Raw genomic sequence first — 120,634 nt, forward strand, 5'->3', positions numbered from 1 at the left:
CCATTACATGGTAAATCTCCAGAGAATGAGACAGAGGCATGCGAGTCAGCAGAAACCCAGATCTTCTGAAAGCAGCAATTTATATGCACATGGTTTCTGTATCATAGAGTAATAAAAAAGCTGATTAGGTGACTTTTTAACTTTTAATTGCCACTTGAATGGGCCCATGTGTCTAAAGGGCCTACTGTGCATGTGCCAGTGTTTTTCAGACCATATGGAGGGGCATGACTTTGATAATATGTATACTGGCCAGCCTAAGGCACACCTGTGCAATAATCATGCTGTCTAATCAGCATCTTGATATGCCACACCTGTGAGGTGGGATGGATCATCTCGGCAAAAGAGAAGTGCTCACTAACACAGATTTAGACAGATTTGTGAACAATATTTGTGAGAAATGGTCTTTTGTGTGTATAGAAAATGTTTTAGATCTTTGAATTCACCTCATGAAAAATGGGAGCAAAAACAAAAGTGTTGCATTTAAATTTTTGTTCAGTGTATATACAGAGGGTCTGGGTCCTGTGGAGTAAGAACGTAATGGGAAAACTAGGGTTGGGTACCGTTCATAATTGAACCGATACGGTACCGGTACCAGTATCTGGAATTCGGTACCGGTACCAATCAGTACCTTATTTTGGTACTTTTTAACCCTATGGGCCCTAGGCCTTTTTGGGGTATTTTTACTGCCTTTACTTTTAAGCTCATATCACAGTCATTATAAAGGCTACATACACATGCTATATCTTGTTTTTGTTTTTTTTCAGGACAATGTGGGCTATCCAGATTTGCCATTATTTCATGTTCTTCTATGTGCCTGTATTTTATATTAATTTTTATATCAGTGAAAAAAACAAATCTCTGTGCCTAAATTTTTTTTTACATGTACCTCAGCATAGCAAGTTGGAAAAAGACATATTCTACCATATATGAAGAGGGGAGACTCTCTGGAATCTGGCAATATAAGAACCATGATGCTGGGACATTCTGTCACTTCACAGCTGTCCAAAACATGTGGCTTGTGCCAGGCGGACATGATTGCCAGCATTTTTTCATTATTGCAAGAAATTCCATTGACTCATTCACAAGTCAAAAATGTGTTTTATCTGAAAGAAACGTGCAATATTTACATCTAAGACAATAGAAAAATAGTCAGCCAAGTGCATTGATGTCCTCCAAGATGATATTGTTTTTCTGTTTCAGTTATATACTGCGGAGACATTTTGGGCATTGGTGGGGTGGCACGTGCCCCCCTCAATGTATATGGTGACTATGGCCCTGTCAGCATGCATTAGGCTGCAGTTGTCTGGGTGCACAAAGGTGAAGTGGCTGGTCTTATCATACAAAGTTTGATGGAGTGTCAACTGGACAATATGGAGATATTTGCATCTTGAAAGCCGGACTACAAATGTGGATAGACAGGGAGAAACACACGCAAGATATTCCTCACTATATGAAGTGACTGATAACAAGATCTGTATCATGGATTGTAAAGAAATTCATCAAATTTTTTATTTTGTAGACAATTGATCTGTATTTAGAGAGTGATGGGATGACAGCACAATGGTGTGTGTGGTCCTGCGCTTTCATGTGATATGCGTGGCATTTCTGTGCGAGCCTGCGTTCGCGAGTAATCCATCCAACAGTAATGTGAGTGCAAAGCTGTATGAAAGCTCTATTATACATCATTTTATTGTAATTTTTCGCTGTGAAAACACTGGATTACCGACAAGGTGTTGGCGTTGGCCTTGTCGGAAAGCTACAATTCTGCTGTTTCCGCTGATATGCATGGCTTCTCGCTATGACGCACGGTCACGGAGAAAATCCACAGAGAAGAACGAGTGTGAATTTGGACGCACTATGCGTCGTTCGGTCCCATAGTCCAAACTTCTCAGTTTCAACATTTTATTGAGAACATTTAGGAACAGTGCTGCACGTTAACTTTTGTCTGCACATTGTTTTTGTCACCATTGTTGCTGAGTCTGAGGTGCGAGTCATGAGCTCTCTCCGCCTCCACCTCAGGGGGAACTGCCCATTGGTTCGACATCCCATTGTTCTGACCATATTAAACTCATTGTTCTGAAGTCCGTTCCGAAATCATCATGATGCCCTGTGGTTAAGGTCTGGTTAGGTTTAGACACAAAAAGGATCAAGAAAAGATCATGGTGTGGGTTAAAATGAAAAAGAAAGTGACAAACATAAGCCGTGAGCCTGCTCCGCCTCAAGCTGGTCGCGGCGCACCATACGCCCGCCGCGAGCCGTTCAGCACCGCGGACAGTCGGACTAATGGGATGTCGAACCAATGACGTGGACCCACCTCAGGTACCGAAATTTGGCACTGTTTCATTTTAAGTGAATCGGTACTCAGTAGTACCGACGTGAATCGGTACCAAGTACAAAATGTACCGAGTTTCAGTACCCAACCCTAGGGAAAACTGCAGCTAAAAGCAGTACAATTGTGCCATAAGACGTGAGCCTGATGAAAATGATCCCAAAGTTTGATTCCTCTCAAGATGGGATTCATGGTGCAGAGCCAACTCCCAACTTCTAAAACAACAAGGAATTTACTTAAATGATCCCATTTTGTCAGTTCTTCTCCTGGCCTAGTACTTGGTTCACTGATTACCACTACTACACTGATTCTGCTAATGATTTTTCAATGACAACCAAACTGCGCCGTCATCTAAAATCTTAGTCATCATTCTCTGTCATTATGCTGAATGCTAAGTGTCACTACACTGAACCAAGAGATAGGAATACTTCATCAAAAATGATCATTTTTGCATGATTCACAACCCATAGCCCAAAGTGTTTGTACTGAAAACGTTGGTACATTTTCTGAAGGTCAACTCAGTTTCTTAAAATGCTAGCTAATAAACAGTGGAAAAATAGAAAAATGTCTGTTAAAAGTTCAGTATTTAATGTTGTTTTGTCCAGGTACCAGGGATCCACTTGAATGCTCATTACAGATAAAAATAGATAAATATTTAAATGAACTCATTGTCAGAGTATCTAACCTGACACTACAGGCTAATCCACAAATGACTATCAGTGATAGCAGTTTGTGACTGCCAGTCAGCAGCCGTCTGTGGGAAAAACAACCCAACTACGCTGGGACAGTATGAAAACTCCATGTCACAATTATCCTGGCCAAAATAATTGCAGTTCACGATATTATCCAAATTATTATCAAAATATACCTAAAATGACTGCTATGACAGCTGTTAGCTGTTAGCACTTAGCAGCTGGTGTAACTGCTGATGGAGGCTGCACTGAGTTACATTATGTTGCATTCAGCTCTGTTCCGTAAAAATTAGAATTGAGTGAGCGTAAATTATAACGTTTTCATGATATGTTCAAATGTAATCTTGTAAAATGAAGTTTTTAGCAAAACACTTGAATAAATACAGCTGTTTGAAGAAGACATATGTTGATGTTTTCACAGCAAAATAAAACCGATATTATAGAGGGAATTATGAAATATTAAATATAGTAAACAGACTTTTGAAGGCTTTTTAAAATGTTTTTTATTTCAAAGAAGGCTATTTAGAAAGTAACTTCTTGTTTGTTGATTGAATTTGTGCCCATTCACATATATTAAAATGAAGAACTCAATGACTTACAGTACACAAAAGGGGAATAAATAACAACAAAAATAAAATAAACAGCAACAAAAACACTGGAATTGGCTATCAGCCAAATAATGTTTTTAACATCAGTATTGGCCCAGAATTTCCCAGTCGGTGCCTCCCTAACTATGATTGCACAAACCACACTGGAATCCTTTACCTTACATTTTGTTAATAAACAAATATTTTTCTTGCATCACAGATCACACCTTTTTTAGTCAACATCCTTTTAAGTGAAAAACAAACAATCAACCAATCTGAAGGAGCCAGAATGTCTGTATTTCCTGAATTTCTTCTTATTTCTTCGGTGTGTATCCCCGAAGTGGGGGGTTGGGGCTTTATAAAAGTAGGGACCAGGTGCCACACCATACTAGGCTGCAGCATCCACAAACAGATATATGTGAATCCTGAAACACAGGAAAGACATGATGAGACAGGAAGTCGTGGCTTGCTTTGGCTGAACTCTCCACCATGATATTTATTCACATAGCACAATTACAGTTTACTGTATGCCTTGTCCTGTATTGTTCCAGATTTTCTGTCTCTCTAGACATATCTTCTGTGTTCATAAAACATTTATATATAAAATCAACAAACATTTTTTTCCTCTGAGCCCTGTGTTACTTATCCTTACACATTTAAAGCCCAGTATACACTGTGCGATTTTGGGCTGTCCCAGACAAAGGATGATCAACATGACAGATTGTGGCGATATCTTTGGTTGTGGCTCTAAAATGGTGGTCCTACATCATACTGTGAGAGAGATTCAAGGATGGCCATTGTCTCTGTCTTGTGATCAAAGACAGCTTGGAATAAAATTCTGCAGTGCAGAAATTTGGAATGACCATCTTACTGTGTGACTGCTGTTATGACTTGCGTCTACTAACCAACCAACAGAAACACAGCATGAAATGACACAATGATCAGCATTACAATGCTAAATGCTAGTAGATGCTAATAAATATACTTGGAGCTCTCACTGCAAAATTGGTTGGCCTCTTTTCCCCAGTCATATCTGCGTCCTTTCCATTCTGCTCCTCCTCTTCTTCTTCAGATTTTTCGGCACACATGCCACTAGAGCAAGGGCTTCATTCATGTTTATATAAATATTATCATATTGACATCGATTGACATACATTCTACCCTGTGATTCAGTGGCATTGTCATTGTACAGTCAGATGTCGTACCTAAGTTTACAAAGTGAAAAGTTGCTGCACTTGTTTGGGTTAACTTGGCTTGTTGCCTTCTGTGAAATGTTCGCTGAGTCTGCAGCACCACAGTATAAAAGATTATACTGCACGACAAAAGATCAGGCGGCTTTGCTCAGAGCACAATAAATGGCATGTCTTTAAGCAGGAGTTTGTCCTCAATGATATTCGCCTGCAGCACTAAAATGTAATATGAGAGAGAATCCCACTTTGGGCACATTCAAAGCAAAACTGTAACTGAAGACATAATGTGATATTTCTGCCAAAGGCCTTTCTGCTGTTTTTTTAAGCTTGGAAATAAACAACAGCAATCCTAATCTCATCTCGCATCTCATATCTGCCCTTGAGCTTTCACTGTGTTGAGACAAATCTCAGCATATGTGCTGGTGTTGCTTTTCATTCATTTAGCCAAGAGCAAAGCCAGAGAAGAGAACAACAATAAGTGCTTCATTATAACAGCAAAAACTGCCTCGTTTGTCTTTAAACTCTTGTCTGTCTGCACTCTCACTCCGGTTTCTTTTCAAAAGTCAAATTCATCACATTTCATTCTCTGGTTATACTGGTATGGACATTTAAAAACATCATGATTTCAGTCATTTTGACATCTAGACAGTTTCCCCTTCTTTTTTTAAATCTACTATCAGCCTGTAAAGGCATAGTTCAACATTTTGGGAAATAGTTGGGCTTGTATGAATGTAACAAAATCCACCTACCAGCACCTCCAAAGGTCTTTCTCAATACATTGTGTGTGTAGTGTAAAAAGACAATTCCTGATCAAGTAGAATGATTACACTGCACAGGTGATTAAGGAAACAAAGCCATGTGATCATCAGATAACCATGTTTAACGCATAAGTTCTTATAATACTGAGTGTGGTGCATCTATATGTGTTAAAATATTGATATATACGTCAAAGTATTCATAATATAAGTTCACATTGTATCCATATACTAAAGCACACACACATTCAAGTGTAACCTATTATGCTTTGTGTAATGATAATGCACACACACATTCAAATGTTTGTATTATCTAGTGCACATTAAAGGTTCATATTGCATGAGAGCACATAAGGGCACAAGGGGCTGCATAAAGAAAGTCCCTAAAATTCACATGTTTTTTAAAAATAAAGTGAAAGTGAATCCGGAGCTAAGGGTGGAAAACCTGGGGAACTCCATGCTCAAAGCGAAAGGATTACACCATTAAAAACGGGCCTGCTCATGATTGGACAGAAAGAAAAAGGTATCCACCAATAGAATTGGGTTAAAGTGGGATGGATTAGCAAAAAAGAGGCGGAGACTCCACCCAGTCTCCACCAGCATAAAAGCAGATGAGCTGAGAAGTGGTTGTCAGTCCAGCTCCGGGGCTTGACTCGATGAGTTGTATGTGTTGGGCTTGTGAACACATTAAACTCAATTGCATTGGACTCTGCCTGTCTCCAGTGTTTTCTTGAGTGCTGTTTAGTTGAATCCAAGGTACCAGATTGACACCTGAGGACAATTGAGAAGCATCGTTGAGGACAAGGTCGGGAGCCTACAGGCCCACTTCCAGGCACCGATTTTTGCCTCTTCATGTGCCAAATTCAGACTTGTGTCTTAGTAGGTTTCAATTTAAAAACTTTAACTCAAGTGTCAAAACTCCAGAGGATGGGAGAATACAACGCATTCAATCAGAAACTGGGTAGTATCGAAATGTCTCTAGTCAAAAGATACCTGCATTCAATCCTTTTTGTGCTGGGGTCTGATCTCACACTGTCCAGACTTCCTGCCAGATCAGGAAACTTAGTGCTAAGACCATCTCTAGACCAGCTCACCACCTGGCATATGGTCAGTTCGACATCTGCCCAGTTAGCATGAGCTAACACAACAGCAGCAGCTAACATACAACACCAAGCCATTCAATGGTCCCAACACATGCATGCCGATACCTAAATGGCTCAACCCCATCATTAAACTCTTTAGTAACCATTAGTCAATGCTAGCAATTTGATGCTAACAATTAGCATATTCACTGGCTTTGGGGACCTCAGAATTGCATCTCTGCTTTTTGCAGATGATGTAGTTCTGTTGGCTCCATCACACCATGACCTCCAGCATGCTCTTGGGCCTTTTGCAGCTGAGTGCGAAGCAGTTGGGATAAGAGTCAGCTCCTCCAAGTCTGAGGCCATGATTCTCTGTTGGAAACTGGTGGATTGCGCTCTCTGGGTTGGGGGAGAGTTACTGCCTCAAGCGAGGGAGATCAAGTATCTCGGAGTCTTGTTCACGAGTGAGGGTACAATGGAGTGTGAGATGGATTTGCGGGTCGGTGCGGCTTCTGCAGTGATGCGGGCACTGTGCCGGTCCGTTGTGGTAAAGAGGGAGATGAGCCGGATGGTGAAGCTTTCAATTTATTGGTACATCTACGTCTGAACTCTCACCTATGGTCATGAGCTCTGGGTAGTGACAGAAAGAATGAGATCGCGGATAAAAGCGGCAGAATTGAGTTTCCTCCATGGGGTGGCTGGGCTCAGCCTTAGAGATAGGGTGGGGAGCTCGGACATCCAGAGGGAGCTCGGAGTAGAGCCGCTGCTCCTTCACGTCGAAAGGGGTCAGTTGAGATGGTTCGGGCATCTGACTAGGATGCCTCCTGGGCGCCTCCCGCTGGAGGTGTCCCGGGTACATCCCACTGGTAGGAAGCCCCAGGGAAGACCCAGAAAATGCTGGAGGGATTACATATCTCGTCTGGTCTGGGAATGCCTTTTTGGTCCCCCAGGAGGAGCTGGAAAGTATCTGGGGTGCTTTGCTCAGCCTGCTGCCCCCGTGACCCGGCCCTGGATAAGTGGATGAAAATGGATGGATGGATGGATGGATGGATGGATGGATGGATAAATGGCCATATTATCAGTTGCTATCACTAACATTATAATGCTTTAGATGGGGCAAACTGCACCTGATTGTAGACAACAAGTGTTGCACACTCTGGCTTCATATGCATTTCTTATATTTTGATGATGAAGTTTTGGCCTTTAGGCCTTCTTCAAGATCAGCAATCAAACTGCACCTACCAATGGGCCTGAAGGGGAATAACCAACATTGTGAAAGGATCTCAGTTTCATTTAACTTTTAATCTGTTTAGGTTTAATTGCAAAAACTATGTGGTTGTTTTAGGAAAATGTTGTTGTTTGGGTTAAAATAAATAGATCTTTTATGTAGCGTAACATAATGAGACATAAGTTTAGTATGTTATGTAAATGCTGAGTCTTGGTTTCACGTGGGACATGAACTGTGGCCTCCTAGGTAAAAGTCCCTTGTTTGTTTGACCCATCCATCCACCCTGACCTCTTCCATATGTGGACTTTGTCGCTCTTTAGACTACATAACCTGACCTCTTACTTTGCTCTTGTCAAAATTACTACAGGTCACCACCGAACAATGAACGTAAATGTAGGAGGTAGAGTAGATCCATACTACCTCAAATCTATGCTCCCAATAACTGATAATGGCCATTTAATGGGCTGATAACATTCAAGCCTGCTGATATATTTAAACATTTTTGCCTTCACCCTCAGACAACCACTTTGGCAGCAACAAAGATAAGATTTTAACTCTGAGACCAAAATGTATCTTCCAGTTTTCAGTAAGCATTATTTCGATAACGTAATCACATTTATAAAATCTAGATGGCTCCTTTCTTGCCTGAAAAGAAATCAACACTTAATGTAATGATACAGTTAGTGTGCTGGTTTAGAAATGCATATGTCCTTGGCCACCCCAAGTCCTCACAAGTTAGCTCCCACAGATAAAATGTGTGGAGCAAGAACACTCATGATTGTTTGCACTATACTTACTGCCAGATGCAGTCTTTGAATTGGAGCAGGATTTAGGCTGTGACTAATTATTTTATTTATATTAACATGTTTAAAGGTGCTGGTAGGTGGACTTTAAACAGACCATGACTAGCTGTTTTATGCTTATATAAGCAGCATGCTGCCTATAGGTACATATATACTGTACAGACATGTGAGATGTTCTCTTGGCATTAAAATCAATAAGTGCATTTCCCAAAATATCTAACTCTTCCTTTAAGTTGAGTGAAGCCCAATAAGATGAGAAAGATGTTGGCGAACAGTGTGCTGTTGACAACAGCAGTATTCTAGCTGGCCTGAGCAGCATGCCGGGCACAGAGAGCTGTCATCTGATTTTTAATTGCAGCCGCAGTGGCTATAATCGGATCTTATTGGAATGCACCCATGCAAAGCCAGCAGCCATGATTTAAAGCCGAGAGTGATGGCCAGACATTGATTCCATAAGCTTTCCTAAATTATCCAGGCAATAGAGAGGATTGTGTCTCTCTTTTCTCTCACTTTCACTCTGTCTCCCTCTTATCAGTTGTCACTATAATGAGCAGCAGGATTGGGGGACCCTGTAAGAGTCCAGCCGTGGGCACCGTGCTGGGATGAACTGCAATTGATTAGCTGTGTGGCTATCTGAGACAGCTCAGTCGCAGCACGAGCCACGCTTTGATACTGGATGACAGCAAAGTAAATGTCTGCCAAGATAATGAGGTGGCCTCGACACGCCCTGTGTGTCAGTGCTCTACCAATCTATGCGCGTGTGTAAACAGCCAATAAAATTAGCCTTGCGTGAGTGTGCATGTGTATGTGGCATATTTTAAACTGATGCCAAAAGAAACAGGACAATTCACAGTGGCCTTTGTGCCAGTGGGGAGAGGGGCCTCTTCAGATGGTCTGGAAAGAGACAGGCGAGGCTGGTGGGCGCCTGGAGGTTAGAGAAACAGGCTTAGGACTGGATGCTTGCCAGTTTAGCTCCCAGATCAACTGGAAAAATCTAGATAACAGAAAAAATATATCTTTACAGCTACTGTTGAGTCATCCCGAAGTAATAATCTGCAACTATTTCATAGCCTGCTTTGCTCCCAGATGATATAACACAACTCCAACCCTGTTTATGAAAGCTTTTATATTTTTATTCAGTGGGAAAAATCGCCCACACAGGAAATTATGTGGGTTTCTTTGTAAAAAAAACAACAAAAAAAAACAAAAAACATGAACAAGACTAATGTGTTTTGACCATGCTAGCAGCTTGATGAGGCTTTACTTATGTTGTGTTCCATTTACTCAAATACTGAAGGTGGGAATGACATCATACCTGAGTTGACCGCATTCTGGTACAAGTCAGAAAACCAAGATGTTACTTGCAGTACCAGTGCTAGCCAGGTTAGCAATACCAGTTGATAACAATGCATTTTGTGCATATAAACACTGTAGAGGCTGGACAGTACTGTGTGTATAACTGATTTAATGAGACACAAATAAGACAGGAGTGCTAATAAACAGTATATTACTACAACTTTCAATACTGTTGATGCACTGAGCAGCCATCTCGGAATTTGAGTTTTCTCCCACTTTCCGTTTTCCGAGGGCTTTGTGTAAAATGAGCCTTGGCTGATTGAAAGTGTGAAGGAATGTATTAATCAACATGCACTTATCCACACACTTAGTAAACATATACCAATGCACTCATCCACATATCTAATCATGTATTAGGAACACTGTGGTTGAATAGTTTTTTAAAAATAGAGTAGGATTAGGCCCGAACATATTAGAAGGACAAGTTAGATCATGACTGTGCATGCCCAGACTTGCCCAAGACATTACACCATTATGAAGCCATATCCAGACATGCCTGGGTAATACACCATTATGTTCTGGCTTTAGTGGGAAGGATTAAGGAGAAGAGGTGGAGACTCATTAGAATCTCCACGAGCATAAAAGGAAGAGCGCAGGGAGTGTGTCTTCAGTCTGGTTCCGGAGCCTGACTCATGAGTTATATGTGTTGTTGCCTGTGAACACATTAAACTCGATTGCACCCAATTCTGAGTGTCTTTAGTGACTCCTTGAGTGCTACCTTATACATTTTTGTGAAGAAGACGAGTTTTGAACAAAGGCATTGGGAGCGAGGTCCGGAGTCATCTGGCCCAACATTTGCTAATTAGCACTAAATCATGGATGTATAAAGAAAACTGGATACAGCCAAGAGCCAAGAAAGGTCCATTTTTTTAACTTCCAGTTAGCTCTGCTAACTAAAATGGGGATAAAATCATTTAATTGTGCAGCTCTTCTATACTTTTGAAATGTTATCTGACCAAATGGATCAAGTCCCAATTTTGCAGGGGTTTTGATGCTCAAAAAAAAAAAAAAACATCCATTGATTTACAGTATTTTTGGGCCCCATGGCATCACATGATGGACCCAGAAGATGTAGTTACATGATTTGGCCACTGTATAAAATTGGTTTAAAAGTCAGCTACACTTCCTGGGGCCCTGGCTAGTTTAGAGAGTTATTGTGACCAATTGTGAGTGACTAGTGCTATTATGTTCCCAGTTGCAACAATTGGCTTCAAAGCCCGGCGCTGGTCCTGGGGGCTTGCACTAACAACAAAGTGCAGTTGAGGCTCACGACAATGTCAGTTTTGACCTAATGATGGCACAAGATAAAAAGTTAAAGGATCATCAAAGTCATTTCATTTCATCCTGATGGGGACATGAATGCCTGTCTCAAATGTTTATCAATCTAATAGTTACTGGAGTCATTTCACTCAAAACCACACAAGTCAACCATATGGTTGTGCTAGATGAAAAGTTAGGGGATTAGTCAGTGGGTTTTATCCTCTGGGAACATCAGTGTCTATACAAAATTTCATGGCAATCCATGAAATAGCTGTTCTGATATTTCAGTCTGGACAAAACTGGTGGACAAACAGACCAACATTACCATTCATTGATGTCGCTAGAGTGGTGGTCTGCTTTGCTCCCACATGGTATAACATAGCTCTGTTAATGAAAAGCTTTTATGTTTGAGTACAGATGGAAAAATCTTCTCCCTCACAGGAAATGGTGTGGTTTATTTGTAATAAATAAAAGACAAAATGGGCAGTTGGTATGAACAGCATGGCACTTACCAAAACTAAAATCCAGAGAAAACAAATCATCTCAGTCTCTCAAAGGAAGATATCCCAAAACTGATGGTCTCCAAAGCAAAACTAAAATAGACTTCTGTGTCTCCTTGTCATGCTTTGGAACATTTCAAGATGAGACGTGACTCAAGAGCAGCACAGTTGTCACTGCTTTTCTTCTGCATTAAAAGGCCTTGCTTTCTTTTATCCTTGGGCTACACTCAGTGGAAAACGCTTCTTAAGCTTAAGTACTCCAGAAGGGCCAGCTTTAACAAACAACACATATTCATATTCCTCCTCCTTACAAAATACAACTGTTACCAGAGTCTCTTTATTTAATGCAATGGAGATAATTCAAAGGGTGAATGTACTGCATTAATTACAACGGCTGCAGAGATGGTATATTAAAGTTTCATTATGAAAGACCAAGAACATTTGCACTCAAAAGACTCGCCCTCTCCTTTTTCGGGGTTAAAACCTATTGGAGGAGAATATTTCAATGTTACATCATTTTATTTACTTTTCCCTTTCTTTCTTTATATTGCTGCAAGGTAACAGTATGAATAAGCCTTTTAAGACTGTAGTGTTTTGTATCATTTAACCCTGGACCTTCCAATGTAGTTTTAGTAAAAGGACACATTAAATAAAATGCTGTATATCTGTATGATGTAAGCTGCCTGGAGGGAAGTCTTCAGATTCTTCAGACTGTAGCAACCAAACCTCAAACTGACGAATCAATACAAAGTATTGCTTTTCTAAATGATGAGTGGTCCCTACCTGGAGAGAAAGGGAGATGAAAAAGATACAAAGAAGAGACAGATTTTATCCATTCCACCTACTGTTTTTTAATATAGACTTTATAGCAATATGGTTCAGTGGTTAGCATCTAAAAATGAGGAGATCCTCATTATTGCATGCTTGTGTTATTGCTGTGTTTAGTTATCTATGCTATAAAGCAAGGAATCTTTGTCTAACTGTCTGTATGTCCTTCACAAGAATCATTCATCTGATATACTTCACACCTGGTGGGTATTTTGCTTGGAACCCACTTAACATACAGTGTCCAATTTGGTGCAATTTGGACACACAACATGTTTAATCTTAATAAACCTTGAATAAACAAGTAAACAGCAACATTTACAACTGTGGTGGTTATGTCAAGGCAAGTGACTATAATGCTTATTAATATTTTCACTAAGTGTATTTTACCAGTCTCTCTGTCCACAAGTAGCCACTACATGAATGTTTTTCAGGGGTGGATTTAGTGATTTCTGGGCCCCAGGCAGTCGTCGTCTTGCTTTACTTTTGACACTTTCTCTGACTGGGAATGCTGGTGTTGGCGCTGGTAGAAGAAGTTTGTATTAGTGGTTCCCAAGAAAGCCTCAAGCAGCAATACCACAGGCCAATCAACTGCACTTATTCACTCATAATGTTGGTGAGGTAAACACATTAGCAAACAATTGCACGATATGGAGCAACATTAGCATTCATATGGAGTTGTGTTTCTGATCTCCTGGTGAATGCACGTCAAATATGTAAGGGCTAAAACCCAAGAGGTGTCCATTATCAGGAATCAGCCCATTAATTCCTGATTATAAACACTTCAAACTATCCTGCTTATACTATGGTCACTTGAAAAAGAAAACAAAATTAGGACCATTCATTTATATCCTAATGTGTTTTGCCATCAACCCAGCAGGCTGGTGGCCAGGCCTTGGGCCATGTGACATCTTTGTTTTTTTGCAGATGATGTGGCTCTGTTGGCTTCATCACACCATGACCTCCAGCATGCACTGGGGCAGTTTGCAGCGAAGGGAGAAGCTGTCGGGATGAGAGTCAGCGTCTCCAACTCTGAGGCCATAGTTCTCAGTAGTTCTCTGCCAGAAACTGGTGGATTTGAGCAGCTTCTGCAGTGATGCCGGCACTGCACCGGACTGTTGTGGTGAAGAGGGTGGTGAGCCAGAAGGCGAAGCTTTTGATTTACCGATTCATCTACGTCCCAACCCTCACCTATGGTCATGAGCCCTGGGTAGTGAAAGAAAGAATGAGATTGCAGACACAAGTGGCTTAAATATTATGATATAAAACATGAAACATGATATAGTCACTTCTCTTTTAGCTCTGTTTTGGCCTCTACCAACTCCTGAGTAAAGTTAAGTTTAAGTTTATTTACTTTATTAATCCCCCTGAGGAGAAATTCAATGTTTTCACCCTGGCTTGTCAATTACACACAGGTCCGAAAGACACACATGCACTAACAGGACCTATACATGCACAAAGTGGAGAGATGTCAGAGTGAGGGGGCTGTCCTTGGTGAGGTGCCTCGAGCAGTTGGGGGGTTCGGTGCCTTGCTCAGGAGGTGAACTGGCACCTCTCCAGCCACCAGTCCACGCTCCATATTTTGGTCCGGACGGGGACTCGAAGAGGCGACCCTCCGGTTCCCAACCCAAGTCCCTATGGACTGAGCTACTGCCGCTTCTAACATCTAGCTCTTCAGCTGCTAAATGCTCAGTTATGTTCATGAACCTTTTCTCTCTGTCATTTGGTGCTGGTTAGATGGCTATATCAGAGCTATTTTTAGTGAAAACAGCTACTTACTGCTGATGGAAATAATGTTAGAGAGAGAAGTGTGAGTGTACCAAAACAGTAGAGCTGTGAGCTAACAATCAGCGAATAACCTAAAAGTTGCTACAACACCACTGAGGGGAGTGGCAGAGTTGAATGATAATTCTCAGTGAGTTTGTCACTATGAGCATCACCATTTTCATCTGCGTAATCCTTATTTCCCATTGTTTACACCCATTATTGATCCATGCATCTTTAAGGATTTCTTTTGAGAGACACATTGGCTACAGAGGATAAGAGACACCCTCATCTATGGCCAATCTAAACCCAAAAGGAGGTCAGAGTGGTGCAATAAATTGGGCATAAAAACAATTAAGTTGTTTTTTTGAAGGCCTAATTCAAAAAGCCCAATACATCTTCATTCTTTTAAGAACGTATAACATTGGATGTGAGGGTTTTCACCAAACCCATCTCATATCCTCAGACACAAGTTAACTCCAAATGTTTATTTCATGTGGAACATAAGCTCTGGAACTCAGACCCAAGTGAAATGAAAAAGAAAACCAAAAGAGAACATTCTTATATATCAATTAAAGCCTTTTGTTTTTAACAGACAGCTAGAAGACTGGCACCAGCTTTTGCAATGAATTTGAACACAAGGCACAGCTGATAACTTAAGCCCTTAAATGACAAACATACATCACAGTACATTAACTTGTTCCACACTGTTTGATTTTGCTTAGTGCTTTAACACTGCTTTACAAACAGAACCTTCACAGAACCTTCACAGAGGGATAAATAAGGTTGTCATCTACACTTATTTTGGTTAATTTTACTTATTTTTATCAATTGTGCTACACGATAGTTAGACTCCCACCAACTTTTAAAGGGCTAATATGTAGGATTTAGTGGCATCTAGCTGTGAGGTTGCAAAAATGAAACTTCTCCCAGGTGTAGGAGACTAAGGTTGCCGGCGCAAAAACGTGAAATGCCCTATTTAGACAGATTAAGCTGTAATGCTTATTCCCCTTGATAATGGTGGCTTTGTAGGACTTCTTCTTGAACACTGGTGAATATTTATTGATGTTGTTCACCTGGATCTGGACAGTGGCCTTGTGGGATCTCTTCACGGTGGCACGATCAGGACACTCTCCATAGTGTTTGATTTATCCAGTCTTACAAAAGTACATCAATTCTTACTTTCAGGTGATAAACAAATTAAGACATAGTTTGAATTTTTTTGACCATTTCTGCAGATAGATGCCCCTAAATCATCCACACTGGACCTTTAAAGCGAATAGTGTTTTGTCTGGCCTTAATCTGATGAGTTATTGCCTCACAGAATTAATTTTCAGAGGCTTTCACAGTGGGTCCCAATGGTGTATTCACAACAAATGTGATGCAAATTTTCATGGCTACTGGAATGTTTTTTGGAGCATTTTGCAACTCATGAACATTCCCCCTTAACAGCTTTTCTAACGGTTGTGCTAGCTAACTAACTGGGGAAGGCAGCTACCAGCTAACCTGGTTTACAGTGAAGCACAACCGACAGCTGGATGTAAACACAGTAAACACAGAGGCTTCGTGCCCCGAAGCAGCGTGAACCAAGAAAGTTAAACTATTGTTTATCATTCTGTCAAGACAGTGCATTACTGCTTCATGCCTTCCTGCTGTTTACTTTCCACAATAAAAGACCAGCTTAAATAGCTAGAGGATTTTGCTCACACACACACACACACACACACACACAGACCAACCTCTCTCGCTCTTCCTCTGCCATTTTCCTCACACTGTTTTGAAATCTTCCGCGATCACCTGCCCCTTGCATTACTCATAGTTCACCTACTTGACTGGCTCGTGGAGTGACAAGAGGAGAGGAGTACAGCACTGATGTGGAGTGTAGCTCTGGGTGCACGTACAGAGCAACATTGTTTGTCTGTCATTCCAGAATCTTTACACTGATAGGCTATTGTGACAAAGCGTCACAAATTCCTTGCATGATTGTCAATCGCATCACATCTTTTTCTTTCTTTGCACTGACTTTGTGATCTTGCTGTGCAAAATGCTTTTGCATTGTATTTGGTGTGAACACACCATAGGGGTAGCCTGGAAATCCAGACCCAAATCTAGAAAGATTTAGGGTCTGGCTATGAGTAATGAAAATGGCCCAACTTGAGGGCTGGCACCAAGCATGCATTTGAAAATATCACTGCATGCAATTGGATAACACTACGACCAATCAGAACAATACACAGGACGACGTATACGCTTAGCTACCAGCGGAGCTAACTGGTAGATTAGACTCTTGCCGTATCCGGTCGGCAAAACAGCAAAAACGTCCTTCTTGCAAAGGAAAGATTCGAGCGCCATCTTCTGTTCCTCTTTTAGAGAAAAAGCCAAGTCTAACTCGTTCATTTTAGCGGCCAAAGCTGTTTCAAACAACTGGTGTTCATCCGTAGCCATCTTGCAATGTTTACTGACTGACTCCGACTTCGTCATCGCAGCGCTGTCGTCATCTGTTTAGCTCACCTCTGGCCCGCCTATATCAGATACACCGATGTGATTGGTGGAGCTTGGCTCCAAGGGTATGGGTAATGAGCATCATTATTGATTGCCAGAGTGACTCGCTGAGCAAATTCAAATTGTGCCCTCGCGAGAACTCTGGATTTCCAGGGTACCATACGGGTGCTTTCCCACCTGTTGTTCAGCCAAGGGTAAAAAATAATGCATTGTAGCATTTTAGCTCTGGTCTGGTTCCTGTTCACACTGACTTATTACAAATGAACATAGAGGAGTAAATGTGAAGTTCTACCAAATGACGGGTAGCCTGTTGTTTATGGCATTTGTCATCATGCATTGTCAGTGCATTATCAGAACCCATGTAGGGAAATCAAATTCCAGTGACTGACAAAAGGTTATGCAGCACAATAATGTTTCTGACATGTATATTTATATATTTATTATTTGCCGTCTTAAAGTGCTCACAAAGAAATGTCTCATTATAAGCATTATTAGTATTTTAGGACTGCAAAGTGACCACATGTTATGGATAATGACTAACAGGTAGAGACGGACAAAAGGAAACATCTTGTTCAGTAATGATTCCAGGCTTATTACTGTGGGATCACTGTCACACACTTTTAAATGGACTTAATTAACTGACAAAATACACAGAGTCAGATACAAGCACAGCAGTTTTAACAGCTTTTTAATGAGGAAAAATACCCAGACTGACATGTGTGTGGCCTGTGTGTTACCATGGTTACCTTATACAACAGATCAACTATAAGATTGCTTCCTGAACAGATTTCACATTGGGTAGATGGATTTATTGGCGGTTTCGAAATCTTTCATGCCAGAACCATATTGACTAAACTGAGTTTATTTAACCTGACAAAACAGGTTAGGTGTGAAAGCATCCTAAAGGTATGTTCATGTTAAATAGGCTGTGGGTTTTTGCCTGTCTTGCATATTTTGATTATGGATTGCTTTTGCCCTTTGTTTATTCACTCTGTACTTTCATGATGTAGTATCATATAGCTTCAGGACTTGTGCAAACTTATCCTCATCTTAATTTACCCCAAACAGAGCACACGTGTCATTCTGCAGCCTTTTTCATGGTAAAGGGAAAATGGTGGGACTTTGGTGGAGATGCATCCCTAATTATAACTAATAGATGATAAGAAAATGCTCATAATTCAAGACGTTTTAAAACATTAATGTGCACGATTAACTAGGTTGCCAGAGAGAGGAAATAGAAATAATGTTTTCTGTTTAGAAGCTGACACTTTATTGAAACAATCGCCGCTTGGTAGCGGTTCCAAATAGGTCATCTTTAATACTGATGAATGTATATTTTTGTGATGAACACAGTAGCTTCACGCTGCAAGGTTTTCTGACTGAATTTCCATCCTGAGGAACAGAGAGAACAGCATGTACTGATTTTACTTCAATACAAAGTAACCTAACACCTTCCTGCCCAGCCTGTTCCCTCACTAATAGATGCCCAGATGGTCCCAGAAGTCACATATATGGTCTCTGGTTCCCACTTGTGCATGTGAACGCACTGTCAGGTTCATGACCAGCCAGCTGCTGGTGTCGGAATAGCGTGGCCAAACGGGCAGACGCTGCTCCCGGCAGAAAGTTGTTTGTTTGGCCCGCGAGGAAGGGTCACCGGCGTGGGTGAAGGCACCCCAGTAGCACAGCATCCGATTGGACAGCAGCTTCTCTGGTTTGGACAGGGTGAAGTTGGCCACCGAGGCAGAGTCAAAGAGAAAGGGCAGCTCGGCACCGTGGCAGGCGTGCTGGTAGCAGAAAGTCAGACCTGACCACACGCGGTGGTCTGATGGCACATGGTCGAACACGTACATCCACACCTTGCTGCCTGCTGCTGTGCCAGCACGCGCTGACCTCCGGGATGGACACAGGAAGACGTAGTCAGTGACGATCTGAGGAGAGGGAAGAGAGAGAGACAGCTGGTCAGACAACAGATGTGTTCTTGACTGTATTGAATGATAGTAAGCCATGCCAGCAGCTTAGCTCTATGGATGGCAAAGTTGGCCAACCAGTTGGTCAGCCTATCACCAGTTGGGTACAGATGGAAATATCTCAACAATGGTTTGATTACCATGTCATTTTGTTCTGGCAGTCATAGTCCTGAGAGGATGGATCCTACTGACTTTGTGGATCCTCTGACTTTCCATCTTGTGCCACCATAAGGTTGACATTTTTATTTTTTAACAGAATATCTTGACAGCTATTTGATAATGTCATCAAATACAATGTATTGTCATCCAGCAGTTCGAATGATATCCTACAAAAATGCACACGCAAAGGATCGCATAATATCCTACGAATAAGCATTCCACAAATGACGTCACGTAATTAATGTAAAGTTATGTAGGTTAGGTTTAAGCATGTAAATGTGTGGTGATTCCATTCAGGAAAAGTAAAATGGTGATGATTTACCTTAAAAGGACTCAAAGTTTATTGAAAGTTCACATGCTCTCTACTTTACCCCTGTCAACACATTGGTCATGTGATCGCAGTCTTCCCAAATAGATGGGTATGATGTGAATAACTGGCTTATGATTTGGATAGGTGCATTACTTACGTCTGAATGTTTGTTCTCTTTTTTTTATAACCAAAAGAACATTATTCTATTGTCGAGTTTTCAGTTATGAAACAGAAAATGTAGCCATGTACCGTAAACATTCCCCTGGCTACTCTCTGTGTCTTTTAGAACATCTTTCTCAATTCATTGTCCATGGCCAGACCTTATACCCTATGACATCACAAATTTGAGTATTAGCACTCCAGCTTTTGCATTTGGGAGAGGGTTGCTCATGTTTATTAATGTCTTTGGACTGTCTTAGACCACCATTCACCTTTTTTTGGACCATGAAACCGGGAAAATAAAGTATAACAGAGCTGCTTTGTGAGTTAAAGGGAAATTTCGGTTTATTTCAACCTGTCTCCCATTGTCCTAAATTTGTTTCAAGTGACTAGTGACATAGAAATAATAGTTAGCATGTTAGCCGTTAGCCTAGATACAGCCGTAGCGTCAGACCTGTCAAAACTTAATTGAAGGGGCAACCTTCAAGTGCAAAGTTAGTCCACTAAACAAGCTTTTTTTTCCACAAAGACCGCCTCATATCGTTAGGATAAATGTCAGAGAACATATAGAAAACGACATGTAAACGTGTTGTCTTACCTTACCGGTGTGCTGCCATGTTTGTTTACCATCTAGCTCTGCTTTCCAAAGCGCGGCTGAAATATATCTCGCCAGCTCTAGATAAAGCCCAGCTGGATACTAACGTTACTCTAGGTGGAGGTGTCTCGTCCTCGGTCACATCCAGACCTTGAAAATAAGGCTACAACCGCTCCCATTCCTTGCAAGAGAGGCATTCCTCTTCTGTGGGCACTGGGGCACAGCATTCACAGGTACACCACCAATCTCCAGAGCTACACAGCCTTGCAGCAGCCATTCCTCCTCTCTCGTCCTCTAACGTTACCTGTTGCACCTCTCTCTCCTCCTCCGTTCAGGCTACTGTTCGGTTCTGCCTTCCAGCTGTTGCTGCTTGTTCAGGCATGGTATGAGATCGCTGCTTGTTCTCGCGATATTTCAGCCGCGCTTTGGAAAGCAGAGCTAAATGGTAAACAAACATGGCAGCACACCGGTAAGGTAAGACACGTTTACATGTCGTTTTCTATATGTTCTCTGACATTTATCCTAACGATATGAGGCGGTCTTTGTGGAGAAAAAGCTTGTTTAGTGGACTAACTTTGCACTTGAAAGGATGCCTGTTCACTTACGTTTTAACAGGTCTGACGCTACGGCTGTATCTAGGCTAATGGCTAACATGCTAACTATTATTTCTATGTCACTAGTCACTTGAAACAAATTTAGGATGATAGGAGATGGGTTGAAATAACCTGAAATTTCCCTTTAAAGAAGTGTGAAGGTTTATGCTTTACAATATATCTTATAGTTTCTGAAGTGTTTTTGTAGAAAAGCAAATGAATAGCACTAATTAGCATGACATCTACAAGGAGGCGGACTGGGAGCAGAGCAGCAGAAACTATTGTTCCCTCTCAGCTAAAAGGAAGCAAATAGAAAATGAAGGTAGACCGTCTTCTTCTGCCTGTTACCTGGAAACCAGTGTGTCTTTTTCAGCAGCGCACAACCTGCGCCCACACAGCCCCACATCTGACACCTGACTGTGGGAAGCTGACGGACAGACACACACACACACGCAGATTCACTTCTTCTTATCCTCACACACACATTTATCTGCTTCAAATAGAGACACGCACAAATGTATTAATCACCTACAAGAACATACTGTACCCGAACACTTACAGTCATGGCACACACACACACACACACACACACACACACACACACACACACACACACACACACACACATACGGGTATAAACACAGGTAGAAATGAAATTATGTAATGTGTACCATGTGTTCCAAGCATAGTGTTCTGGAAATTAACTTTTCCCCTACTCTCTCTCCCTCACCCTTTCTGTCTTCATCCCTTCATCTTTTCAACCAGTTCAATCCTCTTAGTTTGCCCCCTCACTACAGTGGTGGAAAAAAGTTTTCGGACACCCCATGCATTTGTGAAATATTGCATGAAGAATCAGTCTTAGCTCTTCACGTGCAATTTCTTTTAGTACAGTCACAGCCAAAATACTAAATAAATCCTAAAAAAGCCATTAAAAACTTAAACTTGATTGGTTCCTTAAAAATACATGAGAAATTTTGAGTATTGGGTCATTTTGGTACCAGTGATGAAGGTCGTTCTTTTTATTAAAAGACACAATTTTTGTTGCCAAGCTTCGTGTCTACATAAAGCCAGCACATTTGAAAGTTCTTCAGACACAAAAATGGCTAAAACAAGGAACCTAACGCAGGAAACACGCCTGAAGATAAAGATTCTCAGCCAGGAAGGGTACAGCTGCCGCCAGATAGCCAGGAAGTGCAGATGCAGTCCTTCAGCAGTTGGATACACTCTGCAGAAATACAGACGAACCAACAGCTTGGAAGACAAACCAAGATCTGGGCGTCCAAGGGTTTCTTCAGCAAGAAATGACCGCATCCTGATCCGCATGTGCAGGCAAAACCACTGAATGACATCACAGGAGCTTCAGCAGCAGTGGTCAAACCAAACTGGTGTCCAGTGTTCCATCTGCACTGTGCGTGGCCGACTTTTAGATCATGGCTTAAGGTCCTACAAGGCTATCAAGAAGCCTCTGATCAATGAGAGACAGAGGTTAGCCCGGCGTCGTTGGGCCCAGGCACACAAGAACTGGACAGCCAGGAATTGGAAGAAGATTTTGTGGTCAGATGAGTCCAGTTTCCAGCTTTATCTTCCTCCTACTAATGTGAGGGTACGCAGAAGGCCAGGCGAAGCATTATCTCCAGCATGTACAGTACCTACTGTCAAGCATGGTGGAGGCAGTATCATGGTTTGGGGATGCATGAGTGCTGCTGGTGTTGGTCATCTCACTGTCTGTGATGGCACATTGAACTCTGCCAAGTATTGTACCATTCTCGAAACCCACATGGTCCCTTCTGCACATGCACTGTTCCGTCGAGGTAAAAACTGGATGTTTCAACAAGATAATGCCCCTTGCCACACATCCAAGGCCAGTAAAACTTGGCTGCAGGAGCACAGTATCCAGGTCTTAGAGTGGCCAGCTCAATCCCCGGACATGAGCCCCATTGAAAATCTGTGGTGGATTATCAAAAGGTCTGTTTCAAAGCATAAACCAAAGAATTTAGAAGAATTAAAAGCAGTAATTCAAGAAGAATGGGACAAGATTACCCCTCAACAGTGTGAAAGGCTCGTGAGGAACATACCAGCCAGGATTAGAGCTCTACTACGTGCCAATGGCAGGACTACTAAACATTAATTTGATGATGTGATGGTTTATTTATTTTTTGTTCAGTTTTGAACACATTCTCTGTTATTTGTTGACTTTGATACCGACAATGTTGAGAACTGACATATTGAAACTGTCAAGAATTTAGTTTTGTTAGTTTTTCTTGTAAACAATAAACAAAAAAATATAATTTGTATTTGTTTGTATCTGTCTAATGCAGCCACACCTTTTGAAACACAAAAAAGATTTTTCCACAAATATTTCATGATAATATTTGAGATTGTGTAAAATTTTAAGGGTGTCCGAAAACTTTTTTCCACCACTGTATGTTTTTCTCCACCGCCGCCTACTTTCTCATGCCTAATCTCTCTTTTCCATTACTAACTATGAAAGAAAATCTCAACTATTAAATCTGCTTGTATTTCTGCTTATTGACCGATGCAACCCATGTATCACAAAGCACTTGATTTCTGGGGCACATTTTAATCACAGGCCGTCATGAGCATATGATTATATATCATAAAAAGACTTTAACATTACTAAAAAAGCTATTTATGTTTGAAGTCCTTAATTTCCACATATTCTGTTCGGGCTGTACACCTAATCTGTTTTTGCTGTTGGGCACACTTCTTTCCCAATATCAGTGTCAGACTGCCATCATGTGCCACCACGGGTGACACCTGGCCTGGGTATTTCAGGCTGTTGTCCCAAAGTTTTTTTCTTTAGCCCTGAATAATTCTCCACTTTGAGCGATCAGTTGTGACAAAAGAAGGTAAGTCTATATCTTCAGTGAATGGAGACGAAATGAGAGCAGTATGGTGGCCACAAGGATACATGACAGGGCCAATGGGCTTTCCAAACTGGGAATGCATGCTGTACTCCAGGGGCTGTCATGCGGTAAAGAATATACAGAAAAGCTTGGGGACACTGTTATTTTGTAGTCTGCAAGGTAACAAAAATAAGTATACCCAACAAAACTATGCAGGAAGCTAAGAAACTACTCTGTTGTAATACTGCAGTCCATTTGACAAACTAAGTTAGCATACATTTAACCTGCAACAGACCTCACATGATGATATTCACAACTTGGATTAAAAGACATTTTGATTGTTTTGACTGGTGGACCATTTTAGACAATCAAGGAATTAACACATATTTTGACTTTGTGACAGCATCAAAGGTAGGGAGTCAACCTTTTTTTCATCTCTATTGTCTCTTCTTGTTGTTTACCCCACCAATAAATCTGAATGAATTACACTTTGGTGCTCATGGTTTTCATAAAATGACCTAAACGATTGAATTATGGAGAATCTAACCAACCTAACAATGTGCAGCATGTCTGTATTGACAAATGTTTAACATTAAACATTTATACTTTGATGCATGAAGTTGTTAGGAACTAATATTAGCAAGCCAATTGCCAGTGGGAACCTGGTGGGATTTAGGAGGTTTTGATATTCTGGAAGCCAAGAGTTTGTTTATTTGAAATCAAATTAAGACCACTGTCCCTGATCCTGCCTTGCTACTATAAGCCTGTCCTTCATAATGGTCAGGGAGGGAGAGTGGCACTGAGTAGGACCAGAGTGTGGTTGACAAGTGTTCCCTGCTTGTCATGATGCCTTTACAAGCTTCAAAATGATATTTATTGTTTCATATTCTGAAAGCCAAGACCTTATAAAATCAAACAAAACCCCAAATGACCAAAGATGTTGAAACAAATCCTCATTTTTATAGAAATGTGCCATTGCAACTTCAATATGACATATTGAAATATTTTGAATATAACATACACTGACTGATGTTGATTTTTTAGGTGCCTATGTTTTGTTGCTGCCTCTGTCCACGGCAGCACAGTGTTTAGTGTCCGTGGTAGCACTCCTGCCCACATCTCCAACACATTCTCACTCCGACCTTGTCACATATTGACATTTGGTCATGGGCATTCCATGTCAACATATGACGTGCAAGGTAGCTGGGGTGTGTCTGTTGTTGTCATTCTGGGATGCCGTGTCAGCTTCATCCTGTTACATGCATTGTGTGTTTTCAAAAGAACACTTCTGTTTTTACAGGAAATATACAGTTTGCATATAGTGTCTTTCAAAATAAACATGAGTACAACACCTCAAATTGACATTTTTTTCCCTCAAGGCATTTGTTATCAAAGAATACAAATGTAGGCACAATTGATTAGCATTCAGCACTAAACCACTTCTGCTCCCCGGAATCAAATGCTGGAACTTTATAAGGAGAGAAAATTTGTATGTAAACAGCATAAATTTCTACTGTTTATGGTTGACAAATATTTTTTGAGCAACTGAGCAAACTTAAAAGTACTGAGGCTATTTGGACACAATCAGCCTCAACCAGAAACTCTTCACTAGCTCCATATCAATGCAAGAAGTCTGTCAGTGACGGCTTCCTCTTCAATAGAATTTCCTAATGAATCACATCTTGCTGCTTGCAGCTTTGCAGCTGATGAGCTTGTCAGTGACTGAGATGATTTTCCCTTGATAAGAAAAGAAAGTTGTTGAGTGTCATTTGTCCTTAGCTTGTATTCCAACAGAAGTGTTTTTCACTCAGTAAAGAGAGAGAAAAACAATCTTCTCAGAGACGTACTTATAAGGTTGATGAATGGTGTGTTCAGTTTGAAATAGGATGATTATGTTAGTTATGTTGTTTTGGATAATGCAGAGAAAATACACACACCACCAACCTGTAAATGCTACAAAAGGCATAACTTTGATTTCTTCACATCAGCTTCCTCTGTGACAGACTGGCTGAAATTTGTGCTGACCCTCCCAGTCCTCTAGAGAAGTGCCCTTTATGAAGAGATGCAGGAGGTGTGTGCGTGTGTGTGTAAAGGGGCAGGCCTTGTTGTGACTCCACCATCTCCCTGCTGCACCGTGAACTGTGACTGAATACTAAATATGTCCAGGAGCTTCACCTCCTGACCCCCTGTAGCTCCCTGAGGCCGCAGCCTTGCACTTTGCATGGAAAAGCCTGAGAGAAAACTGCTGGAGGTTTTCTTCTCCTTCTGTGTCCTCATTCCATCTCTGTATTTTCACAGCAGTAAAAACTCAAAAGTAAGACATAAATACACTGTGATAGAGCACAGTGAATGCAAACTGGAAAAGAAGAGCAGAACTCTGTAGCCATTAGCTAAGATGTATTAAAAATATTTATTAAAAAATGTGTCCTTGAATTAGATTTTAGTTAATTGTTTGTGTGGGAAAATGAGTAATGAACATAGATGATTAATCTATGTTGAATTAATGTCACGTTACTGTAGCTGTAGCAGCTGGAGTTACTGACTGTTGTGGCACTCACCTCCCTGGTATAGTATGGCTAGAAAATCAACCTATGTCAGGGCTCTGACACACCAAGCCCACAATTAGCCGTTGGTCAATGTCCAGCCATCATTGAGCTTCCATCGCCCTAGTTGTCACTGTGTGTCCTGCACCACTGGCACTAGTCGGCCCTTGTAAGATGTTTTTTAAGTGATTCAGCATGTTCAATTGTTGAGAGAAATTACTCTGACAGTTCAGCTCAGTGCATAAAGAGGGACTGAAGTGAGGAAAGTAAACAAATGACTAAAGTGAAGAGAGTAAGATTGAAAAAAACGTGTTATATGAGGTAAGATATTTTTGCCATTAAGCTCTTTAGCAAAAGAATTTGTAACTTTCAGCATCAGGTTGTGTTGTTAATGTGCTAACTGGCTAATTACACCTTGAATCTGTCCTGTTGGTCTGTGATTCCCCCTTTTGAATGATGAATATGTTGACTACTGCAGCCTATGTCTATGGACAGTTAAGCCCTGTTTCCACCAAACATTTTCAGCATGGTACCTTTGGAACCAAAAGTAACCCTTCAGACATCGTACCCTAGCATATCCACCCCAAACTGTACCCTTAAATGTGGGCGGGGTTGTTGTCACTCACTACTCCGTCCAGCACCCACTGTGTTTCCTCATCATCGGTGACACAGAGCGAAGTCTGCACCTCGTTTATCCTCCCAGAGGGAGGATTAGAACATATGCAGTTCAGATAATCTAGCCGGAATAAATATATATTTTTAAACACTCAAAAAAACACTTATTACTAAAAGTGTATGCCATATAAAAACTGAAGTAATGGTCAAAGTAGTCATATGGAATATTTGGTCAGCCCAGTGAATTAAGTTTTTTTTTTTCTCCGACTTAAGCTGCTGCAAGAGGCAGTAAAACATCCTTTCATTTTATAGTTATAATCTACTAATATATGTAAAACTCTCCACGGCATGAACAGTGGTTACTAGGCGCCCCACTAATATAATGATAGGGTAAACACAGCACCTAGATGTCAGGTTGGATGTTTGGATGGTTTTGATGGAAGTAACTCTGGAAATGAAGATTACCTAAGGCTATTAAAGCTAGCCTGGTTCCCGACCATAGACCCCACCCACTCAACTGAGTAGGCTTGCATCTCTGGTCTGGCATACTGCAATGAATTTGCGATTTATCTCGTCCAAACGATGGACGAACCAATGAACGCTAGGGGTGGGGGCGGGTCTAGCGATTAGCCAATCAGCGCCACGCTGATGTCAAGCTGTACACCGGTGGGTAACTGGTGAGGATAGCAACAATGGCGACCGCTACAGATCCTACAGACCACATTAACGATGCTATCGAGGTATTTCGCCACTACTCACGTTAATGGAGGACTAAATTAAGGAAGCTGCTAAACTGGATTTAACGGCGATGCAGCTGGGCGTGCACGACGACGGAGACATTTTAAACGGGCAATGCTTGCTTTTTTTCGGCACCCCTGAGGCATGGATACTAATAATGTCAGATTCTGGGTGAGTCGTTGATCTCTACTGATTGGTTAGAGAAAAATCAAATTCCCTCCCCCTTGTAAATCGCCTTCAATGGAAGCCATGTCAGACTGAAGGTTCTGGGAGCTTCAGGCTGACACTCAGGCTATATTAAAGCTGTAGTTGGTAACTTTTATAAAATAACTTTTTGTCATATTTGCTGAAGCTGTCACAATATCCGCACAGTCTGTGAAAAAAAACTCATGCCTCGTCATAGTGTTTCTAATGGCATTTGCAATAATCCACTGAAGGAAGGTAACCAATCAAAGTCAAGGAGTCTGTAACACAGATGCTAATCATGTCAGTCACTGCTAGTGAACTGTGGCCAAACTGTCAAACTAGGCAGTGCTGATCAAATATGACTCCAGATTTTGTTACCGTATTGCCTATTTCTCACCTCAGATGTTTTCAGAAAACATATGTTAGTGCATCTTGGCACAAAACAAATATGACAAAAAGCTATTTTATAAAAGTTCATACCATCCCACCTCAGTTCCAAAAGAAACGAGTTCTGCTAAAGTTTGGTGACCCAGGTTCCCAAGCTTATTGTCAAGTGTCTTTTTCTACTACTTAGGTACCAGCAGCAATAGCTCTGTTTTGTCCCTGTTCATTTTCAAAAGACAGTCACTCATCCATATTTTTATTGAGGCCAAACAGGCAGTCAGACATGACAGGCCATTTGGGTTAGTCTCCCTGTTACCTACCATTGATAGGCTGATAAATCAAGTTCCCTTTCACCTCGAGCAAGTTTCTTCTTGGAAATGTAAGGAGTATTCTAGTCCCTAACTGTGTGTATCTGCTATTTGGTGCTGGGTGGGTAGTGTACAATGGCTATTTTTCATTGTTTTTTTGTTTGTTTGTTTTTTACTAAACCAAAACTGTATGTGTTGACTGCGGTAGATCGTAAAGCCCCCTGAACCAATTTTTGATTTAGGTGATATAAACAAAATTGGCTTGTAGGTTGTGGGCCATAGAAAACTAAATCTATGAGCCTAAAGGCACAAAGACGCTCTAGGACTTTTTACACTGCATAATCTTAGCCCAGGTTTCACACACATCGTTAACCCTTCTGCTAGCTCTGGTTTAAATGTCCATTAAAACACCGGACTAATGTTTATATTCTTGAAGGACACGCGACTACTCTTTAACAGCAAGCGGGGAGCGTGGGGCTAAAACATCAAAGAAAGAGAACAGGTGCGAAAAGAGACTGAAAAGAATACCTGTTTGTTTTACCTTTAAGTAAGTCTTTTCTGAACATAATATCGTTTTTAGTTAGCTAGCGTGCTTAAGTGCATCCAGTTTTTGGTAAATAGTAGTTACCAATAGGACTGCAACAGTATGAAATTTTCACGGTATGATAACTGATAACAATGGCCTTCAGGACCTGTTCATGCCTCCATCTGTACCTTCCCTCGAGGGAAGGTACAGATGGAGGCATGAACAGGATTGCAGGTCCTGTTGCAACCCTGGTTACCAATGTAAACAGAAAGTGCACATATACTATTGATGTGACAAAGTCAAGTGATTGGACAACAAAAAAATGGACACAATAGATCCATTTCATACTGGCATCTTTCAGCCCCATGTTTAGCTGATGTTCAGAAGATAACCCCATGAACTTTAGGCTAACCCCTGCAAACTTTAGGCTAACCTTGAACCTCTGTGTGTGTGGATGCTGCACTATATGATATGTGGAGCACTTTTATGATATGTGGTCAGTGTGGTGAAAAGGGTTAGCCCCACTTTGTGTGCCTGGATTGTGCCAGTGTGAAAGCTTACTGACTTATAGCTACCCTTTTTCTACCAAAATTACAGAGTGTATGTGGGTTTTTTAAATGTAGGAGAACACATTAAAAATAGATAATGGACTGCTTTCCCATTGTCAGTAGACCAGAGACGTGTACATGGTTGTGCAGTAGACGAGTGTGGCATTCTGTTTGACGTCACGGACAGGCCAGAAAACAGGTTAGTAAACAGTAGACAGCAGCACTGAGGCCAGTCTAACTTCTTTTTATATCTCTCACTTATCTGGTCTCCCTCTTAAACTTGGTGCCATCACTGCTGATTGAAGCCGATTAACGCTGGGGCTGATAAATACCTGTGGCTACTGCAGAGTCATTTAACCTAGGAGTGAATGCCGATTGTATGATTATTATTTCAATTAAATACAAAAACCAGACGTTAGCAGGTGTTAGTGGGGTTTTTGTGCATTGGAAAGGGGGCTTCAGCCTGTGGCGTGTAGTATGAAAAGGGCCTACCATACAGGAATTGCAGTCAGGTGAAAATTCTCTGTAGGTTTGCCACTATAACTAACACCTTTAACATAACAAGTAGTCATTAGACCCCCTGATCATTGATGAATGCAGCATATGAAAACATATGTCAGTATGTTAGCAAGACTGTTTCATATCACACTTAGTTGCCAGTTTATTAGGTACACCTGGCTAAAACAAGTGCAGTCCGAGACAGACCAGGCCAGAATCCATCTGTCATTCCACGGCTGATCCCTTCTGTCACGGCACATATTCATGAGCAACAAGTCAGTTCTTAGTGAGAGCAGTCAGGCTGCATCTCAAACAGAGAAAGTCCCTGACTCCAGTTGGTCCATATGCTTCACTCATACAAATTATGGAGGAGAATTGAAAAAGTGGTGTGTGTTTTGGAGTCAGACTTTGAGGAAAAACTGGAGTTGCAGCTCCCTCTGTAGGCAAACGATAGGCACTGTGTTTGAGGAGAAACATTGATGTGTTTGAAGTCTGCTGAATGATGGTGATAATGCCATACTTTTATACAAGGTAACAGACTTAACTGATGGGTCTCAAGGTAGACAGCATCCACATAGACATAAAGTCTTTCCATAACCACACCCGTCTCAAGGAAATGTGATTTTTCCGAGTCACAGCAGCAACAGAGAATAATTGTTTTCAATTCCCCATCAAGCTCCAAGCTGGAGAGAGCCCAGAAGACAGCTGGGTCCTCGTTACACACCAAGCTCCGGCTGGGTGGGACATCGATCCATGCATGACCGCCTGCCTCGCAAAGCCACCAAACGGGTGGTTATTGATGCATGTGTGTGTTTGGGTGTGTGTGTGGGAGACTCTGTCTAAGCGTGGAAAAACTATGGAAACAAAGCTCTTGAGACGCAGTCTACACAGCAAATGCAACCTATTTTCTTTCCACACAAGCCACTTCACTATTTTCAACACAGACGGTGCATTTATTCTGAAGAGATGTTCCACACATTTGCAGTTTCTCACAAATTAGATGTTACTGTCTGAATGTAAGCCAGATGGAAACTGGTTGACAGTTTCCTGTCAGCCTCTGTTAGCTAATGATGAAGAGACAAAGCCACATCAAATGGAAGAATATTAATTATATGCAATTTGCCTCAGTCTGATCAAAAGCAGCTTGTCTCAGTAACTTCACCTTCTATGAACTGAGGATTTCTCTATGAACATTACATATTGTCTCTAAGCTGAAATGAGAGTCAGCTGTAACAGGAAAAAATACAGGCTCTTAAGTGACTTCTGTCTCGAGATGGCAGGCATTCATGTTTAGTGTCATGTTTTCAGTTATCACTTTTCATTATTCTTGCTCATGACTTTTTGAGAGGTAACAAATTGGCTGCACATGTTCACAAGCAAGATTTGAACAAAATATACTATGTTTGACGGGGAGCTTGCTGTCTTCACAAATGGAACAACAATGACTTTGAAACAGTGACTACAATTTTAAATTTATAAATGTTTTTTTCCTTGTTTCCCAACAAGAATCTACAACCATGATCTGACATTTGTCCTGACCCCTCTGATACTCTAGAGAAGTGCCATTTATGAAGAGATGCAGTAGGTGTGTGAGTGAACTGTGACTGAATACTAAATATGTCCAGGAGTGTCACCTCCTGACCCCCTGTAGCTCCCCGAGGCCTTGCGCTGGAGGTTTTTTCCTCCTTCTCTGTCATCATGAGCCATTCCACCTCTATTTTTTTCACAGTGATTTAAACCTAACATAAACACACTGTGGTAAAACTGAATGATAAACAAGACAAGCAATGATGCTAGTGGATAACATTAGCATGCTAACATGATCACATTGACAATGCAAGCATACTGATGCTAAAATGGTTTAATGTTTACATTATTTGCCATCTTAGTTCGGCACTTAGACTACATGGAGATGGACAGCATGGCAACTCCCTAAAAATAAAGCCAAAGCATCTTGATTGCCCCTGTTGGCTGGCTGCAGTATAGGTCATAAACCCCGCCCCCTTGATGTTAGCAAATTGAACATGGGCCAAACAACAAGGTTAAAGTACATGTCAAATAAAAATTTTCCCAAAGATGGTTTCTGTCATTTTCGGTAGTTCTTATCATGCTCGTGTGTTCAAGTGTTCATTTTTCTCATTAGTATGGTTTTAATTTGTTATTTGACGTTTAAAAGGGGGTTGACATCATGATTGACATCTGTGTGTGCCAATCAGAATACTCATGATTGATGGCCCTGTTCATGATTGGGTTGGATAGCTGGAATTTAAAATAATGTAGATCGCTACTGGGCATACTCACATCCAAAACACATCACCAAGGCAAGATGGCAGCATTTTTTGCCTATATTTGACAGGACAGTGAAGCATGACAGGCATTTTCGTTGAGAGCCAGGCCAGCACTGCGTGACTGAGGAGCCGAAGGAGAGGAGCAAGAGGCGCTTTGCTACTACCCTGGCAAATTTGAAACAAAGTCCCACTCTTTGAGCATAATGCAGGATCATGCATATGCAGCATCATGAGAGACGGAATCCTTGTCGCCAAGAAAGCGCAAAAGGGAATAGAAAAGGCAGTGTGACCGGCGAATTAAAAAAACGAAGGCCCGCATCGGGGTAGCCTTTCCCAGGTAGAGAGAGCTGCTGAGGGAGAATGGTAATGCAATCACAGGCCAGCGCCGCTGTTGGCTGTTAGCCGCTGTTAGCCGCTGTTAGCGGCCAGTCGCTAACAGCCTCATCCCTACATCACTGCGCCGCTGTTAGCTGTTAGCTGCTAGCTGCTAGCCGCTGTTCGCGCTGGCCTGTGATTGTATTACCTTTCTCCTTCAGCAGCTCTCTCCACCTGGGAAAGGCAACCCCAATGCTGCCCCTTGTTTTTTTAATTCGCCGGTCACGCTGCCTTTTTGATTCCCTTTTGCACTTTCTTGGCGACGAGGATTCCGCCTCCCGTGATGCTGCATAATACATGATCCTGCATTATGCTCAAAGAGTGGGACTTTGTTATGCGGCCACTAACGGCTGTTAGCGGCGCAGTAATGCGAGGAGAGGGATGAGGTGTGTGAGGTTGAGCCACTTGTCAGTTGTCAAAGGACAAGACGTGATTGGTTTGTTTCAATTAACATCCGCCCCAACAGTCCTACGTTGTAAACACAGCCAGCATGGTGAGGAGGGGGTTTGTCAACTCGCGTCGTGTGTGTCTGTGTAGGAGCCTGAATGAATACTCCATGAAGTATGGGATGACATGGTTTCATCAATGCTATCATAGGTCTTTTGTCCACAGCAATTACCGCTGTTGCAATACGTGTTTGAAACAGTGAGGCGCTAGAGTGCGCCATCTGTTTGAATACAATATATGATTCCAGCGTTAGATGGGAGAAATTCCTACACACTGTGGCTTTAAGTCAATACAACATATAAACGCTTTAACTATCTGCCTTTCAACGTGCTACCTCAACTACTAATGTACAGTTTTAGCCCACTAACTATCCCACTATTGGCAATGGTGCTACTGTACTTTCAATAAAGCAATTGCACTATCAGATTCACAAAAACTCTGTCTGAATACACTGCTCTTCTCAATGGGTTCAGTTGACTATTTAGTCTGCAATTTCCTATGACCTGCATCCCAAACACACACCATGTGAAACTGTACGTGGGCAACTGTGCACTCAATGGGTATGGACTACTAGTTGTAGTGAAGAATCACCAGAGTCAATGGGATTCATCCTCCGGGGACTACGTTTGCAAGTTAGCACCAAACACAAAGTACAACAATGGTGACCAGGTCATTGCTGGATTATGTTGGGCGGTGCAGCAATTTTATCCCTTATCCCGCATACTACATATTGAGACGATGTCCTGCATTTTTAGTTGGCTCTGTTTTTGGAAAGTCAGACCACTGCTGGACAGAGGCTTTTCTAAAATCTGGCTTTCATCCAGTGGCTGTGAAGACAGCAGGGAAGGCTGTCATCATGGTGCAGCGTGATGATACTCAAACTGCGCACATGTGGCTGCAGTGCATGTGAAACTGTCACCATCATATGCGCTACACCCAACACAGAATATTGCCAGTCTCCACAAAGTCAGAGGCTTTGTAGATTTATGCAGAATATGATGGTTACTACCACAAAGGAGCCAGAATGCAGCTACATCAAAGACTGGGAAACTACTACTGGGTGAAGCTGGTGGAAGGCAATTCTCAGATTTTTTTCAACTGCACACAAATACTCTTTGTTCCATATTTTTTTTGTTGGGATCTGGTCAGACAACTGGTCACTGTACAAAAATCAAAGTATTGGACCAATTAAATTGTTTACCTCATGGCTGTAGTAGAGTAAAATTCAGGGGGTCACCAAATTGAATTTATCTTGTTGGAAAAAAAAAATCAAAACTTAAACCGAAATCTATCCAATATTACTCGAGATAGTTCACTAGAGACCAAAGTTGTGGACTGACCAACCAACTGACCAAACAACCAGTAGACTCACAAGTCAGTCTTTAGATGCTTTACTTATCTAAAGACTGATGATATTCTCCCTGATTTTGTGTTTAGATGGGCGGATACAATTTCAGAGTTTAAAAAAACTCCCTAGTAAATCCACAGGGCGGTCCTTTGGTGGCTCGCTGAACTCTTGTGCTCGTAAACATAGTCCGACTAGAAACACGTGTAGCGGTACAAAATGGCTCAAGTCCTTCATTTCCACAACCTTGTGGACTGAGCACATGTTTGATAAAACGGAGTTAAATCTCTCGGCATCCATTTTCAAGCTCTCTGTGTGTTTGTTTCCCTGCAGACGAGAAAAGGGGGAGCACACATTTCCGGGAGGGCGTTGCTTTGTTGCTGGCCGTTTTCTCTGGTGTGTTAAACACACTTTAGAAAGGAGTGTCCCCAGACTATCAGAAGGGGGAGATCTCTGATTGTCTGGTGGCGAGACTAAACAACCAGTTGAAAAATGCCACCCGCTAGCATTTCTAAAAAAGAATCTTTAGACAGTCAATATTTGAAATATCAGGTCCAACATGTATTTAAAAGCTACCAATAGCCATTTTTAGATTTTATTTCTGTCATTCAATGTCTTTCACATGTGGAGTAGCAGACACTGTTCCGGTGTATAATTTCAGTGGTTTGTGGAGTCAGATATTATTATTATTGTTGTTATTTGTCCTACAGTAGCAAAAACACCCTAATCTCACTCCAGACTCATCAGATACTGCTTGGTCTGTGGCCCTTGGCTTACTGAGGCACTGAGGCACCCTTTAGCGGCAGCATTTTTTGACACTGCAACCAACCGCCGAAGTATAAAAAGTGATAAAGTCCACATAGGTAGTGTGAGTGATGAGGCTTTGCAAAGACTTTAACCTTGGGGCCTGCTGTTCATGTCCTGTGTGAAACCAAAAGTCAACAGAGTTATTTTAACCTAGTGTGCAACAATGTATAGCAAAGCACACTTGTGACATATCCCTAAGCATCCAAAACTGATGCTGGAGGGGTACCTGAATCATCATATTTTGACATGCATAGGGCCACTGACCAAGCATGGGTATTGACGAGTTTGGAGTGAGAATGTGTTGGCAAAAAGCATTAGTTTGTCTTTTATACCTACCCAACAAGCATTTTTTTGGGTTAAAAAACGTCTAATAGCCGTCTACATGAAGACCTGACGTCTAGGCTAAATCACGGCTGAATTTGGGCTGTCAGTGAAAATTTGGTAGAACCATAGCCAAAGTGTAGAGGTCATCAATTATACGGCTATGTAGAGACCATGTCCAAAAAATGGAGATAAACATATTTAAATTACTGTTGACTGTCCATACGTGATTGAATATCATATCGCACGCCATCTGCAATGGCGAAAATTACATTTAATCAATTTCAAAATTAAATCGGCTAGATTTAGGTTACATGTAGCTAGACTAAATCGGAGCTAAATATAGGTAATACGTTTAAATCACGACTATTGCTTGCTGGGTATACTTAATCAAATATTTTTAGATATTATGACATGATAAATGTGCTTTGGTCCCCCAGTGCTGAAAGTAAAGCCTGTGAATTGAGCTCCTCTTACCTGAGCCAGCATGCCTCTGCGGTCAGTGTCCCTGTAGAGGGGCAGGTACTTGTGCAGGATCCGCAGAGTGTGTTGTTTAAAGATGGCTGTGATGTACACAGTGCTCTCCACTGTAGAGACCGGCTTGCTGAAGACACCATACGCAAAGATCACCCCTTCCTCTGAGGTTGTACCTGTCGGACAGAAAACAGAGCCTTGGTACATACAAACAAGTACAAACAATAATTCAGAGTTGTCTCTAGCCTTTCTGTTACTTATTTGAACAAACTTTCTCTTGTCTGATTCTCATTTGGGGGAAAAAAAACTCTTAAACATGTTGACATTTAATTATGACTGTGGGTATCTTACTGTATATCAATAAGCAATCAGGTTTAAGATATGTTGATCCGTGAGGCAGCATGGTTTCCTTGTACACTTCCCTTCAACTTTATTATGATCTTGGGAAAAAATTTGGGCTATAACAAGAGCCAAAGGGAGTTCACCAGACAGCAGACACCTGAGAGACTGGCCAGACAGTACTCTCTGGGCACAGAACAGTACTAACGTTAATGGTAATACACGTAAAAGCAGACATGAGAATAACATTAAGTCATTTTAGGAGGAAAAGAGGCTACAAATATAATCTTGGGCTCAAATCCAGAACATCTAATGGGTGCTGTAGTGTTTATTTGTTACATGTACGCATTTAAAGCATACATTTCAGTATATGTTTATAGGGTTTTTTTTGGTGGATTCATACAGATCTCCATGTCAAAATCCGGATGACAGTTTGCAGGATATCCATTTGAGCAGTGGCAGAAGAATTATTCAGATCTTTTGCTGGCATAAAAGTAAAAATACCACAATGAAAATGTACTCTGTTACAAGTCCTGCATTCAGAATGTTAGTCAAGTAAAAGCAAAGGTATTATTAAGAGATCAGGCTTGTAAAAGTACCTGAACTATTCAGTGTTTAATATTAATGCTTTCATGATGCATATTCTTATATAATGAAGGGTCTGACTAGAAGCATGAACTCACTTGTGCCCCAGGCCCCCTAATAGTTTAATCTGGCATTGTTGGGCATTTGATCTACTGTATAGTAATGTGTGTGCCTGCTCTCTGTTCTTCACCTGGCTGCAATGCTCCCAGCCATTATTAAAGGTGCCTCGTCCCTTTATTTGCCATGGCCCAGGGTCATGACAAATGCATCACATTTTATAAGCTTAAGGTTTTGCATGTGTGTTTGTATGTAATGTAAAAATGTAAATACTCAAGTACCTCAAAACTGTACCTACCGGTATGAATGTTACTTGTATAAAAATAAGGCTTCAGATAATATATCAATGATGAATCATTCATTTGATCTAGTTCCAACAGACAGGGCATCAAAGAGAGAGAGAGAGAGAGAGAGAGAGAGCACTGCATACCAACACAACACCACTTTATCTTGTTAAAACAATATTCATAACTTGGATTAATTTTTATGAAAAAACCTTTTTGATTCCTGTGAGGACCTTACGGACTAAAGGAATATGAATAACTTACCGAGTAATGAAGGAATGGACACATCCTTTGAAGTAGTCAATAACCTGGTTTTATACATCCAAAGAACTACTATTTAAAAAATTTAACTGCTTGGTGACCACACCAAGCGTCTAATTGAGACAGGCGTTTATGTAGCCACAGCGGGCTAGAAAAAGGGACTGGGCTTTATTGGGACTAAGCTTTGAGTTTCATAGTAAGTACAGCACTTGACAAAATTCCATTGGTGGAATGCAAGGCAGCTTCATCGTGATAAGGTGCAATTTTTCTTGTACTGTACGTATCTTCTGATTGGTTGGTCGATTGGTTGGTTGATATGCTTTTGTACGATTAAATTCTCATTGGTCAGACAATTGCTGGTGATACTTTAATAAGGCTGTGTGTCCACCACAGCGTTTGTTTTACCAGCTAAAAACAGTGGTTGCTGATGTTCAGCGCTTGTATTTGTCCTCTGTGACAGTTGGTCTTTGTGGTATTCTCCTCTGTGATTGGTCAGCTGGTGACAGTGACAGGACAAGCAATATGTTTCAAATCTCATTTGGTGTCAGATTTTATCACTATGGATTTATTTTAACTAAACTTCCAAAAAGACACTGCAGTTGTAGGCTGGATTAGAAAGCTTCTGAAAGGATGAGGATCGCCCTGGAGTCCTTGTTGGAGTGGCAGGATGGCTAACATTAGCCGCTGAGCTAAAAATAGTCTTTCTGTCTTGCATGAAGCATTACAGAGATATTTAACATCAGTAACACTATGTTGTACATGACACCATCAACCCCAGAGTTAACTTCATATGTCAGATTTTTTTCAGCAGTCCTGTTTAATGCTTACTGGTGAGATGGGCTCGTGCACACAGCTCAGCTGGAAAAATGTTACATTGTGCAGTTTATTTTCAGATAATATTACAGTGGAGATCACATTAATTTTCACTCGAGGTAACCACTTGCCCTAACATAGTATTAAAGCTATGGTCTACGTTTAGAAAGACGATGAGAAAGATATGAAAAAAGCATTCCCCCCCAACACACACACACACACACACCCTCCCTCTGTACTCCATGATCCCTCCCCTCCGAGCTTGTGTCCCCCTCCCCTCGGAAACTAAAACTAACGGCAGCTTTCACAGTCATAAGCCAGCATTGGCATACAGTTATCTATGTCACAACATCCACAATAAAAACGAAATATTACCTGTTCAACAAAAACTCTGTTGTATCAGCATCACTTTTCAGGCCCAGATCTTGCCGGTGTTTTCTCCATCAGTCAAAGGATGACCCGATGTTTACTCTGCTTTGAGCCCTCAATTTGCAAAGCAGAGGCCGCGTGCTGCTGTCGCTCTCTTTATTTTCCATATCGAAACTCGTGTAGCTGAATCGCTCAGGGCCTTACAAACCGCTCGTACTTTCAAATGCGGAGGCGGGTTGGGACGAGGAGCAGAGGAGTGTCAAAATGGAGCGAGGGGATTGGACGGAGGGTAAGAGAGACAGAGTGCAAATTTAAGCAAAGAGTAACTCCATGCGGACCGGATGGCTATGATTGGTCAATTTCTTCGCAGGCCTGCAGCTGCCAGAGAGAATGGATTTTTTTGGTTCCTTTTGCTCTTCACATTGTGTAGCTAGCACTATTGGGCCATAACCACCATCGAAATGATGTTAATAATAATGATCAATCTTTCTAAACGTAGACCATAGCTTTAACTTGCCCAGGGCAAGTGTTAATATCGAGCTCTGTGACAGGAAAAAAAAATCACTTTGGTGGACACACACGGCTACCAGAGTGCAGACTGTGGCTGATTTAGTTGACCTAGAGATAATGTGCAGAATTTTTTCCCCATCGACCAATCGATTGGTTAAAGAGTAGGTAGAAGATCAGTCTACCAAGATTTTCTTTTGTTGAATACAACCCTCGTTAATTTTGTCTGTGTGTCTCCTCTTACCCAGCAGCACTGGCTTCTCCTTCTGCCAGTGGCCCTTCTGGAAGGCAGTGACGGCTTGCTCTTTTATTAACTCCCCATCGATGTATGGACCCCACGTCTCAAAAACCTCCAGGAACCTGAACGGGTTCACAACCTTGGAACCTGAGGTCAAAAACACATTGGTTAGACTGAAATTTTCCACAACAGAAAGCACTGAGATTTACAATTAAGAGACAGTAAAGCTTTGCAATACTAAGTACTGTAGTAATAAACCTGCTTCTGATTAAACTTTATTGTCTTGAGACTTTTCTTAAGCCATCAGAGCTGAAATGTCTAGTCACCTTTGTGTTTGTGCTCCAGATACTTGGGCCTGGAAGTGAGTTCAGACCAGACGCGTCACGTCAATAGAAACCGAGGGGGCACGTGCCCCCTCAGATTTGAGGGATGATTTTTTTTTTCAACCAATTTTATTTTACTTACTTTACCTTACTTATTATTTTACCATCTAGCTATGATCAGTGGTCATATTGAGTGAAATGTATTCTAAATAATCTCCTTCATCTCAGGCCCATTTAGTGGCCGTAACTTGCATAAAATGCATAAATGGTAATTTACGTATTATTTATTAGGATTTAGGGGAGATTTCCTGTTAGTAGTGATCACACACGGCAACAGAGCAACCATCTTGATAATGAACGATCTTTGGCCGATCATGTGACCGCTCACAGCTTTCCCATTGGATTTTAGCCACCCGGGTCTCCCATTGGAAAGATCTTACCGGCTTGACATCTAGGCTTCCGGGTAAGCTATAAACACACCGATGGGATCGATGTAAAGGCTAAAATGTCCTGCTTTCGTTAAAAAAAGAATTACGTCGCTCTTATTTTCCGTTCCGGAAATAGACGCGAAAGAGTACAACTATATATAGTAGCTATATATATATATATAAGCTTAGCTATGTTTGCAATATTTTCCTAGCTGCTAGGGTTTGTTTGAGAAAAACTCCTTTCCTCCTTACACAAAATAGTTTACATGGCAAGGTGTAGATGCGTTAAGTGTGTGTGTGTGTGTGTGTGTGTGTGTGTGTGTGTGTGTGTGTGTGTGTGTCTGGACGGGGGGGTCGGCTTTGAGTTTGGGCCCTATCCAACTTCAAGGCGTTGTGCAGCAGGGGGCCCAAAATAAGTGATTTGAGGGCATCCCCCCCAAAAATTTGTGCGTGCGCATAGCGCACGAACCCAATCCACTGTGCCCCCTCACATTTTGGGGTTGCATGACGCCCCTGGTTCAGACAGGTAGAAAACAGCAGCTGATGACGTGATCATCAGTGTTATCGATCAATAAGCCTGTCAAGCCTGTAGATATATTACAGTCATTTGGTGCAGATATATTACAGTCATTTGGTGCTGTGAGCCAGTAAAGTCCCTCTAATTGCCCCTTCAGAGGCCCACTATTCCTCAGTTTTTACAATTTTGTTTCCCAACATGCCACGACTCAAGACAAACAATGTTTTTCATCATCTTTTGCAGATAAACATACTATATCCTGCCTTCTTATGCAACCGTGTGGGCAGCCCTGAGCGCTGCTCTAAATTTGGTGAGTGTAGGCTGGTGTCTGTGGCGCCCTACTTGTTTTCATCTGGGCGGCCAGGACGGCCTGTGGAGTGAGAGACAGCAGGCAGACGATGTCGCTCACAGAGCAGTTGGTCTGTTTAGCAAAGTCTTTTCCCAGCTTCAGGGCATCGTGTCTGGGAAAGAGATGCAGGGATACAAAATTACAGTACAGCTTGATATTGTCTATAAGCATGCTGGGAACACCCCTGCAAGGTCTGAATACAGCAACAGGTCAAGAAAACATTTCAGTCTGATTTTCTATCTCAGACATACACACACACAAAAAAATCTGCTTTTTGAGTCTACTGTATTTTGTAACTTCAGCCAGGCACAGATCAGTCTCTCATCAATGATCATATCAGTCCTCATCTGATGGTTCCTCACCTGGTCTTCAGAGGGATGGAGAATGGCAGACTCTGCAGGACAGCCTGTTTGAACAGAGGTTTGCTGCTTTGGATCATCAAGTGAAGACTCACTGACTGAGCACCTGCACTCTCCCCAAATATTGTCACCTGGACAAAAACACAATGAAGAGGCTTGTCATTAAAAGCCACATCAGCAGGTCTGTGTGTTCACAACAAGAGGTAACCCTTACTGCAGTTGACTTGTAAATGGGATCAAGTACACAATTCACTTTATGGCTCAATCACTGACAGTACAAGTTATACATACACACATATGGATTAGATTTTCTTATTTTAAGACATCTGCGTGTGTGTGTGTGTGTGTGTGTGTGTGTGTGTGTGTGTGTGCGCGCGCGCGTGCTTGTGTATGACTGTTTTTATGTGGGTAGATGCGTTTTCTGTATGACAGATATCAAGGAGAGAAGGAGCAAAATGGGGAGACAGTACTAACAAAAGGAAGATAAACAGAGGTATCAGGAGAGGAAAGAAGGAACAGAAAGAAAGCTGGAAAGAGGGATAAAATGAAAAAGAAACAAAACAAGTTCCTAAAGTTGAAGAAGCACAGGGAAACATTCTTGATGGCCCCTTTAAGGCCTTTGGAAATTAATCTGAGTGAAGCATGACACCGTTTAATTTGTAAGCTTTAAGTTTCCACACTTTGAAAAAAATTGGTCAGTTTTGTAACCATTATTCAGTCCTTCCAGGATTTCCGGGCCAAATTTCAGATTGTTGTGACTTGAAATGTTTATGCATTTTTTTGCTATACTGTTACGGGGGCAAGGGAACATTGAAAAAATAGCTGCTATGTTGTTGGTGCCTGTCATTATGAGATTCAGTGTTTCAAACACGATTAGAAACTATTTGTGATGTTGCTGAAGGACCACCCATGAGCAGCTCTCCTCCTGCTCTCTGTCCACGTAGCATGAGCTAACACAGCAACAGCGGCTACTATCCAATACCGGGCCACTAAAAGGTCCCAGCGATCTCACACTGACACCGAAACAGCTCAGCTTTGCTGTTGAACCCATTGGATAACATTAGCTGTGCAATGCTAACAGTTAGGCTTGTCACTCAGTATGTTTGCATGACATAAGAGGAAATCAATTTATTGTGTTAGCTTGACTAAAACTGCACTGTTAAAGTACATGTAAACAAATCGACTTTCTCAAAGTCAGACTAACACACCAAGATAATGTGATTGGGATTCAAATTAACTCTTGCATGTATACAGTCAATCGGACCCAAACTGGCCTGGGCGCTCTGCACATGCCCCACAGTGCCCCATGCTTTGATGTGGAAGTCAAATAGTATCAAATGCGAAACAGAAGAACAAGCCTGTGTTAATAGGGCGCAATTTACATCCAGAGCCGTGCAATTTTGGATGGGGGGGGGGGACACATTTTACGCTGTGTCTCCTCTACAGAGCTGTAAAGTCGTTCACCATAGTACCAGTTTGCTGCTAGCTAACCGTAGCTAACTTGTTTGTCAATTGTTTGGTCTGTGATGTGACAGGTCAACCGGAAAAAAGGTCCGATACTAACAAGTTGAAAGGGGGCATATCACCACCTATACTACATATGTCAATAAATCGATTCTCCTTCCATGCTTGTATACTGGGACAAGGACAGGAGTCAAATTAAATGGTCTAGCTGAGGTAGAACTGTAGCTCGACTTAACTGTGCATGTAAATGTACTGATTGTGTGTGTAACTTTGTCCCAGGCATAGAGCTGACACCTCTCCCACAGCAGTAGTCTCATGATAAACAGAGAAAGAGACCATCCACTCCACAATAAAATGTGATTTTACTCATTTCAGACAGTCAGATTAGCAGTAAAGTTGCTTTAATTGGACAAAATTGCAAAGGTTGTCCATGGGGATTGGCTGAATTTGTGGTGGAACTGCAATCGCAACATCACAGCTTTCTGGAACGACTGATTATGAAACCCACCACACTGTACAAAAAAAAGACGAAATCTTTCAGGAAAATCAAATACAGTGCCCCAAAAAACACTGAATGACCTCTCCATTTTTAATTAGCCCAGTTTTGTGTGTGTGTGTATGTACGTGGATGCATGCACTTGCCTTGCCAGGATCACCTCCAAACACTGCAATGTTCTGCTGGACCCAAAGAAGAGCCGCCTGCTGGTCCAAGATCCCGTAATTCCCAGCAGCTGAGGAGTGAGGGTCTTTGCCCGACACAAGGAACCCAAAAGCACCTTAAATCATGCGGACATTCACATGATCAGACATAATTGACTCCAGCAAGACATTCATTTCCTCTGAATTCCCAAATTACCATCCACATATCTAATAACATGCACACATTAGCCAGCCTCGTACTGTCTCACACACACACACACACACACACACACACACACACACACACACACACACACACGCATACACATGCCCTCTACAATAAACACACTCTCATTTTAACTAATGTCTACCACGAGATGCCTGCTTGTTGCCTTTCCAAAACCGACTCCAGTGCTAAACGTCATCCTTCCTCTATCCCTGCACATCCAGTGCATTTTAGTAAAGGGCCATTAAAGGGCAGAATATTGGTAACACTGATCCCTGTTATAGCATTATTATTGTGCATTATCCATTTTTCCATTTTTATATACATTGTAAAGTAAATATGTAACAATGTTCAGCCTATATGCTTATACACACTACTGTGAAATACAGCCAACAGAGGTGAAATACCACCAGATTTCATACCCAGTCGGTACTCCAGGCTTACGACAACAGTGCGGGTGAAGTTACTGATGAAGCGCCCGTCGTACAGCGGCTTGGAGGCAGAGCCAGCTATGAAATCCCCACCATGGATCCACACCATGACAGGCAGTGGGCTCCCCAGACGGGAGCTGAAGTTCACATCCAGAGGGACAAAGATGTTGAGGTAGAGACAGTCCTCGCTGACCTGTTGGAGACATTAGATGAAATTCATTCAGTATTTGTTGAAAATCAGTATTTATTTAGTTCTGGGTTATATCGTCAGTGCAGAAATTAAGTGTAACTGCTTCCTTTTTTTGGCTAAGTAACTAAAGACTGAAGCTTGGCGTGGTAGAAGAGGAGGCTAATATGAAGTCTAGCATTCTTGTCACTAGCTGAGAATATAACCCTCAGCCTTCTTGGTTCAAACTATAGACGTATAGATGTTTAAAATAATGGACATAGCCATTGGTTTGTGGACTCCCATTTTGAAGCCTTGGGTTTGGCATTTTTGCCCCTGCCTTCTTGGATTTTTAGAGCCATAAGTGGTTGTATTTGGATTAGAGCTGTGGAGAGGCAAGGGGTGGTTCGTACTCACAGACTGTAGCAAGGCCCCGCCCTTGAATATGTGTAACTATAGCCTTAATTAAGCACTATCACATTAAGGGAGTGCTGTTGTACTGAATATCAGCACAGCTGTGATTTGGTTGTAGATAAGTTATTACAGTCATGCTGATATTCAGTATGACAGCACAACCTTGAGTGTGATATTGCTTTTATACGACAGTTTTACAAGCACTATTATTAAGTTAACAGTAAAAAGCAACAACAGATTACAATCTGTTTGTAATTTGATGACTTATTTTGCTCCTCCAACACAAATAGTTCCACAACTGGATGGGGACTAGAATTTTGCCAAGTAATACAATAAATATTAATCTGTATGTTTCCGTTTATTGTGGTGACCTATGAAATAAAATTCTGCTGACAGCTTTTGCAGCACTGATGTGATGCTAATGAGTTAACGGTTTGCTAGGTGCGTTGTGCTTTTGTCGCCTCCTGATGTCATATGAGCATACCTGGCGGTTTGCAGTGAAATATCCAGGCTTCTCTATTTCCCTTCGTCCTTTTTTACTTTTTTGTTTGTTTGTTTTTTACTCACATGTCATTTGTGGAAATATGTTCTTCTTTACGCAGAGTTTGTTGCAACGAACCGTAATGTAAGCTACTTAACAGTTAATGTTAGGAATTGAGGAAATAAGGTTTTTGTACCAGGCTGTAAACTTGTTTATTTCTATTGTAAAGTTGGGCATTTAACACTGTAGAGTCCTAAAACCCAGACATGAGTCAACATGTTTGCACTCCCAGTTGCCTCGTCTCAGAGTCAATGGGTTTTTTAAAGGGGTTTTTGGTTAGAAGACCCATAAACAAGCTCTGTGGTTAACACAAGAGACTTTCACATTTTATTCTACAAAATAAAATACATCAGTAAATATCCCACTCGTACATTTTGAAGCCTTTACGTGTCTTAAAAAAGGTAGTCGCTAACAAGTGGCTAAAATGAGACTACATAGCATTGTCATGCTGAGCATGGCTTACAACCTTGTGGTAGCAATATTTTAGTCATGTGACCCTGTGTAGTTTGTTCCTAGCTTAACCTTATTTTTTTTACTTCTGGTGATTGAATTTACATTTCAAAAATCATAAAAGTGGTGTTTATTTGTGAAGATTATCTTGCTGAGCGAAATGTGTAAGTATCATCAATGTCTATTTGCCACAGAGCTTTCTGCAATAATCCAAAATCTAATAAATCCCATTGGCTTTTTGTTGACGGAACCTGGGCGATGCTAACTTCTGGCTGGCCTGCAGAAAAACGTCATCCCTGCAGCACTCTATGGGGACTGACTTGCTTCTCGAGTCAGGCTGAAGAGGCCATTTGAGGAACTGCAAATTTTGGCACTTTCGCATTGGCTCCATTTTTCAGCCCCCAATGTTGTTGTTTGCCTCAGATTAGCCATAGCTACTTAGCTAGCCTGCTAAACAACATCATAAGAATAATGGTCAGTGATGCACCTTTTTGTTTAAAGGCTAATAATTTGACCAAAATTTCATCTTTGTTTGTTGTGATTTCCAATTAGCTCGTATGAAGTAGCAAGTTGGCCTACACACAATAAGAATACATCTTTATTTTGAATTAGAAATTAATTCATGCATTATTCCAAGATGGTTACCCCCAGTGGTAGCCTCGTAGTCACATCATTCAAATAGCCCTAATTAGCTACTTTATATTTAGAAGTTTCTTAATTATCAGTAAAACCAGATACAACATATAGCTTCTTTTAAAATAGCCCAGTCAATGCAAGCCATGTAACTCTTAGCTCTTAAGCCATTTTGCAACTGATTTGTTGACACTTCTGAAGCTATTCTTACCAAGTGGAAGATGTTTTAGCTGTCAGAAATTTCTCAATATTTCTGACTCAATATTAAAGGCAGCAGGCTATCATTATGCTGCTCATAATTAGTCCAGATGATATTACATTAATGCAGCTGTAGTGTGGCTTGCTCCAGTGGTCAACTGTGGTACTGCACCTTTTTTAGTGCGTTCCAATACCCATACTTCCATACTATTATGTATGCCAGAAAACGATTAAGTATGTCCCGATACATAGTATGTTGAATGCAGAATGCCAAAAATACCAGGATGTTCTACTACATCTGGTCAGATTTTGCATTATGGAAGCCAGCATGCTATTCAGGCTTTTCTGACCCACAATCCTCTGCAGCAAAAGATACTTTCTTTTCTTCTTTCTTTCTCTCTTTCCTTTTCCCAACTCCCCCTCTTACTCTCAGTCCCTTCCGTATTGTAATTTAATTTTAAAAAAAAAAAAAAAGATTCAATATGGTGTTTCATACTATGATGAGAACACTGGCTCTGTGGGCTTATTGCTTTGCTGATGCCTGTGCCTCTGAGTACACCAAAAAAAAAAAACAAACGTCTCACATCCACTGAGCTGCAGACTGATGACAGCTTGACAATTCATTGACAGCTGATGGACGGCTATCAGAAGCCGCAATGACAGATGACAGTACAATCAGTTGACTGATGACCAGTCGATTAGTAAAAATTGTTTAACTTAATAAAATAATCATAACTATAACCAACAACAAAAGGGCATAATACGTATCAAATGACAATGGCAGAGAAAAAAAAATCACTTTAAGTGGACACCATATTTGGAATATTTCCTTGCTTTACCTTACACACTAACCAATCGAGGTAGCGCTAGCTCAGCAACTCCTGTGTTCTGCAAAGTAAAATGACTGTTTTTGTTAATGAGGTTTGGTGGTTTTAAGAAAACGGCTTCAGTTCCCCTTTGGAAAGCTGGGCCTTTTTTAGTCAGCTAAAACCTAATCAACTGTTTTATTTCATCTGTGTGACATAGAGAGATTTTCTACCTAGATGTTATTGTAGACCAACATTGTGATTTGGTCTTTTGGGAGATGAAGGTCTTTTTAGATTTAACATGTTTAATTTTAACTACTTTTAGGCAAATAAAGTATAAATAAAAGATTCAGTATTTCATCCATGGTAGACCTTTAATCCTAAATATAAATAATAACAATACTAGAGATGTTTATGGTGTGTTAGGGGAACTTGGGCTCATGGCCTCAGTATTTGTAACATCCTAGCTCAGGCCCTGCAGGGAGAGATGGCACTGTGCATGTGACATGAGCTGCACATTGTGGAAGAGAAACCAGAAGGAGAGAAACTACTAGGCAACTTTAAGTATAAATGAATGGGTATTTCATCCATCTTGGTAGACCTTTAATCCTAAATATAAATAATAACAATACTATGGATGTTTAGTGTGTTCAAAAATATTGATGGCTCTTCAGCTCCTTCCGTTATCAACTAGATTTATGTATCTACAATATCCTTGACACCCAGAAAGTTTAACACAACCAAAACTTGAATCTGTTTTCAAAGCAATAAGGCTCTTTTTTGTCTCTTAAGTACAACTGTCACCTTTAATGTTGGTGATCTAGTGGGTGAAACTTATTTTGCTGTGGCCCTCACTTTAAGTCACCATGCACCAAAATACCAAATATGCAAAAATGTTATTACATCCTAAAGTGAAATATTACTACATCATGTAAGTTAGTGAGAAGTTGCTCCTTACTATTCGAGGACACTCCTCAATGATGGGTCCACTGCAGGCCTGCATGCATGATGCCCTGGGGAAGGAGGCATCGTAAACCCCTTGCCGAGGACTAACAGATCTGGGAGGCTTCCAGCGATAAGCCCCAACAGGGGGGTCTGCATATGGTACCCCATAGAATATATGGGCCTTGTCCACAGTAATCCCCTTGATCTGGCCATCTTTGGTTAACACCACAGGTCCAGGAGCCCCGTTTGTATCCTGATTGACTGGTTTGACCTTGGTTTGCTCTGTGATTGAGAGGACCTCAGGGCGCTCCAGCTCCCTGAGGGAGTTTATCTCAAAGTCTCTGTTGATGATGAACGACTCGTCTCTCACCAGCAGCCCAGGGACGATACCTCTCAGAAAGCTGGAAATGTCGATTTCATCATCATTTTTCTTTGCCTCTCCAGAGGCCAGCGCTAAACTTAGTGAGCACAGCAGCAGCAAACAGTGCCAGCTCTCCATATTGCGTTACAGCACTCCCCAGACGCTGCTGCTCAGATCATGATTTGCCTTGAATTATGATCCAGCAGAGGCAGAAAAGTTGCAGCCCCCACAAGCCTGCAGCCTGAAACTCTCCACAGACTGTGCGTACTTGTGACTCCAATTTAGCTAGTTGCTTGTTAGGATTTATCACACAAAAGCTGCTCTGTCTGATAGCTGAGTGGCGTCCAGTAGATCCTGAACAGCTGGACACGAACACTGTGATGCAGGACCACTAATAGAGGACAAGTCGTCTTTCCTTTGCTTAATGTAATCACAAAGTCACACACACAGGGTCAATGTGGATAGGTCATACAGCAGGCGTCATGAAGGAATAACTGACACAGTTCTTTAAAATCAGCATCTTATATTTAGGTTTATCAGTTACTGATGTTAAACTGAAACAAACAAGTCTATCTCTTAACTGCAGAGAGTGGACTGCAGATTTCATTGTGGTGCACAATGCCACCTACAGGCCGCCTGCAGCACAACATGCAGTAGTGATTTCTCAGATATTCTTAGGTTCATGATAGAGGGAAAGAAATAAAACAATGTCACGTAAAATTATCTTTAATGGCTTCTTTAATCATTTATTTTTTGCTGTTTTCCTATGAAATATTGAATACATTTACCTCTTGAGGATGCAGAAAACCCTTTAATAAATCAAGCAATCTGAGAGGAGAAAACTCACAGCTCATGTTCACACTAAAATTATAGCCCCCAATAATGACGAAGACTTTGCTTTATTTTAAGAGGTTCAACTGAAAAGGTTCAAAACACTGACATACAGTCTCCTCACACTGTGCAGGATCAGTATCAATTTATTTTTCTTCCTTTTCTAAAATGTGGCCAAAACTCCATATACTGTAAACGTGTAAATGTGTAACATGACACTTAGCATATACTCCTGGGAAAGTATGTGCTAAGTGACTGCATCGTTATACTCTAACTCCTGGGAAAGTGGGCGAGAGGTACACTCTAAAACACGGGCTGTTTTATGAAGTGTTACCCACAATTCTATAAAATGCTCAGTTTAGCGGTTAAGGTTCTAAAAAATGTAACTGGGGAGAATTCCCCCCAAGACCCCCCTGGGTTGCATAAGGTGTTAATTGAAATGGTCCCCCTCAATGTTAAATGGGTGATTACAGCCCTGCTCCAGAGTGCGCCTCTTTTAATTTGATAGGCCCACACTCTAAAAATGATTCATGGAGTAAATAAATAAACCTGTTTGTTTCATTAACGTGTTCTAGTCAGTTGAAAACTTATTTTAAGAAGTCTGTCAAAATCAAAAGCATGTTGGACATTTTTGAGTAAGATGGAATTAAAATAAATGAGTTAGAGTTTGACTACTGAATATCAACACAACTTCTGAGTAATATTTGGTTGATTTAACCTGATTAAGTATTTCAAGATCAAAGCAAATCATGTTGGTTGTATTAAACTAATTGAGTTTGTCAGATAGTCAGAGACTAATAGGATTTTGAGTTTGAGCTACTTAAAAGATTCATGAAAACTGTTACCTATATATATATATATATATATATATTAAATTGATTCTTTTTAGAGAGTACTGACATGTATACAATCTGCTGCTAACATTGTGGATTGGAGGTCTGCCGCTCCCTTTTAGGACTGTGCATATGGGGAACTGAACAACCTATGGAGGAGTTTACATTCTGCAATAACACACAAATTGTATTCCAGCTTTTGAAGGCTGATTGTGATACAGACTCTATCTATTTAATTTTAACTTATTTTAGGCAAAATTTAAATAAAAAATAACAAATGAAAAGCTATTTAGTAGATAACCCTTACATCTTAGCTTCGGCACTGATTATTGCCATTAACTGTTTGAGCAAGGCATTCTTTTTAAATTAATCATTCTGACAGTGAATTCTTAATGACATTTAAAACAGTAGATATTAGTATTGGAGACTAAAATATATGATAGCCTACAGAGGTAGTTTCCTGTCGTCAGGAACTTGATGAATCCGAGCAGGTGCGTGAAGGCAGCGCACACCTGGCACTCATTAGGACTGTGCCATTTCCAGCCATGCTCAGACTTAAGCGTAACATGCTTCCCTTTGATGAACTTACACAGAAAATGTAAGAAAAATTATTTACATTGAATGGTTGTTTTCACTTGTCTCACTCTAATTCAGCCAGTTAATCAGCTTTTATATTTTCAGGACCTCCTTCGTGATTACGTTCATCTTTTTCATACTGGTGCCCCATACTATATCGTTTGGTGAGTCGCAACACTGCATCAGACACATGACTGAGTTAGGACAAACCAGAATTTGTAACATGTAGAGATGTTTCACTTTATTTTCCTACAGGACGTTGCGACGATATTTCCTTCTCAGTGTGCTGGATGAGCAAAGGCGATGCTCTGGAGAGGTAAACACAAGAAAAACTACCCGTGTAGTCTGCAGTTTTTCACACCAGTGCTTAATTTTGCCCGATCACGTGCGTTCTCTGCTGTTCGAAGGGAACCTCACGCCAAAGTCCATTTACAAAAAACACAATTTAGTGTTACTCTGTGAACCGGCATATGGTAAAACATCACTTTAGAGATTTTATGAATCATTATATGCTCCTGGTAAATTCGGCATACAGTATGTCAATGTAATTTGAATCTATGAATGTGCTCTCAACTGTACTCTAATTTCCATACTGCTATGAAAAAGTATAAAGTGTAGCAGCTGTAATGTTACCAAGTCAAAACAGATGAACCCCTCTAAAAAATGTAACCATTTTATTTGTTGTTCTCCATTGGCCAAAAGTATGTGGATACCTGAATATAGAGCTGTATGTTACTGTTGAACATGCCAGTCCAAAAACCATAAGCACTAATCTCAGTCATTTTAATCGTCACATGGAAAACATGTTACATGGTGTAACTCCTGTGAAATGTGGTCCCATCAGCTTCTTTAACTTGTGCTTTAACTTGTCCTTTATTGCATCTTCTTGAATTATTGGCTGATGTCTTATAATTGTCCATGATTCTGGATGGTTCTGGTAATTCATGGTTTCAGGTTGTGGCATGATTTAGCCGTCCAGCTGTGACAACCTCTGCTCTTCCAGGAAGGCTTTCTGCCAGATTTTGGAACCTTGTGCCAGGGATTTGTTCCCATTCAGCCACAAGTGTGTCAGTAAGGTCCAACACTAATGTCGGATAACAAGGTCTGTCTCGCAGTTGGTGTTCCAGTTCATCTTAAAAAGTGCTGAATGGGTTGAGGTTAGGATCTGTGGTGGTCAGGTTCCTCCCCACCAAAACCGTCTCTATTTGTGTACTGGAGCATTGTCATGTCGACTGGAAATGGTCTTCCTCAAATTGCCTCCACAAAGCATATAGCAGTAACATTTCCCAACTAAGGGGCCCAGCTGAAAGCCACAAAAAGCAGCTCCAGACTGAAAGTTCAGAAAAGCATAAGGGGTGTCCACATACTTTTGGCCTTCTAGTGCATCTTGGACAAGCTGACTTAGTGTATAAGATGGATATGAATTCAAGAGGAGCTGGTTAAAGGAATACATTGTAATTTAAGAACAGTTTTACCAGGAGTATCCAGGTGGTGTTAAGCAGGGTAGCATCAAACCGACAGATGTTTACATGTGATTTGGAACCTCTTTAAGGTAGAAAATACCAAGGCTTCATTATTTCCCATCCTTTTAGGCACATTGGAAACTTATGGCTCAATGACACGGCACTGAAATCCATCAGGAGGGTGGGTAAAGTGACCTCCCTGACGGTGTCCCCAGCTGTAGAAAACAAGCTAACCCTTCTGTATGGAGGCTCTGTTCAGGCATGGACTTTTAGAATCACCCCACGTAAGCAGCTTTTGACTTCTTGTCATGTTTTTACCCACTGAGATCCAGTCATTTTTAAATTTTAAATGAAATGTTTTTATCTAAGGTACAAAGTTCACTGAGGTCAGAGGTCGGCAGAAACCCCTACGGCAACCAACAAGTGCCACTAAGGTACTTCTGATATAACGCATATCAAAGTACAGTAATAAACAGATGGATGATTTTTACACACAGTCAGAGTCCATCTTTCTTTTGCTTACTTTGACAATCCCTTGTTCTTTCTTCAGGCCATCCTGGAGTCAGTGGGTCCCACTGAGGTGTTTGCATGTGAGAATGGCACGGTCTACTTCCACCAGGATGAAAACTTCTTCCTTGCATTTGGTGAGATTATCTGTTTGTGTGTATTTAATGAATTCCTGTCTTGGCCAGCCCTCAGTTTAAAGGGAATAATTTCAGGGTTTGGGTTTAGGGTTAACACTGTCTTTATTGCAAAATTTGCTCGGAGATTCAGTTAAGCTAGGATGATACTGTGTGGAGTCTGCCCATTTATAGAACCCAAGTTGGTCATCCCAGACCAATGTTAGAATTGGGTTTAGTGTCTGTCAGACTGGCAGTGTTGGCCTGCTGAGCTTCACATTAAAACCAGAAATGGAGAAGGCTTTAGGAAGTTAGTGCTCCCAGACAATAAAAAGTCCTACGCATAACGCCCCATGACATGTCATTGTGACACTTTGGTTAGCTGATTCCGCCTGTTTCTTCTCTTTATGCTAAGCTAACTTAACAGCTGCTGGCTCTACCTTCATATAAAATGGTTCATGTGAGGGTTTTTTTTTTTTTTTACCTTTTTTATTAAACCAAATAAAACCCAACTGAGGTAAAATGTCTTTTTCAGTGGTGATAGATACATGCGATTTCATTTAAGAAAATACAGCAGGTACAGAGTAAGAACCACTGTCCACACATTTAAAGAAAAAGATTTATGTACCATACAGACACAAAGGCTTGATGACATGCAACATTGTTATGCCTTATAGCAAGAACAGTTTGTTGTAAGGACTGCTGGTAACTTTTTTTTAGAACTGGTTAGCGAGATGAGGGAGTTTAGAGTCTAACCTGCAGGTCATTCTAAGACCCAGGGCCATTGTAAAATAGACGCCTTTGGTGACACCTTTTTAAGGATAGACAATTATTGGACCATAGGGTTCATCCCAATACTCCTCCTTGGCTCCTATCATCGATCACTGGACCCTAAAATTGATCGAGACTCGCCATCTTCTAAGACGTCCCAATTCATTAAATGCGCTCACAGTCGGGGAGATAGGAGGCTTTTAGAGGAGGGGAAAGCAAGGATACACAAGTGCAGCCTTTGTGGAAGTCTTTCATTGACCGACACGCCCCCCTCAATGATTGGATAGCGTGGCGCTGCAGCTGATTGGACTGATCTGATGCATCACAACTAAAAGTCAGATTCGGGCCTAAAACTAGGCCAGAGGCCCTAGTAGGCCCGTGGTGTTAAGCCCTTGGCCTGGCCCAAGTAGAGGCAAAGAGACACAGGCCCGTGGCCCTAAAGTTAAAGTCCCACTGATTGTCACACACCCGAGTGTGTGAAATTTGTTCTCCGCACTTGACCCATCCCCTGAGGGAACGGTGAGCAGCAGCGGTGCTGTGCTCAGGAATCATTTGGAGCCCTAATTAATATTCAAAATCACTGAGATGTCTACACAAGGAGAAAAATTACAGAGAGGAGAATAATTTCTGAACAGCTCCATGAAGGAAAAAAAAAAGCTGCTTACCGTAGCCTATTGGTTATATTCCAGTAACATTTGAAAAACAATTATTCCAAGAATAAAGTGTCAACAATTTGTCCGACAAAACGAACTTGTCCAGAAAAAAAGACATAATGCCACTGTCCTTCGGCACGCTCTTGACACAGATGAACTTGCTGATTCGGCCCCAGAAGTAAAGGAAACCCTACTGGCGGCCAAGGCTGTAGTGAAATATGTAAAACAAGCATCCGACCCAGCGTGTCAGCTCCCCACCTCTCTCAAACCGATGGCAGAAACCCGATTCAACATGGTCTTCCTCACGCTGCAGTCAATCCAGTCAGTCTACACAGAGATGCAGGAGCTGCTTGACAGTCGAGGAGAGAGCCACATATCATGATCTCTCGTAGCCAAAAAAGACGTCATAGGCCAGGCCTGGCCTGTATTCTGAGCTGTTTGTAACTTTTGAGCCAGAGGGCTTTCTGGCTGACCTTTAATCACTGGAGTTACGTACCAGAGGATGGATGGATAAGACATTAAACTCACTTGGAACATATGTACATGGCCTTGTGCCCTACATTATGACATACCAGTGCTGCATCCTGCGCATAGCAAGTGAAGACCATCCCACCAGTGGTAGACCAGACCAGTGTGCTATTGATTGAAGTCTACTGAGCATATCTATGCAAGTAAATGTGTTTATCATTTCTGGTTGATGGTGATAATGATGTAATGCCTATTTATGCTGACATGAACACTTTGTAAGACTAAAACACCAATGTGTCTCATCCTAGGCCACACTACACGTCTCCCTGTCAAGCTCGAGTCCAGGACTACCTCTATGTTGCTGGTTTCCTGGGTGGAGAGCCTCCCAGCGGTCAGCAGCAGCCACACTGTGACCCTGTATCACACTGAACTGGGCTCCTATAGAACCCTCAGCATGGACACTACCGCCAACAACCACTACCGCTTCACGGCACTGGACTCCTGCACCACCTACGTGGCCTGTGCGGAGACTGAAGGCACTCACTCCTTCACCTGCCTCTCCACTATTACTGGTATGGACTGGTGGTTTGATGGATGAGCAGACAGCAGAAATGAGCAGCCAGTGTCACTTACCTTTATTGGCATTGAGTCATGCAGATAATTTTGGTATATTTGTGATATCCATGCAACACTTCCTTCACCACCCTGATACAATGGAGGTGAATGGTGAAGTAACTAATCAATGTGTACTTTAACTGCCACTATTGATAAGTTAAAAATGTCTGACACAAGTTTCCAGAGCTGAAGGTGAATTCTTTAATCTGCAAGTTGGCGCAAACAACAGCTCAAAGATATTCAGTTAATTATCATAATACAAATGTAAAGAGGAGATCTGTAAAGAGGAGCAAATTCAAGGAATTTTTCAAGAAATATGATTAACATTTTTGATCATCAGTTTTCTGTTGACTGGATAATCATTTCATTGACTATTTTTTTTAGCTCTTGACTTAAAGGAGCTTGATACGACACTTGGAACATTAATATAGCAGCAAACCACTATTTGCTATATAAATATATAATGCAAGTGGCATCCTGCACAGGGAATGAAGTCACTCTGCCTCTTTGTGTGTTGCAATCTGAGCTTCTCTGTTCTTTGTTGTGGTAGACGGTCTGACTGTGTGAGTATGTCAGTGCATATTAATCCTGTGTGTGTCCCACTGTGTAGCTAATCGTCTCCAGTCTGCACTGCGGTTACTGTGGATAATGGCAGCAGAGCTGTGGAGAAACAGTAATGCCCACCCAAGGGTGTCGGTTTTGTTTTCACATTAGGGTGGACACACGTGAAACGGGGGTTTGGGGTCCTCCCTCAGGAAGTTTTGAGTGCCAATTTCCTGCATTCTGGTGAATTTGTATACAGAATTTTTTCACCTTTTTCTTCATCAGATTATGGTGGAAATGTCTTTAAGGGCAGGTGGGGGCAAATGTGCATGTTATAAATATTAAGAGTGATTTGGAGAAACATTTCTCTGAGGTTGGTGGGAAACAGAGCTGAAAGGAGAGGGAAATTCATGTGGCCAGAGACATGACAGACATGCTAATGTTGCACCGTGTTGCAAATGTGCAACTCCTCAGTTTACCATACAAAAAGGCAGTGGCTGCGTCCGAAAGGCCAAGTAGTATGGATTGTAGTAGACCAAATTAGTATGTAGTATGTCTGAAACCGTAGTAGGGAGGAGTAGTATGCTACCACCCCTACTAAACACGCCTACATTGTAGTATGATGGCAGAGCATACTGCAGGGCTACTACTTACCCAAAATGCACCACGGGCTGCTTCTTTGTCTTCTACTTCATTGTAGACTATGGCTATCATCATCATATCATATCATAATGATAATAATAAATACTAGTACTGTTAAAACAAATGATGATAAAGTTTGGCATAATGAAAGTACATCATAGCAGAGCAGTTTTATTGGATATCACTGTACTGTGTGAGGTGACAGGTGTTCAAAGTGACTCAGCCTACACACATGACAGAATGTGCTGGTGGAAATGCTGTATCTAGATATTGATATTCAATGAACTAATCACTTGATTGACACATGTTAGCGTTGTGACACTTATGAGAAGTGATGATGGTTGTCATCACCATAACAGGTTGGATTATTTCAATAACAATATAAAGGATCTTTAAAGTGCAACGGTTAAGTTTTTGAGTGTGGCATGTCATGTCATTGCTTACTGTGGCAGTAAATTAATTATTATGTGCAAAAGGAGGCGTCTGCGAGCTCTGGCTCGCCTACTCCTCGCATTTTGCATGTTGAGAAGCATGAGAGAACTTGCAGACATGTTGCTGGTTGGGTAAAGAGTGGCCAGCTTCATTTTTGGGCAATTTCAATAGTCACAGGTGCGTTCAGATTTTGGTGCAGTACCTCTGCTCTGCCAGCAGATGGAGTGCCTACGAAAGCACCCCATCTGCTGGCTTGGCTGCGGTACTGCACCAAAATCCACATGTGCAGTACCTCTGCTCTGCCAGCGGATGGAGTGTTTTCCCACCGATCTTTTAGTATGTCCGAATGGACCCAACTTGTTTAGTAGGCAGGAGTAGTATCTAGTGGTAGTACGTACTAGTAGTATGCAGTATGCTAGTGGCCCTTTCGTAGGCAGCCAGTATTATGCAAGTGTTGTGTTTACAGCTTGTTTCTGCTGCCCCCAAGTGGTAAAAAATGTCATCAGTCCCGCCAGTATTTTGCGGGCTGTTTTTGTGATTGTTGTGGCCTGAAATGCCTGACTTCACTGCAGCTCTTCTAAGACAAAACTGCATGTTGCAGTGTTTCCAGACCTGCTGTTAAATTGCGCGGGCAAGTGAAATTCCCAAAATAGCTTTGCTGCTATCTGGGAACCAGAGCTTATTATGACCTACAGAATTAGAATCTATCTGTGGTATTGGGTGGGCAGCATCAGTTGATCACCAACAATCAGCAGTTGCTGCCATTCGACACAGCGCTGAAGGACCATCCCCGTGAGGTGCTTTCCTCCTGCTCTCTCTGCCCGGATACCAGGAGCTAACACACTACAACATGATCTCATCCTACTCATCATATTTTGCCACTTGAAGAAAAGCCCTGCAGCAGCAGCAGTTATCATCTGACACCGAGCTGTTATATTCACACTGTCAGCAAAACGACTCGACTGTTGTTAAACTCATTAATAACTGTTGGGTATCGTTAGTCATGTGATGCTAACAGTTAGCCTTGTCACTGTGTGTCTGTAACTCCAGGCACAGAGCTTCTGTCACGTAGCAGCACTCTTACAATAAACACAGATAGAGAGGGGCTGAATGAATCAATACACTGCACGCAGCTTTACAATGACATGAGATTTTAGCCGTTTTAAATAATTTGATTGGGCAAAATTGCGAGGTCGTGCAAAATTCACGCCGATTGGCTGATTTTCCGTTAATTGTCGATCAACCACGTCTGCATTATTACTTTTCACCGAACAAATACGTACTTCTCTCAACAAAGGCCATGTCACTGGAGCCATTTTTATTGATTTTCACAAAGCCTTTGATACGGTGAATCATCAGATTTTATTGCACAAACTTAACTCATTTCAAGTTTCTTCTTCCGTGGTAATGATGCTCTCATCATACTTATCAAACAGGTCTCAGGTGGTTAGAATGGGTCATATAACATCTTTCCCTTTAATATGTGATATGGGTGTTCGACAGGGTAGCATCTTGGGTCCCTTACTCTTTCTATTGTACATCAGTGATCTTCCTGATGTGTGCAGATACTCCAATTGTCTGCTATATGCCGATGACACTGCTGTTTTCCTCTCTGACACAGAGCCTAATATTGTAAACTTTAAACTTTGCTCTGATCTTGGTATCCTACATGACTGGTTAATGCTAACCACTTAACTATCAGTGTCAAGAAAACAGAATGTATGTACTTCCACTCACAAGAGATCAGTATTCATCTCAGACCCAATCCACTTTGCTAATCAAAACCTATCCATCACAGAAACCTATAAATATCTTGGAGTATCTCTCGATTCACATTTCACTTACCGTAATCATGTTCATTATTTAACAAAGAAACTCAACCAGAAACTGTACTTATATACCAAGATCAGACCATACCTTACCAACATTATCTCTAACACGTATCTACATGCAGTCATTCTCTCAACAGTAGCCTACTGTCTCCCAATCTGGTCCCTCACCACAAAAGAAATTACTGAACCATTAGCCAGACTGTACAATAGAGTTTATAAGATCCATGGCAAATTTCCCCTCTGGACTCACCATTGCACTGCACTTTCAAATTTGAATGCCTTGACCTTTCAGAACTACACAAATAATCAGGCTATTAAATTTTATCATTGGATACAAAACAATAACACGTCTCCAGCACTCGCTGATCTAGTTCCAAGACACAGCATAGGACAGGAACGCATCACTAGATCAGTCTCCCAAGCACATACCCCAGCACCAGCTTATAAAAATAGCTATGGTGAGAGATAATTTTTTCACGCATATACCAAACTCTGGAATGAGATCCCATATTATATTAGAACAATAACCTCTGTTGTACATTTTAAACAGGCATACAAACACCGCCTGATGGAAGGATACACTTGCAACCACTAACTTAACCCATAATTTGTGCGTACGTCATTCAAGTCCATGCCTCTCTATATGTTCACGTTGCTGTTTGCTTTTATGTTTTTGTTAGATGTCACTGTTTTTGTGATGTGTTTCTGTCTTTATGTTCTGCAGAACAGGAACCGGCTGTAAACCGGTTTTAACTGAGTCAGGCCTGATTAATTGTGACTGATCTTTATTATGTTACTTTTAATCTTTTCCTGTAAGAATAAAAGTGAGAAATGAGTGTGAAACCACCTGAAGGGACTGTCTAATGCTAACCAGTTCTATATCCTTTTTCCTGCAGACCCAGACATTCCCAAGGACTTTGAGGTGACGTCATGGAACAGCAGCAGCATATCGCTGGCCTGGGACTGCCCTCAGAACCGCAAGTTCTCCTCTTTCCTCCTCACCGCCTTCTACCTCAACGGTGTGGATCAGATCACAGAGGAGGCGCTCTTGTGGCACAGGGAGGACAACTTTGTGTTCACCTTATCGGACCTGGAGCCCTGTAGCAGGGTTAAGTTTGGCCTGCAAACGGTTTGCCAGGCAGGGATGGAGTCCCGCTACAGCAAGATGGTCCTAAACGATGGAAACTCTGGTAAGTCCATCATGTGTTTGTCAATTTGAGCCCATTAAAGTTCACTGTATTGTGTTGAAGTTAAAAACTGCGCAGTCACTGATTTACAGTGCTACTATGTTTGAAATCACGGTCTAACCACGGATCCACTCAGTAATTGTATGATCTTTGGAATCCAAAGTGATCTTAATTTCTCGACACATTTTATTTTTCTGTTACCCACTGTTGATGTTGATGCAATCATTTCCCTGCTTTACGTGAGACTTTGAAACTTATAACACATTAAAATAAGAATAAGTAATAAAAACATGCTGCTCCTCAGTTGAATACTCAGGGATTTTGCTGATTAGAACTCTTCTTGGTCTGATATGAGCAGTAGCTCACGATGGGTAATATTTGCAAAATGTCTGTTGATATCATGTAACTCCTTTTCTTGTGCTGCAGTTATTATGCCCTAACATTTACAACAGTGGTCTCTCAGCAGAAATTACAATCTCACTTTAAAGAGCTGCCAGTTAACTGACCACAAGCCGCACATATTTGTGACACTCACTGCAAAGTAATACAAGAAACTGAGTCTCACATCTGAAAGTTTTAAGTGAAGCTTGAGTGATCCCTACTGGGGAAAGCTGGTCATTGCAGCAAAAAGAGAGGGAACTGTACACAAGAGTACTGCATGAAAATATAATATATTTGAGAGGATATTACAAGCAGCTGCTATAGAAACCATAAAGACAATTTTGTCTTCATCCTGCTAATGCAGTCCAGTAGAAAAAAACAAACTATAGTGCTTAAAGGTACAGTTCGAATATTTTCAAGTTTTCTACTGGAAAGAAATAACTACCAAACTCACTGTTCTTTGGTTGCAGCATCTCTCTATTCCCGTCACTGTACATAATAGGAGGCTTGAGCAGACATGATAATGACAATAATAATGATGATAGTAATCATATTAATCGTTATAATCATAATGATGATAATGATATTAATTATGATAATAGTAATAATAATAAGATGATGATGATGATAATAATACATTGGTGTTATATAGTGCTTTTTGGATATTCAAAGACGCAGGGCTTTGCTTCTGTGATAATACACAGACTATAGAAAAGTACCTCACACCACCCCACTTCAAAAAATCCAAACCGTCTCTTTAACACAATCTCCCCTCTGCTCTTCAGCTCACTCCAGCATCGAAGCCTTACGTCAGACATCGTTTGGCCCCGACAGCTACACCGTGAGCTGGAAAGTGAGGAACACATCATCCATCTCCATGTTCAGAGTCTACCACCAGGAGGAGCTGCAGGGCACAACACTCCTCACCAACTTCTCTGTAGGGGGCCTGCTGCCATGCCAACAGCACCAAGCCAAGGTGGAGGCGCTGTGTGGAGATGCTGTGCTCATGAGTACCAAGACGGTCACAGCACACACAGGTAATGCAGAAACTGATGAGAAGATTACACAGACTGGACCCACACATACATGCTATTGTTGATGTGCACTATTACTCTGTCAAGAGAAAGCTGGACAAAGTGATGAGATAGCTGAGCCTGCAGTGAAATATATTAGTGTCTACGCCTTTCCCATCAGCCCCTAGGAAGAGGAACTGGATGTCCTGTTTGTGTAGTATTCAGCAATTGACGAAGTAAACATCAGGCTGTTGTGAATAACAAGTTGACCACAAGGGGTCTGTTAGATGACAGTTAAATTCCTCCTGGGTGACTTACTGGATTATGAAGTTATGGGGTTTATTCTGACGTGAGTGTAGTGGTTGATATCAGAAAGGAAAGTATACAACTTAACATAAAGCAGTAGTATTCACCAGGGATCCAAAAATAAACAACAGGCTATCTCTGTTACTTCTGAACAAGAAAAATGAAATAGAACACTTGTTAAAGAAAATGGTTTTAAAATGGACTGAGGTGGTTCCTTTTAAACTTTTTCTGAGGGACAAGGCAGCTAGATTGCCTGGTGACAAAATTCTAAGAAAATTCTTTGAATTCCGACATTTCTCAGCATTTTCCCTTACAGAGAAGACTAGATCCTGGCAAAGAAAAGTTATTCACAAAGCATCTAAGCCCTCAAAGGGGAACTAATGTTTTTTTTCAACCTGGGCCCTATTTTCCGATCTACTTTTGTCTAAATAAGTGATAGGATGTTATATATTTGACATTTCTCCAGTATGAAGCTCGGGCTGATCTGCCTGCAGCCCGTGAGTCTGTGCTATATTAAATAATAGGGCACTCAGACAGCGTCAAACAACGTCAAAATACGTCCACTAAAAGTGCACACAGATAGGCTCGTTAGTATAATTATCCGACAACATAACGGAAAGGAGAAATGAATGTCTGTGTTTACCTTTAGCTGGATTCGGACATGTTCCTCTGCCTGTTGCTGCTCCCTCTCTCTCCTCGTCCGCTCTTCAATTTCAATGAGTTCTGCATCCGCGTACGTCCTTGTACTCCGTGTTCAAATACGTAAGGGCGGTCATCAAATTCAAATGGCTCATACAGATCCAGTTGGTCAAAATCAGGTAAAAATTCAGACATGTTTGTTGTGGCAAGTCAAAACACTCACTCAGAGGGTGAAAGTCTGGCTCTGAAATCTCACATCTCGCAAGATTCTTCTTCTTCTGTCTTTGGTGTTTTATGGCAGTTGGTCTTGCGAGATTTGAGTTCTCCCAACAGAGTAACTCCTCGCGTTTGTAAGGTCACTTGCCGGCAAGCTGCAAGCGTTTAGACACACAGAGCTGGATTGGCAAATTGATTCGAGGTGCCCAATTTTCCGCCTTGTAGGGTAGGCATATTGGCAGAACCTTTTTGGTTTAAACAGAATGAGGCGGCCTTCCCCTTCACTGGAGGAGCTGTTGATGCCGCCGCATGTGTGACCCACTGGCGGTGGATAACACCAAACAGCTGATAGCAAGAATGAGCAGCTAGTACTTCTAGCAAAAGGGAAACGCAAACCTGACAGATACTACAGTAAAGATGAGCAACTGTGGAGACAAAGAATTGCACGCCCTCCTTGTCCTCGCAAATGAAGAGGCCATTAACTGGCAGATGATGGGGAGGGTGAAGGATGGGCCGACTTATGAGAGAATCGCCGAAAGACTGACCAGCCGCGGCTTCCCTCGGAGCAAGGCTGTTTATGTCACACACTGAGCTACAGGTTTTGTTACTTGCTCATGCCCCCCATTGCCCCGAAAAAGGCACATTCTGTATGAATAAAAGTAGGTAGGCGGCATTTTGCAATTTTGCACAATTCCTGTCTAAAAAGGGCTATAGTGTCTCGTGCTCCCTACTGGAAGCAACATGCAACTACATCTCAAAACAACATACAGGGCATTAGTAGCCCTATATCAAGAGTCAAGATGGGACAGCATTAAAAAAACCTTATGATCATATGAGATAATGCAAACTAGAATATTGAATGGAGAGGGAGTAGGTGTGTGTTTGTAAGTATGTGCATGCCTGTGTGTAGGGGTGCAAGAGATTATATGGATGCAGTTACGGGTGGGTGTGGGTAAAGTTATATGGAAAGGTGGATCAAATTTAGGTCAGGAGTAATGCACAGGCTTAATATGGTAGAGCCTTATCTACATAAATATGGTAGAATAAACCAACTTCCAGGCCCAAACCTAAACTTTTTTTTCCTGACGTATGTGCAAGTTGTTCTTGTGATCTTTAAGGATCTGGGAAAGTTGATGAGCATGAGGGGGCCCTCAAAGATCAGGGCACTGGTGTGCTGGAACTCCTTAGTTAGGTGTTGTTCGGTTTGTTTTAGGTTACATTATCGTCTTTTCTCATGTTAAGACATCATTCATTTATTGTTTATCAATTACATGTATAATGGCAAAAATATGGTATCAGACCTACATGCACACATGTGTGCAAGTATTGTACAGGTCTACATATTCTTTCTATACTTATTTTTGTTTATGCTGATACATATGCAACATTCACCTCTGTCTGCAGGAGACCAGAGAGAAGGGTGTTTTTAAAAGTCTCTGTGTAGTCAGCTCTCAATACTTCTGTAGCTTCTAACTGAATCTTTGTGGTCTCTCCTGCGTCCTGTTTTTACTTCAGATATCTGCTTTATTTTACTCCATCATGTCCATTTCCTGATTTTGCTGCTTCACAATCAAAGCTTTAACATACCAAGATAACGAGGGACTTTTATTGTGAGGAATCTATAGGAAATATGTTTATCATGGAATTGGTGGAACTTTGGTAGCAGCAGTAAAAGCAGAAACAGCCACAGTGAGATGTTGATATTGTTGATGTTGATATTAAGACAAGCCATCCAGCTAAAGACGCACCTTCAAGTGGGCAACCTTGCTGTAATGGAGCCGCAAGTCCCTGTCATGCTGGGCTGACATGCCAAGTCAAACCGTGCGTGCGTGCGTCCGTCCGTCCCCTGTTTTCCATGTATAATGTCCCAAAACATCTGCGTGTGCTATAAAAATATGACCTATTCTTCTTTTAATTGACTATATGCATTTGTGGGTATATGACAATCAAATACATTTAGCTGGGGACAAAATGACTGTCCCTTTTAATCTTGTTTTACCCACTCTGAAGAGGCAGTGTTACGGAGTGCTAAAGACGGTTTTCTCCGGCATACAGTTCGACATTGCCCTTTTAAATTCAAGTAATATGTGTAACAGTCACACGTGGTTGACTCATAAGAACATGTGACTTAAATTAGCATCTTGAATATTGTCAGAAAGTGAAGTGAGTTACTTCTCCCATTTTCATTTGACTCACTCTGCATTAGGAAAGTGATGGGTTACATTTGTGACATCTTGGCTTCAGTTTCAGTATTGTGTATTTGAATCTCTTCATTGTCACTACTTGTTTTTGTCTTTTGTGACATATATATATACTAGTCCATACCCACTGAGTACAGCATACCATACCATGACTTAGTCATACCAACAATTAGAAAAAAACAACAACATTGGGCCACAGGGGGAGCCACAGCTATCGGTCGCATTTTAGCCATTTTTAAGCATTTTTCTGTTGTTATAGCGCCACCCAGTTGCCAATTTCTTCAGTCACCTTGAGGCGTCCTGTTCTACATATCTACCAAGTAGTAAAAATCGATATGGTGGTTAGGCCTAGATAAGAAATTAGCTCTCTAGCGCTCCCATTTTGTTTGATTGGGTCAATAATGGAGGGGTCCCCTCAGATTATGTGTGGTCATATGCCTACAAAGTTGCGTGGTGATCGCTGAAACCCTTGAGATGTTATACACCTTTATGTGATGAGCCACGCCCTCCGCAATATTCATTGCCTTATAGAAGCTCAGTTTTAGTAAGTTTGTCAAGAGGGAACTTTAGATATTGGTCCCTAGATTATTTTCACCGAGTTTCATGCAGATCGGTCAAACCTCCTAGGAAGAGATCGATTTGAAGTGTTTTTCAACCCCATCCTCCAACCCCATGCTTCATTCCCATCCTCCCATGACCCTCTACCACTCTGCCAAATTTCACTTGGATTGACCAAATAATCAGTGAGGAGAAAAACATGGAACAGACACACACACACACACACACACACACACACACACACACACACACACACAGAGTTTTCCTCATTATATAGTAAGATAGTATCTATCTATGTTTTTATATTGCCTGATACTGTGTGTATCCAGGACCTCTTGGTGTGTCTGAGCTGAGATATCGCTCCAACGACTCCACAGCCGTGTGGACGCCAGGCACCACGCACCGCCCAGCTGTTGCCTTTTTGTATGAGCTGTCTCTGGAAGACGGCACCACCATCCAGAGCAGCCGTGTGACTGACACAGAGCTACATCTCCCAGGGCTGAAGGAAGGGAAGACCTACGTCCTCGACGTGTGGGAGGAATGTGATGGGCAGTGGGAGTCGGAACATTCTCACATGGGCTTCAAGGGAGTAAATTCATCCTTTGAGCTCATCGTGAGGGCTGCTGGACCTGCTCTGACCCAAGGTCTGTTTGAGGTATTATTAGTCCAACACAACTGCTGCAGTTCATTATTTATCCCTAATGATAAACCTAATTCTCTGTTTCCTTTTTCGTGGCTTCTGTAGAGCTGCAGGTCAATATGTCCAGCATTGGTCTCATGATGGTCGTGCCCTGGAGACTGCCTGAGGATCTGCAGGATGACATTTCGGAGCCTAGAGTTAAAATAGAAAAGATTTTCAAAGATAAGGTGAGAGAAAATAAATTGTTGACATCAGTAATCACAGACTGCAGATCCAGATTTCATCCTTACTGTATACAGCACTGTGTAACAGTACACCATTGGTGTTTCTGCATGATTTGTGCCACAAGATTATCTTACATTTTTAAATCAGTTTTAGTCTGAGATCTAGGCAGTGTCAGTTTCTTTTTGCTGGCATAATGGGCTCTAGTTTCGCAGACCGGGCGCGGCGGAGGCGCAGTGCACCTGCGCTTTGCCAACTGGGTGTGGCCAGGCAGATTTTGTAAGTTTGGCATACCGTGTGCCCTGGCGCAGCTACTCCTCTTTCCCACCTCTGTCCCTCCTACCTGCGCAAGTCAGAAAGAGGGAGGAGAGAAGGCGTGCAGTGGGTTTTACACACATCACACCAATCAAATGAGCCCCTCTCCTCGCCCTTAAATACACCGCGTAATGAGAGTTTACTCAATTCGCCATGGCAGAAGAGAGCAGCAGCGTCAGACGGCCAAACTTCTCCCAGGAGGAAACTGATGTTTTGGTCCGGGAGGTCCAAGCTCGCAGTGTCCGAAAATACGGAACTGCGAGTAGACCTCCACGGGCTGATGATGCAAAGGTAGCCTGGAAGGAGGTCACCACAATTGTAAATCAATGTTGCGTTTCTGTCGTACGCGCATGCTCTCTCTTTCTCTCTCGCAGTCTCACTCTGTTTCTTTTCTTTTGACTTTTCTAAGATGACAGATGCTGAATATATACTCCCTATCTGATGCTGTGGCTGTTTGTGGTTGGCTGAGAGGGGTGTGAACTCATTAGTTTGCAGCTGTTTAATCAAATCAGGTTGGGTTTCCATTACGCGTGCCAAACGTGCCAAACGGTGCCAATCCCCTTTGATCTGACATCAGATGTGACGGGACAGTCAATATAGAGATACATTTATGTGCTGATTGCAGATAGTTGCATTGAATAATGTTTTTTTGGGTATTTATTGCATTGTTAATGTGCCTGACATTCTGGAAACCTGCCTGTGAGGTTTTGGTGATGTGTGCGCACTGTCCGCCGGTCAGCCAAACTTCCACTTACACCGGCTGCGCTCCCCCTGCGCTGACAGTAGACCTGGTTTCAGATGGAGAGCTTTTAACGCACCTTCGGTGAAGCCTTTTGGCACGAAACTGTCACTGCGCCAAGCTGGATCTGTGGACACCTCCCCCTGCTGCGCCGCCATACCCATCTCAGCGCACCTCGGTCTGCCAGACTACCAAACTGAGCATGCCTCGGGTTGCGCTGCTAGAAACTAGCTCTGCGCGGGGTTCGCCACCCTGCGCCACCTGCGCTGCGCCAGGAAACTAGAGCCCATTGAGTTGAAGTCAAAAAGATTATATAAAAGGAAACTTTGGGATTTATCAGCCTTGATCCTTTTTTCCTATGTTTTTGTGTTTTTGTGTCTCTAATGGAGACAGTTTGGGACATTGGTCCAGTATTAAGAGAGTGCTGCACACGGATCAAACGGATTGCCATGAAATTTTGACATTGATGGTCCCCAGAAGATAAATCATAAAAACTTTGGTGTACCCTTAATTTATCCAAAGTGCTAGTGCTCACAGTTCCAGAGAAAACCGTCATACAAGGTGCACATGCCCATACAGAGCCAGCAGTGCAGTGGGGCAGATAGAACATCCACTTGTCTCATTTGGTCTACATGTAATGTGTACATAAAGTACATAGTGCAAAATGAGAACAGGATATTCACAGGTGTTAAATGGCGATTAATCTACCACATAAGATGCATGGTGCAAGATGAGAACAAGATAATCACAGGTCATATAAGCAATAGATCTACACACTAAAAATAGGAGACACATGCAGGGTACCTATACCAATATGCAATGGAACAGTAACTCGATCGACCGCTTGTAAAAAGAAAACAGGTCAGCATACCTCAACAGCAGAGTACCTACTCAATGCTGACAGGTTTGGTTACTTAAAATCATTTTTTTTGCTTCTCTAGAGAAGGCTTCATAGTTAGCACATAATTTTCAAATCTGTTGGAAGATTATTCCATTCCTTTTATAGCCTTGTACGAGAAAGCTGTTTGTGCAAAGGCAGTTTTATGTTTGGGAATACAACACTGCCACCTAGAGGTACTTCTCAATACCCTGCTCATCTGTTCAGAGGTGAGCTGAACAAAGGGCTTGAGGGGTGGAGGGGCAGTGTTGTGAATGATTTTAAAAACCAGACGTACATCTGCATACATGATCACGTTATCAAAGTTTAGCATCTTATGTTTGTTGAGTATGTGGCAATGATGATACTGTCGTGTCTTCAGGGTCGTCTTGTTAGCTTGGCATTAAAAAAGGTTTTGGCTGCTTCCATCGTAAGTGAATTTCTGATACATCTGAAATTTGCAAGGTTGTATTTCAGAGTGCGGCTCACCTGTTTTATGTGTTTTTTAAAACTGAGAGTGGAATCCAAAATGATACCCAGGTATTTAAATTCAATTACATTAGTTATTTTTTTCTCCATTTACAGTTATGTAGGGATAATCCTTGTGCTTTTGTTTGTTGGTGAAAAACATGGTTGCTGTTTTCTTAACATTTAAAGTGAGGCATGATTCATTTAGCCAGTTAGAGACTTTGTGGTTCTTTATTTACTGTTTTATATTCCTGGTTTGTGATAAATAGATTTATTTTCTGAACTAAATAACTTTTCTCTCCAGTAAGATAAAAACATTACTGACCAGTTCATCTCAGCCTGTATGTTATTCCAAATACATTTTCCATTCTTGTTTTTGATGCATCACATCTTTGTGTGTGTCCTTCAGCTGCAGGAGCTGATGAAAGACTTTGATCAGCCAGCCCGTGTTGAGGTGGCCAGCTTTGAACCTGCAGACGAGCCAGACAAAACAGAGATTGTGTTTATGTCTTTCGATGCATCCAATACCGAAGAGGACGTGCCGCTGCCTATTGAAGATCAGCTGAATTACATTCGCTCCCTGAATGCAAACATGACCGTTACAGATGGGGTCATTTACTGGGACGGTAGGTGATTGTGGAAAAACCAGCTCAACTGGTTCAAGTGTGTCAGAAAAATGGAAACTAATGCTCTTGTGTTTGTTTAATTTGCTTTGCCTGTCAGGTCTTGATCTGTGTGCTTCCTCCGAGCAAACTCTGTGTCCTCATAATTCTCTGTGCGTCAGCACTCTGGGCTCCTACACCTGCATGTGCAAACAAGACTACTACGATGTGAGCTCTGTCATCGAGCGTCCTGCAGCAGCATCACAGCCCATCTGCAATGGTAAACTTTTGAAGTGATATCTTATCCAAAGCCACACATGTTGCCTGTTTTATTGCTCTAATGCAGTGTATCTCAAACACCAGCGATGCATTCAGAATTTTATAGATATAATACTGAAGTGTTTTTATTATGTCCAATGCAGGAAACCAGCAACATTTAAAGACTTTTGAAGTCAACAATAAGCTAAATGACTTTATGACATTTATATCCTGCTGCTTACTGTGTGAAGTTTTGGGGGGCAAAAAAAAAACTCCTTAGTGGTTATTTTTTATTTATTGTTTTGTCCTTTAAGCAATACTGCTATTGAGGATGCCCTAAAGCCTGGGATACACTGCATGCATGAGCAGCATGTTACGGCTCCCTTATTGAACTGTTGCAGCATGCATGCTTGCAGTGTTCACACAGACAGCATTGTTGCTGCTATGCTGTCTGCTACTATAACTACTGTATTGTCACAGATAAAGGCCGACACTTCACTCATTTATTTTGGTTACTTTCCACATCGACGTGCAAGATGAGAGTGTGTGGGTGTGTGGGTGTGTGTGTGTGTTTAAATACACCTCCATTTTCACAGGAAATGTACAGCTTGCATACAGTCTCTTTCAAAGTAAATCAACTATGTCGGTACAGCGCTGCAAATTGACATTTTGTTTCCTTCAACAACAAATGCAGTTTAGCCAACATACACGGGGTCAGGTTTAGATGAAAATTACAGGGGTTGGCTTACATTAAAAAAGCAAAGGTGAACATGGGCCTCTCTGATTAAAATCATTGGTTGTCGGACCCATCCATCAGCCTTCCTGCCTGTCCTACTCGGACTTTGTGCTTCCTTAACTTACATTGTTGTCTGGCTGTTTCATACAAAATGGCTACATTTAAACAGAAGTGGCACACACACACACACACACACACACACACACACACACACACACACACACAGACACAGTGTTCTAACTTGGCAACATTCCCATTACACTTAGCAATGTTTCAGCCCTCTTCAGCTACCCTAACCCTAAAATAATTAAAAACTAGTCCATACCCATTGAGTGCACAGTTGCCCACGTACAGTTTGACATGGTGTGTGTTTGGGATACAGGTCATAGGAAATTGCAGATTAAATAGTCAACTGAACCCATTAAGAAGAGCAATGTATTCAGATAGAGTTTTTGTGAATTTGATAGTACGATTGCTTTATTGAAAGTACAGTAGCACCATTGCCAATAGTGGGATAGTTAGTGGGCTAAAACTGTACATTAGTAGTTGAGGTAGCACATTGAAAGGCAGATAGTTAGTGCTTATATGTTGTATTGACTGAAAAGTGGGGCGTACTGGTAGTTCACGTGGGAAAGGTGCGGCTAGCCGTTGTTGCAGCAGCATACCATACCATGACTTAGTCATACCAATAATTAGAAAACATATCTGCCAAGTTTAGAAAAAGTTTAGTTTTATCGGTGAAACCCTTGAGATGTTATACACCTTTATGTGATGAGCCACGCCCTCCGCAATATTCATTGCCTTACAGAAGCTCAGTTTTAGTAAGTTTTCCAACTTTTGCCAAGAGGGAACTTTAGATATTGGTCCCTAGATTATGTTCACAGAGTTTCATGCAGATTGGTGTTTTTCAAAAAATTCAAAATGGCGGAAAATCTATAGAACCAGAAGTTATGGGGTTGTTGAGGCAAATTTGTTCCTCTCTCTTGTTCCTTTCATGTCTCTAAGACATATGGGGCATGAGATATGCCCATTCAAAGTTTGCAATTTCAGTCAGTTGCTATAGCGCCCCCTTTGGCCAATTGATGTAATATTGCTTCATTCACATCCTCCCATGACCCTTTACCACTGTGCCAAATGTCACATGGATTGACCAAGTCAGTGAGGAGAAAAACGTGGAACAGACACACACAGACGGAGTTTTCGTCATTATATAGCAAGATATAGTAAGATGTAAGCCAGTGCAAAGCTCTGTCAAAATAAATGCAGGTCTCTTAATTAACTGAACTGTGATGCAATTACTACAGACACATTTAATCTGGAAAGTACACAACTGAGTTATTGAAAAACTGAAACATGTTCTTCAAAATGAGAATGTAGACTGACTTTGCATGGAAATAAGGCGGCAGAGTGCATAAAAAAGTTGGGGTGGATGATTTCGAGAAAATCAAATATTCTATTTTGAACAAATACATCAATATTATGACCATATTGTAAGGTTGACTATTGGTGCTTCCACAAAATATTTACACATGAGATTTTTGATAAATCATAATCAGTAATATGGATATAATGACTAAGTGGGTAAAGGCAAATAGTAGAACAGCTAGAACAGTCTGTTTAAAACCAGGAAAAGATAACATTTATGATATCATGATATCCAAAACCTAAGATCCAGTCTCATATTATGATATTGACATAGCATCCATATATTGCCTAGCCCTATGAAAAAAGCATCAAAATATAGCTTTTATAGAGGGGACGGACTGGTACCAAAAAAACCCCAAGGTTTACATAGGGTCTGCTCTCAGAAATGAAATACCCGACCACCGCTGCTGGGTCTAAATTTATTTGTTATTTTTCGTGACATTTTATGCCTTTATTTTGACAGTGACAGTCGAGACATGACCTGAAATGAGCTAAGATGGCAATGGGGAGTGTCATGTTACAAAGGTCCCCAGCTGGATGTGAACTATTGACTGGTTGGTGCTGTAACCTCTAGGCCACCAGGAAACCCCTTCCTAAAATATCATTGCCATGTTCCAGGCCTCCGGTACGCTCCTTAGACTCCTACCTAGCCACCAAGAAACATAGAAGTTGAATTAGTTATAAGGATGCTGAAAAGTGTGTTTGACTTTTAGCATCCCAACTTCTCTTCTCCCTAAATACTATAAGATAGCATTTAGTGGCCACCAGAGGAACTGCATGTTGAGGCCCTTCCCCGTGGCTTTAGCACTCACAATAGCTGTTGCTTTTATAAAACAATGAAAATTTCTACTTCCTTATTATTGGAGTCTGTAACAAGTGTGTTTCTTTGACTCTGACCCTTCTTTTCAAACAGAAAAAGGCCTTTTCAGCCAGTGTCTGGAGAAACTGGTAACTGGTGGAATAGCAAAACCCTACCTGACCTCTCATGTCGGGGGAAAGGTTGACGTGAGGCTGAACGATGGGCGGTGCAGTGTGGATGAAAGTGAGATGTTCTACTACTTCCGCACCTCACGAAAACCCTCTGAGTGTGGAACCAAGAGGAGGGTGAGTCACTGATGTTGCATTACTAAGTGATACAGATGGATTCTGTGCAGGCACATGCAGGGCAGCACTTACCACTTAAAATAATGGGAACATAAACACAGACTGGCCGCGCACATGTGAGTTGTTGACAGTGACAAAGTGTGTGTCGGCTTCGTCGAGTGTACCAAGTGCAGCATGATGCTGGTATATGACAGCAAAAAGACGGGGACCTCGACACTTAAGAGGCACATGACGAAGGCTTGCCATGGAAAGAAAGACGAGAGTCAGCCTTCAGTGTCCACGTTTGTATTCTTAAAAAAATGTCGGGTTTAAATCGGGCTGGGGCTCATAATTACAGTTAAAGGGATGGGACGGGCTTGGACAGAGCATGCTCGGGTGGGGCCGGGCTGGATTTTTTTTGGGCCCGATCTAAACTCTAATCCAGAGACATCAGTGCTTAAATCCCACCACCAATGTATTTTGGCATTTTTATATTTCATATTTTTCCAAGTCATTTCCTGACAATGTTAATTAACCACACTGTTCACCAAATGACTTGTGACCATAGTAGAAACTACAAGTCATTCGTCAATTTCCAAGCTTGCTTCTGCCTTGTTTGCTGTCTTGGATCTTGTCTTCTGTCATTCTGTGAGCTCAATGGTCAACTTATCTTGTATTTTTAGAATAATTGTAGCATTGTAGCTTTAGTTATCTCTCTGTATAGGTGTGTCTGTTTATCTGTCAGTCTGTCCATCCACCTGGCAGTTTGGCTTTCTAGTTACAGTAGTTAGCTAACTTAGTAGTCGCATAGTTAGCCAGTCTGAATTTATTGCATTAGCTAACAGAGGGTCAGCAGTCAGTTAATGTTAGGCAGTTGGTGAGGGGAACTGCCCATTGGTTCGACAGCCCATTGGTTCGACATCCCATTGTTCCGGCCATATTAAACTCATTGTTCCGAAGTCCGTGCCGAAATCATCAAGATGCCCTGTGGTTAAGGTCTGGTTAGGTTTAGGCACAAAAACCACTTGGTTAGGGTTACGAAAAGATCATGGTGTGGGTTAAAATGAAAAAGAAAGTGACAAACACATAAGCCGTGAGCCTGCTCCACCTGCTGTTCAACACCGCGGACAGTCGGACTAATGGGATGTCGAACCAATGGGCTGTCGAACCAATGACATGGACCCGTTGGTGAGCATCTGCCGCCCTTGTCTGTTAGTGTGGCCCTCGTCGGCCCTTGTCAGCTTTATTTCAGCCATTTCAGCATATTGACTCAGTGTCGGAAACTGCGGAGCCCGTCTGTGAATTAAATCAGATTAGCAGTTCAGCTCAGCGCACATGAATCAAAACAGAAGTTGGGAAAGTAAACAAAGAGCTAAAGTCAAGAAGGAGTGAGACCAAAACACATGTGACAGAAGGTGAGATTATTTTTCTTGAACAGAAATGTTTCATTAGGGTTTGTGTCATTGTTCACTGGTGCACGATAAATAAGCTCTGTTTTTTAGCTAACTAGTGTTAAGACAGTCTTGCAGTTGAATGATGAATGCAGACTGCAGCCGTTTGCTGGTGTGGAGAGGGTTTTTTCGTTCATGCAGGCACAGAACATACAAGCTGGTTGACGATCAGCTGTAGTCGTTGTAGTGTGTTTATGTGCAACTTTTTGGCTGAGACACAGGCGATGTGAGGCGACGCAACAGCCGGCTTTCGTCGCTGCTGGTTCTTTATTGTTGGTTTAGTGTTTCTGGGCCTTAAGAGGTCCGGACGCTGGGCAGTGCACAACTTTTAGCCCAGACATGAAGAACATCTCCATGTAGCAACAAGAGAAAAGTCTTGATAAAGAAATAAAAAGAATCACAGTGCTGTCCGGTCGGTGTCTTTGCTGGGAGCTGAGGCAAGAGCAGATGATTCTTGTGGATGGTACACCTCCACAGCATTATATAACTGCATTTCAAACAGCAAACTTTGACTGCAAATCTGCCGTTGCTGTGGCTGCTGTGCAGCATAGACAGCAAAGACAAGAGCGGGCGTGTTGTGCAAATTTTTGTCTCAATTGTGGTCTGATTAACAGCAGTTTAGTGTCATCTCACAACTATATTGGGTTGAAGTACCATATGCACGGCAGTCCACTTAAAATTTGAGTTGTACACATAATTCTCAGCTCCACATGCACTGATAACACGTAGTGTGGTACAGCTGCCAACTCATGCATTGACTGAAAGACTCAGGAAATTACACTATTCCCTCAGTCTATGCACCCAATCCATCCCATGTTTTCATGCAGTGAAAAACACATTCATAACCAATAATGCCAGAGCGAAAAGAGGACACCAACACACACAGAGCAGCACAGCAGCACTGTAAAACACTGCTGTCAAGCCAGCTGTGGCTGACTCATGGTGCAGTGAAGTTAGTTTAGGTTGGATATTAGAAAGACATTTACTTTGGATCAAGTCGTGTCTTCTCAGTTTCGCCTGATGTTGGCAGGAGGAGGACAGACCTCCAGCCCTCTGTTCAACTGTTTAGGGCTTACTGAGGGATCATCAATGTATTACTGCTCAAATAACACCAAAATTATGTTTTTCAATAGACCTAACTCCATTCTGATTTGACAAAATTAGTGAAAATTAGGATTAAAAATTATACTAAATTGGTCTCATGTAGCACACTTATTTTTTATTACTAATGTGTTAATTTATTTTACATTAATATTTTAACAGAAAATAAGTTTGATTGTTTTTTTTATAAATATAAATATTTTGATTTTTTTCAGTAACTTCAAATGTCACAATTGGTTTCATTTATCTTCAGAAACAGCACTGAAAGCTGTTATCAGGAGAAGTTGGTTATTCATGGGTCAGTATTTAATAAGTAGTATTTATTTGTTAATGTAAATAAATATGTATATAAAAAAAGAGGAAAATAAGTCCCCAAAAGGTGATTTAAAGAAAAAAAAAAAAAAAGGTTTTCATAATAGGTCTGCTAAGAAGCTGCTCAGAATGTCCCAACAGGATCATGTAAACTCTGAAGTAGTTTTACTGCACTTTACTGTAATTTTGGTTGGATTTGGCTGCAGCCGTGGCCAAAGTCCAGGTACAGGACAGATGGACCAAATGGTGCATGTACATTGAAGAAAGTATTTCAAGCCCTGTATCTGGATAATGAGGAGCTTAAAAACTGTAAACTATGAGTTTAGCCTAACTGTGTATGTGTCTCCAGGTAAACAAAACCCACATAGAATATGAAAACACTCTGAGCGTGACCTTGACCAGAGAGCTGACAATCAGCCGAAGGGACCTAAAAGTCGTCTGGAAGTGTGTCTACCCACGACATTATGTTCGCAATGCTCAAGTTGGTGTGGATATGGAGTGGTGAGAAGAACATCCTCATAATTTGTCTCTTTGCCTGGGTAAAAAAAAAAAAAAAAGAAAAAAAGCACTGTTCATAAATGAAAGACAGAACCATCCAAACGCATCCTTGCTTTTGCTGTAGGATCTCCTCAGTCTCCCTGGTGGAGTTCAACTCTTCACTGCAGCTGGGTCTGACCATGACTCTGTACACTGATGAGTCATACACCTCCAGCTACAGGGATGTCATAAACCTGGGGCTAGAGGACACCCTGTTCCTCCAGGTGGCCCTGCAGACCAACAACTCTTTTGCCTCAGACGTGCTCCTGCAGGTGGACTCATGCTGGGCCACTGAGAGCACCAACCCACAGGACGCGGTGCAGGGTGTTCTTCTTAAGGATGGGTAGGTGAAAACGTTCATCCTAAACAATTTGTTTTACAGGATGTAATGCATTTGAGCTGCTTTATTTGCCAAGAATGACACAGATACTGAATGCTATCCTCTCTTGTCCCCAGCTGTGTTGTTGACAGCACGTTCCACTGGCTCTCTGTTAACGGCCTGGAACAGAAAAGCAGATTTTCTATTCAGATGTTCACCATGCCTCAAGGGTTGCCTCTCTACATTCACTGCCTGGCCAACGTTTGTGGACTTGTTGAAGACTGTACAAAGGTAAACTGTGGTGTCGCTTCAAGATTGAGATAGACCTGCCGATTACCTGTTGACATATTTGCAGCTCTCCTACTTACCAGTCAACTCCAGCTGCTGATCTATGCACGGGGCACGCTAATTATCATCTTGACTGGCCCTGCAGGCGATAGGAGGATGATGGAAGGAAGATGACAGATTGTTTTCAAGGGTAGAACTGCTCGGATTAAATAGAAGAAATTTAAAGATTGCCTAAGTAATGTCAATCTTCAGTGTCAATCTTTATATGCCTCCATGCCAGCAAAAGTCGTGGCCGGAGGCATTATGTTATCGGTGAGTCAGAGCGTACATACATCATCCCATTCCTGTGAATGATGTCTTAAGAATGCTTTGAGCAAATTTCTTAACATTTGGCATGAGCATCTACTTAGACTCAACAATGAACTGATTTAGAATTTGGTGGTCAAAGGTCACTGTGACCTCACAAAGCACATGTTTGGCCATAACTCAAGAATAAATACAGTAATTATGATACAAGTTCAAACAAATGTCTAACAGGATAAATTAAAGTGACGTTTTATATCCAAAAAGTCAAAGGTCAACTTCACTGTGACATCATAACGTTCTAAAAAAAAAAACACTTTTCTGGCAATTGTTAACGTCATAACTCAGAAAAAGAAGGGGAGACATTTGGTCGAATGCTGAACTGTCGACACTGCCCATCTGGAAACTGCACTGCCAGGTTGGAGATGTGTGTGAAGCATCCATGTTTTAGAATTTGTGGCTTCTTTACAGCAACATTTGAAGCATTGTCAACTGTCACATATGGGTCTAGACAAACCTGGATGTAAACTGTAACTGCAACTTGACTGGTTTGCAGAGTAACACCATCACGAGGCGGTAATTCTAGTTATTTATCATACAGATCTGTACATGATGTGTTGCTGAAGTAATGTGGTTAATTTATATGTGAAATGACTGTGACAACAGAGTAAATGATAATCATTTATGTGTTATTCAAAGGTTGTGTGAGTATACTGGACAGTTTAAATAATTGCAGGCTGAACTGGGTAGTTTGCAATATTGTGGGAAAGTTTACTGTAATGGATTGATTTGGTCTGGTGCAGGGCAGGCTGTGGTATCCATGGTTACTGTTAGGTTAGGGCAAAAACTGTGGTCATCAATTTCAACTTAAGTCAATGATGGTCTGTAGTATTACTTGCCAAATTCCACTTTTACAGTGTAGCTAGGGGTTGGAAAGGAGCCATGATGTTATGATAGCCCATGTAACATCTGCTAATATTATATAATAATATAATAGTGCAGTCCAGAGCCCCAGCAGGCTTAGGGGAAGGTCAACTGATTACATAGCCTATCCATAAGGAAAACAAGTCCACTGGAGCTCACAGTACAAATCAGTTCGGGAGTTAATTTTAAGTGATTCAGTTTTCCACGCTGCACTGCTGCACCAGATCTTAGGATTCCACTTACTGCCAAATTCCTCTTTAACCCCTGTGCATATATACAGCCATAAGGTATACCCACCTCTGGGCAGGGAAATCTACCACATACCTACCTAAAACAAACACAGATATGCATCAGTGTAAATCTTGCCACGTTAAAAACTGCAGGTGATCATGTTGCAGTCTTTCACATTGTTTGTGGCATGCAACTGGAAGACTGTTGTTCCCTGACTTGAGGCTTTAAGGCAGTGCCATCAGTCAGGCAGCAGTAAGTACCCCTATAGCACCAAGGCTGCAGGGATGCATTGTCTTAAGGAAAAACTGTGTAAAAAAAAAATAAATAAATAAATAAATAAATAAATAAAAATGTGATCCCATCAGCCCCTTTAACTTGTGCACTGTGATTCAGTCCTTTTTGACATCTTACATCATTAGCTTCTGCTTTGTAACAGTCCATGATTCTGGATTGTTCTGGTTGTCAGTGGTTTAAGGTTGTGGAATGGTTTAACTGTCCACACATATTGACCTCAATAAGATAGCCGTATGGTTGCACCTCCCAAACACAGGCAGCAGTGATCCACAGCAGGACTGGGCCAGCACCTCACAATCCCACCAACACACCAGTCCTTACTTACCGCATAGCACGCTACTTCTTTCCTTTCTCACCAGAGCTCTCTGCTCTGTTGGAATTGGCATATAGAAAGAATCACCTGGTTTAATGGCGCTGTCTAGGATTAGTCAAGTTTCAGTGAATCAAAGGATAATACAGTTCAGCTTTATCATTGTCCAGGTTTCCAGTTGGTTCTGGTAATCTGGTAATCCATGGTTTCTGCTTGTGGAATGATTTAACTGTCCACAAATCTCCAACAAGACAGCTGCATGGTTGCTCCACAGTACTCTGGTTGAATGGCACCATCCATTTAGCCAAGTTTTGGTGGATTAAAGGCTATCACAGTTCCTCACATCCTGTTGGAAACTGATGTGGCACTGATGTCGTCCAGTTGATTTTCTAAAAACCTGTACACTGACTAGCACGGTGCTAGTTAAGCTCGTACCCATTTCCTCACCAGCTTTCCTTGATGTGTACATTTCCGTAAGTAGAAAGGATTAGAGTTTACAGACTGGTGAATTGATTTTGTCATCCTGATGATTAATTCGCAGTCACATGCCATTACCGTCCGACACCAGCCACAAAAAGCAACAACAACACGTGCAAAATAAACGAGCCCAAATTTAGCAGAGCTGACAGACAGCTGGTAGCATCTGCGTCTATAGAACAAATACCCCTTGTCACACCATGTTATATATATTGGCGTGTCTACTACTACACTATGCATTTTTTAGTAGTAACATTTTACTGTTGTAGTTGGTTAAGGTGGAGCTATTTATCTATTTCAGATACAGTGGGTTCGTGTTGGGTAACTACAACTGTGCATCATATTCAAAAAACTGAATGTGAAATCTTAATCTCTAAGTAAAGCTGTCACGTGGGGGAATGAAAATCAACAGTTTTGCCTAATTTTCTAATAGAATTGCAGCAGCCAGCAGCGCACCAAGAGGTCATTGAGCCACATGGACCGAGAGGGGAAACGAGCTGCCGTTGTGTCTGCTGGACCTCTGATGGTCAACAAGAGGATGACGACAGGAGTCCCACCATCTCAGTGTGAGTTTATGTCGAGGACGCTGAGCAGAGTCTCAGTCCACACTACTGAATTTATGCACACTATTACATGATCATCAGGCTTGGGCGGTATCTTTTTTTCATACCTTTTATACCTACCTGGAATTTCACCACTGTATTTAAGTTAATTAAAATGATTGACCCGATGTGTATGTGTAATATAAACCTTGAAATATTTCTCACACACTTTGGTTAAAAATAGGGCTGGGCGATATGGCTTAAAAACAAAATCTCTGATTTTTTTTCACACCAAACCCGATTTACGATTTTTTTTTTCCCCTTCTTAAATCACACTACAAATGACAAAGAAATTATTAAAAACAAGTTTTGCTTTTATTTTGTTTTGATTTTCCCTTCTGGCATTTGCACAAAATTTCCCATTAGGGCTAAAGTGCAATAAAACACAACAAGTTTGTAAACAAGATGGCAGGCCCTGCCATTTTAAATAACAGCAAAAATTAAACTTTTTTTTTTTTTATTTTATTATTTTTTGTGGGCTTTTGCCTTTTTAATGGATAGGACAGTGTGTGAAATGGGGAGACACAGAGAGAGAGAGAGAGAGCGTGGGGACTGACACGCAGCAAAGGGTCGGGGGCCAGACTCAAACCCGTGGCCGCTGCATCGAGGCAATGCCTCTGTACATGGGGCGCCAGCGCTATCCTCCATGCTACCGATGCCCCAGCAAAAATTCAACTTTTCAGCAAGCTTTCTATTGGCTTCAAACAATGTAAAACTTCCAGGGACCTAATCTCCCAGTTTTGAAAATATAACTAAGAAACCGTTCACTTCTTTGACAGTGATACAGCGCACCTTCAAACTAAAGTAAAAGTGCTTCCTCTTGGAAAAAATTAGTCCCTTTCTGATAAAACACTTTTTAAAAACATTAACATTTAACATGTCAGATTGTATGTCATTATAAAAATAGGTAATTTCCCCCATTGGTATTCACATAGTGCAAACAAAACCTTCATTGAAGTTCACATGTGCATATACATAGAAGGTGCCTCTTGTATACGAAGATTATTCTGTATCCCTATTTTGAATCCCTGAATATGTAAATAAAACCAACATCTGCATGCATCGCATAGTCAACATCAAATTTTAGAAGATACACAGGACATGAGGTGCTTGCCATGTTGTCTTTAGTTTTTTTTTTTTTTTTTTAACAAATTTTTGGCAAGGAAAACAAGCCTGTCTGCTACCTCTGGCTTGTGGCATGCCCTGTTGCAAGTAACAATGCCACCCCCCACACTAAAAACCCTCTGTGACGGGGCACTTGTAGCAGGGACCGAAAGGTATCTCTTGGCCAGATTACTGAGCCTTGGGAAGTTTGGTTCATGGCGCTTCCACCACTCAAGTGGATCAGTGTCTGGGTCTGCCTCAGGGGTCAGCAGGTAGGTTGCCAGCTCAGTCTCTATTTTCCCTACCTCTGACTGGTGGGGAGATGGCACCGGCATACTCTTCTTGAAGAAGGAAGCTAAAGTAATTTTCTTATTGGGTGGAGGCTGGGCTTCTTGGCGCACCTGCACAGCTGGACCAGGCTGCTGTGGTGTACTTTTTTCAGCAGGCAGAGACAACGGCTTAGTGACTGCTCTGTTTTTTTTTTACTTGTTCCACCTTTCCTGACTCAATGTAGGTTGTTCGGAACCTGGGGTCCATCAGTGAGGACATGTCTAAGAGTTCATCCGTCACAGGGTTGCTGTATTTGTTCTCGAGGTACAGCAGAATGTTTTTTTAGTACTTTTAGTGAGCTCAGTATCTTCTTCCTCTGGCTGTAGGAGACTGGTTTTGAACAAATGGAGCTCCAGTTTAATGTAGGAAATGCTAACATAACCCTCCCCGGACAGGGCGTCAGTAAAGTCTTGGAGTGGTTTGACAGCTTTATTCATTGACTCTAAAACCTCAATGTCTTGCCATGTGGGCACGAGATGCCGACTTTCCTTGTCTGAGCCCAGGACACGATCTATGGCCTTCTCCTGTTCCAGAAATCTCTCTATCATTTTCTGTCATGAACCCCATCTGGTAGGGGACTCCGTTATTAGCTGATGAGGGGGTAGACCAAGCTCAGCCTGTACTTCACCCATCTCTCTTCTTTTTTTCCAGCTATAGGAAAAGGCAGCAACAGCCTTTTTACAAACCCCAGCGGCACATTCAATCCGTGGGGCCTTCACACCATTCTCTGTATAATAAAGAAAGAAAGAAAAAAGAAACAAAACAATTTTTACTGTGGCATGAAATACTGTAAAAAGGCCAAGAGACTGTGAATGGAGCTGTACCCTGCTATGACATCATAGCCCTAGAGAATTCTGGGAGTTTTTTTTCCATGGAGAAGTTATGCAAGCCTCATAATGTAAGTGCTGAAGAATTATTATTCTTTATAATTTGGCTGGTGAAATGTGCTTTGTTTTACTGTTTCATATCTGCATTAGGCACTTGTATTTAATTGTATGTAATTCTCCCAGAATTTCCTTTGTATAACCATAGAAATGATTATTAGTCTGTATAGTTGTATATTGTGTGGTGTTGTCATTGCTAGGTTGACTAACGTAAGACATTAATTGTTTAATTGAAAAGGAGGTAATTTAAAGTCTGTAGTAGCATTTGGCCACTTGAGGGCAGTGTGTACCCATGTAACAGGCCCAGAGGCAGTGCAAAGTGGACTGAACATTTGTCAGATATGCAGTAGTACAACTAGCTGCCTATTGTGTTTAATTATTACACTGATGTTTTCTGTTTAATGATGGCAGTGTCTGTAATGTTTAAGTTGTTGATATAAAGGTTAGGTGACTGATAATGTAATACCTCATTACATCATTGTGAATTTATTACATTTGCATGTCGACCATTTTTTCCGCATCACTTGAATGCATCATTGCCCATTAGACTCTTACCTATAACACTGCGCAGTCTATGTCCAAAGCATTGGAGGTTGGGCCACTCATTGTCTTTGAGAGCTTTGAGTATGTTGGTGCCACTGTCTGTCGTCATACAGATGAGTCAGTCTTCAGGAAGTTTCCAGGAGCTCAGAGCATCCTTTAGCCCCTGGGCAATTATCTCACCTTTGTGGTCATCGGGAAATAAGCCGTTTGGAGGCAGACACTTCGCAGATCCCAGTTGTTGGTAATAAAATGCACAGTCAAACTCATATAGGGCTGCATTGTTCGGCTGGACCATAGGTCTGTTGTGGTGGAGTAAAACGACACCACCTCCAGCTCTCTAGCGATCCTTTCCCGTGTGCAGTTGTACAGGTGAGGCAAGGCAACTCGAGCAAAATACTTGCGGCTTGGTAGCACATACCTGGGGTTGTAAGTTTTTAGCATGTGGATAAACCCCGGTGTTTCCACTGTGTAAATGGGAACCATGTCCTTAGCAATATGCAACGCGACTGCATCAGTAATGGCTCTCCACCGGGTCCCGTTCTCATCATATGGGATACATTGTCAAAATGAATCCACTAATTTAGTCTGTTTTTTAGCGGGTGTTTGTGGGCTGCCGCTGCGGTCTTATGCAGCTCGCAGAAAACAACATTCCTCCCACTCAGCTGCGTCCCTCTGCTTGAGGTGCTGGAATAAATTTGTTGTACTGCTACCTTCGGTTGCAACAGCTTTCAGACAAATTTTGCAGTAGGTCGTGGTTTGTTCGATGTTGGACACCTAAAAACCAAACCAGTTCGAAATAACCGACGACACCGGGCCTTTTTTGGGGACAAGCTCTTCCCGGCTTGCTGCCATGTTGTGTACTGTTTATCTGTGGAGAGGCGGGGGGAGGGGGTCAGCGCACTCTGACCTACTGGAGCTCAAGGGGAGCGCTGGCGGTGGAAGTTCAAGAAAAAAGCCGATTTTCATTCAAATAAATCGATAAAATCGATTTATCGCCCAGCCCTAGTGGAAACTGTGTTTTGGTGTGACGTAAAGTTAAGTGTGAGGCATATATGTGCAGTCTGAATACCGAGTTAATGACATTACTTGTGTCCATCTCTTCGCAGGGGCAGAGCACATGACAATGATCTCCATTGTGGCGGGATCAATAGGCTTTTTGGGAGTAACTGTGCTCTTAGTGAGCGCAACCAAAGCAATCATGACTTACTATGAGCGACTACAGCTGCAATAAAGTGTTTGGAACACAATCTGTGAGTGTGGTATGTTAATGGTGAAGACAGCTCACTGTAATAAGGCAGAAATATCTTTATAAAATGACAGATATGAAGCCTTCCATAATTTACATGAAACTTGTTACACTGTCAATTTTCTCAAAGTGGGTGCAGTAGGGGGACTACACCAGGACGGTATAAGCGAAACAGGCTGGCAGCAGGTTGGATTAGCCTGACTGGCTAGCATGTGTTATGTCTGTCAGAGGTTCTGACTCAAGTCCTATGGCCTAGTCAGTTGTTGCTCAGATTTCCTGGCTTGACCCCCTTTCTGAATTGGAATGATACTGGCGTGTGGATGATCATGAGTTGTGCCCCAAGTGTCTGGGTATGAGACACTTGTGCCCCAGGTGTCTGGGTATGAGCCACCTCAGAGAAATCCTGTCTGACACAAACTTTAACATTGACTGTATATGGCCAGCCTAACAATATCTGTTAACAAGCCAGTTCACTTTGCATTTTTTCAGTTCACCTCACAATGTCAGGACTATTATACAGTTTGTCAACATGCACCAAGTAGGAACTATGCAGATGGAACTAATGTGTTTGTGTAAACAGGTGTTAAACCAAAGCAAAGTTACCGAACAGCAGACATTTCCTGCTTTATAGCAGACATGGCTACAGTGGAGAAGTGTTAAGTCAACAGTTCAAATGTGCAGAGTTGGTAGAAGAAGAAGAAGAAATATGCAAAAGACATCTTTTTGGCTTCTGGACATTTGCCCTCTTCCTGTGGCCTGCCTCTGCGCCACTCTAACCATTTGCGGGAAGCAAGCCAAGAGGGATGCAGCCCAAAAGTTTCCATATGTCAGGGCTGTCCAAATTTTTTTGTTTGGGGGCCAGATTAAAAATGTGAAAATACCTCGGGGTTCAATGCTTTGCATCCCCTATGATTACTTAAAACAAACAAAAACAAAACAAACAAAAACATAGAAATGTGACAAAGCTACAATGAGGCTAAAAACAGTTCAAATGACGTTTTCCAAACAACTTTTTATGTCGGGGCTTCAGGACACTTGGATCACTATGGACGAGCAGTATGGAGATATTTTATGGTTTCAATTATGTGTTTTTTGGACGTTTGAATCTGGGGCGCCGTAAGCTTCCGTTAGGTGGACTTGTGTTGCTACCCCTCTCCCCTGGGATCTCCGCAAGTGATGTGAGGACTCTAAAACTTCACCTGAGCCTCCCTCGGCATATGGGTGAGTAGATAATGGCTGAATTTTCATTTTGGGGTGCACTATCCCTTTAAGGGGTTATATGAACTGCTCATCTGTCCACTGCAGGAAGACTGAATTGGAATGCCTTGTGAAAATGCAAATTTTTACATGGGTCAAAGAATTTTTTGTGAGTGTTTTAAGTCTTGATCACTGCTGCTGCTGCAGCTGCCGCCGCCTCTCTCACTGGTCCCGAGCAGGTGGCTCATCACACTGGGAGACGCAGCACAGCCGCTCCTGCCTCCCGCTACTATCCAGGAAAACGAGCACCACTCCGGACCTCCACCTTTCTCCTCTGCACACCTGGGGACATCCACCGACGCTGTTGCTGACAGTTCGACCGTGCTTGCTGTCGGGTCATCTATGGTCCGACATGTGCACATCAAAGGGGGCCGCACCTCTTGTCACCCAGGTGCGCTCGTTAAGGACATAAACAGCTCCGCCCTTCAACTTCTACGTCATCACCAGTCTGTATCAACTACTGTCCTGTACGTCGGCACATGTGACCTCAAGCTTCAGCAGTCTGAGAAACTCAAAGATGACTTTGTCCGCCTCATAGACAGTATTACACACACAAACAATCAGTGCATCATTTCTGGACCACTTCCCGCGCCCTGTTTTGGGGACTTTAAATTCAGCCGACTGAGGCAGCTGCACATCTGGCTGAATGGTTACTGCTGCACCAGAAACATCCCCTACGTCTACAACTTCACCACCTTTCATAACAGAACAGATTTGTTTAAATACGATCGTCTCCACCCAAATCATGCAGGTTCACGTCTGTTATTAATGAACATTGAACTGACACTTTGCTCCTGCAAGGCACTCGGTGCATGAAGGTATGGCAATCATAACACACCCTATCCTCCACTCTGTCTCTGCTCCCATCTACAACATTCCTGTTCTCATTACAAATGGTCCTCATAGACACCGCCTGTCTACTTCCTGTGGGAACTACAGGTCAAAAAATTTAATAACTATCAAACCAAACCCCAAAATAAGTATAAATCTGAAATCAACAACAGATGCCTCTGATGAGTCCAGTGAGCAGCTACTCAACCCCCATGTCTTCAAATCAACACGTGGCTTAGGATTGATACACTTAAACATAAGAAGTCAGTGCAACCAGGTTAAATTAGACCAGCTAAAAATTCTTATTTCACAGACTGACCCTGACATCCTGGTCATTACAGAAACCTGGCTTAAAGACAACATCCATGACACAGGTTTCTATACAGGACTATAATTGACACAGAACAGACAGAGTTGGAAGAAAAGGGGGTGGTGTGGCTTATATGTCAAATCATGTTTATCTGTTACTGTTTTAAAAACTGTCAGTACACCTCATTCTTTTGAATTCATCGCTCTGAAAGTCAACACACCCAGTAATAATTCCATTAATGTTGTGGGTGTATACAGACCACCTTCAGCTATCCCCAGTGCAATCACTGAAATAACCGACCTACTCTCTCAGTTCAACAATTCAGAAACACTGGTTTTAGGTGACTTCAGCTTAAACTGGCTATCACCCAACTCAGATGGCTTAAAAGAGATGTGTGTCAATTTTAATCTGACACAGTTTATTAATGAGCCAACCAGACCTAACCTGAAGGCCCCCTTACAATCTACCCTGATAGATTTGATTCTGTGTAACAGGAGGGATAAAATAACTGCATCCGGTGTTTATAGCCTTGGTATCAGTGACCACTGCCTCGTAGCCTGCATCAGAAATACTAAAACACAAAAATCACACTCTAAAATCATCATCAAAAGAAACTTTAAGCACTTTGATGAGGAAGCTTTTCTCCGCAACCTTGCCAACAGTAATATACATCACACATCTGACTCATCAAATATTGATCTGGCTCTGGATTATTTCACAAACTACTTTCTGTCAATCATCGATAATCATGCACCCTTCCAAAAACTCAGGGTTAAAAACAGATCAAGCCCCTGGTTCACTGCTGAACTATCACAGTTGCTCAAGGCACGAGACAAAGCCTGGGCCTTAGCATTGCTCACCGGTGAAGCTGCGCATTGGCTAACATTTAAACAATTACGAAATAAATGCACGTCTGCCTTAAGAAAAGCAAAAGCCAATTACCACAAAGAATTAATTTCCAGCTCTACTACAAACCCATCAAAATTTTGGAAAGCAGTAAATATAAAGAAAAACAAGTCATGTGCATCCATTCCTTCTCTTATCACAAGCAATAACTGTCCAGTAGACAAACCATCTGAGATCTGTGATGGTTTTAATGCACATTTTGCTGCTGCTGGAAATCAATTTGACATGTTGTATTTTGGTCGGTCAGCCACTGTCTCACAGGTCCTCAAACCACACCTCTGTTTACACTGCAGCCTTTCACTTACCCCAGTGTTAAAGACGCTCTTCAGAAATCAACTGGTGAAGACAACATTGATCCTTATTTTTTAAAGCTCTGTGCTCCGTTTACTGGAAACCACATCACATACCTGTTCAACCTCTCAGTTACTTCTGGAGTTATTCCTCAGGTCTTGAAATCATACAGTCGACCATGATCTGCTCCTACAAAGACTAGGTAATATTGGCTTCAACCTCAACTCTCTTAAATGGTTCAAAGATTATCTATCCGACAGACAGCAATGTGTAACATTAGGAAACAATCGTTCTACATTTCTGCCATTAACAAAGGGTGTGCCACAAGGTTCAATACTGGGTCCTGTCCTGTTTACCATTTATATCAACAACATTACATCCTCTATAACAAATTCTAATGCCCATCTTTACGCTGATGATACAGTTCTGTACTGCACCTCTAACACTGCACACTCAACCATTGAAATCCTCCAGCAAGCCTTCGACAAACTACAACATTCACTTTTCAATCTGAAATTAGTTCTTAATGCAAACAAGACCAAATACATGATATTCTCAAGAGCCAGAAATATTACAGATGACAGTTTACACATCACCACTTTTACAGGACACAGTATTGAAAGGGTTTCAGAATATAAGTATCTGGGCATCTGGTTGGATCAGAAACTAACATTTAAATTCCATATTGACATACTGGCAAGTAAACTAAAACACAAAATCGGATACTTATATAGACACAAATTAAATTTCCCCTTACTTTGTAGGAAACAGATCATTGAGGCTGTATTTTTATCAGTTCTGGATTATGGTGATGTTATCTATAGACATGCTTCTGCCTCCACTCTCACTTCATTGGACTCAATTTATCACTCTGCACCCAGATTCATCACCGGTTCCAGTTACTTCACCCATCATTGTCTTATATGATAAGGTGGGATGGGCACCTTTATCTGTGCGAAGACATATGCACTGGCTACTTTTCATTCATAAAGTTTTGAACGGCAGCATGCCACCATACCTCAGCACTTTATTGAACTGGTCGCATAGTAATTATTCTACACGTTCAACTGATTGCTTAATGCTTGATGTTCCCCGCACTAACACTGAATTTGGTAAAACTGCTTTTAGTTCTTCTGCAGCATCTTCCTGGAACATCTTGCAACGTACACTCAAACTCAACACAATGGTTACTATAGGCCAGTTTAAAACTATGATTACCAACTACTGTACTTTTGAATGTAACTGTTTTTAAAGATGTTCGGTCTGTTGTTATTTGCTCGTTCTTTGTGATTTTTAATTGTTGTACTCTCGACATCATTGTAAATGAGGGCTCGCCCTCAATGATTTCTCGATTTAAATAAAGGTTAAATGAAATGAATAAAAACATGTTTCTATGCAACTCTTACCTTGTTTAATTGTTTTCGGTCTCTTGGGTACAAGCTAATTTAGGGGATGGTAACAGTGTGACATGACAGAGGGTTGGGCAATTTCACATTTAGGCCTTTTTAAATAAACCGAACTCAGTCCTCTTTAAGTTGACCAAAAAGTGGACCAACAGAAAGAGAACTTCTTACCTCAATCCTCTTTCTGTTCACACTTGTAGGGGAAATACCTCTTTGAGAATATTTGCACTCGTAATAAATTTTGGGGCACCACCCTCCTAATGAGGGAAGCGACTAATCAAATTTATAACTCCATAAGTCACTTATTAATTCGTCAGTACGCTTATTAATAATGAATCAATCTCAATATCTAGGTTATGAATTCTCGATACAGTGATCTCAGCTCCTGTCCAAAAGTTATATACACAGACAACGACTTGGCGATGAATGAAGATTTATTTAAGCTAAATAGGTAACAACTGAATAAATGAATAGCAAATGATGATTATATGACACAACATAAAATCAACAGTATATAAATGGAATGAAATGAGAAGTAACACTTGTGAGTTATTTAGTTTGCCGATAGTGGGACAGAGTATGTTAAGATATATTATAAATGGGGAACGCAGGAATGCGCAAAACCATTCACGTGGGCCTAATGAAACCTAAATTAAAATCAGGATAATTAACTAAGCCTCCTGCTCGACCTCACTCTTCACCGCACAGCAGCGCACTCAAGTTATGGAAGTTCTTTCCTACTTTTAGCAGCGGGGATCAAAGGCAAAGCTCCTCTTGGGGCCCCGGACTGTCGCTTCGTAGCTCCTGGTCTTTGCAGAATGGAATGGAACAGGCTGTCTCACGGCAGTGTGGGAGCGGTTGAGTCTATCATGTCCTGTAGGTACTAGGGCTGTCCCGAATAACATTTTTAAACATTCGGACCTTCAGCAGAATTTATTACGAATATTTGAGTATTTGTTCACAGGGCTGTGTGTACAGCCTTTATGGACTCAGCTGAGTAGTGATGCACGGGTCGACCCGTAACCCTTGGGACCCGCAAACGGACCTGCGGGTCGGGCAGCAGTGATCATCTGTTAAATTGGTCTGTAAATTATATTTTGACATTATTGGCTATTACTGTCATGGCATCCGAAGGTACTGATGTGTTGAGCAGGTGACAGTCCGCGGCCGTTTTCAAAACACATTGTCACGCACTCCAAAAGAAACTTGTTGAAACTTTAAACAATAATTTATTGTACAAAACGGGAAACAAAAGTTGACAAAAACGGTTCCATAATTCATATTAAATTCAAAAGATAACGAAAAAACAGCTATAAGTTAGAGGGAATAGTGATAAAGTGGTAAAACTTGGCATTGATCCACAGCCTCAGACGGATGCACTCAAGCGTGCCGTGCGCACAAGCTCAGTTGGTAGACTATATTTTCACATTTTTAACAATGCAATTTAAAAGTTTTGATTTTTATTAATAACCTACATTTACCAGCAACAGAGACTACATTTAGCACCAAAAAAAAAGTATATTAAAAAAAAAAAAAACGAATATCGAATACCAAATTTTCATAACGAATACCTACCCATAGAAACGAATATCCGAATATTTGGGTACAGCCCTAGTGGGTACCCCAGGTCGGTTGTTTTACGCTCCAGAAAGCTTCTGGGCTTGGCATGAGGACCACTGTGGTAAGTGGCTGGCAGCCGCTGGTTCCGATGAATCTGGGGTGAAGAGGTTGGTTGGCAGGTGCTGGTCTACTTTGTTCTGATTACTCGCTTATAATAATGGTGAAAACAATATCGTTGGCCATTCGATATTGTTATTTATTAATAATGTGCAAAAAATGTTAAACACTGGAGAAAAGAAGAAAAGAAAACTGGATCAACAAAATTTAAAAGTTAAAGGGTTAACAGTTGAAATTGAAATTGAATTCTGCAACGTATCAATCTTTTGTTTTACAGGGTTAAAGTAAAGTATCATTCAGATAAAAACATGATTATGCACATGTACAAGTTAGGACATGGTAAACGACCAACAAAGAGGAACAAAAAGAATAATCTCACATCCAACATACATTTCAATTTTATCACATAGAAGCATTTGGTAAGAGAGGGGATGGCATGGTCCCCTGGGGTCACAGGAAGGGATAGGATGTTGTGAAAAAGGGAGGCATTGTCTTATCCTAGCAGGGCTGTTAATCAAGGTGTTGCCTCAGGGCGGAGGAGGGGACCCTTTTTATAAGTTAATGACTTACAAAGCATTTGAAGCACCTCAAATGAACTCTCTAACCCCATTTCGGTGTCAGGATGTCTGGAGGACGCATCCCTCCTGACTGGAGTAAGCCCGGGGGCAGAGTAATAAACATTTGACCCTGCTTGTGGATTTCTCATGGTCTTATTTACTGGTAGACCAGAATCTGGAAAGTTGAGGAAGGGTATGCTCCTACACATTGTAGTCTATATATTATATATAATGATGCAGTTTTGTTTTTACTTTGGTGTGGTACTACAGTGCAGTTATGAACTTAAAATTGGAGGAAAACCATAGCATTTGTGTGAGTTGTGGACAGTTGCTGTTTGATGTTTTCCTCGTTCCATAGTGCAGTTGTTTCATCATCAGACCAAAGTACTCATCGTCCACTGGTCGTGCCGTCATTACCTGTGGCCATGGTTCCGTTGTGTTTATTATGCTTCCCACTGAAATAGCGTGTGATGTGTCTACAGCATGTTTGGAGGGCTACAATACAATAGCAAAAGGCAAAGTGGGCCTGCAGTGCTTTGTGTTCACAAGGCACAGGTTAAGTGAACGGCGCCGCAGACTTGAAGCGGATCGCTTCAGAGGGGTCTGAGTTCTCTTGGAGTGTTCACATTTGCGCAAAAAATGCTGAGTCACCGCTTTGAGTCCACTTAGAGGGCTGAAATGAACCAAGTGTGAAAACACCCTAAGGGTGGTTTCACATATAGTCCTTTTAAATAAAACTGAACTCAGTCCTCTTAAAGCGCACCAAAAAGTGGACCAACAGAAAAGGGACTGAGTCCTCCTTCTGTTCACACTATAGCCTTTATATAATATATATTGATGTAGTTTTGTTTTTACTTTGATGTGGCACTGCAGTGCGGTTATGAAGCCCCTCACTTTCAGATCAACTTTCAATTGGAGGAAAATCTTAGCATTTCTGTGTTACAGGCCAATGTGTTTTAGTCTGTTTTTTTAGGCATTCCAGTGCAATAGCATGTGATCCAGAGGGCTAAATACAATGGCAAAGACCAAAGTAAACCTGGAGTGCTTTGTGTTCATAATGCACAGGCTAAGCGAACGGCATCACAGACTTGAAGCGAACCTTACTCACTTACTCACAAACAAGTCTGAGTCACTGCTCTGAGTCCCCTCAGAGGGCTGAAAAGGGACAAGTGTGAAAACACTCTTACTGCATACACATTGGATTCAGCTTCGCTGAATGTGCAAAACATCAAGGACTCTTTTGGAGAATCTAGGTAAAAGCCATTAAACCTCACTGAATCCCTGTAATTAATCTTTTTAGATCACAGTGGAAGAGACAGAGATAAAGTGAAGCTGATGATTAAGGAAGAATGAGTGTTCTCAGAAGTGTGTTTTGTTTGTTTTTGCACCTGTAACTGTGACACACACACAAAAAAATTCTGTTCATTTGTGTTAATATATTTTTCTTTTTGTAAATTAATTTCATTCATTTCATGTGATTAATTCAATGAAACTGTGAAGCATTTCAGGATTTGGCTAAGAAAATACCCTAACAATATATTGCAAAGAGAATAGGGGGTAGAGCATGTATTTTTTATGGCTGACTTGAATGCTTTGAACCTCCAAAGCTTTGATTGTGCAGTAGTAATGTACACACCACTCAGGCACAGGCAGCAGATTGTGCTGTGTTCCTATTGGTCAAAGATATGGCTGTGATGGGAGCAGTCGTGAACGACAAAATGAAAATCAAACATGCTAGACTTTCTGTTGGAACGTTGTGAGGCGAGTGTCGGGTAAGGTGGTACTCATAACCTTTCTTCTAGGTTGGCAGGTCTGAATCCCTGTCAGCACTTCATGCCTCTCTGGCAGGTCCTGTCCTATCTCCATCCAACAACTAGGTATTGTTTATTTATTATCAGATCGCTGGCAAATAAATAGAATAATAAAATAAAAAAGAAAATAATTACATTTTTCTGCAATGATTTCTTTGTATCACAGCAAGTTGACTTCCTTATGCTTACTAAAACTGGGTTAAGTCAAGGCGGCTGTGTTGCACTAAATAAAGCTTGTCTTGGCGATTTTTTTTTTTTTTTTTTAAATCACTTTCAGCAGGGTAGGATTTCAGGTTATGGAGGTGGCCTAGCTGTGGCTCACAGAGACAAATCAAAATGTTCCCTGCACTAACTCGGAAACTTGTCACCTGAATCACTTGGTTTTATGATAAATGGAAAGGTGCTTTTTGTGTATTAATCCCAACAACTAACTGTTTGCCTCTTCAGGAGAAAGCACCTCAGAGAATGATATGTTTGAAGAGAGTGATAAATGGATTATCAGCTGTTACATCACATTCACTAATGGTCTGACATTGGTGTGTAAGGGCCTTGATGTGTGCTTAAAAACAACTTCAACACCTCTAGGTAAGCGTATTTCCTCATGTAGAGAAATGGGGGTGTGGCAGTATGCTGTTCTGGGCATGCACCTGTCAGTTTTATGGCAGAGTGAGAACGTTTCTACGCACGTGTTAGTGAAAGAGGCTCATTGTCATGAGCTGACACTTACTCAGAGGAATATGAGGGGGGAAAATGAGAGATATATTTTGATATGTCCATATAAACAAAACTGTTTTGTAAGCAACTCTATGTCTCACTGACAGCAGGTGAATATGGACCAGTGGATTCACTCTGTCACTGCATCCAACAGGTCAGTGTGTGGATGCAAAACAACTTTCTCCAGCTAAATTCAGACAAGACTGAAGTCATTGTATTTGGTCCACAGAAACAAAGAGAAAGTGTCAGCAGTCACCTCCAGTCTCTCTCTCTAAAACCTACAAATCAGGCTAGAAATCTTGGGGTAATAATGGACTCAGACTTGAACTTTAACAGCCACATCAAATCAATAACATCAGCAGCTTTTTACCATCTAAAAAACATTGCCAAAATCAAAGGTATAGTGTCTAAACCTGACTTGGAGAGACTTATCCATGCATTTGTCTCTAGTAGGTTAGACTACTGTAACGGCCTGCTCACTGGCCTCTCCCAACGGGCTGTAAGACAGCTGCAGTACATCCAGAATGCTGCTGCTCGGGTCCTGACCAGAACCAGGAAGTACAAGCACATTAGTCCTGTGCTCAGGTCTCTACACTGGCTTCCTGTGGCTCAGAGAATAGACTTTAAAGCAGCTCTGCTTGTGTACAAGTCTCTCCACGGCCTAGCACCAAAGTACATCTCTGACATGTTAGTGCCATATGTACCATCTCGGACTCTGAGGACCTCAGGGACCGGCCTCCTGCTGGTGCCCAGAGTCAGGACTAAACATGGGGAATCAGGATTCCAGTTTTATGCAGCTAAAATCTGGAACAGTCTTTCTGAAGATGTGAGACAGGCCTCTACTCTGACTATGTTCAAATCTAGGCTCAAAACAGCTCTATTTCACTGTGCATATGACTGAAAGGATCTTATCTGCACTCTTCTCTTTTAAAGTTCATTTTTATAATGATTATTTATGTTTTTATTTTGTATTGTGATTTTAATGCATTTTCTTGTTCTGTAAAGCACTTTGAATTACTTTGTGTACGAATTGTGCTCTACAAATAAACTTGCCTTGCCTTGCCTTGCCAACTGTATTGTGTCACCTGTTTATATATTTACTCCAAATAAAGCACAATATCATATACAGCACTCATTCAAAATGTTTGAATATGTCTTTTTCTTATTTAATTTAAGTTTTGTTTTGTTTTTTTTTCCCATTTTTTTTCCCTCACCACCACGTCACTAGAAATCTTCTAACTTATTGTCACACTGGTGGAACTTCTTTCAACATTTATTCAGGTGGAATGCAACAGCAGCCTGAGTGGGGAGCCAGGGTGGTGTTGAGGGGTCCAACAAGGAGACTGGCATACTCTTTTGAACTCTTTATTTTTAACACCGCTTAACATGTTTGTTCACCATTAAGGTGCCACAACATTACTGAATAATTTATTACCCATGAACCACATCATTGGCTTTTATTATAAAGGCCTTCATAAATGTGGACTGTTATAAGGTGAAAGGTTTGTGATATCACAGCTGTGAACTGGATAGATTTAAAAGACACAGAAATAATTTAAAAGATGTAACTAACTACATGTCACAGTGACACAGACCTCCTGGCTATTTTTGTAAGCTGACACCATTTTCCTCAGTGGAAACAAAGCTTTTATTTACTTTTATGTCACAGATAAGAAACAATAAATTGTGCAGACAATAAAGCCTCTACCAAAAAAAGCATTTTAAGTCTTGTGTGTGATTTATCCTGTCTTCATATGAGCAAAGGAAATTTCTGCTGGTGGTCGCTAGGCTAATTTATACAATGTAAAATGCCATACGCTTGTGCTAATAATGTCAGCATGTTGTATTTGTTTGGAAAACATGTTTAGTATGAGACAATTGTTTTGTCAGTGAACTTTGTGAGATGTAATGGAGCCAAATTTTGTAACGTTACCTGCTTTGTTAAATGTTGCTGTTGTCCCTGGGGCCCTGGCAAGGTCTGCTAGCTGCTAATTTCTACAATGTAAAATGCCATAGACTTGTGCTAATAACATTAGCATGTTGTATTTGTGGGGAAAATGTATCCGGCAAAAGACAAGTGCTTTGTCTGTGAAATTGTTTATGTTTGAAATTGACGCTATCAAGACAAGTTCAATGTGTGTTTTGAATCAACTCAACTTTACAACACGCCTCTCTCTCTCTCTCTCTCTCTCTCTCTCTCTCACACACACACACACACACACACACACACACACACACACACAGACATACACACCAAGCTTGTATGTAGTTAGTTAGAATTTGTGTGTGTTGGTTTGCTTTGCTTTCTTTGTGAATAAATATAATTCTTTGGAATCATACCTTCTGTCTGTTTAATGTTGCACAAGAGTGAATGAATAGTCAACCTCTGCTGCGTCAAGAACTCCGAAATCCTTCAGGCTTTACTGTTTACTGTTATTTTGGTTGTTTAATTATTAATCAAAACTCCAAATTAATAGTTTAGCGTATTTTATGAGACTGATATCTTTAACTGGCTATCATTTTTCCCTTTACGGGAATGGTGCCCCATGAGGTGATTTAATGTTAAGTAAGTCACATTATTCAACATAATTATTAATTATTATGAATAATTATTAATTATTTCCGATAGCCAATTTACAACATTAATAGTGTCCCCTTGGTGAGGCCTAATATTGTTGTTCCCTACATAATTGGTGCCTCCATGTGACGCCTAATATATGTTCCCAACAAGCTGTGAGGGTCCAAAGGAGAGAGGGCTGTCGTATGCTATAAAGCCCTCTGAGGCAAATTGTGATTTGTGATATTGGGCTTTATAAATAAAATTGAATTGAAATTGAAAACTGAAACTCAAAAGGTATGCCATCTGTTCCTGGTGTACGGCCTTTATTTGTAGCTTTGACTGCTTTGAGTAGCCTATCCAGTGAAATAGGAAATGTAGAGTTTTTGTGTCTTCTACAGACAATGGAGGGAAGTCCAACCTACTAAACAAATAGTAAAGTAACTAAGCCAGTTGCACTTCTTTCAAATTATTCTTGGAAGTCTCATTATCTCCTTTGTTCAAGATACTGCACCACATTTAGCACACCTAATCCCTGGTATGGACTTTTGATCTACTTGTTTGAGAGTTTGTGTGAAAGATAGATTGGTCTGTTACTTACACTTATGTTTGGTTGTATGAATCATATATTGTACCCTGCTTCATTAGAAATCATTTGATTCTCTTTGTTTTGTATTGAAACTCGTTTTCTTTTGTTACAGTGTATTTCCTTTCAAAATCCTTCTCCAAACTATTACCATGTCCTTCTAGGGTGGACATGCTTTGAAGCTGTCTTTTATGTTGGTGGAAACTGAACCATATGGCGTTAATTTGTACAAAACCCCAAATGGAGGTCCAAACTATGCATTTCTGAGACATTATTTTTGTTTAAATTTAACCACCCAATCAGTTTTGTTCTTAATTGTATTAGAAACCAGCCTTTTTTCCCACAAGGTTGGAGTTAAACCTCCATCTAGTAGAGTGTATATATAGTGTGTACTGAAGGCAGCAAGCCAGAGGATATATAACCTGAATGTAATCTTTTTGAGAGAAAGTTTATGTCTTGTGAAGAATATTTATTAGTCTTTAGCAGATGGATGATGGAACCTCCACACATCAGTTTAAGTTCAGTCCATTGTAAAGAGATGAAGCACTTTGAAGGCATATTCTTGAGAACTTTTACAGTTGAAGAAGATTTATTGAGGTTGCTGCTGATGAAAGCATTCATGTCTAAGCCAACATAGTCTCTTAACTTCAATAACTGTGAGGTATTTTAGGGTGAAAAATATCAACTTCAAAATATAGATGAGGCATATTGGCTAGCAAATGCAGCTTTTTGGCCCTGAATGGAAGTATAGTAAAAATAAACGACTTTCATCATCTGAGCCAATCTTTTCAATTGATACATTTATGTTACCTCCCATTAATATCATCATATCCCGTATTTGTGCCTGTACCATCAGATGCAACAACAGGTGTATAAAAACTGTTTTGAGCCCTGGAAATGTCACTAGATTTAAGATGTATTTTTTTCTGCAACATCACAATGTCTGTGTTTGTTTTCTGCATAACAAATCTAAAACTTTTGAATGCCTGTAGGGAGTGTTTAGTCCCCCAAGAATTTAATGATACAGTAGTGAATATTCCCAGTTTATCTGTGCTGCTAATATTAGCTTGGATCTGTTGTGAGTTGGTTGTGAGTTCCCATTCAACCCCTTAGCTTGTAAAATCTGTGAGTGTGACTTAGCAATGTCAAGTACCAAACACTAACTGCCCCCCTCTTGTACCAAACAAAGTGGCTCCCATAGATAATCATGTCAAAGAAATAGAAACACCTGGTCAAACACATTAATATATACAGTATAAGCAAAACCCTGTCTATTATAAAAATAATATATCATATCACATAGTCAATGAGAGCCCACCCACTGTCTTCACAAATTCATATCTCTTGAAGGAGACTGTCATAAATATGCAGCTGTTTCGGTAAAGTTAGATCTGATATTACCACTTTGACTACTATAAATTATTATAAAATTGCTCAACATTTAAAACAAAAATAAAAATATTGTCGTTATTCTAGTCTTTGCATGGACTACAGACAACAGAGAGATACCATGTCACATGCACATCTAGCTGCTCTTTGCAGGACATATATAGGACAAGATAACATTCATCATATTCTTAATAATGGCAGGTGGTGGATGGAGTATGTGTGGCAGATAGTGGGCCAGGACCATCTCCCAGGCATCAATCAGATGAACATTCAGTCCTTTGAACATGAGTCTGAGCACCTTGTTGAACCGCAGTGAGAACCAGTCACTTTTTGTTTGTGCAAAATTAAGCGTCAGGCCTTGCGGGTTCCCGGTCCGGATGATGACCACTGTGCCGGGAGCCCTGTCCAGCAGCTGCACCACCGCCCTGCGGATGCTCTGCAGCCTTCGGATGTAGAGCTCCATGGGATAAGGGCCAAAGTGAGCCCAGACACAAAAAAGTACAACAGTATTGGTGCCTCCAATTAAACCATCTATTTCATTTGCAATGTGACGAAGCTCCCTGGTTGGGACAGTGACAATACGGAGAGGAGGACCATGGAAGCGGTATGTTACCCTGATGTTGTTTGCATAGTCTAAGGCCATGTAAGGTCCAGCTCTCTTCGGGCTGTGCAGGTCGAACTCCTTAAGATCTATAAGTATGACAGAGGAACAGATTAAGCTGCAGTGTGAACAAAATCAAATTGTTGCCAGAAGTCCTGTGGCTTAATCAGCTACCTGGTAGTACTGCGTTGAGATATTCAAAAAACTGCCTGACGGTGGAGTCTCCATACATGTGGACCACCTTGCCTTTCAGACATGGACTGATGTCAGAGACGTTGAATTGGCGAACTGTGGGGCCATTTAATGATCGCCATGCACCCTGGTAGTAATAGCCAGAGGGTCCAGATGTCACAATGCTGCTTTTCAACTGTGGTTGATCTAAGAGGAAGTCAAAGGATATGGGTGGGTTTATTTAATCATTTATTTTGTCATTCTTGTCCACAAGTCCCATGAAAAGACCAAAACCAAGGTTTCTCCCTCCCCTTGACTGCTTGGGGTGCCATTTAGGTCAGTGCCAAACAAAATTTTCGTCAGGTGGTGAGCCAGTAGTTTTAAGTTACTGCCCACAGCACTGACCTCAAGAACACATATCCAAAAGCAAAATGCAATAAACAAAGATCATACATGGTGCATTTGTTTTCAGCAACAGTTTATATAATTTTGGTGCAGTACTGATCAGCAGGACAGAGTATGTGGGACTGCACTGAAAAAAAACAGTGTCCACATTTATTTATTGTTACTCAGTGCAACAGTTTGATTCACTGTGTTTTAGTGGTTTCTGAATAACACTGGAGCTCTGTGACACAGACAAATAGGACAGATCAGGCTTTGGCCAAGCGGGCAATACTTGTTAGAGGGGTCTATTCATAATTGGTTTTGGTCTTTTAATGGAACTTGTTTACACTAAGAAAAATATAGAAAATTATCAACCTTTTCCTTTAAAGCAATACAATATTGGTCTTTGAAACTAGGTAGGAGAAATCATGCTTTACCTTTCTGTTTTGGCAACACAGTGACGCTGGCAGGTCCTGAAGCCCGAATTTCAACTTTCAAGTTGACACGACTGAAGAAAAGCACACACAATAAAACATTAACGTATTAAATATTCAGTATCTTACACATACTATAGAATTAACAACATAAAAACAAGACAGGAGGTCAAAAATCTGTCTGCGGAGGTCCTGCGAAGACTGCGAGAGTTCAACACCGTGGGGAAAACGCTGGCCCGTCATAATAAGTACCGTGGACTTGTCTACGTAGCCCGCCTCTGGTGTCTCCACGAAGGGCAATTGCGCCTTTTTGACACCCCTGAGAACCCATCATGCTACATTCCTGGATACTCTTAAATGAGGTTATCTCTTCATCTCTAATGTTACCAGTGAGAGATGAAGAAAGATGGACCTCATGTACACTAAGCCCCCACTGAACACTGTGCACTTTTTGTGACTACCACATGGACTCTGAGAGAATATATAACGGAGCTGATTCAATTTGTAGCTCTCTGCCTTGCAAATAAGGTGATTTCAGTTTCTTTTTTTCCCCTCACCTTTTTGCCCTTTATAACACAGAATGCGTAAAAACTGTTCATTTTGCATTGTACTCAGTTCGATCTCACACTCTACTACAGTGCTTTTTCTTTTCCATGATGTTTTCTTACAAATACAGCACTTGCATTTTGAATTTAGCTTTAATAGCTCATATGCTCTTGTATCAGCCTTGTGTGTAGTCTTTATTTAAGGTCAATTTTGCACAAATGTTGTTGTCCAAGCACAATTTGGGAACCCATCATTCTGGGCTGTTTCTCAGTGGTGTTCATTATTCAGCCTGGAGTATGGACACTGTTTCAGGTGTCTTAGTTGTGATCTAACTGCTAAATCAGAATTTGGACTATGCTTAGATTGCCCAGTGACTTCTTCTGGGGTAGTTTTTTCCTGTCATTTGGGGACAGGATAGGGGAGGGTAAACGCTGCTGTTCAAGATTTTTGTGTTTTATTTTCCTTCTGTTAAACAACTGGAGCCCAGGTTTACTCTTTTATATAACTTCTTGCACCCTGATTAATCTCATGTCAAAAAGATTTCAACATATTTGAAAAAAACAAAAATCTGATACAGCATTACTTCAGGTAACTAGGCTATCTGATACAGAACACTCCCATTCACAGAACAAGAAAGGCACAGCCATTTTCATAAATAAGAACCTTCCTTTCATCTTGGAACATGAAGAAAAGGATTCAGAAAGGGAGATTTATTCTGATGAGGGGTTCGATTCTTGAACAACATATAACTATTCTCAATATTTATGCCCCGAATAATGATTCACCCCAGTTTATGTCACAGATGATTTTGATGTTTAACCACCATTGCAATGGCCTGGGCTTTTTAGCCTGCAATTTTAATTGTATAATGAATGTTTCTCTGGATAAATCCTCCTCTGCAAACATATCTAACCCGAGATTGTCTGCAGTCCTTGAATATCCCCCAGGATATGTCAATACAATATCCTTTTCAGTTGTCCAAGAGGGGTTTTCAAATATTTAGGTATCTTTGTCACTCCTGATTTAAATAATCTGTTTGAAACTAATTACTCCCCCCTAATTCAAAAAGTTAAGAATGATCTGACAAAATGGGCCTCCCCACCAACTTCTCTCCTTGGGAGAATCAACACTATAAAAATGAATATTCTTCCCCTGTTGAATTATGTATTTCAAAATCTCCCGTGCTATCTGACCCCTGCATTTTTTAAGTCACTGAACTCTCATATCTCTCACTATCTGGAGCAACTAACACCAAAGAGTCAAGTTCTCTATACTTACTAAGCCAAAGGATCTGGGAGGCTTGTCCCTACCCAATCGACAACTATATTATTGGTCAGCGCAACTTAAAATGATGTCAAATTGGTTTATGAACAAGAAAGATTCCTTATGGTCGGGTTGAGAATCCCTGTCTTGGTGACATTACCAGAAGTTGTCTTTGGCATGACAAATTGACATTTAATTTGTTTGGGATGTCCTTATTATGACAACTTGACATCAACCAGGATGACATTACCAGAAGATGTCTTTATGTTAATGTCAAGTTGTCATTGTAAGGACATCACAAGACATGCCAAACAAATCTAATGTCAACTTGTAATGACAAAGACAACTTCTGGTAATGTCACTTTGATTAATGTCAAGTTGTCATAATCAAGGCAACCCAAACAATGTCAACTTGTCATTACAAAAAATAAATGACACTTAATGACAGCAGTCATAAACGTTTATGACATGTACATAATGTTCATGACAGGTTCATGACCATGTCATGTCATAGTCATGACAGTGTCATGTCACTCTTATGTAGATACCTTCAAGTAAAGTGTAACCACATGAGACTGTCAGAGCTGGACAACAGTATAGTTTGGGCCAAATCTCCCAAAGGACTGATTTCCAAGATTCATGCTTCATTACTTTATTCTGATTCTTCAGGCTATGACTGTCTGAAGCTGTTGTGGGAGTGCGATGTGGAGGTGGTCCTGCAGACCGATACAAGATCTGCAGTGGGGTTTTCCCTAAATGTACTTCAATCTCTATACATGAACAAAATTTTAAATTTTTTCACCGAACTTATTACACACCTGTTCACCTCCAGAGAATGTTCCCTGACACCTCCAATCTTATATATATATATATATATATATATATATATATATATATATATATACATATATATATGTAAAATACACAAAGGTACATTTATCCACCTGTTTTAGTCATGTGACCGCATCCAGACTTTCTGGAAGGTGGTTCGCTCTGTAATGCAGGAGGTCACTGGTAAACAGTTTTCACTAAGTCCTTCTTTCTGTCTTCTAAACCATACTCCAGACAATTTTTCTGACTCCGATACCAAATCTCTGTTAATAATTCTTTTGTTTCTGGCTAAAAAATGTATCTTGCTGTGGTGGTCAACTCCCCAGGTCCCTATAGTCGACGTGGATATCGTAGATTTCTGCTCTTACTCCTCAAGAAACAGACTCATGACCTTAAACAAATCGGACAGACTTTGGAAGATCTGGGAACCATTGCACTTCTTCCTACAGAAACTATAACTCATCATCTGTCCCTGGAAGATGAGGGCTGACTGCCCTTTCATTTATTTCATATGTGCTACTCATTTACCTGTCTCCTTAGGTAATATATATATACATATATATATATATATATATATATATACACATATATATTGCAGCACTCACTGTTAGTTTGGGGTGGGACTTTTTTTGTTCTGTATGTTCTGTTGTTGCCTGTTTTGTTTTTCTGTTGTTCGTGCTTACAAAATTGAAAAACCAATACAGAGAGTATTTAAAAAAAAAGAAGTCACATAAAATGTTAGTCCTGTCTTTCTGCTCCCTCACCTTTGAAAGAGCTTCGTCTCATTTCCCTTAATTATGTAGTTGACTCCTCCTGTGAAGTGGTTGATCCTGGCATTGCAGCTCAGGTTCTTTGGCTTGTAGCAGAACCAAGGGTCGCCTGTATGACGGTCAGTGAAGTTGCACAGCGGCTGCTGGGTTGGACGTAGGCAGATGTCACAGATGGTAATTTCAGAGAGTGAGCCTGAGCGGAAGAGGCTCTTGAAGAAAACCCTATCAGGTTGTTCTCTGTTTATCCTGTTCAGCACTGTGATAGCCTCATTAGGGTGAACCAGCATCACCTGATTGGATAGAGAACCAGAGTTTTCACTATGTCCAATCGCGTTCAGTCATATAAACAAAGACAAATTAAGTGGATACCGCTTAAAGCTCCACACTTTGACACATCTAAAAGATTTGCATCTACATAAACAAGATTGACCTTCAGATGACAGTCTCTGGAAAATCACCACAAATCATATCGCAGGACATTCTTCTCTGGATGCCTTCAGTTTCCTCATTAATCGCCATAAACTCAGCCATGTTGCCGTTAAAATGCAGTCAGAGGTACCTTATTTTTCTATCCTTACTTTGGTTTCTAAGGTCCTCTGTGCGACAGTTTAATCAACTTTAAGCAATTCCTTGAGTATAAGACCAAGATCAGGAGAAAAACTTAAGAAAATCTTCAAGAGAACACTTAAGGATGTTTTGTGCAACTGGTTTTATTTAAAGGAAATTTTAACTTAGATTTACAGGAAAACCTTTACTTAAAGTGCTTTGTGCAACCAGCCATAGCTTTGATCTAAAATTAAAAAGTATAATTGTCTCTAAAATTAGGTTGCTAAATCTGCCACTGTTATCATTAACAATGGCACATGTGCCATGCAAGACATGAAAGTTAACAGGCAAAGCAACAGTAAATAGGGTGGGCGGAGCTTAGTGACCAATCATTTAGAAGACAGATAGAAAACACCATCAATACAACCACATTTAACATGACAGGCTTTAGCATCACCTTAACCTGCGCGTCTCCTTCCCAGGGTAAAGAGAACACAGCAGAGTAGCTCCCATTGAGATGATCCACCACTTGCCCAGCTACACCTGCAACAAGCTTCATGTTGTGCAGTCGGGCAAGTAAGAGGTCCCCCCCATACCTCTTGGGACGGCCCTGGAAGTCAGACATTTCTATCATAACCTCCAGCTGATCCCCTACATGCCACTGTCCTCCTCCCCTCCTTGGGAGAATGGTGAAGGTGCTGTGAGCTGGATCACTGGTATTCTCCAGGGAAACAGGAGCTGGCAAAGGTGGAGTTTCAGGCCAAGCAATGGAGTCTAGTAGGAGGCGTTCCTCCAGAGCATCCTCACGGGAGAGTGGCTGGAAGGTGCAGAAGCTGTGATTCACATCTGGGTCAGTGGAAATGTTCGGGATGATGATAGTGGAGTTCACTTTATGCTGAAACTGCTGGGGGGTCAAGAGAGAGATGGTGACAAAGTTGTATCAAACAAATGCACTTAAAGCACATTAATTAAAAAAGCAAAAAGAAATAGACACTGGAACACACATTTGAAAACAATATGCTAAAAGCTGTGTAAAGTTAAACATTTCAAATGTGGTCCAGTCTTTGAGGGTTCTCACCTCCAGGACCTCCACGTTACGTAGCCCAAAGATTAAGGCAGCCACAGCCAGAAAGAGGAAGATGACACTGAACTCCCTTCTTGTACAAGCTCTGGTCTTCATGATAGTCTTCAGCTATGGCTGCAGCACTACGACCACTTCCTTTGGCGCTGGATCAAAACTTAAACAAAAAACAACAGGGTAACAACACCTTTGATGCTACAGAATATTACCGCTATTGTTACTAAGAGCAGAGACAGAAAAATACATATACCTGCTGGCGACCAGCAAAATGTATCCTCAAGAGAAGAAAAGCTGAGGAGGGACTGCCCCTCGTCAGTCATACCTGTGTGCTGATGATGACTCTTGCTTGCAAGCCAGAAAATTAAGAGCCTTAGACAAATATTGTTTTATAAGTATTGCATTACTTACTCTCGGCAAACCTAGACAAACACTGATTTTTAGTTCCCATGACACTTCACATAATTCTCTTTATTTTTTTAGCGACACAAGCAGTGTGAGTCCACCACTTTGGTACAGACTGAAATGTCTCTACAAATATTTTATGAATTGTCATGAAACATGATATGGCTCCCAGATGACAAAGTCTCATGACTTAAGTGATCCCCTGTCTTTTCTGTAGAGCTACTGTGGGACAAAGGTTTTATGTATCCAGTGAAATAACTCAACCTATATTAGATGGACTGGCACACAATTTCACACTCATTCTCTGACGATGACTTCTGTGATGTCCTGACTTCTCCTCTCGCAAAATTTGTGGTAGTAAGTGAAATGTCCTAACAACTACTGGGTGGCTTGGTTTGCCTTAAGGACATTTACCTCCGCACTGTGGTGGATACCTGAGGCCAGCTAAGCGTTCTGCCTTCATCTGCTTGGATTCATCGATCACTACTTCTACCAGTGTGCAGTGGAGGAAGAAATCAACAACCCGGACCACCTGACTCCCAACACAATCAAAAGGAAAGAACAAGATTCATCTACCGACACAGACAACCTACACACCACCAACATACAGGTCGGTGTTCTCGAATCCATCAACAAAAAACTCAATGTTATGAGCACGCTTCATGCAGAGATCAAAGATCTGAAATTGAGTCTCGAATTTACTCACCATCAAATAGATGATCTCCAGAGAAATGACACAGAACTCCACAGCTCAGTTGAACTGCTCACTTCTCAAATGGACACAATTCAAAAAGAAATGAAAATACTGAAAGAAGCTGTTCTTGACATTCAAAAGTGACGCATGTGAGATAATCTGATCTTTTCCGGCATCACCAAACCCACAACAGACAACCATGAAAAACTTTTCAAAAACTTTGCGCACTCCACTATGAAACTTGCAACAGAAACCACCAACTTGGAGCCTGCATCAGAACCCGAATCCATCCCATCATCGCAAAGTTTGAACATTTCCAGCAGAAGGACTGTGTCAAGAGGAAGGGATAGGAGCTGAAAGGGACAGCATTTGGAATTAATATCAATTTCCTAAAGAAATTAATGAGTGATTGAAAGTACTGTATTGTATCCTCACACAGTGCAGCCAGAAGGGTGGACAGGTTGCCCAGGTTGTGGATAAGTTGTGCACTGAGGGACAGCTATTCCGGAATTCCTCCATCATCCTCCATAATCAAGGACATTTATATAAATAAATATATATACAACACAGCACACAACAAACACCACAAACTGTCTATATCTGAGGCACTGGGGACTGCCAAGCAAAGGCTCACAGCTCTGGCTACCCACCCCTAAAGAGATATACAAGAGAAGAAGAAGCCAGGAGAAGAAATAGAATGTTCTCCATCGAACCACCGGTTCTCTCAGTTGTAAACTAACAACATGAGAAGAAATCCACCCAAGGCTGAAATTGAACAATACTGGCAAAGCATATGGGACAAAAAGGCATCACATAAGACCAATGCTAAGTGGCTAATGGATCTTAGAGCAGACAACAGCAATCTCCCAGAACAAGAGCCAGTTACCATCACAATGCCAGACATCCAAAAAAGAGTATCAGGTATGAAGAGCTGGACAACAACACCTGATCTCCTGCTTGGAAATGTACAAAATCAACAGGACACTAAGAGGCTTCATCAAGAACTCAGTGGGGCTGGGAAAACGATTCTGGGGGCCAACTCAAAGCCAGCTGCACAAGTTACCATCAAGTGCGGCATATACCAAGGTGATGAGCTGTTTTGCATAGGCCCAAACCCCCTCAGTCAACTCATCACAAAGAGTGGCTATGAATACCGGTTCCGAAGTGGAGCAACCATCAGTCACCTCCTCTACATGGATGACATCAAGCTGGCAACCAAAATCCAGGAATACATCAGAAAGATGGCCCCCAAAGATGAGCTGCTAAGTGAATACCTCAGGCAGCAGAAACCTGAGAATGGAGAAGAGGATGAACCATCATGGAAGGAAAAGCAGTAATCGGGTACACAAGACACTTTTAATTGAGAATTGATGCCATGGGCCAAATTTTAAAAATATAGAACTGATAAAAGAAATAGAAAAAATGTCTTGCATAAAGGGTACTTATAGACAGAAAGGGCAGGTGCTTGGGCACCATCTGGGGTCTATCATGTGCACGTGCTTGCTGATAGTGAAACAAAAATGACATGCAGTGTGGATCTGTGGTGCATGAAGAGCAGGAGCTGCACAGGTCTGTTCCATGGGATTCTAAGAACATTAGCATTTTATTTAGAAGATTATTTTAAGAATTAGTGTGTGACTAAAAAAAAAGAAGGAGAAGAGAATGAGGAGAGGAGGGGAACAAATTGAGAAGGGGACAGCAAAGGAAAGGAGTGGAAAAGGAAGCCAGGAGAGGAGAGGAGAGGAGAGGAGAGGAGAGGAGAGGAGAGGAGAGGAAAATGCACTTTGCCTGATTGTTGTAACTGAACACAGGCCTTTGTAGTTTGGAGTGTAGACTGGTTGTTTAATATTTTATTTATTCAGTGAACAGTGTTATTCAATGTTGTGCAAGGGTTTGTTAATTTTCAATGGTTATTTATTTTATAGAGCACTATAGTGTGCACAGTGTAGCACTGTTTCCTTTGTTGTCGTTGGTTTCAAATAAATAATAAATGTGGAGAGGGAATGTGTCGCAGGTTCCATATATAGTGTAATGCTGGTGTTGAGTTAGCATTAACTGTATAATAGCCTTCTGTATATAGGGTAGTGTGGGTAATAACAGCACATGGACAACTTCACATGTGAATACTTTAATGTCCGTTTAGAAAAGTAGGACAACTGACTATTCATTGACACATATCACTCCGCCCAATGTAAACAAACACTACGAAGCAGCTTATGTATATAGTTCCTCATTCCAACAAATGTAAATAATGTATTTATTAAATAATAAGCCATTAACTAAATTATGAAATATTCAATACCCAAAACAAAACAACATTCAGAACAACACTAAAACAAAATAAATCTCATCTTACAATGGTATAGATCTTTACACCGCACATGTAAGTGAGACAGACTCTTCTCCTGCTCATTACTGTGCACAAATGTACTGTATGTAGTTAGGCCTGCTTTTTTTTTTTTTTTTTGCATAAGCACTTTGCACGTGCCAACGTCAGTGGCTTAGTGATTAGAGCAGGCGCCACATGTACAAGGCTGCTGCCGCAGCGGCCTGGGTTCGACTCCAGCCAGTGGCCCTTTGCTGCAGGTCATTCTCCCTCTCTCTCTCTCCCCCTTTCATGCTTAGCTGTCCTATCAATTAAAAGGCAAAGTGCCCCCCAAAAATTTGGGCAGACTTCCTTCTTATTTAAGTTCACTATTAAGGTGGAAACAAGGAAGTCACAATCTCCGCTCAATGGACATTTTGAAACTGGTTGTTCCAAAGATAAGGACTGAATTAGGAAAGAAGTCTTATAGGTTTTCAGCTCCTGATGTTTGGAACAAGCTTCAGTCTGAACTACATTTACACACACTGATTCCTTTGACTGATTTTAAAGAGAGAATGAAATCCTTGGAGTCTAGGCTTTCAGTCTGTAAATGTTTTATCTGATTGTATGACTGTTTGTTCTGTGTTTGTAAATATTTTTCTAATTATTGTCAACTCTAACTATGTGACTGTATCGCTGCTGTCTTGGCCAGGTCTCCCTTGAAAAAGAAAAATAAGGTTGTATAAATAAAAGTTGGCGTGTCAGCACGCTGAAGCTGAGTAGCAGGTGGCACCCTGTACGGTAGCCTTGGCCAACACTGTGTGAACGTCTGTGTGAATGGGTGAATGTTACTCGTTGTGTAAAACGCACTTTGAGTAGTTGGAAGACTAGAATGGTGCCATACAAGTGCAAGTCCATTTACCCTTTACCAGCAGGCTATGGCATGACCCAGATGTGCCTATCACCAGCGGCACCTCTCTTGTAGAGTATGATGACATGACAACACACAACAACCTTCGAGGGCTATTTTTTCTGTTGGTGCACTGGCAGAAATGGAGCGGTGTTAATCAGTGTGGATGAATGAAAAATGAATACAATAAACAGCTTATTTCAGGTGTACGTTACATGACCTGGTTAATGTAATAATATTACACGAAATCTCGTTAGTTATGCGTTATATTACTTAGTTACTGCTAAAATGTAACATATTACTGAAATGCATTACTTTTGTAACATGTTTGCCTGACACGAAATAAGTAACATTTTACGTTACATAACTTTTTTTTTATTTATGTAGTGATGCACATGTGTAGGCTAACAGCTACATGTGATGCTAAGCTAACCCTCAACATGTCAGCCCACGGCAAAAAGAGAAAAATCGATACAGAATGCCACGTTTTCAACAAGACATGGACTGCTAAATATTTATTTACAGAAGTCAAAGGTAAAGCCGTGTGCTTAGTTTGTGGTGTATAGGTTGCCGTGATCAAGGATTACAATTTGAATCACCACTACGTGACTAAACACGAGGAGAAATACAAGAACTTGTCTGATCAAGAGCGCTCAACTGAGTCGGATGCTTTGCTAGCTAAGCTGCAAAACCAACGAGGACTTTTCACTAAACTTTGCACATCCAGAGATGCAGCTGTCAAGACAAGTTATGTCATATCCCACAAAATCGCTAGAAAAAGTAAACTGTTTTCTGACGGGGAGTTTATTAAGGAGTGTTTGTTGGACTCTGCTGCCCTAATATGCCCGGAGAAAAGGGGAGCTTTTGAGAATGTGCCCCCCTCTCATGACGGACTGTAACGAGGAGGGTTGAGGACATCGCGGGGAATCTAGAACTTCAGCTGAAGAAGAGAGTGGTCAGCTTCGACTATTTTTCCCTGGCTTTGGATGAGAGCTGTGATGTACGTGACACTGCCCAGCTACTCATTTTCATACGTGGAATATCTACTAGGCTGACCAAACGTCCTCTTTTGCCCAGACATGTCCACTTTTCACGTCCCATCCATGGCGTCCGGGGGGTGTTTATAAATTGATGATAATGTCCGGTTTTCCTTGTGTGTGTGTGTGTGTGTGTGTGTGTGGTGTCCCCGAGAGGCTGCCTTATTGGTGGATCTCCAACACTCACAACGAGGAAGCAGCAGACACCCGCGGCGCAGCATTATTCTAAGCTTCCAAGATGCCAAAGCGCAAGTGCAGCTTCATAGATGAACTGCAGAAAAAATTTACCAACTTACTGTCCCGACCCGGTCGGGATATATGGGAGGCTGAGTGCACCGTGTGCAAAGCTGGCACATATGATTCTGTGTCTAATAAAGGTGCTGGGGAGCTCAAACTTGGATTTTCTAATACAGAAGAGGTATTATTTAGAACATAATTTCGTATTATTTATTTATTTATTTGTCCAGTAAGACTTGAAAAGATAACAATTATTTTACAAGTTGATTTTTCTAATACAGAAGAAACATTATTTCTATCATTATTTCATTCCAGAGATTTTACATTGATTTTACATTTATATTTATTTTTGTAAAATTGAAACTTGTAAAAAGATTATTATTTTAGGCATAATAAAAGCAAGTTGAGTAACCTCTGAGAAGCCAATCTAAATGTTTGTCTTTGAGAGATATTATTTTGTAATATAACTGAATTTTCTATCCATACGTATAAACTTTACATATATTAAAATTATAAGACATCTTTGAGTAAACTGCGAGTATCATTTAAGTAGGCTATCTCGTGGCCAGGGCCGTGTCCTCTTTTTTGGAAATCAAAATATGGTCACCCTAATATCTACAGACTTTAAAATCACGGAGGAGCTGGCAGCCATGCAGTCAATGAAAGGGACAACAACCGGGAGCGATTTATTCATGGAAGTAAATGCATGTTTGGGACTAAAATGGGACAAGCTGGCAGGTGTGACAACGGATGGTTGTCCAAATCTGACGGGGAATAATGTTGGACTTTTGAAGAAAATGCAGGATAAAGTGACAGAAATGAACCCTGAGCAGAAATTGCATTGCATTGTATTATACATCAGGAAGTGTTGTGTAAGTCAGTGTTAAAAATGAACCATGTTGTTGATGTTGTAACTAAAACAGTTAACTTCATCAGGGCAAGAGCATTGAATCACAGACAGTTTGTTTCACTTTTGGAGGAAAGTGAGATCGAACACTGTGACATAGGCTTCTGCACAGCTGTCAGGTGGCTCAGCCTGGGAAAAGTACCGAGAAGTTTCTGGGACCTGAGAGAAGAGATTCACGAGTTCTGTGTGAAGAAAGGAAATGACATTCCACAGCTTTCGGATGCAGACTGGATTGCAGACCTTGGTTTTGCTGTAGATGTGACGGCACTAATGAATGAACTAAATGTCAAACTGCAGTGCAGAGGCCTTTTTGTACATGAAATGTACAGCGCAGTAAAGGCTTTCATGAGGAAGTTGCAGCTTCTCTCAAGCCAAATGAAGGACAACATTCTCATCCACTTGCCAACACTGAAGGAAGCCACAGAATCAGCTGATCACCTCGACAAGTACTCATCCATGTTAGAAGCACTGCATGGTGAGTTTTCAAGGTGATTTCAGGACTTTAAAACAGTTGAGAGTGAAATGCACATGGTTTCTTCTCCCTTCACCTGCAGTGTGGAGAATGCACCCAGTGATGTTCAGATGGAACTGATTGACCTTCAGTCTGACACACTTCTGGCAGAGCACTTGTCAGTCTCACTGCTTGACTTCTACTCTTCCCGCAAAGAGGAGAACTTTCCACACATGGGGAGGCATGCTCAGAAGATTCTAGTCCTCTTTGGATCTACCTACGTATGTGAACAGACATTCTCAGTGATGAAGTTCAACAAATCCAGATACAGCTCCTCTATCACTGATGACCACCTCTCAGCTGTCCTTTGCATATCCACCTCAGACATTCAGCCAGATTTCAATGCACTTGTTCAAGCCCAGAGCAGACTGGATTTTTCCCACTGAACAAGTAAAATGAACTGTAAAACATTAAAAGCATTTATTGCTTTTGCATCAAGTTGACAGTTGCTTATCTTTAACGTACTGTAAAACACCTTTTCAGTATTTGGGAAGATTAACATGTTAAAAATAAAATGAAACATTGATACAATTATTGTTTTTACTGTTTATTACTTCTATAGGAGTATTTTCCTATATGACCTACATCACAATTTCATATATTTAGATAAATATTTACAGAATATCCTTATTCTTCTGAATACCAGTAGCAACTAATCAAAAATACATAATTTAATGCTTTTTACAATGGGGAAAATTAATACTGAGCAGAATTAAGTTCAAGTTATTGTTGGTTCGGCCCTCCAACACAACTCAGTTTTCTTATGTGGCCCCTTTTAAAAATTAAGTGCCCACCCCTAGGCTGGAGGGTGTGGAGGTCTTCATGGATGACATCCAGGTGTATGGGGCCACAGAGGCAGACCACGACAGCTGCCTGGAGAAGGTAATGCACTGCACTGAGTCAGCTGGTCTGGAGCTCAACAGAGAAAAGTGTTCCATCAAGCAGAGTCAGCTGTGGCTCCCTGGGCACCTCATCGACAGGTTTGGGATATGACCGGACCCAGACAAGGTGGAGGCTATTTGGCAGCTGTCACCACCAGCAGATGTGCAGGAGTTAAAGAGTATGCTGGGGATGGTGAATTATCTGGGAAGATACAAGACAAGCCCACTGCTGTGTCAGCTGATGCAAGCAGTTATGGACTATGGGGCGTACTACTTCAGCTCCACGGGGAGCAGTGGAAACCTGTGGTGTATTGCTGCGGGCACCTCACAGAAGCAGAAACCTGCTATGCCCAGACTGAATAGGAAGCTCTGGCAGGTGTGTTGGCGTGCAAGAAGTTTGACAGGTATCTCACTGGACTGGAGCAGCTGAAGCTAGTAACTGACCACAAGCTGCTTGTACCCCTCATTAACAGCCATAGCCTGGACAATGTACCTCTGTGATGTCAGCATCTTCTCATGAGGCTCATAAGATTTAACCCAGTAGCAGAGTACACTCCAGGAAAAACCATCATTGTTGCAAACACCCTGTCACACAGCCCACTGGCTAGCACATGTCTTGTGGCATACTACTTGGCTAGTGTGATACCAAAAATAAGTATACTTGAAGTTCATTTTCTCAAGTATACTTAAGTAAACTTTAAGTGTACTTCCCAAGTATACTTTAAGTAGCACTTATATCGATGTACTAGTAGTATATTTACACATGTACTAGTAAGTATACTGTTAGTATACTTACTAAGTATACTTGTATACTAAAAGTGTCCTAATTTGGCCCACATTTAAGTATACTTAAGTAAACTCTGACTATACTTGAAATATATGTAAGTAAATGCTGAGTAAACTTAAAAGTATGCTATGAGTGAACTTGTAGTGTACTACTCATACTTATAGTATTCTACTGTTGTTCTTGAACTGTACTATTCGTATACTTAAAGTATACCATTCATATACTCAAATTATTCTTTGTGTATACTTAAAGTACACTACTCCTATACTTAAAATGCACTATTCTTAATTTTTTTAATTCTTAATTTTATATATGTTATTAATTCCCCTTGCTCAAGGGCGCCTCAGCAGTGCCCAGGAGGCGATCTGGCACCTCTCCAGCCACCAGTCCACACTCCACATTTGGTCCGGACGGGGACTTAAGCGGGCGACCCTCCGGTTCCCAACCCAAGTCCCTATGGACTGAGCTACTGCTGCCCCATTATACTTAACATGTACTCGAATATGTACTCAGTACTCAATACTCAAATAATACTTTGTGTATACTTAAAGTACACAATTCGAATACTTACATTATACTATTCTAATACTAACGGTATACTACTGTTATACTTGAATTGCACTATTAGATTATACTTTGCCTATACTTACAGTATACTACTCCTACACTTACATTATACTTGAATTGCACTATTCATAAACTCAAATTATACTTTGCATATACTTAAAAGTACATTGCACCTATACTTACATTATACTACACTTTTCTTATTTTTTCACTTTTCACTATTCTTATACTTAAATTATACTATTCCTATGTACAGTACACTAACCTTATACTCACATTTTACTTTTCTTATACCCAAAGTATACTCCTCTTACTCAGTGTACTACTCTTATGTTTACCATACTAAAATAATGAATAAAACCCTTCTCAAGAATCCTGCTGTCTGATTTTTTTTGTTAAGGAACAAATTGTAAAGATGTTGATGAACTAATGAAAGACTACTCATTATGTGTCACTTTACATTAATAGTTAGTTCCTCATTAGTTTCTCAGTAACTACTCCTCTGAAATTTGATTAGGAGTTACTGAAGAACTGACCATTAACTAATTAATAGTTCCTCATTAGTTTCTCAGTAACTACTCCTCTGAAATTTGATCATGAGTTAATGAAGAACTGACCATTAACTAATTAATAGTTCCTCATTAGTTCCTCATTAGTTCCTCAGTAACTACTCTAATTTTGTGTACCTTATTGTAAAGTGTTACCGAACTGTCTCGTTTTGAGTTTACATTCACATTTACATTTATGATAGGAGCTGTCGAGAAAGTCATTTTCAGTTGCAGAGTGTCTTTGATGTTATTGAGACAATAACACAAAAAAGGGGAGATGTCATATAAATATGAGTGTTATACGGCAACACAATTGCAGTGAAGTCTAATAAGAGACTGCAAGATCTTGCATGTTATTGCAAGTGTATGTATGCCCCCTCATACACCCATGCTACCAAGCATGTTCACTAAAAAAATATAGCTTTGGCTAAAGTTACATCGCCTCCTGTGTAATCATTTCACACTTATTATACCCTTATTTAGAATTTTCCTTTCCACTGGGACAGCCTGTTAGCGCAGCTTGAGTGTCTGTCAAAGTAGTCAGACCTGGTTTGTCCAGTGCTTACCATATAATTAGGTTGTAGGGTGTGCCTATGCTTCTATTGTTCATTTTATTTTTCATTTTTTTTTCTATGTTCCACTCTTCCCTTTAATGCTGATCAAGAAGTGGTTGAGCACCCAAAGTTTCAGGGACAGGCTGGTGAAAAGGACTGGAGTACCGAGGAGATGGCACCACTGGGCCAGTTAAGCAGCCTTAGTATTGGGTGTTGTTTGGCTACTAGTTACCAGCTACCATGCTTGTACGCTTTATTTGTTTTCTGTAAATAAGCGTTAACTATTGTTCATATTCATATTTAACATTTGTCCTGCTCTTTTTTTCCCTGGTTTAATTTCATTGTTACTCTCCTGTTCCCCTGGGTGTAATCTGGAAATGCAGCACTGGTCAGAACTCTTTTTTTTTTGTATCATAAAGAGTACATCCGCAGTGTAAGACAGTTCAGACAACCTGATCTCATGGCCTCTACGATAAAGTTATGGAGTTTGGGTTACCATTTCAGCAGACATGCAGCAATAACAGGCAACAACTCTTTTGTAAATCCTTTGATGCAATGTTCAGGGGCACTACAGCAGTGTGCCAAGGTTAGTTTAGCTCGTCCCTAGTATGCACAGATACTTTTGTGTTCACTTGTGGTAAATGTTGTAAAGCTAAGAAACATGTAGAAACACCTAAATGCCATTCTGTGCAGCTACAAACAAAAGAAAATATGAGGAAACATATACATTACATACATATAATTAATCCAAATTATGACTACTACGAATAACTACTGAAGCATTCGTGGGGAGAATGTACAAACATATACTGTCTTTAGTTAATAACTGCAAACTTGGCAATTATTATATTACAGGTTAGCACCTACATTGTCAACATTCAATGGCTTTCCTTTTACTGGAGGCAACTGGGAAAAATCTCCAACAGCTACCACACTTAAATGACAGAATGGAGGAAAAATATAATAGCAATATATGTCATCAGTTTCAGATCAACCATGGATATTTCATGAAGATAAAATCTGCAGATTGCTGTAACTGAACTTTTCTCCACCTGTCACAAAAACATGGAGCTGGTTTTTACAACATTTCTTGCATAAGCACCATTGATTGATTGATCCATCATTTTGATACTTTAATTGGAGGCCTGTTTCAAGGTCAGGTCCGAACAGTACTATGAAGTTTATTCTGATAAAAGGCCCTTCTCCTCATCTTCCAGGCAGTGCTGGAAAATAAGAACATTTACTTGAAGACTGTACTCAGTACAGTTTTGAGGTACAGCAGGCAAGTTCAAAGTCTGGCCCGGGGGCCAATCATGGTTTGCAGACTGATTTTTAATGGCATACAGCTTGTTGTTCAAAATATAATATGTAACCTGCCACACAATATTGGTTAATAAAGCAAGACTAGTCCATACCTATTGAGTGCACAGTTGCCCACATACAGTTTCACATGGTGTGTGTTTGGGATACAGGTCATAGGAAATTGCAGATTAAATAGTCAACTGAACCCATTAAGAAGAGCAATGTATTCAGACAGAGTTTTTGTGAATTTGATGGTACGACTGCTTTATTGAAAGTACAGTAGCACCATTGCCAATAGTGGGATAGTAATGGAATATAGGTGTGTTGCTTATGCATTTAAGACATGAAGTGTGTGACATATATAATGGAAAACTACTGTGATGATTTAACTGATTGAAATGTGCTAGCTTTACAGAGTGGAGAAGTACAGAAGGAGAAGTATAGTGATGTAACGGATGAGCTCACATAATCACATGCAGCTAGAATAGATAATTATGATCATGTATGGCAGAAAGAACAGAGCTCGTTGTATTCAGATAATTCTGTACATTGGGGGTGGGGAAGTGTTGCTCTTGTCTTCTCAAAACAGTAAGAATCAGCCCCAACGAGTCAGATCAACACGAGGCAGCTGTGTAAGAGAATGAGGAAGCAGGCAGCGAGCAACCAATGAGAAGACCAAACCACACCCGTGCACAATGACACTCTGTTACGCCAAAATATACTGGGTCAGGGAGAGACAGGAGGTCAGACGTCATGAACTGACAGACTTTGTTGTTTGTCAGGAACGTGCAGATCAGACCCAGAGCTCTGTAACTTTATTCCTTTACTGCTTAATAAACCTACTGATTGAGACCGAATATCTTCTCTATTCTCTTCATTAAAGAACACGCAGGACCAGGCTCTCACATAGTCAACACTGAGTGATAGAGTGAGCCAAAATCCAACAATAGTTAGTGGGCTAAAGCTGTACATTAGTAGTTAAGGTAGCACGTTGAAAGGCAGATAGTCAAAATGTTTATATGTTGTATTGATTTAAAAGTGGGGCACACTGGTAGATAGACTGACAGTTTCCGTGATTATGTACAGCATACCATGACTTAGTCATACCAAAAATTAGAAAAAAACAACAACATTCGGCCACAGGGGGAGCCACAGCGATCGGTCGCATTTTAGCCATTTTTAAGCATTTTTCTGTTGTTATAGCGCCACCCAGTTGCCAATTAGAGTTAAATTTCTCCAGTCACCTTGAGGCGTCCTGTTCTACATATCTACCAAGTTTAGTAAAAATCAATAGGCAGTTAGGCCTAGATAAGAAATGAGCTCTCTAGCGCCCCCATTTTGTTTGATCGGGTCAATGGAGGGGTCCCCTCAGATTATGTGTGGTCATATGCCTACAAAGTTGCGTGGTGATCGCTGAAACCCTTGAGATGTTATACACCTTTATGTGATGAGCCACGCCCTCCGCAATATTCATTGCCTTATAGAAGCTCAGTTTTAGTAAGTTTTCCAACTTTTACCAAGAGGGAACTTTAGATATTGGTCCCTAGATTATGTTCACATAGTTTCATGCAGATCGGTCAAACTTCCTAGGAAGAGATCGATTTGAAGTGTTTTTCAAAGAATTCAAAATGGTGGAAAATCTGTATAAGCGGAAGATATGGGTTCTTGAGGCAAATTTGTTCCTCACGAGGAGAGGCATCTCTGTGCAAAGTTTCATGTCTCTACGACATACGGGGCATGAGATACGCCCATTCAAAGTTTGCAATTTCAATCGGTTGCTATAGCGCCCCCCTTTGGCCAACTGATGTAATATTGCTTCATTCACATCCTCCCATGACCCTCTACCACTGTGCCAAATTTCACATGGATTGACCAAGTCAGTGAGGAGAAAAACGTGGAACAAACACACACACACACACACACACACACACACACACACACACACAGAGACAGAGTTTTCGTCATTAAATTGTAAGATACTGACACGTTTTACTCTGATGATACACGCACTTGTAAAAAGCACAGATACTCATTTTATCCAAGTATTAGGCTAAACCTGGTATAGATTAAATTAGCCACAGTTTTACTAACAAAACGTTTTGAATGCATGATCATATAAACATTACAATCTACATCTAGACATCATCATTCAACAACTGTTTATGGCTTAACCCTGAACTTGCCTTCAAACCTCACATTGATTGAGTTCTCAGAACTAAACTTGGAACCATGCTGATCAACATCATCAAAAACAAAGTGATAATTGTATGTAAATCTTAATCAACAAAGAAGCCTGTCAAGTAAATACACTCAAGTGCACTGTACAATATTTCCCTGAGTAGTGGAGCAAACGTTTAAGTAGAATAATAGTAAAAATACAATACATGTACCTAAAAAGTATACACATGTATAAGAATGGTTAGTGGCCACATTTAGTTTTGTCTATAAAATCAAACTTGAATGTGTCTTACCTCAGCAGAGATTAATTTGTAGAGAACACAATGTTGAAATCTTGGTGTAATCCTTCACTTTATCTTGCTGGTTTGCAGAAAAGTTTGTTCTCCGATTCATGAAGGTCAGCAATTCTGAAGAATGATTTTTGATACTCAACTCAACACTCAAACAAATTCACCCCTCTCAACAGTGCTCTTTTAGTGGGTTGGATTTATTGTCTTGCTCTCACTGCCCTTCTCAATATACGCTCATGGCTTTTCTCCTGTCTTGTGCATGAGCACAAATAATGTAACAGGAATGACACACGCATGGTTTGAAATATTCTAAAGGCCATGACAGAGGGCTGGGTTATTTGTATTGATGGAATGCTAGAAATAGAACCAACATGTAAAAACAATGCCCCGGTATATCTGACTTTGCAGTTCATAATAGTGAAGTGCCTGACAACCAACAAATAAAGACTGATTATTGAATGAACCCAGATTTCATGGATGTGTTATTATATTGTCAATGCACAGTTTTAATTTCTCAGACAACCAACCCTGTAATGACACAGGGGCTAGATTAGATGATGTGAAAATACCTGGGGGCTAGTTGCTTTTCAAAAAATTACATTCAAATGACAGAAATGCAACAGTTTAATTTTTAATTAAAGAAACGATTCAACTGTCTGCCGCTCCTGGAGGCAGTTGCCCTCGCTGATTCTGCCACACCTGCTGTGTCTGCTGTTGGTTTGCTCTTACAGTCTGTCTATGAAAACACATTAGTTATGCCCACAGACATATATACATAGACGCTGCATCGAGTGCCTGAGCGCGTCCTCGCCGGCTGCCATCTTGGATGGGTCTCGCTTCGCCTCCACAGTGCATTCACTTCTATTGAGGAAGGAGCTGTATGCACAAGTAAAATAGAATAACTCGCTGAATTTTCAACTGATCTTCATGCGGTTTGGTTTGTTACAAAAGACACACATGTAGTTATGATACAGGATGCTTTCGTACATTAAAAATGCGGGATTTCATGCTTTAATACTTTATGCATATTAGCAACAGCATGTTATTTAGGTCACAACACAGTTATTTTATTCACCTCAACCAGAGTGGGATGGATATATATATATATATATACATATATATAGATATAGATATAGATATATACACACACATATATATACTGTATAAACACAATATACACAATACAAAACATAGTATAGCATATTAATAAACTTATTAATATATTTTAATAAAGAAAAAGCTTGATTGTTGATTGAGTTTATTTCTCACACACACTCTCTTTTATACCCACAACCATCAGACTTAATAATTCTTTGTTAAATAGATGATCTTACAGACTTCTTTGAAATTTGCTTTTCGGGGATTAATAAGGGTCTTCTTATTCTTATTACACTGACTGCTGTGATCCCTCAAAAGTAGTAAAAAACATTTTCAGTATTTACATAAACACTGAAATTAATTTTGGTATTGGTATTATAACTATGAAAATGGGACTGTGGTCAAGATAATTTGAAAAAAGATACAGAAAGATGAGCAGCAGGGGATATTTGCAGCACAGCTGGTGGAAAAGTGAATATG

The 120,634-nt window shown here is 41.1% G+C and overlaps 3 protein-coding genes across 4 annotated transcripts; 1 reads left to right on the forward strand and 2 right to left on the reverse strand.

Annotated features, from left to right (window-relative positions):
* Positions 1–16,483: 16,483 nt before the first annotated feature.
* On the reverse strand, positions 16,484–48,999 carry LOC125882473 (cAMP-regulated D2 protein). The gene is made up of 8 exons (XM_049566166.1): positions 48,282–48,999; positions 44,107–44,308; positions 43,462–43,595; positions 41,359–41,486; positions 40,990–41,108; positions 39,386–39,526; positions 35,930–36,102; positions 16,484–18,801 (listed from the first exon to the last, which is right to left on the reverse strand). The coding sequence occupies exons 1-8, from the start codon at positions 48,765–48,767 to the stop codon at positions 18,349–18,351; spliced, it is 1,836 nt and encodes a 611-aa protein (XP_049422123.1). The 5' UTR covers positions 48,768–48,999; the 3' UTR covers positions 16,484–18,348.
* A 1,791-nt stretch (positions 49,000–50,790) lies between these two features.
* On the forward strand, positions 50,791–84,015 carry LOC125883206 (uncharacterized). The gene is made up of 19 exons (XM_049567424.1): positions 50,791–50,891; positions 50,975–51,033; positions 51,125–51,185; positions 52,462–52,616; positions 52,702–52,766; positions 52,883–52,976; positions 55,153–55,416; positions 59,805–60,098; positions 61,262–61,513; positions 65,739–66,053; positions 66,155–66,276; positions 69,080–69,296; positions 69,394–69,552; positions 72,605–72,795; positions 75,988–76,139; positions 76,261–76,518; positions 76,632–76,785; positions 79,755–79,887; positions 83,891–84,015. Exons 1-19 carry the CDS (start codon positions 50,839–50,841, stop codon positions 84,013–84,015), a joined length of 3,123 nt encoding a protein of 1,040 aa, XP_049423381.1. The 5' UTR covers positions 50,791–50,838.
* Positions 84,016–97,396: 13,381 nt separating this feature from the next.
* Positions 97,397–119,168, reverse strand: LOC125882479 (NXPE family member 3-like). Of its 2 annotated transcripts, none has more exons than XM_049566185.1 (7): positions 119,060–119,168; positions 104,944–105,103; positions 104,323–104,766; positions 103,314–103,609; positions 99,913–99,983; positions 99,095–99,298; positions 97,397–99,009 (listed from the first exon to the last, which is right to left on the reverse strand). In XM_049566185.1, exons 2-7 carry the CDS (start codon positions 105,043–105,045, stop codon positions 98,456–98,458), a joined length of 1,671 nt encoding a protein of 556 aa, XP_049422142.1. In that variant the 5' UTR covers positions 105,046–105,103; positions 119,060–119,168; the 3' UTR covers positions 97,397–98,455. The 2 variants fall into 2 exon arrangements, with proteins under 2 accessions (XP_049422142.1, XP_049422141.1); XM_049566184.1 differs by having other exon boundaries at positions 104,323–104,769.
* Positions 119,169–120,634: the final 1,466 nt, after the last annotated feature.

This window comes from Epinephelus fuscoguttatus, linkage group LG22 (genome assembly GCF_011397635.1).
Source record: "Epinephelus fuscoguttatus linkage group LG22, E.fuscoguttatus.final_Chr_v1".
In the NCBI taxonomy this organism is placed as follows: domain Eukaryota; kingdom Metazoa; phylum Chordata; class Actinopteri; order Perciformes; family Serranidae; genus Epinephelus; species Epinephelus fuscoguttatus.

Excerpts from the sequence above, each read along its gene's own strand:
- LOC125882479 (XM_049566184.1), bottom strand. The coding sequence starts at position 105,045 with ATGAAGACCAGAGCTTGTACAAGAAGGGAGTTCAGTGTCATCTTCCTC. Across the intron at positions 104,770-104,943 it reads GTAACGTGGAGGTCCTGGAG|CAGTTTCAGCATAAAGTGAA; the intron begins GTGAGAACCCTC and ends TTGACCCCCCAG. Across the intron at positions 99,299-99,912 it reads TGTGTTGCCAAAACAGAAAG|ATCAACCACAGTTGAAAAGC; the intron begins GTAAAGCATGAT and ends ACTTCCTCTTAG.
- LOC125883206 (XM_049567424.1), top strand. The coding sequence starts at position 50,839 with ATGCTCAGACTTAAGCGTAACATGCTTCCCTTTGATGAACTTACACAG. Across the intron at positions 69,553-72,604 it reads ATCACAGCCCATCTGCAATG|AAAAAGGCCTTTTCAGCCAG; the intron begins GTAAACTTTTGA and ends CTTTTCAAACAG. Across the intron at positions 76,786-79,754 it reads TTGTTGAAGACTGTACAAAG|AATTGCAGCAGCCAGCAGCG; the intron begins GTAAACTGTGGT and ends ATTTTCTAATAG.
- LOC125882473 (XM_049566166.1), bottom strand. The coding sequence starts at position 48,767 with ATGGAGAGCTGGCACTGTTTGCTGCTGCTGTGCTCACTAAGTTTAGCG. Across the intron at positions 41,487-43,461 it reads TTGGAGGTGATCCTGGCAAG|GTGACAATATTTGGGGAGAG; the intron begins GCAAGTGCATGC and ends GTTTTTGTCCAG. Across the intron at positions 41,109-41,358 it reads TCCATCCCTCTGAAGACCAG|ACACGATGCCCTGAAGCTGG; the intron begins GTGAGGAACCAT and ends TCTCTTTCCCAG.